Here is a 144179-nt window from a genome sequence, read left to right on the forward strand (position 1 = left end):
AAAATCATTTAAAACCTTAAAGATTCTCCAAATCTAGACATTATTGGCTCCTTAAAGGGGTTATAGTAAACTGAATTTTCCCTCTGCAGTATAATTTTAGTGTAATACACCCCCACACCCCCCCACACGCACACACCAAACTCTTTTAATCTAAACTTTGAAGTCACCAAATAGCAGCATTAACCTGATTTTAGCAGGTCTCACAGTAACTACCATTTGTGACAACTTTTAATCACAAAAAAAAAAAGTTATGTATTTCAGTAAGTGAAAAGTTAAAAGTCTGAAGATTGCCCAAGGCAGGTTTTTTTTTAAGCAAAATGTTGCATGTGGGTTTTTTAAAACTCTATTTATGACTGATTCAGAGACCATGGAGTCCATGTATATAATCATTCCCTCATCTCCTTCAACAATGTTGCCCTAGATAGCATAGAAGACAGGTACTACTCTAATGTTTTTAAGTATGTCAATAAGAAGTCATTTTGCTTTCCTGAAACCATTTTCCCTGCACTAAGCAGACCTTATTAAATTACATCTGTAGTCTACTTTTTATCTTCATGAAGAATTTCATTCAAATTTAAGGACATTATTGTCACATTTCCATTACTCAGAACAAGAGGAAAATTAAGAAAAGATTTCTGATTTATGGGCTATTGTGAAAGCATAAGACAGATCTGAATGTACTTCCCTTACTTTTTTCTTTCTAAAAATACTTTAATGGGGCAGCTAGTTGGCGCAGTGGATAGAGCACCCGCCCTGGATTCAGGAGGACCTGAGTTCAAATTCGGCCTCAGACACATAACACTTACTAGCTGTGTGACCCTTGGCAAGTCACTTAACCCTATTGCCTAACCAAAAACTTAAAAAAATAAAAAAAAAATACTTTAAAAGATGACCAATAACACTGAAACTGATATCAGCTAAAGTATAATCAAATATGAAATGTCCCCAAGGTATGGAAGTGAAAGTTAACATCCTGCCAATCTGGGATTTAACATTAAAAAATCAGTTTCACAGATGGGTACCTGAAATGTACAGCAACAATATCTGTTAGCAAAGATACTCTTTTTTGACAAAAAAAAAATTTCTTTTTCAATCAAGGCATTATATAGATAATATCCCTAACTGATAAAGTTATTTGCCATTAAGGCAGCCACATGTATTTTTCTTTTATTAGGTGCTAACAAATAATTTTACAGTTTATGTTTAATGTTTCTTCTCATTTGTTATCTCATGTACTATTGATTACTACAAGACAGTCATTTGAAATGCTAATCACATTGTTAATTTGTTCAGGTTAAGACTGGCACAAATATACATATGGCTCAAACCTGTGTGATACGCATCTTGATGTCATGAATAGTGGAGCTAGATTCAACAATTCATTTCAAAAAGCATTTTTAAAAAGCACCTACTATGTGCTGGTCACAGGCTATAAAGATACTAATGATAACCCTGACTTCGAGGAACTTACATTCTACTTGGGTGGGGGGTGAGGAAGGGGGACAAACAACAATGTACATATATAAGTAAATACAAAATAAATAAAAATTAATTGGGGGGGTGAGGTGGAGGAAAGCCCTAACTGAGGAAATCAGGAAAAGTCTCAGGAGATTGATAGTATATATATTTCCTCTGCAGTCCCTCCATCACTATATTATGTCTCTTGGTTTTGCAGACCAGGTTTGACATGTAACTATATGGTCTTTAGCCCCAGTTCCCTGCCCCCCCCAGCCCCACCCCACATCAGACACCTAGCTAATCTAAGCAGCCCAATGGGGGGGAGGGAGGAATGGGGGGGGTGGCATGGTTCCTGTCCCGAGAAGATTTGGATCTATAATATCTCATTAATATTAAGGGATCTAGTCTTAACTTTACCTATAGGGGTAGTTTCTTTCTCAAAGTTAAGCATGACTCTCACAAAGAGTTTATAAAAGGAGGAAAAATGAATAACATAAATGTAAATTGACTTCTAGAACAGTAGGCAAAAAAGCAAGCTAAGCTTGAGAAAGAAGGAAGTAGGTGCCCCAAATGTAATACCTGTCACAGAACACCCATTCCTGGATTCATGACTAAGTCTAGGAATTAATTTACATTTATGCCATTAAATTGTCTTTGTTTATAGACTTTCTTGTTAAAGAAAGTGCACTTGTTTAGGGGCACTATTTTTATGCCTCTATATGGTTCTGTTATGTTTTTATCTTCTAAACAGTCCTTTCCCTACACTCCTGCCTCCCAAGGCCCAGGGGTGCTCAAGCTCCCTCTTCAGCAAGCATTTTTATCTGGGATCCATGGACTCTCAAGGATTCCACAGATTGATTTCAAGGGGTCCATGAAGTTGAATGGGGGAAATATTACATCTTTATTTTCACTAACTTCTAATTGAAATTTGTCATTTCCTTCAATTATAATTTAGGCAACAAATATTCTGAGAGGGAATCAATAGCCTTCCTCAGATTGTCAAAAGGGTCTATGTCTCAAAAAAACATTAAGAATCCTTGTTCTACATAGATCCAAATCCTGAACTCTTAAACATGACGCATTTATTCAACGAGAAGGTAAAAAACTAAAACAATCAAAAGATTTACTCAATAGAAGGCAAAAGCAGGAATAATCTAAACAAAACTCTACCTCCCTGCTTCCAAACCTGGGTCATACTCATCCACTGATGCACCCGTATTTACAGAAACTTAGTGGTGAGACAGATGAATAACAAAACCTATGTGCCTGGGGCAATTCATGATTCTGATCTGTAGACCTGCATTGTTGTGGTCTCTTTGGGAACTATCTGTGCCATGTGTCACTTACTAGGCAAGACTACTCTTCTGTGTCACTCAGCTCTCCTGCTGCTCCTCTATTACTCTCAGGCTGCTGAAACAGGGGCAAGTTCTTTTAGTAAAGCACCAGTATTCTTTTAAAATAATTTTTTCTATTAATAAGCATGTATTTTCTTCCCCCTCCCTTCCCACACTAAATAAAAAAGAAAAAGAAAATGCTTATAACAAATATACTTATTCAAACAAAATGAATTCCCACAATGGCCACATATAAAAATATGTCTCATTCTGCATATTTAGACCAAAAAACAGTTTGGCAGAAATTAGACTAAGAGCAACAGCTCACACTGTATACCAAGATAACTTCCAAATGGATACATGATTTGAATATAAAAGGTCACACCATGAACAAATGAGAGGAGCAAAAAAGAAATTACCCTTCAGATCTATGGGATAGGGGTACAGTTCATGACAACACAAGAAATAGAGAAGATCCCAAGAAGATGGACAATTTTGGTTACATAAAATTGAATTATTTTTACATAAAAATCCAATGCAAATTCAAAAATCCATTTTTTTTCTTCTAAGACTAGGAAACAACTAGGGGTGGGGAGAAACCAACAAAAAATGCAACACATTTCTCTGATAAATGTTTCTTTTTCAAGAAATATAAGGAACTGTTCAATATAAAAATAAGAGCCATTCCCCAAATGAAAAATGGTGAAGGGGCAAAAATAGGGAGTCCTCAAATATTACATCTCTTCAATGAAACAGCACCCTTAAACTTTGGCCTGTGGCTTTCCAGATCTGCTCTCTTAGCTGGAAACTGAAACAATGCTAAGTTATTTCAGTGACAATCGGTTGTCTTACATTGGAGAATTATAAAACTTCTCAGGTACAGGATTCGGAGGAATTTCCATCTCTCCAGCTATACACACAGTTAAAGAGCAATGCAGTCAAGCACAGCCAGGTCTAACAGCAGTAGGGTTCTACTTCTTCCCATGAGCTCTCAGTAGGTATGCTATAAAGGGGAGGAGGAAGAATAAGATAATAGTAATGAAAGAACAATTAGTAATCAGAGGAATAGTGCCTTTGGAAAGGAAAAAAAACCTGAGCTAGGGCAGATTCCTCTTCTTTTTGTTTACTCATTCCCAACAGGGGAAGGAAGGAGGGACAAAAATTCATATAAAAAGAATAGTTACTGCTCCCTGAAATGCTGACCTTGATCTCAGCGTCTCTGTATCTCTTCATCACTTTGTCCAGCCATCACAGCAGTAGAAGCCTATCAGCCTCAGAAAGAAGCAGAAGAACAGGCACCCACTGGACCTTGCTTTCCTACCTGACTCTAAAATGGAGAATGAGCTCCCTTTTCTAGCTCTGTCCCAGAAATCCATGTTCAGAACAAGTTATCAACTGGCAAACTCTGGGAAAGTGTCTGTTTGTCTCTTGTCTCCAGAACAATACTCTTGATAAAGATGTTATGTAATAAGTAAGATAGAACCATACCTGTAAGATACCTTAGCTAGTTATTGCATGCATCAAATTTATTTATGCACTTGAATTGGGTGTGAATCCAACTTATGCAACTGAGTTGCTGCTCACATGTGTGTGCACTGGATACAGAGTTCTGCAGGCTACGTGTGTCTCTGGCCATGCTGGGCAGCTTATCTGCCTGAGTACAGGCTCTGGCTTCGGATACACCCCTTTCTCATTTTCTATGGACTTTTAGCTGACTTTTGTCCAGTTCTGGGATGGAAGAACTCTCTTACTATAGTTTTTCATTGTATTTCCTTATCAATATTTGGCCTGGTATGATTTTAGATTTCTGGTAAAGTACGTTTAGAAGCTGATCTGCCTGCTTCAGGCAGCCATTTTGGCCAGAAATCAATTAATTAATCATAAACATTTATTAAGTGCCTACAAGGTGCCAGGCGCTATGTTAAATGCTGAGCATACAAAAACAAGCAAAAGACAGTTTGACCCTGAAGGACCTTTTAATCTAATGTGAGGACAACATGAAAACAAATATATACAAAGCAACCTATATACAGGTTAAATAGGAAAAAATCAATAGAGGGTTGGGAAAGGTTTCCTGTAAAAGATGGGATTTTAGTTGGGACTTGAAGCCAGAGAAGTCAGTGGACAGAATCGAGGAGGAAGATCCATGATGTAGTCACTACTTATATCCAATCAGTTGCCAATTTCTTTCAATTCTCTTTCTGCATTAACTCTGTATATAGGCCCTATTTTCTACTTCTGCTTCCATAAACCTAATTTAGGCCTTTAATCATCTCTTACCTAGACTACAGTTATGCCTAGTCTCCTAAGTTACAATCTATTTCTTCTTTTACTCTACCCTAACACAGGAAGCTAGGTTATACAGATATACAGATAATAACTTTATTTAAGCTGAAGACTGGGAGGTGTGAGTGTGGAGGGGTGCTAAGAGTCAGGCTCAGGTGGGGGTGTTGGCTTCTCTTCATCAGGGGGGCAGTCATTGAAATCCACCAGCATAGTGGCTGTGTCATCCTGTTCCTTCTCCCCCATAGGTGCCATTTCGGTCTCTGTTGCCAGCGCCTCAGTAGCCTTCGCTGGGGGAGGCTCTTGACTGCCCCTCCCTTCAGTCCCCTCCCCACTTAAGGCAGGGGGCTCATTTCCAGCCAGCTCTTCGGCAGGGGGTGCTTCTGGTACAACTGTTCTACCTTCCTCCTCCCTTTCTCCTTGAGGGGGTGAAGCCTCAAGGGCCAGGGGAGGGGCACCACCACCCTCCTTTTCATCCTCAGTACTGGGTTCTTCTACTTCCATCAGGAGGCCAGGCTCTGGCTCTTCCTTGGGAGGCTCTGAGGGAGGGGAGGGGGGGAAGAATCTGGGGGAGGGGCTCCCCTATCCTCTAGCTCACCCTCTGCTGGTTCAAATTCTACCTCCTCTAGCTCTTCTTCTTCTTCCTCTTCCTCTTCTGTCTAGTACTGTGCTAAACCAGGAATAAAAAGAAAAGCAAAAAAGAAAGATAGTCCTTACCCTCAAGCAGCTTATATTCTAATGGAGGAAGATAAAACATAAAAGGACGCTGAAAGGAGGGGTGTGTGTGAGACAAGTCCTGCTTTCTCATTATCCATTATTATGGTTCCATTTGTGCCAAACAGTTGTCCTAGCCCTTGTTTTATCCTTGTCTTTCCTAAAAAACATAGCTTTAAAACCTCTTTTTGTCGTTCTTGACTTTTCTTGCTTATTTCTGCTTGTCCTGAGCTCCAGAACTCTTGACACTGTTTGGTCTTACAAGATCATGACATTTTCATATTCATCCTTCATTAAGTCCTCTTGCTTCCATTTTTTATAGTGTGTGTGTGTGTGTGTGTGTGTGTGTGTGTGTGTGTTTTGTTTGGATAAGCTTTTGCCACAAAGGAAATGCTTAAAACACAAAAGCTTCATGAGCACCCATTGATAAATGCTTAAATCATAAAACCGTACCCCTTAACTCCCATCATACTCTCCCAAGAGGTTGATACTTAAAACATGGAACACTCTAAGGTACTACTGAAGCTGTGATCAAGCAACTAACTCAAAGTTGATATCTTCTTGGAAGCCAAGGTATGGCTTAGCCTCATGCTCCTAGCAGTGTTCATTTTCCCTTTGAAGTTGCTTTACAGGTCACCCTCTGCAGAGGGGTTCAAGTGTCAACAACTACATGAGGCTTTTTCTGATTCCTTTTAGTTGCTAATTCCTCCATCCCTAAAATTACTTTATTTATTTTGTGTAAACATATGTATATGTGTTGTCTTGTCCAATAGACTCTAATAAGTAGCTGGAGATCAAGAACCATCTTGTATTTGTTGTTGTTTATGTAGGATTTTTAAATAATAGTGCCGGGCCTGGAGTCAGGAAGAGTCATTTTCCTGAGTTCAAATCTGGCCTTAGACACTTCCTAGTTGTATGACCCTGGGCAAGTCACTTAGCCCTAATTGCCTTAGTTTCCTCATCTGTAAAATGAGCTGGAGAAGGAAATGGCAAACCACTGCAGTATCATTGCTAAGAAAAACCCAAAGGGGTCTTGAAGAGTTAAACATGGCTGAAAGCACTGAACAACAATGATAACAGCCACAAAGACAGTGCCAGTTAGCACAGAGCTTTAGGGGTCACAACGCCCTTTGCAAATATCTCATTTTATCCTCACAACAATCCTGGGTGGTGGGTGCTATTATTATTCCTTTTTTACAGATTAGGAAACTGAGGCAGTCAGAGGTTAAGTAACTTCCCCAGGGTCACACAGCTGATATGTGCTTAAGTAATGTTTATTTTGGTTTAATTGATTAAAATGAGATCTCTTTTAAATGGAAATATGTTGTATATTTATGTATGCATGCATATATGTATATGTATACACATGCATGCAAATGTATAACCATAGGTGTCATTATATGGCAAGATTTGGAGATTTAATATAGAAACTGCTCTCCTCTCCCTTCCACTCCAAATTAAATAAGAAAGTGGGACATGTTCTTTCCAGACCAAAACTTTCTCCTTATTCTAGGTGGCCCCAGAAGCATGATCTTCCCTTTGTCCACATTCCTACATAACCCCCTTTATATTGGGGCCTAGATTTTGTCTGGGACATCTACATTCTAGGCAGCAAATGGCTCAGTTTGACATACTGCATCCAGGGCCATCTCTAGTCATCCTGATCAAAATCTGGCCACTGGACCCACTCCTCCGATCTGGAGGAGAAAGTGAGGCTGGTGACTTCACACAGCCCTCCCTCACTCAAATCCAATTCAATTTTAAGTCATGTCATTATCTCCCTGATGTCATGGTCCTCTTTGAGAACATGGGACAAACCACACAAGGCTCTGCTTGAACAGCACTCATTTTAACCAAGAAGTGAAATGATCCTGTTTCATACGGACCCTCTCTTTCTGTCTGTCTGTCTCTCTCTCCTTGTCTCTCTTATACTTTATTATGAATTTCTTATAAGAGATTAGTAGTATTTGAGCCCCAAAACCAAGATGAAATCCTGATTATTTTGAACAAGCATCTAATCCTCTGTCCTATTTTTATTTTTTTTATAGCAAGCTAATCACTGGTGTTCTCCACTGTCTTCGCTGCATGCAATTAATATATAGATATGACACAAAGAAGTTATAGTTAATGATGGTTTTTATATGAAACAAAATCAGTACACAGAAACAAATTAAAGAAATAGTAAAAACAAATCATACAGAAAATATCTACCAGTGACAGGACAAGTTGTCCTTATGCTAATTCCCCAAGAAGCGACCAGCACTAGCACCATCAATCCCTTCTCCCATGCAACTGTTTCCTCATGAGAGGGGTCTCTGCCTCTCTGCTCAGCCTGCAATGCTTAATCTCTAGTCTTAGAGACATTGCAAAAGGCCTGCAGAGATTCTTCCCTCCCTCTTTGCAAATGTCCTTTTTCTACTGTTATCCACTCATCTCTCCTGTTGTCATCACAGCAGGTACCCTACCACCACAGCTTAGAGCTTGCTATAGCTTCAATTCCTCCCAGGACCAGAAGTGAATACTCTCTGTCTACAACAATTCCCAAAATTCAAAGTTAAATTTTAGAAAATTTTCCCTGCCTGCAGGGAATATCTGAATACCTGATTACAGAGTTCATGAAAAATTAAAAACGAATATTACACAGAGGACATAGAGAGGCACCTAGTAAGTATAACAGTCTGCAGTACATAACCAACGAGGAACTCTGAAAAACAGGAGAAAACGTCATCAAGTAAGTATATGATGGAAGGGAAAGTTGGGCTGGTTATGTGGAGAGGGTAAAGATGACAGGTAACCAGGCAGAGTGCTTCACTGGGTACTCTGGTGATGTCATGAGCCTGTTGAGTGGACCCTCTGTGACAAGCCTGTAGGAAAACTTGGCCCAGAGTCTTACAGCATGGGCAAGCTTGGATAGGCTGTGATCTGCTTTGCCAGAAGACACTTTCAAAATCATTTGAGCATTTGAGTATGTATGCAAATAGGCAAACCCTGCCTGACGTCATTAACCTGTTTATGAAAATTATTAGATAAAATGCTAGTTGAATAGCAACAATGTTATAAATGTATTATAGGCCTCCTAACCACATCAAGGCAAGGTTTCATATCTTCACACTAGGATTTGGTTTTAACCTATTAATAATGTTTGCTCTATTGGGTGAAGGGGAAGTAATTCTATACATAAACTGAAAGTGGAAAATATTAACACAAAATCATTATAAAATGTAGATTTACTAGAAAACTTGTGTGAATGATTGAGAAAGAAACATTGGGGTTTCCAGAACATTAGTTCTAGAGTTGCCCTGACTAGGGTTAAGAGGACAGGCCCCAAGACTTGTGATAACTATATTTGCAGCAAGAAAGTATGAGGTGTCAAATTCAGAGACTGATATCTTGACAGAGGGGCTAAATAAAAAGGAAAGTGAGACAGACTACGCATTTCTCATACATTACTGCCTTTTACCAGTGGATGGTAGGAGACAAAAACAAATGAAGGCAGGCTACAAGCCAAGCTCAGGATCTGTACAAGTCAAGTGGGGAGGAAAAGTACTGCTTAAAGTTGAACAAATACAGTAATTGCTCCATTGACTATCTTACATTATTATTATGAGAAAAAATAAAACAATAATTGTGAAGGCACTTTGTAAGCTATATTGCAATAAAATTGTAAGAGATGATTAAATAATCTACTAAACCCACACCATGAGAGTCTCTCAGCTGGAAATATTACACATTAAAACTGGATGTGATTTGTCCTCCTGAAATTCCTGTAGATACAGTAGATGGGTTAAGAAAGGGAAACTGCTTGAGATCATAAAGAAATACAATTACAACACAAATAAGCCTTCAGGCAACTCTACTAGTGACTACCAGAGAACATGACTAAAAATGTGCATTGCTTCTCTAGCTTTCTTAAATGGAAAGAAAATTGCCACTTGCACTGATAAAAACTAAAATGTGAATTTCCATGTAAACTTCAAAGGAAAAGTTAGCTGAAAGAAATAAGAATTGTGACCTCAATCCTGACTAAAATTTGCAATAAGAAACAGTGCCCAAGTCTTTTAAAATAAGAAAAGGAAGGAATATCCAATTTGAATTAATTCCCCAGTTTCTTAAACCAAATGTATTACCTTTTCCTAATATTGATTTATTAGCTGTACTTCAACCTGGCTCTGATTAACATGACTTAGTTATCCTGATTGTCTAATGTCATTTCTGCAAGGCATACTATACCTTCTTAACTTTTAAAATTGCTTCAGGAAGAATAGTCTTCACTTACTACTCATATTAAGAAGAGATGAATTCTAAAAGATTTCCCCAGAAGATGATATCCTTTGCTCCAAACTACAAGCCAGAGAATCTGACTGAAAAATATTTTTTGAAGATCAAAAAATAAATATTGAAAGGCCAGTAGGTTGTGACTCACAAACTATAAAGCAAGCCCTACTCATCTACTAGCCTTGAAAATTATCACTTTAATGACATTTTTTTTTAAAAAAGGCTAACATATTGCTCAGGATAATGTAAAAAGTTACCTAAATTATTTCAACAGTTCTTTTGGGGGTAAATATTTCTTTTCATAGAATACCTTGTTTCAAAATACTTCATTTTTCAATTATTATATAATTGAAAATTTAAAAGCAATAGATTATCTTTAAAATATCAAACACTTAAATTAGCTGACATGAAATAGAAATCCTAAACAATCCAATTTTAAAAAGAAATTGAATTAGAAAGGAACTTCCATGGGGAGAGAAAATTCTGGTGTAGAAAGATTTACAGGATTTATCACTTTTAAAGAATAATTAATACCTCCATACCACAAAATTATTCTTAAAAATGTAGAATGAAAACACTGCACCAAACCCCTCTAAAAGACCTAATATCTAAAACAGGAAAATATTAAGCAAATAAAAAGTTATAGACAAGTATTACCAATAAATACACATTCAAGTAAAATCCTAGCAAAAAGATGACAGCAATAAATTATTATAGTTTTGGAGTGGGCAGTGAGAGAAGAAATTTGTGATTTCATCAGTATCCCTCAATGAGAAAAAATAGACAATTTTTTTTTTTGGAAAAATTAATGACAAGGGGCAGCTGACAGCAATACCACTTGCCATCACCAAGGGGAGGCAAGGAACTTTCCCCTCTACCAATTTCCTCATTGCCCCATTTCCTAGCTCCCATTAGGCACAGGATGCCTATTGAGAGCTGGATGCTTATCTCCCCCCACACCCACCCTATCCCCAACTCGGCTAGAGCCATCCCAGCCTCTCTAATCCTTGGACCCACTATCCTCTTTGTCAGGAACTGTCTGGCCTGTCATTGATCTCCAAGGTCTTCAATGCCTTGCCACCTGTCATATTATTTTCCTTGCTCACAAACTGACTCCTTCAATTAGAATTAGCTCCTTGAGGTTAGTAGCCCTAGTTTATTATACCTATTATATACCTATAAACCTATAATAAGTATATACATTTCCCTCTAAGTCAACCCTTTAGATTCTAGGTGGACTTTTTGTGATCACTCAAGGAAAGATGCTTTAACCTATAATGGGAACACATTGTCACCTTAGCCCTCCTTATCTTCTGCACATCTGGCTAGCCTCCTGGCAAATTCAGAACTGATTTCTGATCCTCTCTTAACTCTTTGGACAGCTCCCTGTCCTCCAATTCTGTCCAATATTTGGACATATCATTGGCTTTTTCTTCATTTTGGTGACTGATCCTTAGCCTCTTCTCCACTTTCTAAACATGCCCTTTGCTTTCTTCCAGACATTGTCTAAATTGGGGCTGCACATTGCAGCAATTAGAATGAAGGCTCCCTGTGAATTTAAAAATGAGGAGGAGATGTGATCAGATTTTTGTATTCATTTCATTTCGTTCATTTGTCAGCAAATGTCTCTCCAAATAAATGACTGTGGTAATGTAAGTATCTCTAGAGTAGGGAAAAGGAAACTCACAAGACTTATGCTTCCAAAGGAGATTTATTAAAGGATTTTCAAAATAGGCGGCTGGAGGTGGGAGTGGGATATTTCCAATTTGGACCTTTAAATATGTTTTCCAGATTGAGGCAATGTAATGGCAGTTCCTCTGATTGTGGTGTTGTGCTAGTTCCAAAACTGGCTTCCCTGCCTTCCCTTTTTCTATAGAAAAAGTTCCATCTCAGACATGTATTAGAGATTTTGTTGTTGCTCAGTCGTGCCTGACTCTTCATGACCCTATTTTGGGGTTTTCTTGGCAGATACTAGAGTGATTTGTCATTTCCTTCTCCAGCTCCTTTTATAGATGAGAAAACTGAGGCCCTAAGGGTTAAGACTTGCCCAGGGTCACATAGCTAGTGAGTGTCTGAGGCTAGATACGAAATCATGAAGATGAATCTTCCTGATCCCAAGCTCAGTGCTCTGTCCACTGTACCACCTAGCTGCCTGTATTAGAGATATTTCTTCCTTTTCAAGTGTTCCAAATGGTGATTGTTGGGCAGCAAAATGTATTTTGATAACATTCTAGATCTAAGGGGTCTTTATATGAAGTAACTAGTGGAAGGGGATAAGAGAATGGGAGTAAGATACTCCCTGATTTACTCAAGGTTAGCTAAGCAGGAGGACTTGGAGGATCTTTCCTATGATGCCAACTAACTGCTACCCACCGGGGAAGCAAGCCAGCTTAGCTGAGGTAGCAAAGCAACCTGGGGAGAGACAGAAGACAAAACATGCCAGACAAGTCAAACCACCACAAAGACCCAGAAAAAAATGTTTTTGCCACCAAAGACCTTGGCAGAAACATATGGTTCAACATAAGAAACTGATATAATTTTATCAGTGAAAATGACATTAAAGAAGAGACTTTACCATCTGCTTTGCTACTATACCCTGTGGACCATGGTACCTTTCCATTTGACTTGCAGCTGAAACCCATTGTTTTCTCCCATTAGAATGTGAGCTCCTTAAGGACAGAGACTTTTTCATTTTATGCTTGGCACTTAGTATAGTGCTTTGCACAAAATGAGCACTTAATAAATACTTCATTCATTCATTCATTCACTCACTCAAGAGGCAGGAGAGGTATAACCTCCTCTTTCTGACTATCTTCCTATTTCAGGGCTAGGTTCCCTGGAAAAGAACTTGTATTTTCCACTCTGCTATAGAACTGTTCAAAAACTGTCTATTCCCTGGGGGCAAGTGCATTGTCTCCACTGCTGACCTTTTCAAATGGCATTGAACTTCTCAGATCTTCTAAGGGTAAAATACTTCAATTAAGCCTAAAAAAGCCTCCTGCTCACCTCATTTTCATTGTTTTGTCATTTATAACTCATTTTTCCTGCCTAAAAGGGACACATCCTTACTCGTCTAAACTCAGAGCTATGTACTAGGCTATGGGTTACATATAATAACCTTATAAGAGGAAAGATATTGCACAGAGAGGAATAGCATATATTGAACCACAAGACTCCACTATCATATATTTTACATAGAATAAAAATAACCCCACAAATATGAACTTCTAAAACTTGTTTGGTTTGGTTTCAGGATTTCCCTTTTTTGAGTATAGTAATCACATATGGCCTCTTCTGAAATGAAATTGATAAGTCACTTAAAGTTTGAATGTGCTCACCAGTTAACATATTTTGAAGGTGAGAAAAGCTGGATTAATTTCATCAGTCAAAACAAAATTCAAGAAAATGACATAAATGTTAGTGTGAAAATACTTAAGACAAGGATGACAGGCTCTTGGCCAGAAATGAAGTGCATGCCATGTGGGCTGAGGCTTGAGAATCTGATTGAGTGGGCTTTAAACTGAAAATGGAGACAAGGGAAACAAACTAATCACATACATCCACAAACCAGGAAACTCAGAGAGAAGGAAGTATAACTGGAAGAAAAGAAGCACTGGGGGGGAGGGAAGAGGGAGAGAGAGGATTACATAGGCAAGATGGATGGAGCATAATGTACTGACCTTAGGTTCTCCTGCTACCCATATCTAGGTTACTTCAAGGATCCTGAAATCTGAAATCTCCCTTTCTCATAACAATCTCCTGTCCTTCTATCTTTCCCTCTGCCTCACTCCTCCAAAACCTACTCTTCATTTTCATCATGATCTGTCCTTCTACCCTTTCGTGTTATTCCAATTTACCATCCCTAAAGGCTCTTTATCTTCCTTTCACAGTCTTGACCTTATATTTGACCAACTGAAATATAGATCTTCTAGTTTCGAATACCTTATCCCTTGTTCTAATATCAGTTACATCCTGCCAGTCTTCACTCTGGGTAACCTTGTTGCATGACAATACTCATATTTTCTTGGAATTTTCTTCTTTTCTTGGAGCAAAGTGGAGAGGAAATGCCTCCATTTTTCCTGTCTAGTCTCCAATCTCCCTTGAAAAAGAAATCATTTCAGTCTCCTGCTGTGGTGATGAGAGGGTGCCAGTCCAGCTCTTCTATCTCAGCTACTTTTGTCTCCTTCCTGATCTCCAGACTTTTGTGGGAAAAGGAAAAACTCTATTCCATCTTACCAGTCTCCAGCCACTGAGGTGAGGGAAAAGTACACTATTCCATCAAGTTTCTAGCCTGGTCTCCTGCTTTGGGGAAAGAGAGTATCACCACTTTTTTGGCTTCAAGTTCTTGTTCCATCACCTGAACTACCCAAGGCTCTGAAAGGTTGCCACCCTGAAGTCATAACATTGGCATTAAATATGTTCCTAAAATTTCCCTCAATGATTAACAAATCCCCCCCCCATCCTGGTGATTCTGCACCCCATAAGTCATCATTTAAACCTCATTTTTTCATCTCCCCACTGCTTGATCCATAGGCAACAAATTTAATTTTACCTTAAATCTTTTCCTTTCCTATTCCTTCCATCTTCTGACTCTCACTGAGACCTGGTTCCCTCCTGATGACACAGCTTCCCTGGTCATCCTTTCTAGTACTAGCTGCACTTTCACTAATCCCCTCTAAGTCACTGGTCAAAGTTAGGGAGTTGGGATACCCTTTGCTCCCCATTGCCATTTCCAGGTTCTCTAACTACCACCATCAATCAGTAACTTCTCCTTTGAAGTTCATGAAATCCAGATCTACCACCCAATCAAAATCCTGGTAGCTGTCGTCACCAGCCTTCCAGGACATTCCCCTTCCTTCTTCATTGAATTCAGTACCTGGCTCACAATCTTTCTCTCCTCCCCATTTGCCCTTATAATAGGGTACCTCAATATATACATTGATACTCTCTCAAAAACCCTAATGTCCCAGTTCCTCAACTGCCTCCTTGCTGTTTCCTGCAGAAGACACTTCATCTCTCAATGACATGTATTTTAATTAGTTGTCCCCCATGCCTGGAATTCTCTCCCTCCTCACCTCTACCTCCTGTCTTTCCTGTTCTTCAAGTCTCTGCTAAATTCCTGCCTACTTAAAGATGCCTTTCTTAGTTCCACTTAATGGAAGTGTTTTCCCTCTGAAATTAGTTCCAATTTAGCAAATATACATACATATATATATATATATATATATATATATATATATATATGCATATATGCATATATGTATATAATGTGTATGTATATGCATTGTTTGCACATAGTTGTTTGCATGGTGTCTCCTCATCAGATTGTGAGCTCCTTGAGAGTGAGGACTGTTTTTTTGCCTTTCTTTGAAATACCAGAGCTTAACACAAGTGAATGGCATATAGTAGGCTCTTAAAATAATGTTGTTTTTTTTTTTTACTCGAGGGACTCACTTAGCTCATGAACTCAAACCCCTTATGGCTAAATGCTTCCTAGATATCTTCACTGGATGTCTCATGGCATTCTCAACAAAATCCATCCTATTTTCCCTAAAACCTAAAGCCTCATCCAACCTTCCTTATTTCTGTAGAAGGTACCACCATCCTTTGAATTATGCAAGTTCTTACTTTCAAATTGAGTACTCAAAAGATATTCATCTATATTGACTCTTAAGCCTTGGCCAATGACCTAGTCACTTCAGTCAAGTCAATGGCAGCACACTAATTGGTAAATCAGTCCAACCCAATATTAGGGAAAGGATCCTTATGGCCTGAATAGCAACTGAACTGAAAAACAAACAAACAAACCAACAATGGCTTAGATCATTCATGTACCTGTCCTTCAAAGGGGACCTTTTCCCAAAGTATCATATATAATGAGATGGTTAATCAAGCTTATACCCTATAGATCCTCTCAGTAGCACAACAGATCCACTCCCAAATTAGCCATGTAGATGGACACACCACGTGGGACTGGACCCACCAGATAGGCCTCTACTTCACTCAAGAAACCAAGGAAAGAAAGACTAGCTGCACTTGTTGCCAACTCCCTGGGGAAGATCTTTCAGGGGATATGTCTAGCCAGATCTTGGCAAGTACACTTTTTATGCCTTCTCCCACAACACCAATGGCCTATACTATATCTTAACAGCAATAGATAGCTAGCTATACAGGGTATAGGATGGTCATAGCTATTCCCCACTCTGATGCAAAGGCTACTGTGACAGACATTAAAAAGGATACATCTTCATTTTGACTATTCTGATTATATTTCTAGTGATAATAGAGCTCTATTTTCAACAATGGGTCTCAAATTAGGGCACTAGATGGGTCTTCTATGCCCCATAGTATATTCAACTAACAGGTATTGTAAAATGATAAAACATACTTGAAATAAGCCCTGTGCTCCAACTACAATAGATAATCAATTTCTGGCTAGCTGGACCACCTGGCTTGGGCAGTCAATTCTTTAAATACTTCTATCCCTCACAAGAGTGAGTCTCCACCATCTCAGATGTTAGCTGACCCATTATTAGAGGAGGGAAGGATGCCACTAGGTTATAACAGTGTTGAGTAAATCAGTGACTACACAACCAGGCTCACCCTACTTTTTCCCACCCAAGACACATACAACAGAATAGATGATCTACTCTGTAGGTCTCATCAACCATGGTATAGAGAAAACCAACCTGGATGCATTGATCTCTGCTGGCCATGTCCTGATAGTCTGGTTAGTGGACCAATTAATCATCTTTTACATTTACCCTGCCTAAGGCCCCACTTAGCTTTCCTAGGATAGCCAATTTACAGCCCAGGTAACCAACCTACTGGGATCATCAAACTAGCCTAAACAGGAGGATGGGTGAGTCATAGAAGTAGTGGGCCAGATGAAATAGTGGGCCAGGGAACATTATGGATCCTGCCTACCAGACAGTTATACAGGCTAATGATTAGACCCAAAAGGGTGGATGTGGGCTGGTGGGGAGGACTATCCTAGACTCTGGTGTTTACACTTCCTTGCTTTTATTTCCACAGGTATGTAACACCACGCACTGGATGAGAATAGATTTAGACACTCAGCCTCTATTTGAACTGGTCCTATTGACCTGTTTGATTTTTTTTTTATTTGACCCTTAAAAGATGGAGAAAAGCAAACTCAGGCAGCACCATGAAGGTGCTCCCATTTTTTTGCAGTGGATTCTCTTATTTCTCTGCTTTTTCTTCAGGTACTTGACCACTGGGCCAACAACACTGCATATCTTGGGCATGGCTCAAGCAAATGCAGCTGCCTCTAACATCTGTCTTTGCTGCTAAAGATGGCTCTGTCACCTGGTCCAAGGAACACACGAGGGGCAAATCTGTAGTTTCTCTTTTAATGTAACCCCAACCATGCCCTTCCTGGAGATATAGTATAGATTAGAGGTTTCAAGTTGGGGTTTCAGGGAAGGGAAGAAATGGGATACTGACAACGTAATATCAAAGTCTGCAAGCAAATTACCTTCTTTAAGGGTGGAGAGTAGAGTTTTGAATATTACTGGTAGGTACTTTCAACAACAACAAAAGCACCTTTTGCAAATTCTGCTACATAAACAGTGTATCTGAAATATCAGACAATGCCATAGGCAAATGTGGATCTTTCCTTCCTGTCATGCTTCATCCTCTGATATGGGGAAATATAAGATCAGTATTTAAACTCCGTCTTTGTAGCTATGACAGCAAGTATTTTCCACTCTGCAAATGTACTAATGAGTCCAGGCTCTATGAACCAGAAGAGTCCTTGACATCATCAGTATGTCCCTCTCTGATACTATTTTACATGTAACCTCTCTAACTTGGAAAGCATCCAATAGAACCCTTTATCTCCTTGATGGCATTATGTTCCTCACCCTAATCCCCGGCAAAAAAAAAAAATATGTTGGGGGAGGTGGTGGCCAGACCCTTCACTATTGATCAAGATTCCTCCTATTTTCTTCCTCTCTGCCTTCATGGTACTATAATTTCCTGGGGGTTGGGGTGGGGTCAGAGATGAGAGGTTTCATCAGTTTGAAACAATCTTTCTTCCAGAGGTGGCTGCAATTGAAAAAAAAATTATTAAGAACATTTCCTCAACCCCAGCCTAGGTAGCTAACAAAACTGGAAAGATTGGAAAGACAGGACTGAAGTCTGAGTTCTCTATTATACATGATGATAGATAACTGTATTGTCTAGATTATCTACTATCCAGTGAAGAAGGGGTCTGAGCTCTAGGTAAAGCTGCCTTTTGTTTTTAGATAAATACCAGTGGGTAAGTTGAATAAGCATTAGGACAATAAAGCAGTAGACCACCTAATTTTCTGGGATTCACTTCTTCCCTCCTCTCCATGTGGGATTTATTCTCATGGCTAGGATACAGCTCCTGGGGAGTCTGTATCCAATTTGTCTTCCTCATTCTGGCCCTCTGCAGGATACATGATAAAGTGCTGTGTATTGAAATGCATCTGATATCAACTCACTAATTCCTTCACCACCTGGCTTATATGTACCCCAGACGGGAGAGTTATTGATTGAAATGATGGGATTCTGGGTCTAGGGGATGAATTGTGAGCCAGTGAAAATGTCTCTGGCTGGTATGGCCCCAGCAACACCCACCCCCAAGATGCATGTATGACCCAGACAACAAGCATTACCACCACCCCCTCACCTCCTAGCTTCTTCGTGGATGGCATCATTAGAGTTGTTTCCTATTTCCTAGCCCTCATCCCTCACTCCTTATTAAGCAATTTAGAAAATACCCTTGGGGCAGCTAGGTGACCCAGTAGATAGAGCTCTGGCCCTGAAGTCAGGAGGACCTGAGTTCAAATACAGCCTCAGACCAAACACTTGACACCTACTAGTTGTGTGACCCTGGGCAAGTCACTTAACCCCAATTGTCTAAAAAGAAAAAAAGAAAATACCCTCACTTCACTAGTCTCAAGCAAAAGGCAGCTTTACCTAGAGCTCACAGTCTAATTGGAGAGACAATATGGAAACTATGTGCAAACAAAATATATATAGGATAAACTGGAAATAATTTGTAGAAGGAAGATTAAAAAGGACTAGGAAAGGCCTCATACAGAATGTGGGAATATGTTGGAACTTGAAGAAATTAAGGGAAATCAAGAGGCAGAGATGAGGAGGAGGAGAATTCTAGGCATGGAGGATAGCTGTGAAAAGGGATAGTCACAAATAAAAATGGCTAACAGGTAGTTGAGAGCCAAGATAGGGGCAATGATAATCCCTATTCACAGAGAAGACAAAGAAAAGGCATGAAAAATTCTGCCTTTTCTCCTGTTGTCTCTTCTTATGCCACTGACCTCAGCACTGGTACTAGCTGTTATGTGATCCTTCCTTTATCCCAAATGTTTTCACATTTCCTCACCAGTTCAGTAAAAAACAATTAAGCAAAACAAACTTAGCCAGCAACATTGATAGCTAACTCAATATTTTACCCTTGTAATGAACTTAGATTTTAAAAAGACGTGATAAGAAGATGGAAGTTAATGGAGAATGAGTATAAAAGTGTGGTATGGACCTGTACGAATAATATTGGGGATGTTACATTTTAGAATAAGTTGGAGCACGTAGGTGGTGCAGTGAATAGGGCACTGGGCCTGGAGTCTGGAAGATCTGAACTCAAATTGGGCCTCAGACACTTACTAACTACGAGACTCGGGGCAAGCTACTTAACTCTGTAGGCCTCAGTTTTCTCATCCGTATGAGCTGTAGAAGAAATGGCTAACCACTCTAGTATCTTTGCCAAGAAAACCCCAAATGGAGTTACAAAGAATCGGACATGACTGAAAGGACTGAATAACAACAAAGCTGCTCTTGAGGAATTAAAGTCAGTAAGCCCTGATGAATTACAGTCAAGGGTACTGAAAGGATTGGCAGACGTAATTTCTGAGTGATTGTCCGTTATCTTTGAAAGATCATAAAAAGTGGTAGAAGTGTCACAGGGTTAGAGAAAGGCAAAAGTTCTGATTTACAGAGAGAAAAAAGTAGGATCTGTCAAATATAGTCAAAGAAGATTGTCTTTGATTCTTGGAAAAATTCTAGACCTTCTTATTAAAGGGTTCAAAGAATGTCTTCAAAAACAAGCCATGGTAGAGCTTTACAGGCATGACAGTTTCCTTTCTTGACAGGATTACTTAACTGGTAGAACAAGAGATAGCTGTAGATATAGGTTATCAAACTAGCTTCTTAGCAAAGCATTTGACAAAGTCTATGCTATTTTTGTGGAAAAGAGAGAGATATAGGCTAGATAGTGGTACAATTAAGCAAGCAGTTTCATAAGTGATCCAAAGGCCAGACTCAAAGAGAAGTCATGGATAGTTCAAAGAAGGAGGTGCCCCAGGTTAGCTCTATAGTGTTAAACATTTTTATCAATGACTTCTTTCCAAATATCATTCTCCATCTTTCACATCTGGTGAGTTCCATTTATGATGAAGATTTTTTTTTAAAGAAGAAAAATAGCATTCCAGAAAATAACCAACACATCAACCATGCCTGACCATATATGCAATATTTCACACCTACTTCTTTCCACCCCTGCAATGAAGGGATGTAGGTATATTTTTTCTATCTTCTTTGGGGACCAACTTGGTCATCATAATTATACAATACACATCAACAGCTTAGTTAAATAGGTCAAGTTGGGTTAAGCACATGTATTGGTTGTAGAAGAGTTTTTTGTTCAAGTAAAGATTCGATGAGGCGGTTTGTGAGGTCCCTTCCAATTTTGAGACAATGTGATTTTCTGACACATACCACTTGGGGGACACAAATACAGATAACCCAGCTAAGCTGCCTAGAAACATCAGATTTCTAATTCTCAGCTATACTGTTTGACAGAGCTACCACACTTGACTCACTTACTCTTCCTTCTTACTCTTTCTAACTTACATGCTCAGCTCTATAGTCATGAAAACAAGGGCTGATTTAGGAATAATTCCAGAGGCCCTGAACCTATGTTAATTTTATCTGTTACCTACAGTCAACAGTAGAGTGGAAGAGAGTCTGATAGATTATTGCTGCTTGTTTTTTGCCAAGTCAACTGCTCTCTCTCTTCTCGATTTAGATGACAATTAAAGAGCTGTCAAAATATGTAATTGTAGGGAAGTTGATCTTTGACCAATTTCTCAGCCCAGAAGCCCCAGAGTATAATCACAAGGTATTGAGTGGTTAAATTAAGTATAAAGATGCCTTCAGCTTTGATCCTATGTGAACTTCTGACTGAACTAAAGGGAGAAATTTCACTGGAAGAGAAGTAATTAGACAGGCTTTTACAATACATTAAATAATTATGCCCTAGGGACAGCAGTTCAGTTCAAGGATACTTTGTGGAAGAGATCCCTGCAGGGAGGGAAGGGATTTCTCTCTCCACTCTCCTCCCCATTAGCCATGGAGTCTAGCAGCAACTTGCCCAGGAGGAAACATTCCATCTAGCAGTTCAAGTTTGTTAGTTGGAGAAAATTTAAGGCCTAATTGAGGTAGAAGAGACATGCACTCTAGACATACATGGATGCAAAAAGGCAGTCATTTTAGAGAGGAAGCCTCTTTGAAGAACAGAACCATAGGAATAGAGGAAAGCTAACTACAGAGAGGAAAAGATCATGGAATCACAAAATCTGAGAATTGAAAGGGACCTCAATGGTCATATAGTCAAACCTATACATGAAGGGATCCTCGTTATAACATACTCAACAAGACTCCATTTGAAGAGCTCCAAATCCACCACCACTTTAGGCAAGTCATTCCACTTTTGGTTAGCTCTGTTAGGAACTTTTTGAGAAATCAAGCCTTAATAGGTTTCTTTGAAACTTCCTCTAACGGTTTCTGGTTCTGCCTTCTGGGGCCAAATAGAATGAGTATGTAATCCCTCTTTCACATGACACACTTTCAAATACTTGAACATGGCCATCATGTTCTCTAAATAGTCTTTTCTCTTGGCTAAATGTGCTCAGTTTCTTCAAACAATACTTGTATGTCATTATCCTAAGGCTCTTCACCATCCCGGTTGTCTTATTCTAGACACTGTAAAAATGATCACTATCCTTAAATCACAATATCCAGAAATATACATAATACCTTATCTGAGGTCCGACAAGGCCATTTAGCATGGTGCCTGGGACACGGTTGGTGCTTAATACTTACTGATTTTGTAGTCCACTAAAATCCCCAGATCTCTTTTTCAGAACAACTTCTATGCCTTCTCTGTCTTATGTTAGTGTAGCTATTTTGTGTGTGTGTGTGTGTGTGTGTGTGTGTGTGTATGTGTGTGTGCACTCAAATACAAGCCTTTACATTTATCAGTATTTAATTTTTAATATTATTACATTGAACTCAATGCTCTAGTCTGTTAAGATGCTTTTGGATTCTGACAGACATCGAGTGTGTTAACCATCCTTCTCATCTTCATGTCATCTGCAAATTTGACTCTGAGAACTTAGATAAGCAACCCACCCATCAGAGACACTATACTCAAGGGAAACTATGTGACTTCATAAAGAGACAATGGACACCCAGGTTCACCAGTATCCAAACTTGTGAGCTGCCTCGGCCACATGTGTGTCCTTTATGTGATTCTCATTAAGACTATATTTGATTCTTTCCAGGGATATTGTGTGTATTTGTGGGAGAATGCACCCACAGATTATAGGAATATTTCTGTAATCTACTATTTTTACAATGCCATTAGTAAATATCTTTGAAAAAAGCTAAATGTTTTTTGCTGCCTGGGGAAGAACACCAATGGGCTCTTATATGTTAGGAGTACAGACCCACTGAGTTACGCTTGGAACCCTAAGGTTTCAGCCACTCTGGTAACTTAACCCACTAGTATGAGAGCAAGTTGAGAAAGTAACCCATCGAGCGTTTCATAATCATATATAAAATGGTGAGGTAGAGAAATGATAACCTTAAATGATAACCTTATTTGCCAAAGTCAAAATTAAGCTACATAGTTTTACATAGGTTATTCCATTTGCAAAGTTTTGCTATACGTTCATCTTTTCTGGAATTTAGTGTAGCACCGCCCCCTACCCCCCAAATCCAGAACACACGGTTGCCATTTATTCCGATAATACACATTATTTAGAAAAAAGATCCATCATTTAGTGCCAAAACAGTTAGGACAACCATCATGGAAGAGGTTAGAATTTGATTTGAATCTTAAAGGATTTAGACAACAGCTATATCCTGTCTTTTGATTTATATGGATCGTACCTTCCTCACAACTTGGTGAAATAGGTGCTGCAAGTTATAGCCACAGTAATTTTCTATCACACTAAATTTCCCTGCAGATGTGGAAGCTGGGATTCAGTCTGTGAATTCCCTAGGGTCACTTAGCTAGTAGTTCGTGGAGCAGAAAAATTTATCTATCCGATGTACTTTCCATTCACCTGTAAGCTAAGTAGAAGAGCTTAAACTTGATGGTGTAGGAAATAGGGAGCCATTGTTTATTTCTAAACTGTGGACTGGCAGAATCGATTGGAGCAATGAGAGAGGCCAGTTAGGAAGCTTATACAATGATCCAGTAAGAAGCAGCTGGGTTCTGAACTACGGCGGCAGCTACAGGAATTAATGACAGGACTGAGAATTTTCCAAGGGATGACCAAGAGGATGTTCAGGATTTGATGAAACTGGGTGGACGGGTAGTGGAGGAGGGGTAGAGGAATCAAAAAAGCCTGCTCCTCCCAGAAGATTCCATGACTGCGGGCTGGGGGCTGGGCCAGGGCACGACAGAGGCAAGGTTGGTCAGGACAGATAGATCTTCCCAGGGAAGAGTCCACAGAACCTGCTAACCCCTGGGGAGCTGGGAAGCAGTCAAACGAAATGCCCAAGTGTCTTGGGAAAGCGATGCTCAAGAACTCTAATTCTGCAGCGGCTCCTGCCACTTCCTCCGATTCCAATCAAAGTTCTTCCCCTCCCACCCCGCTCTTCTCCGCAGGAAAAACAGCCCCAGACCGAAGACACAGCATCGGGTCACACTCTCAACAGGATACAGAAGGCTTCTTCTGAGCATGTGCACATTTCAGACATGCGTAGTATCTACCCTCTCTACTACCTATTTCCGATGCCGTGAGCGCGCTTGCCCTAAGGCCAATCCAAGCCCGGTTTCGGCTTCGGAGACCCTTCCCAGTACCCTCTTCCTGTAAATCACCCTTCCTCCAGCAACTCTCGCGAGATCACCGTCCCCGGCCCCCGCCGCCACCATCTTTGTAGCTGGCGGTTGGCTGCGCCGGGCGGTAGCCCTGGAAGCCCGTTGCTTCATTTGCTTCATTTGCCAACTCCGCGTAAAGGCCGGATCCAGGAAGTACAAGGAAGGGGAGGGTGGGAAGCAGGAAAGGGGGCGGCGGCGCCCGTGGCGGCTGCTGCTGCTCTGTCCGCGCGGGCACTTGCTCCCTGCTGTTCCCCGGGATTCCCGGGGTGGGGGCCCCCGTGCGTGCGCGCACCCCGCGGAGGTAGTGGTGGTGGGGAGGCAAGCAGGGGGGAGGGGGCGGAACCCAAGGGGGAGGAGAAGCTGCGCCTGCCCGGACCCCCCGCTGGGAAGAGGGGGCGACGTCGGCCCCGCCCGCGGGGCCCGGCACCGGTGGGACGGGCAGGAAGGAGCCCAGGGCGCCCGCGCTGCGGGAGAGAGGGACGAGGAGGAGGAGCAGCGGCGGCCGCTCAGGGTGAGACCTCGCGAGGCCCCGGACCGCCCCCTTGCACTTGCTGTGGCCGGGAAGGGGCTGGGGGTGTTGGAGGGGGGTGTAGACCCCAGGGCGATGCGGGGGGGGGGGCCTTGGCCGCCGCAGGCGGTTTCCCGAGCCCGCCTGCCTCCTGCTCGGCCCCCGGGACCGGGGCGTGGGGCTGGCGCTGCTGGGAGTGGGGAGGGCTGGGTGCAGGTGTAGCTGCGGGGGGGGGGGCTGTAGGGCCGCCTCTAGAATCGGGGTGGCGTGGGGTGCAGAGGATGGTGGGTTTTGCACCATACCCCCCCTCCCCCCAAGAACCAGCATTAGGAGGGAAGGGCCTTGCTTCTCTCCAAGGCTCCAAGACTGACTGCTCTGCTTGCAGGTCCTTGATGTTCTTTCCGCGTTCATTCAGTGTGTCTGGTTAGGGGAGTTGGGAAGGTGTTGTAATAGTAGCTCTAGTAGTAGTAACAACGAAAGTAGTAGTGGTGTTTGCCTAGGGGCTTGTCTCTGTAGCTGCCTCTAGCTTGGAATTGTGGGGTTTGGGGAGAGGGAGGGACGGTACAATTGTTTTAGCTTTTCCCCTTCACTTCCCCCTTCCCATCTTTCCCTTTTCCCGAAGAATGCCGCTTCCTGAGGAAGGGCTTGATTGTCCTCAGTAAAGGACCTAGATAGGCTGCTTTGCTTGCAGGTTTTTGATCTTTGCACATTTATTCAGTATGTGTATTTAGGGAGATTAGTAAGGTGATGATGATGCCGTGTTAGTATCAGTACCAGTAATAGTGGTGTTGTCCTGGTGTTTGTGTCTTTCTGTAGTTGCTTCTAGAGTAGGGGGTGGGGTAAGAGGGTTTGGCTTCCTGCTTCAGTGATCTTCCCCTCCTCATTTTACCCTACCTATCCATTCACTCATTCTAAGCTTTCCTAGGAAGGGCCTAATTATCGTCGGTTAGGGACCTAGATGAGTCCGATGCTAGGGGGAGCTGGGAGTGTATAATGATGGTGGTAATAAACAGTAATCTTGGTGTTTTCCTAAAGGTGATTGATAGATGGGTTAGCTAAGTAGAGAGCAGAAGTGAATGTTAATTAATTGCATTAATTAATATTTTGTTCATTTGCCAAAAAAAAATTACAAGTTTTATAGTTTAAGAGATTTGACTCCGTTTCTATTTTGAAATTTATCACTTTATTAATATTTATGCAAAGTACAGAGTTGCATATTGGACCTAAAGTTTACATTATTTGAATATTTGCAGGCATTTAAGGTATCTATCTTTAGATTATTTTGAAAGAGAAGTTAGCCATCCTTTAAAAAAATTCACTTTTATATTGATAGGTCTGTCAATTTAGCATGTTCATCAGTGATATTTGTTACTGGATATCTATTTTAATTAGTTATAATACTTAGTCCTGGTATATACAATTTTGGAATTAGTAGAAAAAGCTAGTAATTTGCTAGAATCGGCTATTTACATGCACTTTTTTTCCTTAAAATTTGCAAGAAGGCAAAATGGATTTAATTTTCTTGCTTTAGAAATCAACTATTTAAGGCAAAAAAGGAAAATTTTAGAAATAAATAAAAAGAAAAGATTGCAATAGGAATGTTGACATGGAGGCATCAGAATTTGTGAAGTGAAACTTATTGCGAAATTTCATCTTTGTAAATTTATTATGTTGTCTTGTACAGATTGGAGGTTTTTGAGAAGGTATTTCTGTTTTGGCTAACCAAATCAGCATATGTGATACGGTTTTTTTTTCCATAACAGAGCCCACACATTTTCTAAAGTCATTAACTTCAAGGAAATACTCAGATTTCAGTGTAGATTACTTTTAACCAAAAAAAATAATAAATCATTCTGGTATTGAGATAATATGATTATCAGAATCTATACTTAGTCTTAGACAACAAACTACTGCAGGTGTCTCACTCACAAATATCTCACAAGTGTGAAGAATTGTATTTTACATAGTTCTATAAAAAATGACATTTTTCATTATAAAGAAGAGTTTAATTTGTATTGCTCTTATCGTGGTTAATTAAACATATGTATATGTTTTTTTCAAATCTGTGTCTATTACCTAGCCAAGAGAACATGTAATATTAATAGAAAATTGTTTTCTTACTAGGTTTTTATTGATGTTTTTTGTTTCTTACATCATGAGAGCCTTTCCATGTAATATTTTTAAAAGACAACAAAAAAGAAAAAGAAAAATTAGCATAACCACTCAATTGAAATATTCCTAAAATATGTGTAATGTGCAACCCTTGTGGACTTCCATGAAGGGGTGGTTTGGCAGTGCCCTCTGATATCTCTTTTTTCAAGTCTTGCTTAATCCTTATGATTTTGCTACATTCACTTTTGGTGTGTGGTTGTTTTTTCCATTTACGTTGTAGTAATTGTGTAGGTTGTTTTCTTGGCTCTGCATACTTCATTCTGCATCAATTCATGTAGATCTTAACATGTATCTCTGTATTCATCACATTCATTTTTTCTTATAGTGCAATTATATTTACATAAGACTTTTTTTTTGGGCTATTCCCCAGTTGATGGCCATCTACTTTAATTCCAATTTTTTTGCTTTCACGAAAAGTGCTGCTATAAATATTTTGGCCTATATAGGAACTTTCTTATCAATGGCTTCTTTGAGGAATAAGCCCAGTAATGGAATCTCTGGGTCAAAGGTTGTGGGTATTTTAGTCACTTTTTTTCCAGTAATTCCAAATTGCTTTCCAAAATGGTTGTACCAATTCATAGCTCCATCAACAGTACCTTAGTGTGCCTGTCTATTCACAGCTTCTCCAACATTGACTATTGCCCATTTTTTGACACCTTCACTAATTTGCAAGGGATGAGGTGAAATCTTAGGGTTTTTTTGTTTTGTGTTTCTCTTATTATTGATTTGAAACTTTCTTTCCTGTGGTTGTTAATACTGTGCAATTCTTTTGAGAACTGTTTGTTCATGTACTTTTACAAATTATCTGTTGGGGAATGGGTATTTGCCATATAAATATTTGTTAATATTTTATGTATATTGGATACCAAGCCCTTATCAGAGAAATTTGATACAAGGATTTTTTAATAGAAGGTTTTTTATAAAACTGACCTCTAAAGATTCTTTGATACCTATTTGAAACCTAAAATCAATGAAAGATATTGATCTTTTTTCCCTCATTTCACCATGCCTGTGCTATGGTAAAGATCAAATGCCTTGCTTCATCTGTTCTGCACAATGATTTAAACTGCATCACTGACAAAATGGTTATATAGCAAAAATAAATATTTTGGATTTTGTGAATTTGCCACTGAAGATAATTTAATTATATCTGCTCTAGCCAGTGAAATATTTAATAGCTGGCAATGTGCTTCTGTTTTGGTCCTTCCTTGGCTTTTTGGGAAGAGTTTCAGACCCACACCATCAGTTTCAGAAGGCATAGCAGCTGAATTTGACGCAACCTCTTTAGGAGTCAGTGATGGGAAAGTTCCCTGGGCTTTGAGCCAAGGTTGCAAGTGAAACTGAACGAACAACTTGCTGTTGGACTGTCATCAGTCAATTTTAAGTGTCCTTTCACTGGTTTCTGCTTTTGCTTCTCTGGTGTATGACTACTATATGTCATTGTCCCTGGACAAGAAATTGCTTCGTGTCTGGGTGGAATTATCAGGCTGGACGGGCAGCAGCAGGAAATAGGAAAAGGATCATAAGTGACTGGTACCTGAATTTTATTTATTTGGATTCACTCATAGTCTTGTCACTTTACTGGTATTTTTGGAACTTCCCAGGCAGGTACTTCTAAATCCAGTAGATTTGGCAGGTTCTGTGACCTGAATCTTTTGGAAATTCGGAGTATGAAGGCCAGGAAGGAAAGAAGTATATACTGCTGATTCTTAAGGATAGTTTATGTATTGTAAGCTGTATTTCATCTGAAGTATGTAACTTTTAAAATCTCTAACTTTTTTGTGTTAAACTAAAGGTAAATGTTTCCCATAAATCTGAATTAGTGAGTTTTTAATTATGCTTGACAGAGAAATTTCTCAATAAATGATTTGAGAAAGGGTTTATCTGTGGGTTTACATGTAAGGATAGTTTGTTAATTGAGTAAATATTTTAAATGTTGCCATATTTTAAAATAATAGAAGTGCTTTTATGAGAAACTTTCTGAATTGATTTAGAGCTTTTCTATTGGATTAGAGAACAGATGCTGTGGAACTATCTTTTTATTTTTTGGTATTTTTCAATTTCAAAATATTGGTGAAAATATGAAAAATTATTGGAACACAATAAATATTCAGATGGCATAATATATATGATATCATATTTATATAATATATAAGGTCTTGTTAGTTTAAATATTTTCAGAGACCAGATAACATAACCTTTAATCACTGATATTACCAGAAACAATTTATTTTATGTACTAGATAAAAAATACACCAACACCTCTCCCCACCCCCCCACCCCCAAAAAAAGAGATCAGGTTTTTGGAAGTAAAAAACATCTCATTCTTCTAGTCGTCACAGGGCAGAACTAGGAACAAGTGCTGAAAATTGTCTAGAGGCATTTTAAGGTTCAACCCAAGGCAATAAGCTCTAAAGTTCCTTGCATTTCTAAATCTGTGAACCTGAGAAAAACAAGCAATAGTTTGAGGGAGTGGTAGGGTCTAGTGACGTTTTAAGGATAAGTCATATACTCATTATTTAAAAGCAGTAGGTAAAGTTAAAGATTAGAGATCTAGAGGAGAAGATTGAGAGGGCAGTTTTACTGAAAAAGATAGGAGGGGATGGGATGAAGGTAGAGGAGCTGGTGTTGGCAAGGAGAAAGGTCATTTCATAGTCAGAAACTGGGAGGAAGAAGTAGGGGATGGTACCAAAGAGTTTTAAGATGAAAAGAAGAGGGAGCCCATGGCAAGCATTAGCAATAATGTAAGTGGCTTCCATAATAGGTTAATAAAAATAGAGTAAAAAAGGAATGTCTAAAAGAGGAATGAGTCCTTTTAGGAGCTAGTGAGATCCCCTTTTTCGGAAGTCTTGTCAGGTATGTTGTAGAGGGTATCTTGTTCAGGTAGAGTTGGGATTTAAAGCAACTTCCAACTATGAAATTTTGTGTGCTACTAAGATTGACAGTATCGTATTGGCAAAATCCTGATTTGCATGTACCTGACTGAACATCTCTGATATATATCACCCAGCAAGCTGATCACAAGAATTGCCTCTTCTGTGCTGCAGTTCCCTCACCTTGTTATTCCCTCTCCTTTTCTTTTACTGTTACAGCCTCTGCTGCTGTCTGGACATCCTCCTGACATTGTCTTTTACCTTTCTAGTATATGTTAGGAGGTTATTGGAGGAAGGGAAAGGAAAAAGGAAAATTAATTTTCTTCAAGCCAGAGTTTGTTTTCGTTCTTTCCAGTGCCTTTCTCCTCAGCTGTCCTCCTCCCCCCAACTTTAGGTGACAAAGGATGGCAAACACTGAGCATAGGTCACCTTGTTTCCCATTCTGTACATCCCATTTCTTACCTTGCTTTCATTCCTGATTCTGTACCTCCATTTTAAATTTTTAGCCCCTCAGAGCTTTTTGGTCATGTTACTGAGACTACAACCCATACTTTAGCTTCTCACTTTTGATCCTGGAGATTGCTTATCTTAACCTGCCTCAACCATTCCCTACCAGGTAGCCACTCTTTTGGAATTCTGCTACCAGTAGCTTTGAGCTCTGGGATTCTCAATTTTCACTGCCTTAGGTGTGGGAAATAATATGCTGCTGCCAAACTATAGTGAGGTGATGTGTTTTCCTGGTTTCCCAACTTAGAACTCTGGACCTTTTTTCTTGTAAGGTCCTTGTGAGCCGGCGGGCACATTTCGCCTCCAATCTCTGATTCCCTTTAGTTGAACATAGTACTTTGCATGTAGTAATGGGTAGTTAATAAATGTTTGGATTGAATTATTTCCAGTACCTTTAGTACAAATTTTGTGAGATAACCTGGGAATCTAACCACTGTGTATAGCATTGTTTCTATGGGGAAATGAGTGATGAGTTCCAAACAATTGTCTTTCCAAGGAACTTTTGGAATGAAGCTTGTTTGTAAATTAGGGACTGGTTATTATGTTAAACTCTAGATAATCATGGGTAATTGATAGGTGTTTGTGTCTGATGTTGGATTTGATATATGCACTGAGGGGATCACTAAATAGTTAGGTTGTCTACAGGAGTTTGAAAATAAGACTTTTTTTGAATCATGAGTTACCAGATGTACTCCGTTTCAATTTTAGTGGTAAGGCAAACTTTACATTGTTATTGATTAGACTGAGATTTACCACAAACGGAATATCTCATTTCCGCTATTCCTTGCTAGTATTTTCAAATAAGTTTAGAATTTGTTATTTTATCATGTTTGTTTTATTAAGTACATATTTTTATATTTTATCACATATTATATCTTTAATTTTGCTCCTGAATTTTGGAGTTTTTACTGTATTTTTATTAACCCATAGTGGAAGCCACTTACATTATTGGTAATGCTTTTCATGGGCTCCCTCTTCTTTTCATCTTAAAATTCTTTGGTATCATCCCCTACTCCTTTCCCTCAGTTTCTGACTATGAAATGACTCTAATCCTTGCCAAGACCAGCCCCCCTACCTTCATCCCATCCCTCCTGTCTTTTTCAGTAAAATTGTCCCTCTTAATCATCTCCTCAAGGTTTCTAATCTCTGACATTACCTACTGCCTTCAAATAATGTTTGTCTACCTATCCTTAAAACTTCACTAAGACCCTACCATTCCCTCAAACTATTGTCCAATGCACCATTAACCTATATCTCTCCTCCATTTCTCTCTTAGAAAAAGCTATATCTCCTTGCTTCTCCTTCCTCTCTTCTCACCCCTCAACTCTTTTTAATCTGATTTCCAGTCTCATCACTTAGCTGAAACTGGTGACCAGTGATTTCTTAATTACCAAATCTTTTTTATTTCACAGTCCTTATCTTTTTTGACTTTACTGTTGCTGTTGATTCTGACACCCTCTCCCAAGTTTCCTTGCCTCAAACCTCTCTCCATTCTCCCTGTATAGTTGTGAAAGAGATTTTCTTTAAGTTCAGATCTGAACATGTCATTATCCTACTTGGTAAACTCCAGAGGCTCCCTCTTGTTTCTAGGATAAAATTTAAACTTCTTTGTTGAGCTTTTCAAGTCAGTTGCACCCCTGCCCAACTTATCTTTGAGACCTCATTGTACATTTCTCCTCCTCCCACATTCTGTGATCCAGCCAAACTATCCATCTTTGCTTCTCACACACAACTGTCCCATCTCTTGACTTTGCACACCATATATGAGATAGACTCCCTTTTCACCTCTGTCTCAGTGATGCTGCTTAAGTACCACCTTATACATGCTAGTGCCCTTTGTCCTCTGTCTCCTTTATATTTGACTAACTCGGATTTATCGGTGTTAATTCCCTTTGAATTTATTCTGTATGTGTTATTTTTGTCTCCCTCTTTAGAATGTAAGCCTCTTGAGAGTAGAACTTTTCTTTGTATTTTTATTTCCAGTGCCTAGCACATGACCTAGCACGTAGTAGACACTTAATAAATGCTTGTTGATTGACTGATTATTGCCTGATCTTGATATTGCCTTATTATGAAAGTATTATTGTCATATGATAATTTTGATTATCTCCACATGACAAAAGGCAGTTCCTTCACAGTTTCCAGAGTTATATTCAAGCTTATTCTTATTAGGACTGTCCCTGTTTCTATTCCTTGTTTTGGCAATTCCTGTGCCCATTTGGCACTACTTTCTTTATTTTCTGTGAATTTGTTACTATGTCGTGCAGATTCCCAAACATGTATCATCAGCTTTCTGTTATTTGCCCCAAGCTTAGGAACTAGGTAGAAAGTAGTTATATTTTTTAAGACTAGAGTTGAAGCCTTGTGTGTATATTAGTCTGTAGTGTTTATTGAATATAAAAATAATTGAAAATCATTGGAAAAAGAAAAGCCAAATGTTATTATTAGCCATTTATTGTTTTGTTCATTTTGCTATTGCTAAATGTGGCCATATCACTTGGATACTAATGTATTTTAAAGTTATTTGTTTCTTAAATAATAAGAGTATCAAATTATGCTGGTTACAAACAAGTGTGTCATTTAATCTCTAAGTGAACCCCACAATCTTGTGTAGTTATAAAGAGGTAATTGAAAGGTTTCATTTAACATTCTTGGCTTCTGTTAACTAGATCTACTATGTTGATATTCTCTTGATTATTTTAATGTTAGTATGCTTTGTTTAGAACTTGTGAAAATTATTTTAATTTTTTTATATAACAAAATCTGAGAAAGAGTATATAATCTTTGAATCAAAATAAAAAGGCATGATATAGGAAATAAACAATATTTTGTTTGTTTGTTTTTGCTAAGGTCACAGCTAGTGTCAAGTGTCTGAGGCTGGATTTGAACTCAGGTCCTCATGACTCCAGAGCCTGTGCTCCTACCACTGGGCCACCTAGCTGCATCTACCAATACTTTTAGGAGTCAAGTTTTGTATTCCATTTAATGCTAGACTCCCTAATACTGATTTTACAGATAATACTTTATGGCTAATTTATTATGCAGAAACCTCACTAGTCTTGCTTCATGCCCATGGAAGGAAATGGAAGACTAAATTGAACCATTAAAATTGTGTATGGTGGAACTGAGCATTGCAAAAACTATGACAGAGATTGTTCCCTTCCCCCTCTTTCTGTATCAGCCTCATATGAGTTAATTGATTGATAGAGGTCTATGTTCACATTCTGATTAGTATTTCAAAGTGGAATGGTGGATGTTATTTCCAGGCTTCAGAAAAGTGTTCTCATGTGCCACATTGTCAATGATCTACCAGTGTGGGTGTCAGAAATTCCCCAAGTATTTAAGATATACAAAGACCCAACCCATTCCCTTTCTGCCTCAGGTTTTGATGGAGCCATGATCTTTTCATCAGTGTGGGTATTTATTCCTCATGTCGAATTCTGTATGATTCTTTGAAGTATAATTCCATAGATCTTTCACAAGGCTTCTACCCAAAAAGCCAAATGACTTTCATTCTTTAAATTAAGTTAAATTAAAATGTTAAATCTTTTAATTTAAACTGAGTTATACAAACTGTGCCAGTTGTAAACATTTTCTGGATTTCTTACTGGAACTTCCAATTACTCTTTCAGTTTTTTGTCAGATATAATTAATGCTAAATGCAATCATTAGATAAGTTATTTTTAAAGAATAATGTTTTTGCGTTATGAATTGCTGATTAACAATTAAAAGTTCAGAATAATTCAAGAAATGTTGGTTCTTATTAAGGTGGTACATAGTACATTCAACCATTAGCAGGAAGGTTTAAATTACTGGCTACCAAGGCTTGCCCTGGTAAAAATTGCCCTGCGGAAAACATAGGGTTTAGAGCTGGAAGGGACTCTATATGCTTTCTAGTTCATTCCCCTCATTTTATTGGTGTGGAAACTCAAGGCCCAGCAAGGTGAGATAAGGTTGCAAAGTGCTTTGCAGATGTTATCTTATTTGAGCTTCAGAACAATTTTATGAGGTAGGTACTTCAAGAGTTGCTATACACATTTTATAGATGAGAAAAGTGGTACAGAGAGATTAAGTGACTTGTCCATGTTCATATAGCTAATTAGTAACTGAACTAGCATTTAAATCCAGTTCCTGGGATGTCATGTCCAGTGCTCTTTACCCTAATCCATGCAGCCTTTAGCAGTTTACATTATGTAATGCTTTTAGAAGTCTACAAAGTGGTTTCTTCGTAAGAAGCCAGATAAGGAAAGTGGAGCTTACAGAAGTGGTGACTCTCCTGGGGGTGACACAACTAATAAGTTTTACGGTGGAGACTTGAACATTAAGTCCTTCTAATGCCAAGTCTAGAAGTATTTGAAAGTGATAGCCCATATTTTCCCATTTTGAAAATATATGATTATCTGTAGCTCTAGGCATCTAGAACTGGAGTACGAGAGATCCCAGGCCTCAGGAATGATGCGTTAGAGTTAGACTAATACTTGAAAGGGAAATAAAAGAGAATAATTTCAGTTTTAAGTAAGTAACTGGAAAATAAGGTAAATAAATGTACTCCTTTAACTTCTGTCCTTTACATATTCTCTTCCCCTTCATTGATAGCAAGTCAAGATTCTTTAATGCCCTCTGGTCTTATTAGGCATTTTCCACGACTAAATTCACATTACTATTAGACAAGAACCATATTTCAGTGTTTTATGGACATTATTGAGATGCACTGTGGCACAGTGAATAGAAGTCTCACCCTAGAATAAGAAAGACCTGTGTTCAAATCCTTCCCCTGACACATGATCTTTGGCAAATTCTTTAACCCAGGGATGGGGGAACCTGTGGCTTCGAGGCCACATGTGGCCCTCTACATCCTCCACTGCGGCCCTTTGACTGGGTCCAAGTTTTACAGAACAAATCCTCATATCCCTTTATTAAAGGGATTTGTTCCATGAAGTTTGGATTCAAAGGGCCGCACTTAAAGACCTAGAGGGCCACATGTGGCCTTGAGGCCACAGGTTCCCCACCCCTGTTTAACCTCTTAATGCTCCATGAGACTAAGAATATATGTTGTTGAGAATTTGACATTCTGGTATATGAAATTTTGATACCAGGAGTATGCTACATAGAAGAAATCAAGTCAGAATTCCAAATCAAACTCCTCCCCTCAGTGCATTATTAATATTCATTAGATTAACCTAAAAATCTTCAGTAAAAAATCAAATGGATTTAAAGTGCTTGTTTTTCACACTCTGACAGGTAGTTGAATGATTAGTTCATTGAATTGATAGATTATTATGTTTATCTACGAGAGGTGCTAAAGGACAATGATCTGGACCCAGAATTAAGTGTTCATAAAAGAAACTAGTTTTTATTTGGAAAATTTTGTAGTGTTTTTAATAGTCCCACACTGTTCCCTGACACAAACATCCATCTTTTTTTATACTAATGTTCATCTGGTAATGCCATATGTTGCAAATTTTGGACCACAAGAATCTTTGAAGAATCAAAGCTGTAGCAGATTCAAAGGGCAATGGGGAGGCGCATGGTAGGCCTAAGTAGCCTGCGGCATATTTCCAGTGATTACTTGAATGCAAGAAGTAGCATAAGGCTTATGATCCGGGAAAGGTATGACCAGAGAGGAGGAAGGCTGGTTGGGTAGCAGAAATGAAGGATAACAACAGATGGCTAGCTTGAGTTCTGAATGAGTTACCAGCAAAATGTAGACAGGCCTAAGGGAAGGGCGGTAGCACTTTGGGAGAGAGCTTTTTTGAGGAGAGGCGGGAGAAGACATGTACAAGAGAAGGTATGGCTAGTTTGTGATCCGTACTGATGGATAATGTACACACATCAGTGAGCTCAGGTCCAATAATGCTTGTCGTAGCTTAAAGAATATTAAGTCCACCTGATTGTAAGAGGTATTGGCTTAGGCTAAACTTGGTCATGGTATCCTCTAAATTATTGAACCTTCAGAGTATAAAATGAAAATATTTGTATGTGCTCTGCTGGTAGAATCAGACCTGTCATCCAGTCATACCATACTGTTGTTGAGAGGATCCAGTCATTATTCAAAAACCTTCAACATCCCTAAGAGGAAATCATCTAGTGTCCACTTAGAGAACTTACTGTATGCTGAAGCAGCCCATTCCGTTTTCAGATCTGTTATGAACCACTCCTCACTCAGAGTAATTTAGCCTTCTGAGGCAAACAGAACATAAACATGAAAATATAATCCCCTAAGTCTTCTCCAAGTTAACTGCCTTTAGATCTTTTGACTGATCCTGCTGTAGCTTGTCAATGCCATTTTAAAATTTGGTGTCCAGGGTTGGATCAGGGTAGAATACAATAGAATTATCACCCCCCTTTTTTGGACTTATGTTTTTGTTAATGCAGTCTGAGTTTGAATTATGTTTTTGATTGACATATCACACTGTTGACACATCAGTTTTGCCGTTCATTAAAGTCCCTAAATCCTTTAAAATGAGCCCACTTTCTTCCATCTTGTACTTGAATTTGTTTTTTAAAAAAAAGTGGAAATCTTTATATTCATCCCAGTTAATTTCATCTTAGTAGTTTTAGCCTACAGTTTTAAAAAATTTTTTAATACCCAATTCTGACATATTATTTATTAAGTATCATTGGCATTTTGTGTCTTCCAATTTGATAAACATACTATCTATATTCTCAAGTTATTGATAAAAAGTATTGAATAGGCCAGGGCCAGGAATAGAGCATATAGTTGAATGTATTATATTTTTATTTCATAAATCTTTTTTTGTGGTATGATGTAATCTTTGAATAAATACTATGATGATTTTAAATTTGAAAACCTTTCAAAAAGGAATATTCTATAAATTCAGGAACATTAGTTCTGAAGATTGACAAGAGATATAGCAATTATATCACACTCATTTGTGATCATGAGTTTTGATGTCATGTTGATCTTTAAGGTATTTGATTTCTATTTATAACTTTTTTATTTATTTAGCAGAAATTATCTGACAGTATGCCATATCATCCATTTATTTTTATTTATTTTTTAAAGTTGCTTTAATTTATATTTCTCTAATCATTAGTTAATTGGAGCTTTCTTTGTAGCCATTGGTATCTTAGATTTTTTTCTTTCAGAACTGTTTGTTTGTATCTTTTGACCATGGATTAATTTGGAACATTATTTACTTTTTTTGCTTTCCTCTTGGAGGCAGTTGGGGTTAAATGACTGCCCAGGGTCAGACAGCTAGTAAGTGTGAAGCCAGATTTGAACTCATGAAGATGAGTCTTCCTGATTCCAAGCCCAGTGCTCTATCCACTGCACCACCTAGCTGCCCTATGTCATCCATTTAAAAAAGACCGCATTAAAAGTCTGTCCAATACAAATAGTATCTGAGTCGAATGGGCCTTTTCATGTAATAATTCACTTTTTTAAATAGACATAGCTCCAAAATTATAAATTATTTTTTGATCTCCACCAGAGTTGTTTATAACATCATGATTTAGAGCTGGAAGGGACTTGAGGAGTCTTCCAGTCTAATCCATTTGTTCTGTAGACAAGCAGACTGAGACCCAGAGAAGTTAAGTAATCTGCTCCTCTTCTCCCCCCAATCACACAGGTATGTAGGAGAGCCAGGATACAAACCTCAGTCTTCTGACTCCAAATACAGCGTAATTTTCACCATATTCTGCTGTTTTAAAATTATAATTAATATCCTTTTCTCATGTTAAATTGAAGAGACAAATTGGAATAAAGGGAAAGATGATATTTAATATACCTAACAAGTTTGGTTGAATAACAAGATATAATGAGTAGCTAGCTCTGTTGACATTTATTCTGAGAAAAACATAAACTCATATATCCAAAAGTTTAATTAAATGATACCTAGTATCTTATGTTGCCATTCTGATTTATCGTATAGGCCTTTATGTTACATTCCAGGAAAAAGTATAATCTAGCACACAGAGAAAGCTATCTTTTATATTGTACATCACACTCTTGCCTCTAGAAATGCTTATCTTTGCTGCCATAGAAATGACTTCTAGTATTAGTAATGAGTGTCAAGTAAAGTAATTTAGATGGTGGTGTTCACATGGAAAGTTGGCATAATTTTCAGTGTGAACTAAAGGTTATTGCTAATAAACGGCTTTCCTTTGTTAAGTGAAATACCGCTCACTTTATCAAACATAGGTGAACCCAAAAAATTAATATGTATTCAGATACATTTGATTATTTTCCTAAGGTTTAAGGAAATCTCTTTATACTTATATGTAAGGACAGTATAATTTTTTTGAAAGTCCTTTGTTCTAGTAAATATAGTGTTTGTATATTAATTGTGGTAACTCAATGAAATTCAAATAATATCAAATCAGCATTTCCAAAATCACTTGAGTGCCACTGTCTAGTTTCTGCATGAAAATTTTTAAAGAACAAGCATTTTGCTTAATACCGATGTTTTTAGCTGAGTAAAAATATAAATAAGATGGATTGAATTCTCTGATCTAAAGAATATATACTATTCATCCTTACGAATATTGACATAAGGTTATATGCACATACTTGCATATTTGCACACATGTGCATGTAGATACGTACATATCTATACCTAAACATAAAAATGCATGCACACACATATGTGTGTATACATATGGAAATCATTTTTGTGGGAATTCACAACAAAATAGGTGTTGATCAGAGATAAATGGGTATGTAGTTTTCCAGAACATGATCTGTACACAACTTTTGAAATGTTAAAATTCATATCATTATTTATATTATAGCGAAGTGTTTCCATTTTATTAAAAACATAATAGTGAAATTATATTGTTAAAGACCTGATTTAGAAGAAACTGGAAAGTTCTTTAGGATTTTTTATTCCTCTCAGCTCATCTTTTCTGTTAGTCCCTTTTCTGTTAGAGATAAACCAGTATACTTATGAATAATAATGATGCCTCTTTCCCCTTTTTTCTACTCACCTTTTCCATTCCTTGCTGACATTGTGTTTTGTGATTTTGAGTTTTAGAGGATACTGAATTGTTTTGATTTCAAGGGATCTTCTAGAGCAGAGGTTCTTAACATGGGCTGTAAATTTAATTTCTCAGTGTTTTGATGACTATATTTTATTATAATGATTTCCTTTGGGATCCTGTATATTTATTTCCTGCATTTAAGAACATTATTCTTAGAAGGAATATGTAGGCTTCACTAGACTTAGTACAGTGCCTGTAGGCACTTAATAAATGTTCACTGATTGATTAATTGACACAAAAAATGTTATGAATCACTCCTCTAGTGTTTCTTGTAAATACTACTTTGGTAATGTTCATGTTTCTTCTAAGTCACAGATCATGTCTTTGCAAGTATAGCACAACCAAAGGACAACCAAGAATTAATTACATGATAACTTTATTATATGTTTAAAAGGAATAGTAAGTTAGTACATAATAGATTTGTAGTTTCATGTGCAATCACCTTTTTTTTTTATTCAGCTAGTATAGAAATGCTTGTGTTATTTCATAAATTAAACAATTACAAAAAAGAATTCTAGAATTTCATATTTGGAAGAATCCTTAATGACCTCTAATCCAAACTGTGTCTGAACAAGACCTTTTCTACATTACCAACAAAGAGTCATCTTGTCCTCACCTGAAGGCACTCTAGTAAGGGGTGACCCATCACCTGCTGGGGCAGTCCATTCCACTTTTGGATAGCTTTAATTGTTAAAGTTTTTCCTTATAGACAATAAAAATCTACCCTTTTTTGGGCTTGGAATCAGGAAGACTCATCTTCATGAGTTCAAATCTGGCTTCACACTTACTAGCTGTCTGACCCTGGGCAAATATAATCCTTCTCCCACGAGACAGGTCTTTAATATTTGTGTTTCTCTTATTTCTTCTTAACTTAGCTTCTTCAGCTAATTTTCCTATGGTAATGTCTTATACTCAGCCTTCCGGGAACACCCTTCAGTTTGTCAGTGTCCTTCCTGAACTGGCACCCCTCCATGAAAGATTTTAATCATTAAAAAGCCTTCAATTGGAATAATTGAGAGTTGACAGACTCCCCAGTGACATTTAAATTGTGCTGATTATTTTTTAAAGCCCACCTATTCAAGGAGTATAGTCCTGGAAGAAGATAACTTGTACCCAAAAGAAAAGTTTGGAACAAACAATAGGGTTGGTGACAGCTTGGAAATAAGTACTTGATTTTATGACAGTGATGCCATGTTGAAGATGGAGCCATTGAATCTTCTTGAGCAGGAGAATGACATGGTCAGACCTGTGCTTTCGGAATATCAGTTTGGCAGCTGTGTAAAGGATTTATTGGAGAGGAAAGAGACTGAAGCCAGGAAAACTATTTCAGTAGTATAAGTGATGAAGGGCTGATGTGGTAGGATGCAAGAGATGTAAGGATAGATTCAATACAATTTGGCACCTGAGTGGATAAATCCACTGTGAGTGGATTTTCACTTTGGAGTGAATCACTGGGAGTGAATCAGGGGAAAGAATAAGGATGACTCCTGGGTTATGAGCCTGAGTGAATGAAGCATGGTGTTTTTGACAGAAATAGGGATATGAGGAAGAGAGATTAATTTTGTGGGGGAAGATAAATTCTGCCTTGACCATGAATTTAAGATGTGTATGGTATATCAGGCAACTATATCTAGCAAATAGTAATATTGGGTAGTATATGTAGACCTAACAGTTATCTACATTGAGATAATAGTTGAAACTTAGAGAATATATAGAGACAAGAGAAACCAGAACAGAGCCTTAGAGTACACTCACATAAGGACTGGGACAGCAAAGAAACCTGAGAAGAATAAGTCAGGCAGGAGGAGATATATTTCAGTGGAATTCTTTTGGTGGTATGAGTTGGATTACATGGTCACCAAAGTTCCTTCTCACTCTGGAATTCTTTGATCTGTAATATTTAAGATTTTGAGTCTTAAAATTTTCATATCCTAAGATTAGGTTCTAAATTCTGCTTAAGGAAGTATGCTGGGTTATAATTTTTGCCTCCTATAACAATCATTAGTATAATGGTTTTAGCCAGTTACCTAGTCCACTTGTTGTTTGGAATTTTTCTACTTCCTTAAAAGCCCTAATAACTGTGTCACCTACTTTGTCAAGAATATTAGAACTATTGTTTCTCTTTATATTAAATTTACTTGAGAATAATTTAATTATTTTGGAATACTTCCCTGGTACTATAGGTTCTCCTTTCATATTCTCTCCCACTCACTGGACCATCATTATCATTAGTCTCCTCATTTCTTTCCCTTTAAATATAACCAAGGTTTCCAAGTTCTAAAAAAAAGTGATTATTTGAATCACTGCCTTGTCCACTATTCAAACCATATATTGTATCTTTTCATAACCATGGTTAATGAAAAGATGTAGTTTTACATAACAGTAGGGATAGAGATTAGAACTGGTATAGGGAACTCCCAGGTGAGGAAACTTTTGCCAATTCTATCTACAAACTCTGTCTCTTTCTGGGTTTACTCAGAGTCTCAGCTGTGTAATTTTGAGCAGATCAGCTGCCTTGCTGTCTTCCTTCCTAAACTCACAGAATCATAAAATATCAGGTATAGGTAACCTAGTCCAACCCATATCTGAAAAAAAAACTCTCTACACATTCTTGACAAGTGATCATTCTGCCTTTGCTGGAAAAACTCTTAAGTGAGAAAGGCGATCTACTCTATCAGGGTAACCCACTGTACTTTTGGATAGCTCTTATTGTAAGGGTTAACACACAAGTGCTTAATAAATACTGTGTTAGGAAAATTTTTTTTCATCAGTGACCCTCTGCCACTTAAATTCATTACTCTGAGTTTTGCCTTCTGGGGCCAAGCAGAGCAATTCTATTTCTTTTTCATTATGAGAGCATTTCAGTTACTTGAAAACACCCCTAAGTTTTTTTTAAGTTAAATATCCCCAGATCCTTTAGCCAATTATTGGATGGCATGAACTTGATGCCCTTTACCAGCATTCAGTGCTTAAAAACATTGAGTCTATGTACATATAACCTTTTTGCTTTGTTGATTTTTTTACACTGATAACCTGGGCATGTGATATAGATCCATCCCTGGGATTTTTTAGCTCTGCTAGTGAAGTCCATGGATTAGAAGGCATAAGGATCAGGGTTTTCACTATTGTCAAAAAGTTTTAGACATCTTGAGCAAATTGTTATCATGAATATTTATGGATCAAATGTATATAAGGCACTATATAAATCTAAGCTGGTATTATTTGCTATTATTGCCCTTCAGTGCCTGAATTAGTTCACATTAATTTCTGATATGTCTACTAATTCTAGTTCTTTCCCTTTTGGTTGCATTAGGCATCTTGTGGCCCTGTTAACTTCAAAATTGCTGATGGTTCCTGGGTTAACCCAAATCTTTTAATATTGACTTTATGCCTGGGCTCTATAATGGTAACATTACCTAACATTACATACTTTAGATATTAAGTTCCTTAAAAGTTGGCAGAATGTCTTCTGTTGAAAACCTATGATAACTAAGACATGAGGTGCAGCATGGTACAATGGAAAGAATACTGGAGTCAGTGGATATAGGTGTGAATCTTGGTTTTACGACTTAATACTTTGGGTGATTTTTGGGCCAAGGATGAGGGGAATAGACTAGGTCAGAGTTGTCAAACACACAGCCCATCACACTCAGCCAAACCAGATTAAAACATAATTGGGAAGTATTTAACAAAATAACCAAAAATACAATAAAACATAGATAATTACATTTTATAACTATGTCAATATGTGGTTCATAGGGATCTTTATGTAAGGTTTAATGATGCCCATTTAAGTTTGAGTTTGACACCAATGGTATAGATGACCTCTAAGGTCCCTTTCAACTCTAATGATTTGAGATAGGATATGGGACAGCAAATAATTTAGGGAAGTGATACTTCCCAGCCGCTTCTCACATACAAAGGTATGTGTTCTTTGACTGTTTGTTACACACTTTGAACTGTGGGAACTTAAAATAGTTTCCTCTATTGTGCCAGAGAACTACATAGCCTCAGCATGGTATCATTTAAATTTTAAAGACCTTCAGTTCATTTCTGTGGCTTTTAAAGGTCCACAGTTTAGTTTTATGCTTAGGGTCATTAAAATTTAATAATCCTGCACCAGGGCTGGGTGGCTCTCTGCAACATTATAGGAAGTTATTTAAAGCTTCCACATCTCTGAGCAGCAGGGACTCAGAAGCTTGCCAAGTTTGCAGCTGCAGTATATCCCTGTTAGCTTTCTGTGAAGGCCCAGACTTCTAAAAAACCATTGCTGCCTGCTTTGGCTTCATGTTAGCCTTCTCTGTTGTATAGATTACGTCTTCCTTCTCAGCCACAAAGAGTGGCCAGGAGTAAAGGGCCAGAGCAAGACAGACAGGTGTGCTTTTTTTCTCCCAAAATTGCCATAGTGGTTTAACCAAATTTTATTCCTTTGAAATTTCCAGAAAACTTGAGCAATTGACTGTTTTCCTTTCCATTAAAACCTTTTACATATATTATTTTTTTTCCTTTACAGCTGCTTTTTGTATCTGTTTAGATCTCTCCCAATCATGTTTTGCTTAACTTTATTAGTTATTTTTAGTTATAAGTAAAGGGTAAACTGATGACCACAGAGTGACAGTGATTTCTTTTTTTTCAAGCACAGTAAGACATTTTAAAAATCTTAGTAATTTACTGTTCTTGCTCTTTGCAGCCTGAGTTATCCACCGACTTGGTCTGTGGTGTTCCAAACTGGACATAGTACCCTAGTTAAGTCCTTATCGATTAAAAAACAAAGGTAAGATTTCCTTGCTCATCTTATATATAACATTCCTGTTGTAGCCTTATAAGCATTTTTTCCTTATTTTTGGCAACTAAATTTTATTGCTTACTTAACTGTAGTTTTTTTTTTAATGATTCTAAAGCTGTTTTTACTTTCTGATCTATTCAGTATTTTCCCTTAATTGTATTTTCGGGAAGAGATGTAAAGAATTAATAGTTGACTGCCTCCTTTGACTTGAGATTAAGGTTTTGAACCACGTTTGTAAGGAGCTAATTGCTGTTGTCTTGATATTCAGAACTGTTAACTGAAAATGTGTATTTTAGGTATATATCTGCTGTTAGGTAAAGAACCTGATTAGAAGTTATAGGAATCAGGAGACAGGAGGCCTGTCAGGGATGTACAGAATGTCATATGGGTGAAAGAGAATCAGCCAATATTCTCTTCTCCTTTTGGTATTTCTTAGCAGTTGACTTTCTGTGAGTGGAGTTTCTGCATAAGACCTAGATTTCCAGTGATGGTAAATCCTAGATTTGCTGTGATAGTCCTGGTTTCAAGAATGTGGCTTTATTAAGGAAACATTTTTACTTTTGTTTTATGAGATGACAGGTACCAATTTTTGATTTGAGAAATATGGTAATAAAACTAAATCTAAATTTTGTTAGAGCGGAATTGGCCAATGTGTGACCCAATCTTTTTTTTTATTGAATTCATACTTATTCATCAGTTAATTTCCTAGATTTAGCTTTCTTTTTCTGATTTTCAGAAGAGAATATAACATCGGTAACAATGCCAAAAACATGAATAAATACAGTTTTTTGAAAGGAAAATAAGGATATGATTTATCCTTTTAAAAAGATATAATGATAATAAACCTTAAATTCTGTGTGCAATGAATCAATATTGAAAAAGATTGTCACTGTTGACTTAGTTTCTAGAGAATGTATTTTTTGTAACTTATAAAATTATCTTCGCTTCTAGTTTCTGGTACTCTGTTATACTCAGATGAATCTGTAATCTCATCAATGTGGATATTCCCTCCAAGGTTGCATATTGCAATACATTCATGCATTTCTATCCTTTGCAGCCCTTTTCCATGGCCTTCCATAAATTTGTCACACACAGATTAACCCAACCTGTTCAGGGCCTTTTGTTCTTTTGACATGGGTAGGTGTGCTATCCATTAGTTGTCCCCTGCTTGTCTTTTTTGTTGTTGTTGTTGTTGCTTCTATATATCTTTTCTTAGAATCTTTACATTGTTTCTCCTTTCTAATCTCTGTTTGTAATGTGTTGCTTGTTCACTTCACCCCTACCTATCTCCTCTCACCCCCATTTGCAGTCTGCATTGCTCTTTGGGTGCCCTTCAGTTTCAGTTTTTTGGAAACTAGAATAGAATTCCCTTTCTTATAGCTGTACAAGACTTTCAGAATATTGGTGTTAAAAAAATGTGGACCTTTGTTTCAGGGAGAAGCTTGTAATAATTTTAAAAAAAAGACTTGTAAATTTCGCAGTGGTTATCTAGCCTACTCTCTTCTTGCTATTCAGTTCTGTATTCAATTACTTGTCATTTCTCAGTGATTGTCCAAGATATATATATATCTATATAAATATATAGATATAGATATATTTTAAATAACATTTTGTTTTTCACCAATTACATGCTAAAACAGTCTTAAACTTTTTTAAATTTAGTTTTGATTTCCGAATTCTATTCCTCCCTCCCTCCCTCTTTCTCCCCTGTTACCCCACCCAAATGGTAAGCAGTCTCATATAAGTTGTGTATGTTCAATCATGTAAAGCATTCCCATAGTAGTTATTTTATGCAAGAAGACTCAAACATTAAAAAAAAGGAATGAAAAAAATATGGAACACTTCACAAATTTGTATGTTATCCTTGCACAGGGGCCTTGCTTATCTTCTCTGTATCATTCCAGTTTTAGTATCTGTGTTGCTGAAGTCAGCACTTGTTCAAGATATCTTGATTGTCCATTCAGCTATGTTTTTCATCCACTTGTTCTTTTCCTGTGTGGATAGTTAGGTCAAAATCTTTATAGTGATTATGGATCTAATTTAGGAGATTCTGCAATATTCTAGAGTTTGATGCAATCAGCATAATGCCATCTGTGAAGGAGCATCTGGAAGACTTCAGCATTTGTAGAAAAACTCTCCTTGACTTGGACTTTTTGTGATTTCTGTGACAATGGCATATGCTTACTTTAGATGTTCATTTCTTCTTTTATTACATTCAGTATAAAGTTTTGGAGGAGTATTCTTCAGGGTCACAGGACCAAAAATATTGAGGACTAGGAATTTTCTTAAAACTCATTGAGTCTCAAAAAAATACTTTAAAAAGAAATTATGCACCAGAAATAGAGTGGTTATAACTGAATCCAATAGTACCAAAAAGAAAACACTGATAAGGTAAAATCTTTATGAATTAAAATAGTAAAATGCTAATCTTTAAAGTACTCATGTAACATCTTTCCCCATCATCCTTCACAGTCCTGGCAGGTATATACAAACCAACCTGTGTGTTTGTGTTTGGAACCCATAAAATTGGGATCCCCTTATGCTGCAGAGAGATGGCCAACATACCTTACTGCCTGCTAGTCCCCCACAGAAACAAGTGATAGAGAGTGATTCCACTCATGTAGAATCTCAACTTAATGTGAGGAGGAAGAAGGGGAGGAAGCATTCTGTCTAGGGCCAATCTTATGTTAGGGACCCTCAGAACTATAGAAATTATCATTGGAATATTCTTCCATCTCTACCCTCTCCCTTGCAAAAAGTGGCAGATAACTGATTGAGCTCAGGTGGAGATGGAAAGGAGGAAGGGGTAGGGACAAGTGTGGGTGGCTGAAGTGGAAAACCTAGCAGAGGTTCACCTTCCACTGTACAGGATTGGAACTCAGGCCAATGAACCCTAAATGTGAGAAGAGGCTAAAGACTGTTAGGTAGGAGGAGATGATGTATGTAATACAAAATGGGGAGGATTCAGAAAGTGAGATGATGGGGGAATATAAAGAAAGAAGGCTGAAGTGCTAAGATTTCAAGAGGAAGAAAACTCAGCAAAAAACCCATAGTACAAATATATAAGTTAACACCGAGGATTCTAAACCTAAGAGAATGAGTACTAAACCTGATTATAAAGCTTTCTTAACGGATATTATAAAACAAAAGAGATGACCTAGTACTTATTGAAACAGTCATGTGGGATTCTAGAAGAGTATGAATCAATGAAAAGAACTTCGAGAGTGGTTCAAAAGAGAAATAGAATACTTAAGCAAAAAACATTAAGAATGACAGAAGTTATAGCTTCTACTATAGAAATAAAATAAATTAGCAAATTAGAAAAAAAAATTAAATCCAGAGTAGAGATTTTCTCCAAAGAAGCAAAAGAAAGATTGACATATTTGGAATACAGAAATGGTAGTAGGGAAGAATCTGACAAAAGAAGTAAAAGGACTGACTGTGATGGCACATGCTGGTAATCTCAGCTTCCAGGAGGGACAGGCCTGGTGGGAATACTTCACGAAGGTGATAAACACCTTTAGTAAGTCTACATCTTATAATCATTTCTACTAAGTTGTAATTATCAAATTTGCATAAATCAGATGCCTGCAGTTTTCCTTGGTTGTTATAGATGTCATTATATGTCTAGCAGGTAATCTGTTTTTTTTTTTCTTTAATTTGTTCCTGTACAAATTCTATGGGTTTTGCACTTACCCTGTAGTATTTTTGCTAATGCTTCTTATCCAATATTTTAGTGTTTATCATAGTATTTCTCTCAGGAGTGTATTAGAAATTCATATAATTCAATTCAAGAAAATCTTCTTGAACGTCCATGAAGTAATATGGACTTACTTAACATTTGTATTGGTGCCATAGACAAGCATAAAATATACTAAATAAGTTGGGGAGTGAATGAATGCACCTAACCTTTTGCTAGGCATGGTGCAGATACAAAATCATATATCATAATTACTGCTTATAAATTACTTAAATTTTAAAGGGGCAAAATTTACACAGGACAGTATAAGATAGTTATTTGGGTGGGCTTCAAAATAGGCATCATCGAGGGTGAAGCAAGTAAAGTTTTTTTAGTTTGGCAAACTTTTTTTGGGAAACAATATGAGATAAAGAATGTCAAACCCTTTAGCTATGTCATATTATTTGTCAGTATCCTTTGCATATGCTTATTTTAAAAAGTACTGAATTTCAGTTGCTGTCTGGTCTTAGCTTTGCCCAAAGCACATTAGAAGTAATCTAGTGAGGCTCTAGTCTGTGCCTAGAAAAATGCATGTCATCTCTTTTATGAAAACCAGGCAGCTTGTATTTGACTTGGAATTCTCATGTAATAGTATAGTCATTGTAATGTGATGCAAACAGTACCAGACTTGGAGCTAGGATACCTGAGTTTTAGTCCAGGTTCTGCCACAATCTCTTATGTGTGATTTTGGACAAATTAACTTCTTTGTTTTTTGTTTTTGGGGGTTTTTTTTGGGCAGTTGGAGTTAAGTGACTTGCCCAGGGTCACACAGCTAGTAAGTGTCAAGTGTTTGGTCTGAGGTTGCATTTGAATTCGGGTCCTCCTGACTTTGGGGCTGGTGCTGTTTACACTGTGCCACCTAGCTGCCCTGAAATTAACTTCTTTGGACCTCAGTTTATTCATTTAAAATAAAGAAGATTGAACCAGGTGATTTCCAAAGACCCTTCCAGCTCCTAAATGTCCATGATCCAAAATTGAGGAAATTGTTTAAAGTTGTCTGTTTTTATAGAATCACTATTTAGAAATATTACTTGAATAATTTTTCTGAAAATTAACATTTTCAGAAATGTTACTGAAAATCAGTACTGAAAATCAAACAAGGCACTACCTAATTACTATATTTTAGGAAACAGTGATGAAATAAAGCAGAGAACCAAAATTTTATACAAATATACTTTATGTAGCTGATGTCACTGGATCAGGCAAAACATAAAATAAGTTGTTTTTTGGGACATCCAGTTTTCTACGTGCTTAAGAAACATTTTCACATTCAAATTGATATTAGATACTGAAACAAATTTATAAGAAAGTACTGTAATCAACTCTGCTTTCCTAGGTTCTCAAAGAACAGGACCAACCAGCGTAATTGAGCTGACTTGCTCAGATAAATTTTAATGAATATACATCTGGGTGGTGCAGTGGGTAGAGGGGCTGGATTTGTATTCAGGAAGACCTGAGTTCAAATGCAGGTTCAGATACTTAATATCTTTGTGACCCTAAACAGGTCACTTAACTTCTCTCAGTTTCCTCATCTGTAAAATGAATATAACAATAGCACCTTACTTCCCAGAGTTGTTGTGAGGTTTAAATGAGATAACATATGTAAAGTGCTTTGCAAACCCTTAAAGCACGATATAAATACTACTAATTAGGGCAGCTAGGTGGTACAGTGGATAGAGTATCCATCCTGGAGCCTGGAAGGCTCATCTTCCTGAGTTTAAATCTGGCCTTAGACACTTACTACCTTTATGACCCTGGGCAAGTCATTTAACCCTGTTTGCCTCAGTTTCCTCATCTGTAAAATGAGCTGGAGCAAGAAATGGCAAACTATTTCAGTATCTTTGTCAAGGAATTCCTAAATGGGGTCATGAAGAGTTGGACGTGACTGAACAACAATAATTGTTATTATTATGTCTACTAATAATTATCTGTGATTTTGTTACTGTGGATACCTTGTTCATTTTTTTTTTAAGGCAATTGGAGTTAAGTGACTTGCCCAGGGTCACACAGCTAGTAAGTGACAAGTGTTTGGTCTGAGGCTGGATTTGAACTGTGCCACTTAGCTGCTCCTACCTTGTTCATTTTTGTAGGTTTTTAGTCCTTTATATCTTAATAGCCGAAAGTTAGTGAATGTTTTGTTTTACAGAATTCATTTCTTCGAGTTGATTAGCCTCTCTGAACTTAATTAGGTTGATTCCTAAAATGACAGACATAGAGTCCTACAGAACTTTTACTGTTAACAGAAATATGTACATTTGCACACCTATAGCTAGGAGTAGACAGGAATGATTTCAACTATAATATACTGTATCTGATGTGACTTTTTTTTTAAACACTGCATTTACATTGTTTTTATTGTGTTTGTCTTAGTGGAAGCAGTATGGTACAATTGGGATGAAAAAAAAATCCCACTATCCTTTAGATATTGTTGCTTGTGTGCCTTTTCTTCTTTCTTCAAAAAGGGGGGATTTACACTAATCTTAAGTACAGTAGTATGAAAATAAAATGGGACAAGATAAAATAACTCATTGACTTATATAATAAATCTGAAAACTTTTTACATCTTTGAAAAATTTGTAGTATGCAATATGTCCTTTTGCTGCAGTCTGTTGTTTGATGTGATTTGGCATTGAATTTAAAAGATTTTGACATATTCTTCAATTCATCATGAAACTGCACTTTTATCATATTGGATATTAAGCCTTCCTTTGACCAAATCCAGCCTTGATTATAGCTCACAGGGTTTTTTTTTAAATTCTGAACTTAACAAGCATCAAACAAAAGGAATGCTTAAATATAGACAGAAGAACAGAAAGTTGTTTATGAAACATTAATTTGCATTATGTATAGCTTGCTTTTCTTTTTAAGTATAAAATTCAACATGTCACCTTCAAAGCTGTCCTGCTTGTCTATGATTCCTTCTGGCCTACCTTCTGTTCTTTACTGTTCATTTATAAAACTTTTTTTTTTTTGGCAGCCATGTCCCTAGCCCCTCTGTCTTTTATACTTCCCCTCCTCCCAAGTTGAAGGGAGAAAAACAGACCTTTATAAGAAATAAGCATAGGTTATCTCTCTTTTTTTTTTTGGTCAGTCTTTTTTTTTCCCCCCCATGAGACACTTTTGTTAAATGTTGTTTACACTCTTAGAAATTGTAAATTTGGGGCAGCCAGGTGGCTCAGTGGATAGAGCACCGGCCCTGAAGTCAGAAGGACCTGAGTTCAAATGCGGCCTCAGACCAAACACTTGACACTTACTAGCTGTGTGACCCTGGGCAAGTCACTTGACCCCAACTGCCTAAAAAAAAGAAATTTATAAATTCTTTTGTGTTCTCATTTAATAATCACCAGAGGTCTGTCGTATCTTACTAGTTTGCTAAAGTTCTATTCAAGTTCTCAACTTTTTTCTTGTTTTATGTTTTTGAGATTTGTCTAAGTTCTGAAAGGGGTATGTTGAGAAGTCTCTCCTGTTATAATTTTTTTTTTTGTCTCTTGTCCCCTCCAATTTGATTAACATTTCCTTCAAGTATTTAGATGTTATGCCTTTTGGAACATATATGTTAAGTATTGATGTTGGTTTGTTGTCTGTTGTGACTTTAACCAAAATATGATTTTTCCTTGCTTATCTTGTTTTATCCTGCCTATTTTTACTGTTGCATTCTCTGAAAAGCACTAGTAGTTAGGTGCATTAGGAAAGATTTCGTGATAAAGACAGCACTTGAGCTAAGCTGTGAAAGAAATAAGATTCCAAAAGGTAGAAGTAGAGCAGAAGTTCATAACAGATGCAGGGAACAATTGACACAATGGCATGAAGACGGCATGTAGGATGCTAATCTATTGGGATTGGCAGGAAGACCAGTTTGGCTAGATGGTAGAGTGTGTGAAGGGGAGTCATTGATAATAAGGCTGCAATGACAGGTTGTGGTTAGAATGCAGAGAGCTTTAAATGTCAGACCCCAGAGTTAGTGTTTTATCCTACAGACAATAGCCATTGAAGTTTATTTGATACTAGAGGGACTAACATTGTTAGACCTGCACCTTAGGAAAATCGTTTGGTACTTGTGTGGAGAATGGATTAGAGAGGAAAGAGATTTGAGGCAGAGAATCAACCCAGGAGGCTGTTCTGATAACCCAGGTGACAAGGACTTTAACTAGGATGGTGACTGTGTGAGAGATGTTGCAAAGGTAGAATTGACAGAACTTGGCCTCTCATTTAATGTGGGGGATGAGTGAGAATGTGAGATTTTGAATCATGGTTATTGGAAAAAGGAAGAGCTTGAAGAAGGGCATTTTTTGGGGGAGGGGAGTGCTGATGATGATCTGTTCAGTTTGGCATGCCTATGGGACATTTAGATTAAATTGTCTGGTAGGTAGTTGATGATGTGGCACTGGAGTTAAAAGAGAGACTAGCCAGGATCTAGGAGTCATCTGCTTAAGAGTTGATCAAATGAGATAATATCCATGAAGCACTTGGCACATAGTAGGTGCTACATAAATGCAAGCTCTTATTATTATCATATTATTATAATAAGATGAAACATTATTTTGCCAAGTGAGAGAGTGGAGAGAGAGAGAAGAGGGGCTAAGGCAGAGAGCCTTGGAGAATACTCAGCATTAGAGGGCAGGGTATCAGTGATGTTCCTAGCAAAGAAAACTGAGGTGTGGTCACAAAAGAGAGGGAGCAGTGTCCCTAGTACTGACCTAAGACAGTGTATCCAATTGGAGATGGAGGTCAGCAGTGTCACGGGCTACAGACATCAAGATCAATGAAGACTGAGAAAAGACCAGCAAATTTGGCAATTATGCTGTCTTGGTAACTTTAAAGAGAGTAGTTTTGCTTGAAAGATGAGGTAGTATGATGTATTGCTAAGAGTTGAGAAGTGAAATCAGAGGAGTAATTTAATAGAAGGATCATGTTCAAAACAATATAAATTCTTCTTTGTTCCAAGCCATCCTTACCCTATTTCTTTTCTCTCATATTTTAGGCAGCTTTATTATCTTCCCAAACCTTTATAGGCTTGAGATTAGAAATAAATAAAATCTGCCCTTGATACTACTAGATCTGCTTTTGTTAATTTTGTGGTAGCCCTAAGTGTCTTCAAAATGCTCTTAATCCATTTTATATTTTGAATATCTAGGTAATTGGAAAGTTGGAAATACTCCACTGACAAATTCTCATATTATTGCCTCTAAATATTAAACACTTTACTGTGGCTGTTTTATTCAAGTCCATTTTTAAGACAGGTTTAATCACTTTTATTCCCTCAAAGAACAATTGAAACAGAGACTTGGAATTAGGGCAAATAATAGATTATCTTATTGTAGAGATGATGGTTAATGTTAGTTGTTCTGATTAGGTAAATAAAAATCTATTTGGCAATAAAAGTTAATTCTCTTTTAAAGAATTCAAAATAAAATTGTCAGTTAAATGCTTATGATTATAGTATATCCATTGATATTATAGAAAGAAGACTTATTTTAAAAAAACATTGCAGGCAATTAATATAATCACTTGTTTATCTTTTTTGGAGATATAAATTGCTTCATCTAGAAAATCTTTTATATCACTCTCACTGAAAATCATAAATATTTTTGATTCAAACCTGTCTGATTGTGGGAAGTAACCTTTTCATTTTTCTAAATAATAACCTTTTGCTCTTTCACTGATAGGAATTTTGATTCATTACAGTAAAATTGATTTTCGATTGGTACCAATAAAAGCACATAGTTTGTATATAAAATGAAATTTCCTTGACTATAATTGCTTTTTATCATACTGGTAGTTTGTAGTAGGTCAGTTAAACATTGTTCTTAATATATCAAAAGACTTCATTAGTAGACATTCAGAATCTATTCACACTATTATAAAATTATGAATGTAGCTTTAGCAAAGTTGTATGATATTTTTCAGTTTATGGTTTATTCAAGATATGTGGAGGTGAAAATATAGGTGGAATGAAATATAATGACTTTAATTCTGATGAATTTTCTTCAGGTGCATCCATTGTTGTCTGAATGGAAGAAAGTTGATATATTGAATATTTCTTTTTTACTTGATATCATGGTTTGGTTCTCTTAATTTCTTCAGCATTTTAGAAAGTTATACCCTAGCAGTGCAGCAAACAATTTCTGACCATTATAAGGTATGATCATATTCTCATATGTGAAAGTAACAGTGCTTTGTCACAATTACTGTGTGGTACACATATTTCAAAACCAGCTTTTTTATTGTAAATCAGTAGAAGTAATACGTTTTTCTTCAGTTTTTTTGTTTTGTTTTCTTAGTAAACTATTTCCATTATTGCTGTTTCACTAAGTCAATAAATATTTCTTAAGTATGCCAGATACTGAGGATGCGAAAGCAAAATCGTACAAACCAGAAGTCTGTTCTTTTTGCAAGAAAGAATAATGTGGTATAGCAAGTATATATCTAATTAGAAGTTAGGAAGAGTAATGTCTAGTGTGGTTTTTATGTCTCTCATGAAGACAAAGGCTTTTTAAATTTTCTTTCATTTTTTAAAAGTATCTGCATTTCAGTAGAGATGTTTGGAAGCTACATAATGCACACACGTACCTCTTCAGCTAAGTAAGAAATTCACTGGGAAAAGGCTAGATAATTGGCCTTTTATTCTGCCACTTTCTAAACTTGGTGCTAGTAGTGAGGTACACAGAAAAATTCAATTCAAAGCAAAAATTAGAAAGTATCAGAGTTGGAAGGAACTTTGGAGGCCATCTAATCTACCTTACAACAGTATATCCATCCCCTACACATCATTCAGACTATACTTGAAGACTTCTGGTTAGGGTGAATCTCCTATCTCCCACAGCTGCCCTTTCTGCTTTGGGATAGTTTTAATTGTTTGAAAGGTTTTTTCCTCCCTGTAAATTAAACCTAAATTTCCTCTGCAACTTATAACAGTTGCTCATTGTTTTATCCTGTAAGGCCAAACAGATATTCTCAATTAGACTAGAGAATCTAGTTCATCTCACACATGCTTTAGTGAGCTCATCCATCTGTGCCTTCTCATTTCATGATTCTTGTCCATGTTTTCCCATAAATTCTCTGGAGGGGCTTCACCCAGAGTGCTAGGAGACTTTCTGTAGATCAGTGGTCTCTAAACTCTTTTGATGGTTCTCATCATCGATAAATAATTTGGAAACATGCACTCAGTATAAATTTTGATCTGGTCACAGTATGAATTATTAATATATTGTTTATAAAATAATTGAATTGTAATGCACCTTAAAGTTTTCAGAATACTTGACTATTTAACTTAGGATATTTCATTTGATCCCCACAGCAACCTTGTGAGATAGGTGCCATTATCGTTACCATTTTACAGATGAAATAACTGAGGTTGAGAGAGGTTAAGCAACTTTCTTAGATCAAACAGCCTCTGGTGAGAAATGATGAGGGTCTAAACGAAGGTGGTGGCTGTGTGATTGGAGAGAAGGGGATAATTGCAAGAGAAATTGTCAAGATAGAAACAGAAAGATTTGGCAGTTGCTTGCACATGTTGAATAAATAAAATGAGGACTTGAGGATGACATTGAAGTTGCATGTGTAAGGGATGGTGAGGATAATGGTTCCCCCCTTTTTTTTTTTTGCTTTTAGGCAATTGGGGTTAAGTGACTTGCCCAGGGTCACACAGCTAATAAGTGTCAAGTGTTTGGTCTGAGGCCGGATTTGAACTCAGGTCCTCCTGACTTCAGGGCCGGTGCTCTATCCACTGCGCCACCTAGCTGCCCCTAGGATAATGGTTCCCTTGACAAAATTAGGAAGTTTGGAAAAGAGATAGGTTTGGTGGGCAAGTTAATATAATGAGAACTATAATGCAGTAGGCATAGATCACCCATCTACACTTACTTATCCTATGCCATTTTCTCCCACCCAAAGGGAAGAAAGGCGAGAGAGAAGCAGGGTTTTTATTTCACAGAAGCCTTTGAACACAGAGATAGCCTGTGGAGGGACGCCTGCCATAATCAGGAGGTGATGGGGGGAGCAGGGGATGAGGACACTGGTACGGAGTGGAAAAGCTGGTAGTAGATTTAAGGCTGAGTTATAACTGCCCTGAGAGCCCTAAGAGTGGTAAATAAGGAGGTAGATTGGCAGCTTGTGTAGGAGAGGGCAGAGTGGAGGAGTAGTGGGTGAAGAAAGGGAAGTGGTTCCATTGAGGAGGATGAGATAAAACTCCTCTTCTTACTTTGCAATTGATTGATCACAAACCTTAATGTCATGCCACGTTGGAGTCCACTGCTCTAAGTCACTTGAAAATTCTTGGATATCTGTGGATCATATGAACTTTCTGTTATTTCTTTCTTGTTCTTGATATGTAGTCATCTGTCTCTCTGATCTGTACTTGAGATGAAGATTAAATTTTTCCTTCTGAGACAATTTCTAAGCTCTTTTAGTGTTCTTATTGTGGCAACTTATTACATTAGTTAATTTTCTTAAGTTCTGAATAGTCAGTGATGTCTGTTCTTTTACCCATTTCCCATTTTGGGGGCATCAACAGCTTTTTAAAAGAGGACTGGTTGGAATTGTCTTGATTGGTAGATGTTTTCTCATTTTAATTTTTTAAATTTGACATTGATTTTTAATCTTTATTTTAGTGAGTCATTTTGGCTGTTCATAGGTAGTTGATTAGGAAATGACTTTTACATTTATAACTAATAATTTCTTGTTCGTTAAAATTTAATCAGTTTCTTTTTTGTGTATGATTTTATTTGGCACTCACTATGTTTGGCATCTTCCAACTCTCTTTCCAAAGTGTTCATGATATAAAGGCATGAAGTCTTTGGACTTAAAAGTCTCCTTTCTGAATCCTGACCTATGCTTTCCAGCTCATTTGTCATCATTATAATTCTCTTTTATGCACACTTTTGCCCTGGCGTCATGAACTATTAAAGTATATGTTGATATAATTTGGAGGATTTTAATAAGTTTTTCATACTTGATTGCCCCTCATTCTTGAAAGCAGCTCTCATGTTTCTTTTATTTATTTTTCCCCAAGATAAACATCTTCATTTTTACAGTTGCTCCCCATTTAATGTAATCTCAAGACTAGTGATTGTATGTCATAATTTAGCTAACTCTGTTCCGAGGGGGGTTAAATATGCAAATACAACTAATTTGGTATTAACACATAATCATTAATGGAGAAATAAAAAGTCTTTAAGTATAGTGCCTTAATATCTATATCATGTTATATTTATATACATATAATATATATTTATTTGCTATATTCCTTCACTTGGACATTAGCTTTCCTTCTTTCAGAAGAAAAGATGATCTAACTTGATTTTCAGTGTGTGTTAAGTAGAGTTATAAGCTAAGTACAAGATCTTTGCTGTTGTGATCATACTGTTAAAACCTTATTTCCAGAGGTGTGTAATATTATATTAAGTATCATGATAATTTTTGCCTAAGAAACATGATGTAATAGCCTTTGGGAAAATCACAGTAGTTTTGTGTAATGAGTATTACTTTGAGCTAGAAAAATTTAATTGCCATTCAGGAATAATTTCCTGTGTGTTTTGTTTCTCAAGTTTTTAGTACAAGAATGAGAGTGAATATCGACACATTATATTTTAAATGTGGCACTGAGAAAGATTATAATTGCTTATTACAGTCAGAGCTGGCTTTGGCACAGAATTTTCCAACTACAGAATTGGGTATACCATTTCGTAAATAGTATTTACAGTTCTCTGTATAAATATAGTTTGTGAGAGTTCATGTGAATAGAGTAAAAGTATAGTTTAAAAATTACCAATAACTTTATTTCTTGCCATAGAAAATGACTGAAATATTGGAACATCGTTTCTACTGGAAAGCCAATTAGCATCCATTCCTCAAATACTTGATCACCATCAGTCCTGGCATGGCGCAGAGCAGTCCGCAGCTTGATGTCCAGATACTCCATGATCTCCGGCAACTTTTCCCTGAGATTCCTGAGGGTGTGGTATCACAATGCATGTTACAGGTAGATTGCAGAGTAATGAAATAGAAATGTAAAACCATAGTTTTCCCTAGAATTTACAGTTTGAGCAGTGGTCTACATTTGAGTTAAAAAATAAAATCTTGGTTATATGAGGCAAAAAATTGTTGGAAATGAAATAAAAGGAAAGATTTTAATAATCTCTCTTTTTTATTTTTTGGGTAGTTTAACTACTTCATCCCCCAAATCCTTAGAGTAGCAATATTGTTCTAAATTGCATGACATTTTCTTGTTTATACTTTTAAATATTAACCTGTTTTCACCCTGTTATAAAAAAGTTTTAGACTTTTCATTACCATGTTATTTTTATAGTAGTTCATAACATATACGAGGTAAATCCACTTCCTTGAAATTAAGCCCATTCAACTTGCTATATTTAGAAATTGAAAAATCCTTATAATGAGATGGGTTGTACTTCCCCATTTCTTTGTATTCCCAAGTAGAATGAAGGCTCCATGCTAAGGGTTGGGTTCACTATCCCTTCTCATTAGATCTGTAGTTAACTTTATGTTACCACCACCCAAGAGCAAAAATAGAAGGAAGATTTCTTCTTCAAAGATGCTATCCAAGTATGGCCGCTCATTAAGGCTTTTCATTTCTTTTTTTGTATTCCCAATGCCCAGCATAATACCTTGAACACTGTTACAGACCTGTGAAAGTCAGGTGTGATGGATAGAAGGTTGTTCAGGAAGACCTAGATACAATTCCTGACCCTGGTGCATATAGGCCGTGTGATCATGGGAAGATACTGTAACATTATCATTCCCCAGGAAGCTCTTTAAGAATATGTTACAGACATTTTGTTTATCTACTTTGATGGAGGGAATTTCTAAAATGGGAGGTTCTTACATGGTTTACATGTATGATATCTTACACATCATAAATACAAGAAATGTTTGACTTGAATTACTTGATCTTTCCTAGCACTGCCACTTCACCCACTGTTTATTTCAGTTTAATAAATGGTTCAGATATAGAAACTAAATTTTACCTACACTGTGAAGGAATTCAGAGATATAGTTGATATAAGTCTTAAGTACAGTGTCACATTACTCAGTTAATTCAGTACAACTTTAAAATATTAAGTCATCTCTTCCAGAAACTCCTTGTCTTCACTCCCCCTTTTAGTCCACGAACCCTTTTTCAGATATCCTCTATTTTTGGGGGTGGGGTTGTGGGAGTTTTAGCCCCCTGTCTTTGAGTCCATAGATGTTAGTCCCCTTTTGGTTTCTGTAGAAGCAAGGTCATTTTCTTTCTTTCTTTCTTTTTTTTCAGCAACATAATTTTCTATTCGAGTTTTCTGCTTTTGACTTCTGTTGAATAGCCCTAACAACTCAGGTCATTTGCTGTGTTTTCTCTTCCTGGTGTTTTTACCCAATATGTCCTCTCTTTACAATTAGGGTCTTTTTGTTTTTTGGTTTTTTGCTTTTGCTGAGGCAGTTGGGGTTAAGTGACTTGCCCAGAGTCACACAGCAAGTGTTATGTGTCTGAGGCTGGATTTGAACTCAGGTGGTACTCCTGACTCCAGAGGCAGTGTTCTATCTACTGCACCACCTGGCTGCCCCACAATTAGGGTCTTTTAAGGAAATTATTTCCTCAGTCCCTCCATTATAAACTCACTCATTCTAATTTCTCTCTTCAGCTATTCCTTAGTCTAATCTTTATAGCAGTCACCCAGCGTCATCAGTTTTTAACTAACCTGACCCAGCTTAAAGTCCTTTCTTCCTAGGAGCATAGGTTTGTCCTGTGCTTTCTTTAAAAATTATCAATACATTTGTTAAGATCTAGACTCAGGAATAGCATTATCCCTCTATTCAAACATTTTGAAGATTGAAAATGCACATTTTACATTTTAAACACGAACTTCAGGCCTTTATTAAATAAAGATCATCTTTCAATTCATCCTGAGTTTTGAGGGAGATAGATATTTTTGCCACATTTTCATTAGTTGTTTATTGCTTTTCCTTTCAAATGCTTGAATGATTCTGTATGTACTTTAGTTCTCTTTTTAGGCTAATAACTTAATAATAGGATGTTAGTTAGGGTCTATAAAATAATTCGAGTTCCTTAAGGACAGATTCTATTTCTTTGTATCCCCAGTGCCTGATAAAGTACATTGCACATTTTTTAGGCAAATAAATGCTTATTGAATTCAACAAATCTATTAAGTAGGTATTTCAATTCTTATTGTCCCCTTTTTACAGATGAGGAAACTGAGATTTAGGTTGTTACCTTTTTGTTGTTCTTTACATTTTTCTTGAAGTTGCACTTTTCAGAGTACTTTGTCCATTTGTGTGACTTTATTGAAGACAGATTAGACTCATTCCTCCCAGAACACATGTATATATTTTTTACAGAACACTACGTTGTTTACTTTTTCTTAGCTTTTTTCCTCCTATTGTAACACTTTTCTGCTGTATCTGCATTTGTTAAGTTCATCTTTTGTTGCTGTAGGGATTTCTTGTGGAGACCATTACAAATCCAACTTGTGACCATTATTTTGAATTTGAATCCTAATTTGCAAAACACCCTACACTAGTTGATGTGGAAAACTTTTCATTCAAAGTATTAAAAGAAATCTCTTTCCCAAAATGATTTAAGTCTCAAAAAGAGTTTTATATTTTTCTTTCTCCTACATGATGTTTTGAAACATTAAAGAAGACACATTTCTTTTCTCTTCCTTATTCTACTTTAGAGAAATCAGTGAAATTTCTCAATTGGTATTCTTTTCACCTACAAAATTTTGAGTCTATTTTCTGTTGTTGAGTTTATTGTTTCACTACTCTGTGTTTCTTTGATCACAATATGGCTTTTCCCTAGTTCTCTTTTCTCATGTAAAACGTCCTTTTTCCAGCTATTAATAGGAAAAAATTTTAATGTGAATTATAAGAAATAAACTTGAGGCAAATAGAAAAACTTGCACATTATTGACACATTTCTAGACATTTTATTTGTTCTTGATTGTGTACACATTAATAAAAAGCAGAGTACAATTCATTGTTCTTTTAGTGGGCACCTGCTTTTCAAGTTTTTCTTTGATGTTTGGTAAAGGTCACTTATCACCTTAATACAAAAGATCACTTTAATCCTTGGTTTAATATAAAAAGAAGAAAACCTTTTTTAGATGAAATATTTTTGCTAATTTTGTAACATTTTGGATTGCTCCCTTTTTGGGGGGGGGACTGACCATTTAACCATTTAATAATTTTGAAAGTCTGCCCACGTAAATCTCTCAAGATTTGTTGGGGGCTGTATGGATTTTAGTATGGGAACCAATTCTGATTCAAAAATCACTTTGTGGGCCAGGCTTTACCTAGTTGAAAATATGTCCCATGTTTTAAAGAATTTGTTTTAAGTTGTTTTCTTTCTTTAACTTAATTTTCTCTTATGAACAAATAGGTGAAAGTATATGGCAAAGTTGATGAAAAGGAAAATGAATGCTACTTTGAATTTTAAGTGGTTTAAGTGTTTAGGAAGTTCACATTGGGATTGTTTTCACTTGTAGTAAAAACTGGAGTGTTTTATCAGTGTTTTATCAAATTTTAGCAAAACTGAGTTGATCTATTAATTTAGTTGTTGAATTGAAATGTTGCAAATTAATGTTGTTTACACCTAAAATTTATTGTACCAAAGGTGTAGGATTCACTAATGTTAACTACCATTTTCCAGATTTTTAATTGTAAAGGATGTCTAGTGAATGAATGAAAATAAATAAACAAATGTTAAGTGCTGACTGTGCAGAGCACAGTGTTAAGTTATGGGGGTATGAATACAAAAGCAATGAAAGTACCTGCCTTCAAAGAATTTGCCTTCTAATGGGGAATCAACACATGGGAGGTCTTTACAGGAGGGGAATTTTGATTCAGGTGATTACAGGGGTGGTGAGTGGGACAATAGGAGAGTAGTACATATCTCATCCAGGACAAAGCAAAGATGATTTGATCCTGGTTCCAGAACTGGATTGGGAGACAAGTTTGGGGAGAAGGTGCCTGAGTAGAAAATGGCTTTTGTGATGAGAGAGATAGGAAATAACTTGAAGAATGGCTGGGGCTTTCCTGAAGTAGCGTTTTTGGAGATAGTCATCAGTAGAGTGGAGTTCCCTAGGCTTAAATTCCTCCAGGGCATGGTTTCTGGCCTAGACTGCTAAGGAGGTGGTTATGATTATATTTCTGGGACAGAGATCTGGGGCCTGCTAACTTTCTTATACATGTAGTATTTTTAAACAGTTAGCTATCATCTTATTTTATATGTACTTTATAAGAAAATTTTATTAGATGTTCTTAGATCGTATACATATACATACATACATACATGTATATACACACATACATATATATATATATATATATATATGTAACTGTCCTTTTGAAGTAATAATCAACAAACATTTATTAAGTGCTTACTTTGGGCTAGAAAAATAATGTGAGCTGGGTGTAAAATAGTAAAAATCACTTTTTATCCCTCATTATTTAAAACTATGGTCTTTTTGGCTAAGATATTTTCTCATATCTCTGTTAAGCTTTGCTTGAGCTTAACATAATATAGTTCATTAATTTGCCGATATAACCTTGCCATTTTCTTCCTTAGAATAACAACAACCTGGAAGCTTGCTGTCGAGCCCTTTCACAGGAAAGCAGCAAATACTTGTATATGGAGTACCAGAGCCCAGATGACAACAGGATGAATAGAAATCGCTTTTTGCACATTAACCTGGGTGTCCATCCACCTAGTAACTACCATACAGGAGATGGAGCTCAACTTAATGGTGGTCGAACATTGGTACATAGTTCAAGTGATGGTCATATTGATCCTCAGCACACACCAGGTAAACAGCTGATATGTTTAGTTCAGGAACCACACTCGGCCCCAGCTGTTGTGGCTGCTTCTCCTAACTACAACCCATTTTTTATGAATGAACAGAATAGAAATGCAGCTACTCCTCCTCCACAGCCACCTCAACAGCCATCTTCCATGCCAACAGGAATGAATACATCTGCTATGCAAGGGCCTTCACCACCACCACCACAGCCACCTCCCTCATACATGCACATACCTCGTTATAGTACAAATCCAATTACTGTTACAGTATCACAAAACCTCCCCTCTGGACAGACTGTTCCCAGAGCTTTACAAATTCTTCCACAAATTCCAAGCAATCTGTATGGGCCTCCTGGTTCTATATATATTAGGCAAACATCTCAAAGTTCATCAGGAAGACAGACTCCTCAGAGCGCACCCTGGCAGTCCTCACCACAAGGCCCCATACCACATTATAATCCACGTCCTTTACCTGTTTATCCACATCAGCAAAACTACCAGCCTTCTCAGTATTCTCCCAAACAGCCACAGATCCCTCAAACTGCTTATCGATCGCCACCTACTTCTCAGTGTCCTTCACCTTTCGGTTCTCCTCAGCATCAAGTGCAACCTCCTCAGTTGGGTCACCAGAGCTCACATGTCTTTATGCCACCTAGTCCTTCAACTACTCCACCCCATCTGTATCAAGCACCTCCAGGCTATCAGAAACAGGGAGGTCATTCGGTATCCTATCTCCCTTACAGTGCATCTAGCTTATCCAAAGGTTCCATGAAGAAGATAGAAATTACAGTTGAGCCCCCACAAAGACCTGGCACAGCAATTAATAGAAGTCCTTCACCAATAAGTAATCAGCCATCTCAGCGGAACCAACACCCATTGTATACAGCCACTACTCCACCTTCAAGTTCTCCTTCAAGAGGAATGTCTAATCAACCCAAACCTCCATTTAGTGTTAATCCGGTATATATTACATATACACAACCAACTGGACCTTCGTGTGCTCCTACACCATCTCCTCGGGTAATGCCAAACCCAACAACAGTTTTCAAAATTACAGTAGGCCGAGCAACGACTGAAAATCTTTTAAATTTAGTGGACCAAGAAGAGCGTTCTGGAGCACCAGAACCTATTCAGCCCATTTCATTGATACCAGCACTGGGAGGAGAAAAAGGAAGCCATAAGTATCAGAGAAGTTCTAGTTCTGGATCTGATGATTATGCCTATACTCAAGGTAAATTTTTCTAATCTACATGAAATTTAGTCTTTATGATGATTTTTCCTCTGATGTTTCATTTACAGAGCTAATAATCCTTTATGTTAAATGTTTTCATTGTGAGAAGTTTTATTTTCAAGGTTCTATTAATGCTAACCATATTGGACAGCGATCAGCTTTAGGATGGATAAAGAACGTTTTCAACATTGGAAAAATAATTTTATGAAAGATACTAAGAAAAAAATACAGAAAAATGAGACACATAAAGAATAACAGAGTATACAGAAATATGTTAGATGTTTGGAGAAAGTACTGTGAAGAAACAGAATGAGGTATAGATACTTTTAAAAAGTAGTGATGAATAAGGGCAGAAGTGGAAATGGAGATCAAAGGGGTTCAGGATTAAGTGGCATTTGATTCTCTAAAATAAGTGGAATATATAAATTAACTCAGATTGTACAGAGATGTTTCAAATTAAAGATACCCTAAAGACTAGGAGGAAGAACCAAAATTTCACCAATTTCTAAGGAAGGTAATTTCTGTTATTTCTTATGTCTTATATTAGTTATAATTAAAATAATACCTGAGTGTAGAGAGATAATTTTAGAAAAACTTTAAAATATTCTGTATCTTCTGATATTAAGAATAGTTTGAGTCTTACTCTAATATGCACATGATTACTTTGCTAGCCCTTTGAAGAGAGAAATTACAAATGGCAGTGGCAATAGAATTAGGAATCAGAAATAACAAAATAGAGATGACTGTTTAAAGTTTATATTTTAGTATTGTATAGAAATTATCAAGAAATTATCACTTTTTCAATGTTAATCTTTACAATGACTTTGTAATGCTATAGCCTTGCTATTACATCAGCGAGCAAGGATGGAGAGGTTAGCGAAACAATTGAAACTTGAGGAAGACGAGCTAGAGCGGTTGAAGGCTGAAGTTAATGGTATGGAGCATGATCTTATGCAGAGACGACTTAGAAGAGTTAGCTGTACCACGGCAATCCCAACTGTAAGTGATTTTGTGTGTGTGTGTGTGTGTGTGTGTGTGTGTGTTTGTGTTTTAAAAATACTCATGGGATGATGGTCCCATTCATCCACTCTTCTTTTCATATTTTATATATGCTGAGGTGTTTTTAAAAGATGATTGAGTTTTTAGTAGGAAACATGAAGCGTTTTTGGCCATTCATAAAGGACAGAAATAGAAACTATAAATGTTTAATATATTTACTATTATTAAAGATAGAAAATAGAAAGCATATTTTTGCAGAGAAAGCATATTAGCAAATTATTTAATAATGGCTTGTTTTTGCTTTTGGGGTCATGACTAATCAGTATTTATTTGAGCTTAGGTCTCATACTAGCATTAGTTCTTGTTAATCAATAAGAGTATTCTAAGCACTTGCTTTGTGCAATTGATAATATGCTAGGTGTTAGGAATTTAAAGAGAGAGAGAGGGAGAGAAAGACCTTCCCTGCCCTCAAGGAACTTTGCATTTCCATAAGTATATGTATCATTTTAGTCTTGTATTTAAAAAGAAAAAATCCAAACTCATTCATTATTTTAAAAAATCCAACAGCAGTCATTATTTTAAAATGACAGTTATAATCAAGATGTGTAGGGCCTTATCTAAAAACAAAGATTTGCTTAAAAAATAGAAGTGTAAACATCACCCTTCCTCGAATTTAGTAATTATTCTTCCTGTTAGTAAATCTTTGGTAGAATTTAAAAGCTATTAGAATTTGTCACTCTTATTTTGGGAGTCAGTTTAGGTGCTAATAATCATTTTTTATGTTAATTACATTGTGTAAAAAAAATTAAAATTTCCTTTTGCTTATGTATGGTCAAACATGATTTTTATTTTTAATCCCTTTTTCTAAAGAAAGAAGTGCAATTAAACCTAACTAGTTTGGATTATTGATTATATACTAACAATGTACAAATAAGTACAATTGCTTCTCACTTTACTGAGAAAATTGAGGCCATCTGATTCAAGCTACCTCTTCTCTTCATCTCAAAGCACACACATCATTTCTTATTCTCTTATCCTTTCCTGAAGTCTGACAGTAAAGTGGACCACCTCTCTGTACGTGTGCCCTTGATCTCATTGCTTCCTGTTTTCTCTCTAGTAGATTTCAGTGTCAGTCATTCGTTACTCCATCTAGTCTTCAATCTCTGTCTACTCTTTTTTTCCCCCTACTATCTTCAAACATGCCCATTGTTAAAAAGAAAAAAAGGGGGGGGAACTTCATTAGAACTTACCATTCCCTCAAACTGTTAATCCTATATACTATCATCTTATATATTCCTTCCTTTTCCCAAACTCCTAGAAAAAGCTGTTTATACTCATTCCTTCTGCTTCCCCTCTTCTTACTCGTTCTTCAGCCTTGTTGCACTTTGGCTTCCAACCTCATCCCTCAACTGAAATTGCTCTTGGCCAAGTTACCTTTGATCTTTTAGTTGCCAGATCTGATGGTCTTTCCTCAGTCCTTGACCTCCTTGACCTATTTGCAACATTTGTTACTATTAACTACCCTCTCTTTAGACATTGTCTTCTATCTAGGTTTTTATGATGTCACTTTTAGGTCTCCTACCTTTCTAACTGTTCCTTCTTAGTTTCCTTTTCTAATTCATCATCTATTTCATATCACCTAACTACAGATGTTTCCCCAAGACTGTCCTGAGATCTTTTTTCTCTCTGTCTTCTGTCAGACACTATTAGCACCCATGGATTTAATTATTTCTATGCAGATGACTCATGGATCTACATATCCAACCCTAATTTCTCCCCTCATTGTCATTCCAACATCACCATTTGCCTTTTGACAATTCAGACAGGATGTCCAGTTGGAGATATCTTAAAACATATCTAAAAAAGAACTCTCCATACCTACCCCTCTTTCAAACTTCTCTCTTTCTTTTAAGGCACCACCATTTTTCTGGTCACCAAAGTTTGTAACCTCAGCATTAATTCACTCTTCCTTACCCTTTGCCCCAGATTATCTAATCAGTTGCCAGATCTTGACATTTCTGCCATCACAATATATCTTGTTTCAGGCTCCTTTTCAGTACTCACTTAGCTAGCACCTTAGTTCAGGCTTTCATTATCTGTCACCTGCATTATTGCAGTGGCCTCCAAATTACTCTTTTTATCTCAGGTGTTTGTTTCCATACTTTAGTCTTTTTCCACAGTGCTAACAAAAGGATTTTTCTTAAGTACAGATCCCTTACTTAGTAAACTCCAGTGGATCTCTTTTGTCTCCAAGATTAAAAATATATATTTTTTTTACTTTTAGAGCCCTTCACAATCTGACCAAACCCATCTTTCCAGCCTTTTTATATATTACTTCCTCTTCCTGTAGTTACCAGTTGAGTCAAGCTCAACTTTCTCTCGGTCCCTTACATATGAAGGCCATTCTTCTGTCTCAGTACCTTTGCATTGGCCATCCCTCCTACCTGGAATGCTCTGCTTCTTAACCTCTGCCTAATGGAGTCCCGCTTTTCAAAGAACAGTTCAGGCTCACATGAAGCCTTTCCTGACTTAAACTACTGGTGACTTCCCTCTCAAATGTCTTTGTATTTAACTATTTTGTATTTATTATTCATTTTTATTTGTTAGACACATATTTATTATGTACTCACTTAAATATGTACTTGGTTGTCTCTCCTCTTTGTGGGCTTGTTGAGAGTAGCTATTGTTTCAGTATGCTTTCCCAGCACCTAGAAAAGTTCTTGGAACTTTTGTAGGTGCTTAATAAATGCTTGTTGATTGATTGTAATTATTATTGTTTAACATGTTAGTGAGTTCTAAGGTGCTTGTTTGTTTCTTAACTAATTTAAACATTCTGCTTTATTCCTTTTCTCACGTACTCAGCTATTGTTTAGTATGTGTGTAGTATTGTCATAGGTATGAAGGGAAAAAATTAAGTCATAAGCTACTTGAGGGCAGGGTCCCTTTCTCATTATCTTTCTCTTTAGCACCTAGAATGGTGTTACATACATACTAGGCACTAAGGATATTTGTTGAATAAGTAAGAAACAGTTCTGGTCTTTTCTGAGTTTGTTTATTTTGTTAGATAACAAGCTATATCCATCTGAAACTATTAACAATGGAAGGAGTTTGTGATTGTTATTTTTGAGTTGTTTATTAAAAAAAAACACCCTAGAAATTTAAAGTTGTAGATAAATGGACATTGGGAAGACTTGAAAAGATGTGGCACTTACGCTCTTGGAAAGGTGGGTAAAACTTAGGTGGAGAAAATGTAAGAACAGACATTCCAGGATAGATAAAGGACTAGTTTTAGTAGATCCTTGATACTGGCATATAGAGAACAAAAAGTGAAGAAAGCTTTCAATCTAGATTTTATGGTTTGTGTTCAGCAATACTGGGAATTATTGCTGGAGAGTTAGATGGTAGTACTGGATTGTGGAGAGCAATGATACTGTGCTGAAGAGTTTGGACTGTTTTCTCTAAGTAGTAGGGAAGCATTGGGGGTTTTAAATCAGGGGTGTAACGAGTATTTTACCATGTCTACAGAAATTTATTCTGATGGCATCCTGTAGGAAGGGTGAAGCTGTTCATTTGTATAATCTTTTTTTCGTAGGACACTGTAGAGGTAATTTTAGCTCTGTTTCAAATTCACACATTCCAAATTAGTGTATTTCAAATCTGTGAGGTAATCCTGGGGGTATTTCACTGCTAAATAATTAATTTTCTGGCCAAGGCAGACTTGTGAAATAGATAAAAATGCAAATAGACACTCGAGGCCTTCATCTTCTTTTAATATTACTCTGTTCATCCACTCTCCAGCCAAATAATATTATGCGATTCATCCAGCCAAACTGCTGGACATCTTTCTTTATGCTGTTCCTATACTTGAACATGTTCTCCTTTCCTTTTCTTTACCTTTAGAATTCCTACCTAAATTTAAAATTCAACTCAAAAAATAGTTGCTTTATAAATCCTCCTCAATGTTTCCTATAAACACCTTCCTTTTCAAATCTCATATGTAATAAAAATTTTTTCATTTTTTGTTTTTATTCATTGTTTATTTTATCTTATTAGATAATAACCTCTACAGGCAGATCCTTAGTCACATAGAGATTTTTCTCTTCTTCAGTGTCTGGAATAGTGCTTTGTATGCAGTAAGTTTTTAGTAAAATGTTTGTTGTATGAGTGAATGATTTCAGGGGGAATTTTCCCTTTTGCTTTTATATTACAACATGAAAATGACTGTAACTTACATCAGCTGTTGGAGAGGATAAAAAAGTAGAGAAGTCATTTGAAAAGCTAGAGCTGAGGTCCCAAACTTATTTGGCCTACTGCCGCCTTTTCAAAAAAATAGTTATTCAGCACCCCTCTCGAAATGTACTTTCTTTAACCCTTTAATAGTTTTTAAAAAAAATGTGTCATTTCAAAAAAACCATAATTTTTTTAAAATGACACGTCTTAAATTTAATAATTTATTTTAAATTTGTGGGGTTTTTTTCTGCATTGCAATTTTGATGATGTATGTCATGTAACTGTGTAGTATCTTATTGTAAAGAAGTCATTACACACACATATTATTGCAGATGGATGCTGGATGTGACACTTGTTTGTTAATACCTGTCGGCAGACTTGACCACTGATCAGTTATAACTTGCATTTCGCGTATGTGTGTGTAATATTATTTTCCTATAATCCGCTCTTGACTAATAACTCTTGACAAATAACTTTTAGGATGTTCTTTGTATTATTTTAGGCGACTTATGTCATCACTGGAGTTAACTTAAACCCCTTTCTCCTTAATTATCAAAAATAAATGCTCCATACTAATATGTTGTTGGTGGGGCTGTGAATTCAACCATTCTGGAAAGGAGTTTGGAATCATATCTTAAAAGTGACTAAAATGTCCATACTCTTTGACCCAGAAATCCTACCACTAGGCATAAACTCTGGAGAAGTCAAAGAGAAAGGAAGTTCCCACATACACTAACATAGTTATAATAGTGTTTTTGTTTTAGCAAAGCAAAGTAGATGTCCAGGGATTGGGGAAAGACAAAAAATTCATACTTCATAAGTGTAATATAATATTACTCTGTTAAAAAAAAAAGACAAATTCAGAAGCATTAGAATAATTATATGAACTGATGCAAAATAAACAGAACCAAGAAATCAGTATGTACATTGACTGTTGTAAATGGAAAGAACAAAAAACAAAATCAGGAGCTGCATATTTACAGTAACCAAGCTTTTCCCAGAGAAGAGTTGAAAAAAAATGTATCTCCTCTCTTTTTAAAGGTAGAGGACTATGGCTATAGCATATTACACATTACTGTTAGATATGGTTGATACATTGATTAGTTTTATTGAACTGTTTTTCCCCCCTCTTTCTTTTTTGTTCTCTATTACAAAGAATTGCTAAATAAGGGAAGGCAAACGTATATATTTATATATAAACATGATTTTAAAATATGTCAAAAAATTTTTTAAAATGCTCTAATCTCTCAAGATTATTGTTAATTTATATGAAGCAATTTATAAACCTTAAAGTGCTATGCAAATTTTAGCTTATTAATTTTTATTATTATTCACACCCAGATTTATTATGAACTCCAAGTTTTCTTCAGTGAGAATTACAGTTACTTTTAGTGACCTTCTATTCCTTTCATCTCGTGCCCAAAAGACTACTTTTGATAAATGGCAATACAGATTCATTATTCCTGTCTTCTGCTTAATACCAAGGGACTCTCCTTATATGTTCTTGGAAAGACACTTACTGTAGCACAAGTCCTCCTAAAGGTTAATAGCATCACTATTTGGATTCCCTAAATAGTTATTTATCACTTAATAAATTATGAACTAATGAGGTATACTTGGTGTAAACCATCTTAATGTGAGCTAATAGACATGGCTTTTATATTTTAGGTGTTGCTTCCATATGCCCATAGAGGTAGGGAAGGGAGAGGATAATCTCTGATAACGAGTTCTAAATCAATTTTATTTTCTTAGAAATCAATTTTATTTTCTTAGAAAAATTCTGTATTCTCTTCAGTCAATTTTTGTGCTTTCTTTTCCAAGCTGTTGAGTCTTTTTTCATAATTAATTCTCTTGCATAACTTTCATTCTTCTTCTTCTTCTTCCTCTTTGCAATTGGAGTTAAGTGACTTGCCCAAGGTCACACAGCTAATACGTGTCAAGTGTTTGGTCTGAGGCTAGATTTGAACTCAGGTCCTCCTGACTTCAGGGCCAGTGCTCTGTCCACTGCGGCAGCTAGCTGCCCCCCTAAGTCTCATTTCTTTTCTCAATTTTTCTTTAGCCTCTCTTTTTCTTTTTTTTTTCCCTTTTCCTTTTTTTTTTTTTAATTTTTAGGCAATTGGGGATAAGTGACTTGCCGAGGGTCACACAGCTAGTAAGTGTCAGGTTTTTGATCTGAGGCCGGATTTGAACTCAGGTACTCCTGACTTCAGGGCCAGTGCTCTATCCACTGCGCCACCTAGCTGCCCCAGCCTCTCTTAATTAATTTTTAAAATCCTTTTTGAGCTCTTCCAAGAAGACTTTTTGGTCTTGAGACCAGTTCATACTCCCCTTTGAGGCTTCACATGTAGACATTTTGACGGCATTGTCCTCTTCTGAGTTTGTGTTTTGATCTTCTCTTTCGCCATAGTAGCTTTCTGTGGTCAGGGCTCTTTTTTGTTCATTTTTAAAAGTTGAGTACTGCTCCTGGGGTACAGGGAGCACTGTCCCAAGCTTCTTGTACTGAGGGCCAGAGGTCTGGTCACTGGCTTTCCGCACTGGGGTCGGTGGCTTGCCCACTGCCCTACGGTAGCCTGGCCTAGTTGTGCTTGTTGTGCCCTGGGTTGTGGGGCTGTTAGTTTGCCTGCTGCACTGGGGCTGGAGGTCTCACGGGTGGTGTGTTGTGCCATTGGCCTACTGAACCAGGACTACGTTGCTGATCTGTGCTGTGGCTGAGCTTGCCTTGAGCTTGTCTGTGCTGGGCTCCATTGGCCTTTTACACCAAGTCAGACAGATCCTTCCTGAAGTCCTTCTATGTTATCTTGGGCTGGAAAATTGTTTCTGTCTTTTTGTGGATTCTGTCACTCCAGAATTCTTGATTTAACATTGTTTCAGAGGAAAACTGGGGACAGCTCAGGCAATTTCCAGGCTTCTTTCTGTCCTCTTAGATAGCAACTCTTAATCATAAGTGTTAGAAAGCCAAAAGAAAAGCTTTATATTCTTAAATAAAAATATTATATAGTCTTTTTTGCTCCATTTGATTTCTCAGGCACTTCTTATTTTCAGGCTGGTGCGTCTTTTTATTCTACTGCTCCAGTGAATCTGCAGTCTCATCACCATGGGTATTTTGTGCAGCTGACCTCAAACAATACATGCGTGCCCATCCTGTATAACTGCTGCCCTGCCTTCTCATAAGTTCACCTTTGGAGGACTCTGTGCCATACTGGAATCTTTGTTTGAGTTCTCCTGGCATTGTATAAATACCGATGGAGCTAGCCATTGATTGTTCCTTGCTCTCCATGTGACCAGACCATCTTCTTTAAAATCATACATTTTTCTGTCATCCTTCAAACCACCTCTGCATGATTCCTTGTTTGTAATGTGTTGTGGCCTGCTTACACCCATCATGCACCTCTCTATTACCCTTTGTAAGATCTTCAATTTCTATCACAAACTATGGTATTCTATGACTTACATCCATACAGCAGTCCTAGAATAATACAAGTGTTAAAAAGATGGGCCTCTGGTATTGGAAGAAGCTTAGGAACATAAATAACTTGATAATTTCCCAAAGGGTATCCAGCCTGCTTTCCTTTCCATGTTCAGTTTTGGACTCTGATTATTGTCTGTGTGCATTGAATTTCCCAGATATGTATACTAATTAATAAACTATATAGGTTGTCCAATCAACTGCATATGTCGTTCTAGAGAATAGGATTCTTGATCCATTTGTTGTTTTTTATTTTTTCCCAGTATAGATCCTTTTTTTTTTTTTTTTAAGCGAAGCAGTTGAGGTTAAGTGACTTGCCCAGAGTCACACAGCTGGTGAGTGTTGTATGTCTGAGGCTGGATTTGAACTCAGGTACTCCTGACTTCAGGGCCAGTGTTCTATCCACTGTCCCACCTAGCTGCCCCTAGTGTAGATCTTTAACAGTGATTATAGACCTCATTTAGGGGTCTCTGCAGTGTTCTATGGCTCAATGAAATCAGGAAGAAGTCATTCACAAACAAGAGCATCTGGAGAACCTCTCTATAGAGAACTATTATTTAATTTGAACTCGACCCTTGACCTCTTCTATGTCAGTGGTGGCAAGCATATATCTACCCTTTTTGTTCATCACTTCACAATAAGTAGGCCTTTAATAAAGTAATCTCTGTTGTTATATCTTTCAAGAAATATTTTATGATACTGATATATGCGTTGAAGACAACTTGTGGAATTAGAACCAGCTTATAAGGCAGAGTTTTTGGCTACTGAATGAAATCATTGTTTGCAGTCAACAAACGATAAGCATGTTGAGATCTTGTATTCTCTCTATATCTTTGTTCTTTGTATAATTCAAAAGAGGTAGGCTTCTGTGGGAGATTGTTTGAGAAAACCTGTCTTTCCCCTTCTCGTACACCCATAAAGGAACCTTTTTGTGTAGATGATTCTCATTAAAATTTTGATAAGGTGGGCTAATGAACAAATTGGTAGCTATCAGTACTTTCATTATTGCCCTTTTTGGGGGCAATAATTAGGTCAAAGACTTGTTCTACCCCTTTGGTATCTTCTTTTTCATGTATTTTGGGAATTAATTCCTAATGGTCCTCAAAATTGTTTTGCTTTCAACGTATACCTCCTGTATATGTGTGCTAGGTCTAGTTCAGCTACCTTTTTCTCCCCAGCAGCATATCTGGAGCTATAATGTTATAGTCCAAATGAAATGATTTCACCATCTCTGATGATTTTTAAAAAGTTTGTTATAAAAATCTTTATAGATCTTTTCTATTCTTTTTTGTTTTTCCTGGCCTCTATGCAGTTTTGTTTTAAATTACTTTAGAATAACTTTTCTTAGTTGAGTCTCTACCCAGGCTTTCTTAAAAAAAAGTTATTTATGTCTTTGCTTTTTATACCATTCATTTCCAGTTATTACTTCACCTGCCACCAATTAAGTTCTCACTTGTAACAGAAAAAAGAGTAGTTAAGCAAACTTACTCTGCCAGTATATTCTTCATCATTAGTCCCTCAGATCTGTGCCGTAAGAAGGGAGGTTGTTCTTCATCTCTCCAAAACCAAGATTGGTTATTATAGTTACTCAGCATGCAGCTTTATTTTAGCATTCTTTTCATTGACATGATTGTATTCATATATACTGTTCTCTTGCTTCTGATTATTTCATTTTATTTCAGTTTGTACAGGTCTTTCAACATTTCTTTACATTACTAATATCCTTCATTTCACATTGGAACATTCATTATTTTATGTATCAAAATTTATTTGGCCATTCTCCAATTGAAGAGCACCTACTTTGTTTCTAGTTTTCTTATATTTCTTAGTGACGATATGCTTGTTGACAATTTGTCATTCTTTAGAAAACCATTTGTCACCTTTGACTACTTATTTTTGTGGGAAATGATTGTTATTTCCTTGTCTATCCCATCGGATATCTGACTTTTATTAGAAACAAGATGCAAATAACTTTTTTCCCAATTAACTATTTCTCCTCTTAGTCAAAAGGTTTTATTTATTTATTTTTTTACATGTATAATTTTGGTTCTGGTAGTGCTATATCCTCTTTTGCTGCTTTTCTTCTCATTATTTTCTTTGAGACTCTTGGCCAAACTTTCATTAAACATGTTTTTCTTCCATTGCTCTTGCTTTTTTATGGAGTAATATTGCTCATAACCTACCTTCTTTCTGTTTTTAAAGAAGGAAGTAAATTTGTTTAGAATTAAAATTTGTTAGGTAATACTGCTAAAATTGTCATCAGAATTAGGTTATTGAGTTAATCTCTGGCATTACTTTGGAAGTGGACTGTGGGTGAAAACTTTAAAATTCGTGCCTTTTAGATTTTAAGCCCTGATTTTTTTTTTCACTGAATATAACACAATATACTAAAAATCAAAAATCAAATCAAAATCCCTGAAATTTTACTGTTTAGACAAGAGACCAATAATAAGATTTAACTGTAACAAAGATATCCCACTGGAAGGTCTGAAAAATATAGGCAGGGCATAGGAGGGAGAAAAAATCAGAAAGGAGAATAAAGGGCAAAGGTTGTAGATAAAATAGAAAGTAGAGAGACTGTAGCCAAAGAGAAAGAGAAAAGGCTCTAGGATCCTGAAATGTTTTCATGTGCATATTTACTTCATCTAGGTCAACAAGGTAATGAATTTTCTTATAATTGCACCAACCTCTACAAAATTGAAATCATTGGTGTTATCTTTCAGCATTGTAAGCTTTATTTGATGCTTATGTTTTGTTTTAATATCAAATCATTAAAATAAGGCATTTCAAAGCTGTTATATTGAGATACTTTTTGTGTGATGGAAGCAATGAAAGAAAATAAGTTTTATAAATTCTATTTCTGTATAGTATATACATAACTTTAATAAACTGTTTTAGTAAGTTTCATATTAAATTCAGTAACCTTGTAAATTTATACACACATTGGTTCATATATTAACTTTTATTTATGGCCATTTTGTTTATTCCACATTTACTTGACCACCTTTATTTTTTTTTCTTTAATCTCCTTTACAAGCCCTCTTCTATGGACAGAGGCAATACCCTGAATAAGTCCCAATTAGAAATTGTTTAACATAAAGCACAAACTTAAATGTTAGGCTTGATAATTACTTTCCTACAATTGCTATTTTGGGTCCTTTCTTACTAGCCTGAGGAAATGACAAGATTGAGAAGCATGAACAGACAACTCCAGATAAATGTTGACTGTACACTGAAAGAAGTTGACCTCCTTCAATCTAGAGGTATAGACTTAATTGTTTGGTTAAAACATAAGTTATAGTGCGGTATTTTAAGATGCTTAGATAATAAAATGTTGATTAGAGAACTGTAAGGAGAAGAGCTTGTCCAGCATAAAGCTAAATTTTTGGTAAATAAATTTTTAAAGATCATTGACCAAATTATTTTCCTAGAAACTAATTATTGGTGCCTTAATAGTGATTTCATTCTGAAATTCTTACCTTGTGAATTCTGCATTAAAAATAGATTCTTCACTTATCACAGATTTATAGAACTTAGAGTTAGGAGGACCTTTAGAGGTCTTACAGCATAGTTCCTGCAAATATTCATTGACTGTGAAAACCTAAAAAAGTTTCTTATGTTTAGTATGAGTTTCATAGGAATTCAGCTTCTGAATAAGTGTGGTTTTCTTTAAAAAATCATTGCTTAAAATGTAGACACAAGAAGTCAGTATTCATATTTAGTGCTTTATACCATTTTTATATGTTGATACATTTGTGACAGGAAGTTCAAGCTTGTAGTGATACAATTTTTAAAGTTTTATTACAGAGCATAATGTTTAAGTATGCAGTTTAAACATCCCATGCATTCTAGACAAAAAACAGAAATAGCTTTTGAAAAGAATTCAGAATTGTAGTGAGTCAACAATAGAGGTAGAAACAAATTTGGTGGTGGCAATCGAACACCCCGATCAAATATACCTAAAGAAACAATGTGGGAATCATTTAAGACCCATCAAGAGAGTCTTAGACATTCTGTGAATCGTGTATTGCAAGATTTTATGTAGAAAATGGCACCAACTTTTATTTTTTTTTGGGGGGGGGAATGGGAGAGACGGGAGTAAAGATTTTCATGAGCAAAAGAATGAAAGTTTGCTGAAATATCTGGTTAGTCTTTAGTACAGACTTAACAGGAGATCTACAAATGAGAGTACTAGCTTTAATTTAAGTAATTGAAGTAGCACATATAAAATGTTTAAATTACAAAAACTGTAGTTAGCAAATCATGTAATTTTTATCTTAGAATCGCCGTGATGGAAGAGACCTAAGAGGTCATCTAGTCTAATCCATACCGATTATGAATTCCCTCTACAGTGTCCCCACTTAGCAGTTATCCAGCCTCTGCCTTAAGACTTCCAATATTGGGGAATTCATTGCCTCCTTGGACAGTCCATTCTCCTCTTGGATAGCTCTGGTTTTTAACAAAGTTTTCCCTTGTTTGAAGAAGTCTGAAGTCTGCCTCTGCAATTTCCATCCATTCCTTCTAGTTCTACCCTCTCAGTTCAAACAAAACTAGTCTTAATTCTACTTTCATGTGACAGCCCTATGGATATTTGAAGACATTTCTCATGTTCTTTCTAAGTCTTCTTTTATCTAAACTAAATATTACTAATCCCTTGACATGATCTGCATGTGGCATAGTTTTCAGTCCCTTGGTCATCGTAGACATTCTCCTCTGGATGAGCTTCATACTTGTTTGAGTCCTTCTTAAAATGGAACTCGTAGAGTTGGCATAACATTCCAGATATCTCATCAAGGCAGGGTATCACCTCCGTGGTTCCAGGAATTACGCTTCCATTAATGCTGCCTATGATCACATTAGGTTTTTTTGCTACTATGTCACACTTGATACATGTTTCGTATGTGAAAATTTCCAGGTCTTTTTTCACATGTATGGAAATAAACATGCTATTGAGCTGTATCAGAGGCAGTATGGTACAGTAGAAAGCATGCTGGACTTGGAGTCAAGAGAACTGGTTGTGAATTCTGCCTTAAACACTTAAATCTATGTGAGCTTGGGCAAGTCACTCAACCTTTCAGAGCCCATTTCATCATTTGTAAAACGAGATTGATAATATTTGCACTAGCTATCTCATAGGGTAGTTTCAAGGAGAGTACTTTGGAAACCTTAAAGTATATATAAATGTGAGGACTATTTGTCTCCACTTTCCTGTACTTATGTAGTTCAATTTTCAATAGAAACACTTTTATTTCTTATTGAATCTTATCATTGATTTGGTCTAATTTCAACCTGTTTAGATCTTTTTGGTCTCAATTCTGTTATCCAACAACTGGTTATCCTTCCTGACTTAATGTAATCTTCATATCTGGTAATCATGCCATTTATACCTTTATCTAACTTATTGATAAAAAATGCTGACTAGAAGAGTGTTTCAGCTTAGGACAGTTTATTTTATCATTTTAAAATACTTTAATGAGCAGTCCTAAGAAATTACTTTCAGAAGATCTTCTTACAGTGTAATTTGATGCACATAGATATTTGTAATAGAACACAGGTAGAAGCCCATGTAAGGTTTATAAATGCCATCGGAATTTTAATATTCTATCCCTTAGGTACATCCTTTGCACCCACTATAGTGGTACTTCAGTATTAGTACTAAATACTAAACTGAGCTAGTATTTAAATTCCCCATAGATAGGGTCCAAGATTTTTTTATTCTATATAATAAGATTCCAGTGTATAATTTAATGCTATAAAAATAACTGTTCCATTATGGGGGGAAATTAGAATAGATAATCTTTAAGGTCCCTTCCTGATCTTAAGATTCAGTGGTTTGCTGAAAAGCCATACTAGTTAACAACAACAAAATCCTAGAATAAGTGCTTTGTTGGAAGAAAGGATTCAGTATATGAACAAAAGAGTATTATACTCTATAAAAATCTATTTAAGAAAGTAGCAAAAGTGGCATGTGTTGTTAGATCTGTGTGCTCATGTGGATGAGAGGTGCTAGATTTGTTTAAATAGAGTAGAACATAGGAATAATTCACATACTAGATCAGAAAAACCTGTCATGGAATAGTTACAGTGGGCAGTTATAGCTATATACTGTAGATAAAAGAAAATTAGTAAATAGAGTAATTTTTAACAGGTGTAGAAATTCTTAGAGATACTGGTATCAAGATTTTTCCCCCTAGGTATTGACCCATTATATTTATTCAGCAATTGTTTCTGTGTTCCATCTGTCTATTGGTTGAATTCATGATAGACTCTATGTAGCATATTTAAGATCATCAAGCTTATTCTATTTCAAATTCATGTGAGTACTTAAAGATCATTACATGTAAAAATGGTATATAACTTGTTAGAAATTATATACGTAGGCATCTATCTTCTTTCTGACTATTTCATTTTGCTTTACTCTCCTAAGGATTCAGTAAGAAAGGCAGCTGTCCTACTATATGGGCCAGTTGCCATTTCTCTGTTTTTTTTTTTGTTGCCTAATAAGTTTGTTTATGCCTACCTAAGAAAATTAGTGTAAAAATTTTAGAACTTTATTTTAGAGAATTTAATGAAAGAATACTGGAATGAATTTAAAGTGAAGGCTTTCTTTTATTGTGTATTTTCCTCGCATGAGGACATGACATTAAAGTTGTAAAGAAAAAGAACAGAAGTTGAGTTCAGTAGTCTGTGTTGAGGAAATCCCTTTCTTAATTTCTATCATCTCTTTTCATTTATTCCAATTTCAGGAAAATAAGCCTAATTTCCTACTTTATTTTTTTCTTGGTAGGCAATGTTACAGGTATAGGAAAATAAACCTGAATTACTGCTTTATTTTTTCTTGATAGGCAATTTTGATCCAAAAGCCATGAATAATTTTTATGATAATATAGAACCTGGTCCAGTTGTGCCACCGAAGCCATCAAAAAAAGGTGAGTTATCAGATGTCAATGATACCATCAAAGTACCTTGGGAATATACATATCTTGACTCAATTCAGCAGATATTTATTGTGCTCTTACTATGTGTAAATCTTTGCTGGTCATTAAGGATAAAGAGGATAAAATCAATCATCGAACATTTATTCAAACAAAACAGTCCTGTCCTTAAGGAGCATACAAATATCTAAATATGGGATAACTTGAAGAGGTCAACAGTACTAACAGCTGGTAGGGATCAGAGATAACTTTTAGGAGGGAGTGGCACATGGCACTTAAGCTGGTAAGAATTATGAGAGGTTGAGATGAGGGGAATGTATTTGGGAAAGCCTAAGTCAATGTGCAGAGTTGAGTGATGAAATGTTGCTTTTTGGAAACAGTCAAGTTTGCCTGCAATGTAGAACTGATAAAGGAGAGTAATATGAACTAAAATTGGAATGGCATATTGGAGTCAGTTTGTAAAGAGGCAGGCTGATGAATTGATATTTCAGAAGTCATAGGGAGCTGATGAAATTTTGGAGCAGGGCAATAACATGTTCGTATATGATCCTTACGTAGCTTAGGCCTTGGTGTCAATGGGAAGGATAGATTGGAAAAGGGAAAAACTGAAAACAGGAAGACTTTTACAGACAAGCAGTGAGGGTATGAACTGCAATGGTGGCTATGTGAATTGAAGGAAAGGAGACAAGTGAAAGACACTAGGTTAAATTTATTTTTAAAAATTGTCAACTGATATGAGGGGTAAAGGGAGATAAAGGAAAGAGATGTGATAAGGGTTATTCTGAGGTAATTGAAAACCTAGGATAGGTTTTGGACAATTTGAATTCAGGGTACTGATGTAATATTCTGGAGGATATGGTCAGTAGTTAAATTGATAAATAAGAGCTTTATTGATTAAAGATTATAATTTTTTATAGGCTACTTAGAAAAACAGACATGCTGATATTGCTCTGGAATTTTTATTTTAAGAAAGTTGCTCAGATTAGTAATGCATTATTACTATTTATCTTCCTGAGTTCAAATCTGGACTCAGATATTCACTAGCTGTGTGACCTTGGGCAAGTCACTTAACCCTGTTTGTCTCAGTTTCCCCATCTGTAAAATGAGCTGAAGAAGGAAATGGCAAGCCACTCCAGTATCTCTGCCAAGAAAACCCCAAATGAAGTCACGAAGAGTTGGACCTGGCTGAAAAATGACTCAGCAACAACTATTATTTTCAGAGATAAATTGTTTAATGGCATAGTTTGTAGAAAGAGTTCTATATTATTCACTTTACATTTAAAATATTCTGAATAAAATGAATTTTTACAGATTCAGAATTTTCAAAGATATGCTTGCAGAGTTTTTATAGGAATAGAAAATTAGATTTTTGAAAACAGATTAGAGTAGCTGCGATGTTTTAACTTGGAGAAAAGAAGACTATGAGGTCATTTTAAGAGACTATACTTGAAAAAGAATTGCAGGGGTTTTTTTCCCCAAATAAAATTAACTTCAATATGATGGATAAAGGCAAAAAAGAATCATTATAATTTATGATGTTTAGTATGCACTAGAAAAAATTCTTCCATAGGACGCTATAGAGGAACATTTTTTCTCCCTGTTTGGAAGATTTAAAAAATGTAAATTAAATTAAAATTTTTGACATGATTTACGTATAATCTTGCCGCTGGCAGGAGGATGAAATGGATGACTTCTTAGATTCCCTTTCATATGTGGGTGATCTTAATTTTTTCAAGATAGGAAATTTAAAGAAACTTTAAATATTCTTATGAAAGTTAATTTCTGATTTATAAATTATTTAAAATAATTTGTTAGTAACCATTGTTGTATTAGCAGCTAACACACTGAATATTTATAAACAACTATTATATTTTTCTCCATTAAGTTTTCAGTCAATACTAACATCTTACAAAAATATAATTCTTGGAAATGTCTGGCATGTCATTTAAATTCTTTCACTTTAAACCAATATTGAATTTAATATTTAGTAAGAACATTGTTCTGGGGATTATGCATGTCTGTGAGTTATACAATACCAGTCTGAAGTTGAAAATCATGGAAAGGTTAATGGAAGGCACATGGTGGACAAGAATAAACTACAATACGTTATGAACAATAAGTTTTGTTTGTGAAACAACATCAAGGGTGTCATCAAAGAAATGTACAATCAAGAAAGAAAAAATGGTATAGTGAGAGAGAAATCAGTCAACAAGCATTTATTAAGTACATGTTATGTGCTTGGTACTGTGCTGGAGATACAAATACAAGAAGTGAAATAATCTCTATTCAAATGGAGCTTCCATAACTGATATCTTGTATGCTACTTTGGGATCCACAGCATATCAGTAGAACTTGAGGAAGGCTTCCAGCAAGTTAGGGTGACTTTCTGTGAACAGCTTATGGGAAGACATGGGTAAGAGTCACAGAAGAAGGGCAGGTAAGGTTGTGTTGCAGATAGCATCTTTGGTAGGAATACCACATTGTTGGAATCATAGATGTTTTGGAGTATTAATGTGTATCACTTTTGAGCAATTCAAGGTATATTAGTCATGTTACATGTAACGATAGAATTGGTATTTTAATACTTCATGAATCCTTTGAAGTATTGATTTCTGTTATGGGTATTTTGGGGTATTAACAGTAATACATAGTAACTAATGATAATAAAAGCAGCTAGTATTTATATGGTTCTTTTGGGTTTACAAAGAATTTTACAAAGTGCTTTACAGATATCAATAAAGATTGGGATATATTGTGGATAGTCTTCATCAATTGCTGTAGTCACCACAGCTGAGTACCTAATGGCTAGAATTCTGATGATAAGAATCTATTCTGCTGGGGGAACAACCAGTAACAGTTCAATACTCTGCTTGCTCACTTGGTAGGACTTGCCAGAGTTCATAAGCCATATGCATAGTGTTTGAGAACCCAGGGTGGGCTACCTCCAAATCACAATGAAACATCAGCGTGGGACCTTAGTGAAGGAGTATTTTAAGAAAATGATCAATTAAGAGACATAAATCTTACACAACTTTCTTTAATAGAAAGTATTCAGTTTTGTGTTTAAAATGGGCATAAAGTGTTTAAAGTATGACAGCTGATCACCTCCCAAATTTTCACACTATCAGAGCATGCCAGAAAACTGTTTACATAAATATGCTGTTTACAGCATAGCTTCTTTCTCTCTCTCTCTCTTTCTCTCTCTCTCTCTTTCTCTCTCTTTGTCTCTCTCACTCTCTCTCTCTTTGTCTCTCTCTCTCTTTCTCTTTGTCTCTGTCTCTCTCTGTCTCTCTCTGTCTCTCTCTCTCTCTCTCTCTCTCTCTCTCTCTCTCTCTCTCTCTCTCTCTCTCTCTCTCTCTGTCTCTGTCTCTCTGTTTCTTTCTTTCTGTCTGTCTGTCTTTCATTCTTGGCAGTGGGGTTAAGTGACTTGCCCAAAGTCACACAGCTAGTAAGTGTTAAGTGTCTCAGGTTAGATTTGAAGTCAGGTCCTCCTGACTCCAGGGCCAGTGCTCTATTCACTGCGCCACCTAGCTGCCCTCAACAGCATAGCATCTTTAAAAATACTTGTTGGTTAACGTTGACCATGGATGGACTATGTGCTTCATCTATAATTAAAATAGTTTCCTAATTTCTAAAAATAATAAAAAGAAGAAGAATCTTGGTGGTTATATTCTAGTCACCGGATCTGGCAGAAGGTAGTGTATAGTTTTAAGTCACAATTCAGGGAGCATTTTATAAGATACTTAATGTTTGAATTTACCTATGTATCTAGCGTATGACCTGGAAAGAATGTCAGGTGAATTTGGGTTTATTGGTATTCTGTGGGGAAATCTGTTAAGGGCCATATTTGTAAAAATGCATCGAGGCCATGGTGTAATAAGAATAATGGTTTAGAATAACATGCAGGCATATAAATTGACCTTTCCATAATATCAACTCTTGATTATTTAGAGGTAGGTTATCCAATTTGGATATTATCTAGCCTTGTTTTATTCCTTTTTCCTATTTTGGTCATTTTACTACCCATTAGCATCTTAATAGCTACAATTATAGCTAACATTTATGTAGTGCCTACAATGTGCCAGGCACAAATGCTGAGTGCATATAAATATTGTCTCATTTGAGTCTCACAACAGCCCTGAAGTTTGGTGCTATTATTATCATCTCAGTTTTACAGATGAAGAAGCTGAGGCCAACAGAGGTTAATTAAGTTACACAAGATCACACAGCTAGTGTCTGAGGCCAGATTAGAACTGAGGTCTTCCTGACTCTGTCCACTGTTCCACTAGCTGCCTCTGATCTTATGTATTGGGGTAGAAAAAGGAAAAAAGACAAAGCTGAAAATATTCAGTTTATTACTTGTGAGGAGCTCTAGTAAAAGCGTTGAAAGAGAAAATGGGGAGAAGTTTTTTTCCTCTCTATTCAGAGTTGTTTTCAAAATTCTTATTGCCTTGAATTAGCTTTGAACAATTAACTTTAAACAGTTTCAGAATTATTCTCCTGCATTGAATTTGTAACAGCAAATTTTCTACATGTACCCTCCCACCTTCTATCAAATCAGCTGCTGTTGGAAGGGGTTTATTGCTGTACTTCCCTATATTGTCACTCACTATCCCTTAGGAACAGAGTGTCTCTCTAGAGTCATCAGTCTCCTGTAAGCATCTCTCAGCCATTAGAATATGAGTACTATGAGAGGCTGTTGTTGTTTTTGTATGTGTATCCCTGATGTTTAGCACAGTGCTTGGCTGGTATATAATAAGCACTTAGTAAATGATTTTTTTACTCATTTTCAGTGTAGAGATCCTTCAGAACTTGGTAGGGATTGAATTCAGGAGATGCATTGGAAGAAAAAACAATGCATCATGACGGATTATATTTAGGTAGTAAAAGACGTAATTCAGATAGTGCTCCAAGGTTTCTAGGCTGAGAACTGTGTTTAAGGGTGCCTTTAACAATAGTAGCAAGGTTGAAAGGGGAGAACCTTTTAATAAGGAAATATTTGATAAGTTTGGATATGTAGAGTTTGAGGAGACAGTATCATGCCCGGGTAAAGGTATTTATAAGCATTTAGGAATAAATGGTTGAAGCCCAGATGTGGATAAGAGGCTTTGGAACCCTCCATGTGAGGATGGTTTAAGCTGGTAGGTTGACAGGCCCTCCAAAGGAGACAGTGTTGGGATGAAAGTCAGAACGACCACATTTTGGAGGGGAAAAAGTACCTAAAAAGGAAGAATTAGAAAAGAATTAAAGAATGAGGAGAGTAAAGATCCACTAGAATAAAGAGAAGTGAAACTTAAGCAGAGGGGAGTGTTATCACCAATATACCACAGAGGCCCCAGTGTAAAATAAGGACTGAAAAATCTTTAGATTTGGTGAAAAGAAAATTCATTGGTAGCCTTCAAGAGAACCATTTTAAACAGGGTAGTGGGAGGAGAAGTTAGATGGGGGATGGAGAGAAATGGGGGACCCAGATAAAGAAGAGAGGAGGAAATAAAGCCATGTTTCAGACCACATGACCTGGATCAAAGGAGGTAACATATCCAGTGCTTTGTAAAGCTTAAAATATGACATAGTAGTTGTTGTTTTTATCCTTTCCTTTCTCGGTAAAACAGTCTAGGAAGCTCAGGACATAGGACAGTGGACAAGGACTACTCCTCCAACTTGTTTCACTACTATAGTGATTTTTTCCTGTTAGGCCTTCTGTAAGCAGCAGTTGCCATTGTACCTTCTGGTGGTGCTGCATATGATGCAAGAATATAATAAACTCAGTATAATTGTAGGTATAATAAATTCATTATAATTGTGGATTATGGTTATATCGTGTCATTCAGTATTTGGAATCTACTATTTGCATCATAGTCTTGCCTTAACTCTTGAGTATGGTCCTTTAAAGGCTTAAAATAAATTAATCATGTGCATGTTCTCTCTGATGAGGGATCCTTTTAATATCAATTGAAATAAGTAGTGAGAGTTCACAGTCAAGATCTCTGTCACTGGAAGAGTTCAGCAATAGCTGAAGGACTCTCTATCAGAGATGTTCTGTGGAGATTTATACATCCAGTAGAAGTTGGCTAGATCATCTCTCTGGTCCCTTCTATCACTAGTAATCTCTCTCATCTTCTTCATATATGTGATGTATGCCCAAGTCTCATCATCATTAAAAACAGTCTTTATTGTACCTTACCATCCCTTTTAAGCTGTCTCATGTGTATGTATGCATGCGTGTATGTATATACACATACCTATATACACACACACACATATACATCTGGTTTTTTTCTCATCCAAATTTCTGTAAAAAGCCATATACATTCGTTGCCTGTACTTCCTACCTTATAGCCTCATCATTCAACAAAAGCTGCTATTTTCTTTTTCTTTTTTGTTTGTTTGTTTGTTTGCTTTTAGGCAATTGGGGTTAAGTGACTTGCCCAGGGTCACACAGCTAGTAAGTGTCAAGTGTTTGGTCTGAGGCCAGATTAAAAGCTGCTATTTTCAAAGTTAGCAGTGCACTCAGTTGCCAGATCTAATGGTCTTTTTGTAATCTTTATATCCTTTTTGACCTCTGTTACATTTGACAGTACCATGTCTTTCTGTATGCTATCTATTCCAGATTTTCATTATACTAACTACCTGTCTAACCTTTTCAGTTCCCCTTTTGGGCTTATTTATCCATATCTCTCCCCCTATTTTCAGCTCTCTTTCTTCGTGCTCTCTTCCTTGTGATGGCATTAGCTCCCATGTGTTTAATTATTGTCTCTATGCTAATGATACACAGATTTAGGGTAATCCAGATTTTTTTCCTTAAGTGCCAACTTTGTATCACCAATTTCACATTGGACATTTCAGATTAGATGACCTAGAGACACTCAGACTCAACATGGCCAAAATTTTCCTTTTTCCTAAAATCAGTCCCTCTGATGAACTTTACTATTTCTGCCGAAGACATCACCCTCCTTTTAGTTTTTTAGGTTTATAACCTTGGCATTATCTTATACATTCTCTCTCACCCCACACATCCAGTCAGTTACCAAATACCTCCATAACATGTCATATCCAACCACTTCTCTTTATTCACAGTAACAACCATTTTAATTTAAGTCCTTATCTATTTTCACTTGGATTATTACAGTGGCTTCCTATGTGCTCTCTTACTCAAGTCTCTCCCTACTCCAATGCATCTTCCACATAGCTACCAATGTGATTTTCCTTAAGCACAGATCTGATTGTGTCCCTCCCCTTATTGAATAAATTCCAGTGCTGCTTCATTGCCTTTAGGATCAAAAATTAACCCCTCTAGTTGGCTTTTAAAGCCCTTCGCAACCTGGCCTTACCATGGCATAGTAGGTAGTGTGTTGGATTTGGAGTCAGAAAGACGTGGGTTCAAAATCCCATACTTGTTAGCAAGTCACTTAAACTTTTGTAGCCTCAATTTTTTTTTTATCTGCAAAGTGAAGGGGTTGCCTTTAGTGATCTCTAAGGTCTCTTTCCAGCTTGAAACTATATGTTATTTCCTTCACACTCTCTACCTACGCTGACCTTCCTGGTGTTCTTTATGTGCAACATTCCGTCTCCCATCTCCGCACTATCAGCCCCTACTTATAATGCACTCCCACCTCACCTTCTTTGCCACCCTCCATAAGCCCTTGCCCGATCCCTTCAGCTGCTAGCGTCTTTCACCCGTCACCCTAAAACTTGCATTTATGAATCTGTAGATATGTGTATCATAATTTATATATACACAGAGATAGGTTATTACTTGTAAGCAACTTGAGGGAAAGAACTGTTTATTTTTGGTTTTTTACCCCCAGCCCTTACTGCAGTACCTAAAACATCTTAGGTACTTCATAAATGCCCAGTCACTGATGAGTTGAAGTTCTTGGTGCAGTATAATCTCTCAGTTTAATATATACATATATTAACAATACATAAGTAGTCAACAAGCCTTTATTAAATACTTCTTATGTACAAGGTACTAAGTACTGGGGGGAAAAAAACCAATCCCTTTTCTCAAGGAGCTCATAGTCTAATTGATAATAGATCCTGTCTAAACAATCTTTATTAAAATCAGCTTTGGTTATAAAAGGAGTAATGTGTGGTGGTGTTTTTTTTTTCTCATCCACTATGTATAGGTATTGTCCTGCCTTTCCTATAATCCTTTAGAAGGGATCGTCAGTTGAACATCATCTTTTTAACTCCAAGAATATCATTTAGCAATAGTAACGTTAGTGTTTAAAGGACAGCATTATATTTACCTCAGAATAATCTTAGTGCTTTGACATCCTCAAGTGACCCTTTGGAATTCTTTAACATAACATAGTTTGAGGGTTTTACTTTTCCATTGTTGCATAAATAGTGCCAAAAGTATTTTATATTGACTTTGTCCTTTAAAGCTTGTTTGCTATATAACCAGAGCTTCAGACTTCTAATTTACCCTGAGCAAGTACAATTTGGAGAAAAGAAATTCTAGTTTGAATCAGCATCTTCGTTTTAAAACAAGAAGAAACAAATAAAATTCTTACCACGCTAATAAATTGGTCAAGTAGCATTAAGTAGTTGGAGTTATTTGCTATAAAATTCCTGTGTTTTTAAGTGCTATTTAAAATATGCTAGCTTAAAATCTTCATATTACCCTTGCCCAGAAACTTTCCTCTAAATTCCCATTGCACTACTCATAGACTATCATCACTAGTAAAAAAACAAAAACAGTTGTGTATAAATAGCTTTACAAATCCAAACTCAGCTTGAAAAAAAAACCCAGCTAGAACTCATTAACGCCTCTGCATCAGGTTCTTTCGACATGTTTGGAAATTGTCCCCCATGCAAGATCCACTGATCTTGCATAGCAGAGCTGTCAGCACACTGGACTTTGATAGTGCGTGGCATTATCTTACTAATTCATTGGTATGATTAGTAGTGACTTAGAATCGTCCAGGTAAGAAACAAGTGTTTATGGTTTTTAGTGAACAGTTACCTGAGACTGGATTCTTATTGTTGGTGGCTTCTCTGGGTTGTTTTTATTGAATTCAGCAAATATTTATTTAGTGCCTCATATGTGCAAGGCATTGTATTAGGTGCTGGGGATACAAAGACAGAAATGGAATAATCCCTGCCAGCAAGGACCTGGTATCCTACTGGATCAGTCAACTTAATTTTGGAATATTCCTTCAGTTTCTTATTTTGAATCTTCTTTTCCCCCTGAGACTTTATATTCATTCGACATATATTGAGTACCTACTCTAGGAACAAAGCACTCTGCTAGGTTCATTGAGAGATTACAAAGGCTTGGTCCCAGAGTTCAAGGCACAGTAAAGGGAAAATAAGACATATACATAAATAATTATAAGTCAAGGTACAGTATGATGAACACTCTTCATAGGAAACAAAGGAACAGAGTGCTATATAAGAATTCGGAAAAGAGCGAGCAATCATGTATGAAAGATTCATGGAGAAAGTGACATTTGACCAAGGCCTTGAAGATTGAATAGAATTCAGAACTGGAGTCAGTAGACGCTAGGAGGTGAGCAAATACAAGGCATGTTTGGCAAACAGTGAATTTTCTGTTTTGGCCAGAGGGCAGCACATATGAAGGGGAATTGTGGGAGATGAGGTTGAAGATAGGTAATTTAGATCTATGAATACTGTGAGCTCCTCCTTTCCTTTACTCTGCATCTCCAATTCCTTTGTCATCTCCCATTGTCCCCTCCTTTAATCCAGTTCTTTTGAAGAGATACTCCTTTACAATAGTTTTTTTTTCTTTTTATCCCCACTGTGAATGGAGAGAGCAAAGGAGGTCAGATTGGGATAAGGTTCCTCCCCTCCTCAAATAAGGAGAGAACAGAAGGAAGGCCAGAAAGAATCACAGATAAGCAGGACAGCTTTGAAAGTTACATATTGAATTTATTATATGCTTTAAAAGAGAGGCAAACTTAATATATTAGAAATTCACAATTTCATATACATTATTGTCTTATTATTCAGTGTATATAAAATGCTTATTTTATTTGATGATGTTGAGAATAAAAAATAAATAGGGAAAACATGAAGTGACCTTTTTCCTGTCCAAGGCCAAACCCTCTACTTGTGATTTTGACCTTATCACTGCTCATCTTTTCTGGCAGATTGTCCCATTTCTAATTTTTAATCTTTTCCCATTTATTGGTTCCTTCCCTGGTCCCTACAAACATACCCAAGTCTCCATCCTTAAAAAACCACTTTCCTGAACTGCCTCCACAAGCTTTTATCCTATATCTCTCCTCTATTTCACAGCTATCTGAAAAATTCCTAGAAAAAGCTGTCTATAACTCATTGTCTTTACTTCCTCTCCTCTTAATCCTCAACTGCCCTAGGAATCTGGGTTCTGATTTCTTTTCTCAGCTGAGACTACTCTCTCCAATGTTATCAGTCATCTTTTAATAGCCACATCTAATGACCTTTGCTCAGTCCTTATCCTTGACTTTTGAAGCATTTGATACTCCTGAGAATCTTTTAGATATACTCTTCCCTCTTTAGGTTTTTATGGTTCTTCTCTTGGTTTTCTTCCTCCCTATCTGTCCTACCTTCTCATTGTTCTTTTCATTGTCTCTTGTTCACCAGCCATGGTTATCTGTCATAGGCCCTCTTCTCCAAAACTGTCATGGGTCCTCTACTCTTTTCCTGCTATATTCTCTCACTTAATGATCTTTTTCACTGTGATGGGTTCAGTTGTTATGTCTATGCAGATAACTCCCAGATGTATTTATCCATCCTTTGTCTACTCAGCTCCTGTTGCCTCTAAGATCATATGTAAATGTGGTTTGCATTTAAACTGCTTAACAACTTGGCCCCTTCCTGTGTCTTTTCTAGTTTTGCTCTCTTTTATGTACTCTATAGTTCAGTGTTAAATATTTTAATCTTTTTTCCAATTACATGTAAAAGTTTTTAACATTCATTTTTTAAAATTTCAAGTTTGAAATTCTCTTCCTTGCTTTCTTTATACCCCCCCCATTGAGAAGGCAAGCAATTTTGCATAAGTTACACATGTACAGTCATGCAAAACCATTTCCATAGTCATGTTGTGAAAGAAAACATACACAAAAAACACACAGAAGAAAAATAAAATTTTTAAAAATGTGCTTTGATTAGCTTTCGGATTATGTGGAGGTAGATAACATTTTTCAGCATGAGTCTTTTGGGATTGTCTTAGATCACTGTATTGCTGAGAATAGGCAAGTTATTCACAGTTGATCATTGTACATTATTGCTGTTACTGTGTACAGTGTTCTCCTGGTTCTGTTCACTTCACTTTGCAGCAATTCATGTTAGTCTTTCCAGGTTTTTGTGAAAACATTATTCCTTATAGCACAGTAGTATTCTATCACAATCTGATGCCCCAACTTGTTCAAGCCATTCTCCGATTGATGGACATCCCCTCAGTTTCCAATTCTTTGCCATTACAAAAAGAACTGCTATAAATATTTTCTTTTGCTTTTCTTTTTTTAAACCTCTTTCGGAAACAGACATAGTATTGGTATTGCTGGGTCAAAGGACATACATGGTTTTATAGCCCTCTGAGCCTAGTTCTAAATTGCTCTCCAGAATGGTTGTATCGTTTCACACTCCACCAATACTGCATTAGTGTCTCAGATTTACCACATCCTTTCCAACATTTGTCATTTTTCTTTTCTGTAGTGTTAGCCAATTTGATAGGTGTCAGATGGTACCCAGAGTTGTTTTAATTTGTATTTCTCTAACCAGTAGTGATTTGGACTATTTTTATTTGACTGTAGATAGCTTTAATTTCTTTATCTGAAAACAGCTTATTCATATCCTTTGACCATTTATCAATTGGGGAATGACTTGTATTCTTATAAATTGGACTCAGTTCTCTATATATTTAAGAAATTATTAGAGAAACTTGCTGTAAAATTCCTTCCCCCCCCCTGTTTTTTGCTTTCCTTCTAATCTTGGCTTCATTGGTTTTGTTTGTGCAAAAACCTTTTAATTTAATGTAATTAAAATTATACATTTTATATCCAGAATGCTCTCTGCCTCTTGCTTGGTCACAAATTCTTCCCTTATCCGTAGATCTGACAGATAAAGTGTTCCATGCTCCCCTGATTTGCATATGGTATCATAAAAGATGATATGTCATCTTTTATGTTTAAATCATGTATCTGTTTTACCGTTATCTTGGTATAAAATACAAGATGTTAGTCTATACCTAGTTTCTGCCAAGCTGCTTTGCAGTTTTCCCAGCAGTTTTTGTCAAATAGTGAGTTCTTGTCCCAAAAGCTTGGATCTTTGGGATTATCAAACACTAGATAACTGTAATTGTTTACTACTGTGTTGTTGTTGTTCAGTCATTTCCTTAGTTTCTGACTCTTCTTGACCACATTTGGAGTTTTCTTGGCAGAGATACTGGAGTGATTAGCCATTTCCTTCTCCGGCTCATTTATAGACGAGGAAACTGAGGCAAATAGGGTTAAGTGATTTGCCCAGGGTCACATAGCTAAGGAAATGACTAAGGCCAGATTTGAAGTCAGGAAGATGAATCTTTCTGACGCCGGGCCTGGCACAGTATCCATTGAGCCACCTAATTGCTCACTGTGTGTTGTGTTCCTGATCTGTTCCACTGATCCACCACTCTATTTTTTAGGCCATACCAGATTGTTTTGATGATAATTGTTTTATGGTATAGTTTGAGATCTGCTGAAGCTAAGCCAGCTTCCTTCACATTGTTTTCATTGATTCCCTTGATATTTTTGATGTTTTGTTTTTCCAGATGAATTTTCTTATTTTTCTAGCTATATAAAATAATTTTTTGGTAGTTTGATTGGCATGATACTGTACAAATAAATTAATTTAGGTAGATAAGTCTTAATATTATACTTGCTGATCTTCACAATATGAGTCTCCATCTCCTGTCTCTGCCTCACTGCTGGTAGTCCAACATGCCTGGAGTGCTCTTTTTCCTAACATCTACCTTGTAGAATCCTTGGCTTCCTTTAAGACTCTCTGAAGTACTATTTCCTGAATTGTAAAAGGTCTTTTCTGGTCCTCACAGTTGCTAATGCCTCTGTAAGATACCTTCCATCTTATCTGTATTTATCATTTCTTTATGTATTGTCTCCCCCATTAGAATGTAGTCTCCTTGAGGTTAGGGACTTTTGCTTTGTCTTTGTATCTCTAACATTTAACTCAGTACTTGTTGTTGCATAATAAGCACTTAGTAAATACTTGTTGATTGATTAAATAAGTAAAAAAATTAGAGAGTAACTTAGTATTAAGTAATTGTTATAGAATTTAATCCTCTAGGTAATGCTCTGTTCTGGGTTCTAATTTGTTTTGTGCAGAGACTTTAGATCCCTGTACAACAGAAAGAAAAGCCAGAAGAATCAGTGTGACTTCCAAAGTACAGATGGACCCCCTTGATTCCCAGGCCACTACTGCTGATGGTGAGTATCTTTGTACAAATTATCACAATATAAAATTTCATGAAAATTATATCCCTAAGTTGAACTTTTTAAAATTTAGCCACTTAAAAGTATAATCTGCTTTGAAATGCTATAGCTTTATGAAAGTAGAACTACTCTAGTTTTCCTTTAAATAGATACAGATACCTTTATATATGGATGTTTTTTGTTTTCACTTTGGTTTGTGTTGAAGCATTCGTACTTTTTGCTTGTGCTTCTCCAGTGCCATAACATGTCTGGCAGTTAACCTGGATTTCTCAAAGTTGCCCCAGTGGAATGTTAGCTGTGGCAGATTTTATGTCAAGGTGAAAGACTCAAAAGACTGTAAGAAAAATCATTCCATAGGATATTTGGTCATCTCTTCTTACATTGCTCATGAGGAAAATTAGCAAAAAGACTACTTGGAAGTAATTACAGCTAATTTGTTGCAGAGGATGAGAGATAGAGAAACTCTAGGACAAGTTCATCAAAATCCTCCAGAGCATGAGGGCACATACATTGTTATTTGTTATGATAGTATGGAAAGGTTTGGTTTAAAAAATTGTTGGATAAGATGGCTCAGGGTTAAGAAACAAATGAAGCCAAAGGATGGCAGGCTGCTTGGAAACTTCAGAAAGAAAGGTGGAAGGTACTGCACCTAGCAAGTGCCAAACAGTGTCATTAAAAATGAAATTGGTGCATTCTGTTAGATAATAAATGACTGAATTATTTTTGAATCAAGTGTCCATAGGCTTTTGGACAGTTGGCTAGGTAGAAACAGCAAAGGTCAAAGTCAAGAGCAAATCTAAGAAAGAGAAAGAGAGAAGAATCTTCGGAAGATTGAGGTAAATTAGAGATTTTCCTAGGGGCATTTCTCTGTTAATAATGCCAAAATAATAAAAATTAAAAGTCCCCAAAATGCAGATTACTCAGCAAAGACAAGAAGAGGGTAAGTGGAAGATTCTGAAAAAAGGTAATTATGACTGAAAAAATAACAGCACCAACTCAGTTGTCATTACATTAGGTGCTCATACCACTTCCCACCTCTTTCCACACCAGAGCAGTCCTGTAACTCTTAAAGCCACTTTAATTTTAGGCATTCAGTATTTTTTAGAGTTCATTTCTTAGCAGAGTCCGAGTGTAGCCCGGCATAAAATGAGTTGAGGCCCAAGAATCAAATCACTCCTTAGGTTTAAGAAAGAAATGTGATAGCTGTAGAACCATAGGGAACCTTGGGGACAAGAGTGAAGGGGGGAAGAGACCAGGAGTACAGTAGTAATTAAAGTTAACTAATACAGCAGAAGAGGGAGTAGGAAGCCACAAGGAGTGAGGAAAATAGGAGAGAGCCAAGTTCTCAGGTTACCTCTCGGCACCATTCTAAGGGATACTCTTGAGACCCTCTCACAACTTGCCTCCAGTTGCTAAACTAGGGACTGAAGAAAGGTAATTTCAGAGAGCACAGTAGAGTCCAGAAGAATGAGACTAGTAAAGATGGAGATTAAGCCCAATTTTTGATAACTCCCTGAAGTAATGTACCAACTAGAGACTTTCCCCTTTGAGGAAAAGACCTCACCCATCTCCGTGGGTCTGAGAGAACAAGCGACAAGGGCAAGAGAAATGGCACACAGATGTGAGGCTCACTGTAAGTGCCATTACTCCATGAACTCTAGTGGCTTCCAGTTGCCTTTAGGAGCAACTATTTCATTTTTGTCTTATCCTTTTTAAATTTATATCTTTGTGTAGGTTTTCTGATGTGCATAATAATTAGCACAGTAGTGCATATGTATAATTTATAAAATGCTTTTACACATAGAGGTGCTCAGATTTGTTCATTTTTTACTGCTAAGGCTGTGCAATCAAAAATTTGGAGACCACTACCATGATAAAAATCTGCAATAAAAAGAAATTGAGATGCAGAGTTCTGAACATGATCACTTTGTTAGGAAGGCTAGCAATTGCCAATAAATGGGATCCAAGGCTCCTCGTTAACCAGGGATGCATATAATAGCTAGAGCAGCTCTTTTCTACAGTTGAAAAGGTAGCAGGTTATATCAGGTACCAGAAATAGTCCAATGATGTAAATTAGACTAAGACTGTAATTGGTCTAACAGAGATGGAGGGTAGGTTTGCATTTGGCTTGACTCAGGTTTCCAGGACCCGTGATGATAGGAAAAAAACTTGAGTTTGACTAACATCCTTAGAAAGTTTCGTGGTGGGCAAATATCCTATGACCAGGTTGACTCACATCCCTCCATGGTCAGCAGAACCTCATAGATTTTGAATCTTTGTGGTCAGGCTGTGGCCCACAGGAATAAGGAAGTTAAACTCCTACAAACTCTACCACTAAGGTGTATACAATCAAGTCCAAATATGATCGGCAACTAGTGATACCCAATCAATAATAAATAATACAAAATAAAGTAGGGTATCAATTTTCAGTTTCACAGTTTTAGAATTTGGCATGCAGCTAGATGGGCAGCCTATTTGATTAATCCATAAATATATGTATCTTGGGCAGATGAACAGAGCTAGGACCTGACTTGAACAGGAAGAAGAAAATGAATTGCTTTTCAACTTTTTACTTCCAGCCATCCCAAGATGCTCCTTAAAAACAAACTGTTTTCTCAATCATCCTGTCAACAATCATTTGTTAAGTTTTTGCTATACAAATACAAATAATAATACTATCCTTACTCTCAAGGAGCTTACATTCCAACAAGGAAGACACCAAATCCATATGCTAGTAGTGTATATGGAATAAATACAAACAAATGGAAGAAAATTAATGAAGGTGGGAAGAAAGGGCATTAGCAGTTGGGGATACTAGGAAAAATAATGTAGAAGATGCTATTTGAACTGCAACTTGAAGGAAGAGAGGGGTTCTGTTAGGTGGATGTAAGGAGGAAATATGCTCCAGACATGAGGAATGTTGGCTAATCCAAAGGCACAAAGACAGGAGATGAAGAGTGTTATAGGAATAGAGGAGAAGGCTAATATGGCTGTATTTCAGAGCACAAGAGGGACAGTCAGTCAGCTAGAATTTATTAAGTGTCTGGGATGTGCCTGGCACTGTGCTAAGATCTGACAATACGAAGGCAAAAAACCCCAACCCCTCTGTCAAGGAACTCAAGAGTGTATAGAGGGAAACAACATGCAAATAGCTATGTATAAACAAGATACATACAAGATAAGTTGTGGGTGATCTCAGACAGAAGACACTAAGATTAATGAAGATTGATTAGGAAAGGCTTTTTACCTAAGGCAAGACTTTAAGACTTGAAGAAAGCCAAGGAAGATAGGAGGCAGAAATGAGGAGGGAAGAGCATTCCACACATGGGGCACAGCCGATTGAAAGTGCTTACGGTTCGGAGACAGAGTCATGTGCAAGGAGCTTAAAGGAGGGGGGTGTCACTGAATTGAAGCATACACAGAAGGGAGTAAGGTATAAAAACTGGAAAGGTAGAAGGTTCCAGGTTGTGAAGGACTTTGAAAATCAAACAGGATTTTTATATTTGATCCCAGAGGTAATAGGGAGCCACTAGAGTTTATTGAATAGTGAAGTGATCAGACTTATTTTTTAGGAAAATCACTTTGATAGCCGAGTGGAGGATAGACTGGAATGAGGGGAGGCTTGAGGTAGGGAGACTAACTAGAAGGCTATTTTGGTAGTCCAGGCATGAGCTGATGAGGGCCTGCACCAGGGTCATTTCCTTGTCAGGAGGGAATGAACACAGAAGGATAATTTTGATATTTTATGTTGCAGTTTGAGCTGGCTATCAGATTGAATCTTTCCAGTTGTCTGTGCCTTAGTAGAGACATTACAATCCAGGGTCTGGTTCTTAGCTGTGCAGGTTCTACTTTTGTAGTTTACCTGTGGGTGATCGGGACTGGGGAGGATAATCAAAGAAGGTTATATTTTATTGTAGTTGCTTCTTGCTGCCTAAATTTCATTAAAAAGCTATGTCAAAAGCAGAGTGCCAAGGTTCCTACAAATGACTTATCCATTATGTATTCATCTTTGTAAATTCAGTTTCCAACAATGCTGAGGTACCACCTCATCCCCATCAAACTGATATAGGTTATAAAAGATGGAAAAAGTCAGTATTAAAAGGACAATAAGAAGAAGTCAGGGATATTAATTCATTCATGATGAGGCTAGAATTGGTCCAACCATTCAGGAAAATAATTTAGAGTGAAGGAATAAACTATACTACATCATTCAGACTCTCTTGAGTGTAAGTAGAGACTATGTGTTCAAAAATATCCATTGCAACATTATGTATAACAAAACTTTGGGAAAAGCATGTCCAGTAATTAGGAAATTAATTAACAAATTGTAGATAGACATATAATGAAATACTATTGCACCATGGGGAACAATGAATAGGAAGAATTCAGAGAAACTTGATTGGATTTATGTGAAGAGCTGCAGGGTTCAGGAAGGAGAGCCTGAAAACAGGACACTTGATTACAACAAAGAAAATCAAGACAACATGGAAAGGCAACAAATGCAAGGGAAATACAATGAATGGACAACATCAGTACCAAATTACTGATGTAGCCTACAGTCTTCTTCTAAAAAAAAGGTAAATGACAAAAGTAGAAAGGGATACATAGTAGCCATTCTATCATAGTACCCATTCTAATCATTTTTTATAAAGGCCAGTTTGCTTTTCAGGAAATGTACTGAAATGTAGTCAGTTTGTATATGAGTATGTTGGAATATTTATGTCAAAACAAAATGTGCCAATAATTTTTTTAAAGATTCTTTTACAGAGGGTGACATTTCCTGACCCTATCCCCCAGTTATGGAAAGCTCATTATTTGTAGGCCTCTAACTTTCTCTCCACTTTTAACAATATTTATAAATGGAAACTCAGTAATTCTGAATCATTGGTGTAGACTTATTGAGCACTGACTACAATAATTATATGATACATTTAAAAAATAATGCTTTGCCATCTACAGAGTGCTTTCAATCGTACATTCTAGTGTAAGGCAGTGGGAAAAGTACAGGCTATGAAATAGATTCCTACAAATAGAACATTGTTTGTTAGGACACCTGGGTTCACATACCACCACTGATGATCCCTAGCTCTCCAGGCAAGTCGCTTGTCTTCCCTGGGCCTTAGAGTTTCCGCATCTGTAAAACAAGGGTTGGACTCAATGGCTTCTGAGATCCTTTTTCAATTGAGCTTAAGAAGTTTGTGAGAAAGATTGTTTAATTAGTATTATCTTCATTTTGTAGCTTAGGAAACTGCAGCTCTGAGGATATGTGACTTAACCAGGGTCATATCGCTACTAATTTCTAAAGCTAGAGCAAGGTTCCTACTCTTTTGATCTTGGTCTAGGTCTCCTCTATCCATAATGTCACACTTCTCTTATGAACCTGCTACTGTGCTAGGTTCTACAGCGGTCTAGGAAAATATGTGTACCTGTGCTGTGCTTAAGGATTTTGTAGTCTTAACGAAGACAAGCCTTTACTTGGACTTTGACACATGCAGAACTTAACATACATGGAACTCACATTAAGCATAGAAATCAGATGTTTAATTATGTGAAATCGACTGTGCTTTATTGAAGTTTAAAGTTGAGGAAAATCACTTTGGGAAAAGAAATTGTCCCTGAGGATAGATATTTTTTAAAAAGGAATTTTTTGTAATTAGATGCTGTGGAATGTTTATTCCATTATTTCTCCCACTTTGATCAGTATTCTCAGCTATTTATTGAAGATATCTGAAGTATCAGCTTATGCCCATTAAATTAGCAAAGATAGTAAATATGGGCAAAATTTAACATTGGGGGAACTTGAAGCAATTGTTTAGCTAACAGTAAGTTTTGTATGTGTTCATTTCCATCTCTTAATGAGGAGGTAAAAATAATGGCTTTAGAAAAGTGAAAATAGGTGTGTACAAATTCTTAGCTTACTTTTTCACCCCTGAAAACCTACCATGTAATTGGTCTCTGGTTCCCTGTGTGCCTGGCTCCCAGCATAGCAGTGTTTGCTGTAATTAGGAAAAGGTGTATTCTCTTGTCTTTTCTTCCCCAGAACATCCAAACAGCTCCAAACAGACTCCAAGGACCCAGCCACAAGATGAAGACTTTGAGGGGGCTCCATGGAATTGTGAGAGTTGCACCTTTCTGAATCACCCAGCATTAAATCGCTGTGAGCAGTGTGAGATGCCGCGGTACACTTGAATCAAGGGGAGGCTGTTGAGGCTGAAAGTGAAATTCTGAGCACCCACAGAGGAAAAGGAAACCTGGCAACTCCTTCAGACCATCTGACCAGTGTTTTCCTTTCCAATTTCCCAAGGGGAAGGAGATTTGAAATAGTATCCACTTGTCTACCACACTAAAGAAAAAAATGAGGGGGATGTTTTTCTTTCTTAACCACATTGTGTGCTATGTTGAAGGGATACTTGAAACCAGGAAAGGATTCACTCCTCAAAGAATGTATACAGGAAAGCCAAGAGCTACTCCTGTTTAATCCCTATGGCTATATTTACTGCTCAGTGGCCCTTATTTCTTAAACTTAGAACTTTGAGTCACAGTGCAAACTGTTACAGTTATCCAGATAAACTGTGACATGCTAGTGCAGACTTACCTGATCACAGCGTGCTGGAAAAGAACGCTTCCCTGCTCTGCCAGATTATATCCTACTGAAAAAGAAGTCAGGAAAAAGCAACCAGATTATTTTATATGCAGAGTAATCAAGGGTGTTTGTAATTGCTGCTTTCTTCAGGGGTAATTTCAATCTCTACACACACGCACACATACACACACACATGTCAGGACATAGGCATGAGCCTTATTTTACTGAAGGTACAATCAGAGGTGGTAAAAATCCCTTTTGCTTGTACAGCATTCATTAAGCTGTATCAACACTGGTAACTAACAGAGACCTAATTATGCCACATAATGATAAAAAAAAAAGTTACTGCATGCTTTTATTAGGCTGTTGTGTTTTTACAGCTAACAAGTCCCCATAAAGTCTGCTTTTATATGTGACACTCATCAGACTGTGCTTTGCTAATAGTACAGTGAATGGATGCCAAATGCAGACCAGTTCCAGATTCCATTTGGAATACTTGAGCTCAGCTGTGGTTATGTATGAGAAGTATTGGCACCCTGTTACTTAGGCCTTTTCTCAGCTTCCAATTTTGTGAAGAATTCATGATGTTTACAGCACAGACAGTGCTTTGTGCCACAATCCTGATTTAGCTGAAATATAATCAATGTTAGCTATTAAGGTTTATTTGCACATTGTTAATAAACCAACGTGTTGGAAATTGCACACGGCTAATTTTGTAAAGTTGTCCATTGCATTTTTGGGAAATAAAGGGATAAAGGGCTGGTCAGGAAATGTTACTAGTAGAATGATGAATACAGAGGATTTTCAAACTAAATCCAACTAGTATAGCTATGGAGTTGATATCCTTTATTCAGAGGTAATATTAATCATTCATGTAATCTAAATAGCTATATTAAAGCACTCCATGTTTATGAAACCACAACTTTGGAGTGTGGGTAAATGAATGTAAGGTAAAGATCATATATGATGGATTAAGATATCACCAGTAATGGAAAATTAGGTATAAGGGATTATATTATTCCACTTTCTTAGTATAATTTAAAGAACACACATTTTCTCTCCCACTGATGCCATTTTCCTACTTTGCTCAGAATAGGATTCTGTAATCTTTCCTCATATTGATGAATCAAGACAGCTGTAAAGTTAGCAGGTCTGCCATTACTAAAGAGATACCAGTTGTACTACTCTTATTAGAACATTGATCTCTGGCAGATCTTGAAAAGCAGGCTGCACTAACAAATATAACAAAACCAAAGGCATCAAGAGCTCTTAATAGTTTTCTATCAATGACCCAATCAGAGTCCATCAAAATTGTAATGATTTCATTCTCCAGTACAACCTCAAAGGTATTTTTCTTATCTGTGGAAGAATACCTAAAATGTGTCAGTTTGTCTCACAGAATAAGCATTTTAGTGTGTAATTGTGGAATCACTGATAAAAAACATCTCTACCACAACTATGGCAAAACTGTGAAAATAGTGGTGAGAAAGTGGATGAGCTTAAATAAAAACATTATTGACAAAGCTTTTTCAAAAGGTTCTATAACACTGGTATCTGTTAATCTTCTGTTTTCAGCAGTCATGTACCAGACCTGTTGTTTCTGTACACCAATGCCTTTGCCTTCCTATGGTTTCACATCTGTTTATTGATGGTCAGCCCTTTTTAAAAAATAGTATTTTAGGGGGAAAATACTGCTTGGTGTCACTCCAGCTAAAAACTTAACCAATAACGTATGCTGGCATTCTAGAGTGGAAGCAACCAAATTGATTCTTATCAGTCATTCAGCTGAGAATGGAAGTAGCATGTTTGAAAATATTTTGATATTTTATTAAGACCCTGTAAAACTGGCTTTTAGGAAATTCTGCATGAAATGCATCAAAGTAAATAAGTTGTTATCATACAGTAGAGATGCATGGTTTCTGGTACTGGGTGATATTTCTAGTCAATCATAGGTTTCACCTGCCAGGGAAAATGGGGGGGTGGGGAATGTCCTTGGCTAGTTACTTAGAGTGGATATAAAAGAAATAGAGGTTAATTTTAAGGAGATTTTGTGTATGCTAATTTTCTGGCTGTGCAAGAGATATAGCAGTTTAGATTGTCATTATTTTTTTAAGAGGTGAAACTTTGCCACTGATAGACTAGAAATGCTTAAATATTCAGCGTATAAAGAATGTGTGCCTGTGTCCAACTTAAGCATTAAGTCACCAAAATTTAAGAAGTGGGCAATGCCTTTGAAAATTAGAATCTAGTAATATTTGCATAGATAGACAATGGCATATAATTGAAAATTACATTAACTCCAGTCCAGCCTGGGAGATAATATGCTGGTGCTGTTTTGGTCAGTGAGTGTACTTCTGGTTTCTAATAACAGCATTTCTGTTAACATGCTACTAGGTTGATACAGATGGTAATGTACACAGTAGAACAAACTTTTGTGACATTATTTCACTATAGTGATAAGCTTTTTTTTTTAAAGTTATATTTAACTATCTTAAATTATGGAATAGTTCTCTAAAATTTAATTGAGAATAGAGGAGCCAGAGTCCTTCCAAGCACCCTAAAATGCATTGAATTGATGGTAGAGTTGGAGGGCTGAGGAGGAGTGAGGGGAGGGGTTGGTTGATAAAGGAACCTGAAGAAAATGCATTTGTAAAGCAGTAGCTTAGAGCAACAGATTAATGATAGTAGGGAGAGGAGTGGTGCTATTATGTTTGTGTATTTTCCCACAAAATGGTAAGTGTGATGAGCAGTGTAATATTTTTAAAGAGCTGGTCTCATCTTAGTACTTTTTGATTACGATGGAAAAGAAATCAATGTCTCAGTAAACTTTGTTATTGCTTTATATGTCACAGTTGTCTGGATCTCATATCTAGTCTTTCTGTGACAATAGTTATATATAGGATTTTGAAAGCAAATCACAAATTCCTTTTGAAATGAATATGAATGAGGAAAGCAAAAAGGCAAAAATTATGTTTAAATGTATAGGAAAATTGATCTTAAAAAAAGAAAAGTCAGTGGTACACCCTGGAATGTGAAAATGTCTTTTCCTAGTTAAAGGTTCAGTTATTTTAGTTTTGCCAGTGTTAATGAAATGACTTCATGCCACAGTGATTGTGTGTGTAACACACATGCACGCACACATACACACACACACACACACAAAAACCCCATATATATGTATATATATATTTGCAGAAAACCAGAAGTAAAAAGTGTACTTTGCAAAACCGGAATAATTGGGCACTGACTGTTGCATCACTACTGTATCTTACGGAAAGATTAAACAGTATTTTCCTATTTTTGATTTTGATGGCATTTTCCACATTCACCAGAGGTACATATTCAGTATTATTTACATTCTCAAATATTTAATACACGTAGACTTTGCATGAATTGAGCCTTCAAAGGTTGATGGGATTATGACATTAGTTAATTTTAATTTTTCAAAGCCATGGAAAGTTTTTTTTTTTAAAGCTGAGCATTTCTAAATTTTTATTTATGATGATACCCATAATGTATCTAATCCATATTTCCCTACTGTAACAGGATTGATCACAATTTTTTTCATTAAAAAAGCAAGAGCTTAATAAATCTTGTAAATATGGTGTCTCTATTTTAGATTTCTCTGTACGCTGTGAATGAAATTATTTTGAGATGAAATTGTACAAAGGCATTAAAAGGCTATGCATGCATCGTACTTCCAGACAGTACATATTCGGAGAGTCGCAGATTCCTGCAAAATAAATTAATAAACTAAGAAAACACTACATTCTGTATCTCTTTCTGTGTTGAGTTGAATATGACTAAGTGAAAATTATTTTTAGCTTCAGGATCTATATTTTTATTCTGAAGAACTCTCTAACCCACTAATACACTCTTCTGTTATACTTCTCTTAATTGCAAAAGAAAAAAATCAAAACTGTCAGTATATTTTAAGTTCATTGCTGTTTTTTAAAAATCTAGTAAGCATATAAAAATAGGTTTGCATGCCAGTAGAAAATTTATATGAATCGGAGCACAATATTGTCTGTATTTCTATGAAGCTCTAATTCTACACTTTTAACATTTGTTATGTGTATGTAAAAGAATGAAGATTTTTGCTGTTGTCTTAAGAGATAATTCAAGTATTTATAATTAATTTTGAAAAATAGTGTAGCTACACACACGTTCCCTAGGCCAGTCCTTAGCCTGCTTTTACCAAGGCTTTGTTTGGGAGTAGTTGAACATATATTTATTTGAAGTGTTGAACTTTGGTATAAATGAGGATGTGGGAATGGAATACAAATGAGACTCAGTAGAAAGTACTCTCTCTCATTTTTATCTACTCAAAATTAATCATATTAACCCTCATTGCTTTTGAATCAGAAAATATATAATTTTTTGCTAATGGTTCTTAGATATTTTTGTAGTTCTTCAAATACTTAGATCACCATTATAATCAGGTAATCTATTTGTAATCTCAGCATACTTTCAGGTGATTTTATTTTCATGATTGACCAAATCAGTTTTTAATTAAGGTTTTGGGGGAACTAGAAAGCTCATGGTTATATCTTTAAATAGTCATGATCACATTCTCTGATTTAATATTTTTGTAGACTTAGGAACAAAACAGTATGGAAAATTTAAATAGGATTTCTTTTTTGCAATGTTTTATGGCTTTCAGTGTGGGTTTTTTTAACACTAAATGAAAATTATATTTTGTTGCCTAAGCACATATAGTTTAGAGATGACTTTGGCACATCAATTTATAGTGGAAATAAAGCTAATTTTGAGTTTGAAATTTTTTTTCCACAGAACATCCATGAAGAACACAATGGACAAGTATAATCACGGATTCAACATTTACATTAATTGGTGGTGGTGCTAATATTTCTTAACTATGTATGGGCCTGGTATTCAAGTTAGAGCTCTGCTTTCACTAATATTAATAGCTGACATTTATATAGTGCTTTAAGGTATAGATCACATTTTACAAATATCTCATTTAATCTTCACTACAACCCTGACAGGTAAATGGTATTAACTGACTTGCCCAGAATCAGTCAGTTAGCCCCTGAGGCATAATTCAGCCTCAGATCTTACCAAGTCCAAATCCAGCAACTATGCCAAGCTGCCTTTTCATCGTAGTGTGGAAGTGTTGGAGGCTGGTTTTGAACTCAGGTTGTCAAGGACTCTAAATCTAGTACTCTTCTACCTAGTCTATTTGTGAGTGTAGTTACTATGAGAATAAAGAAAAAGAAATGACAACCCAAGATGATAGCAGAAAGAGCAGTGTGTTGTCTATACATATATGTGTATTGATACTGTATGTGTTACTCTGAGTGATGGTTACTCAGAATTATAATCACTCTATGGAATTGTGCAGACTGTATACACATACACATACCTTCCAGTCAAGACAGCTACAAAGTGGAGGCAAGCACTTCAGTTCCATATACTTAATTCTAGCAAAAACCCTGAACATCTCACAAGGCTGAATAATGATTAAGGAATCCAATAACAAATTACAGTATACTACTACTTCCCCTGCAGAAGAATCAGTAAAGTGCCCCCAAACATTACGAGGTCACCAGTAAAGCTAGCTCCAGGACAAGCAACCAATCTGGTACCTACCCAGCATAACCAGAGTCACATTTAGTCTGTGAGGCCATATGTTGGAAAGCAAGATCAGAGGATTCCTGTGAGAAGGTCTTGGGGTGGTCAGGTACCCACAATTGTATTTTGGGAGCCACTAGGCCCAGAAATAGACTGGGTCAACCTTGGGCTTCAAGGTACAGAGATGCCCTAGAAGGCCCTAAATATTCAGAACTTGATCTAAAAGATACAGGGTACCTAACCTTGTGAGGTGAATATCAGCTCAGGAATTGGCAAGTCTCAGGTTGAGACTGATCAGTACTACCACCCCAACCAAAAACACTGCAGGGAGAAGAAACTGGCCCTGAACAGAGCTTCAGTTCAGAACTAAAGCAGGAAAGTTGAATAAAGTATTGTAAAGAATTGTGGATCCAGAGATGCCCAAAAATTCTACCTATAAAGGTAATGTCATCATAACTACAGAGATAAAAAGTGGATTTTCAAGAAGGACTACATTATATAGGAGGAATGAAGCAAGAGATAAATGAAATAAAATATCTAAAGAATTGGAAGAATAAATAGCTTACAAGAGAGAGTGGTAAACCTTAGCTGATTAATGTATGCCTTGAAAACTAGAATAAATTGAACAAATGACTCTGTGAAACAAGAAGAAATATCAGAACTAAATAAAAAAGATGACAGAACATGTACTCTTTCTGCTATCAAAAACAGACCTTGAATACAGGTCAAGGAAATAGAATCATTGGACTTGACCTAGTATAACCAAGGTAGTGGAGTAAAGGGAGCATTCAAGCCAAACTCTTAACAACATTTTCTTCCAAACGACTTTGAGATAATGCATCAAATTAATTCTGGAGCAGCATAGTCAACAAGAACTCGTGGTGAGACTTTTTTCCTGCCCAAGACAGCTTAGGTTGGAAGGACAGATTTGTAACATTGGTTACAACATCAGCTGTGGATCTTGGAGGCAGCAGCAACAGCAGTAGCAGCAGCAGCAGTTTGAAGAGATCTCACTACCCAGAGACAAGGAGAGAATTGGACAACTGGTCATAAAAAGACTGCAGGGGACTTGAATTGTCACATTGGGTGCAGGACGAGATGCTGTTGGGCAATTCTGTTGTTCATTACCTGGGCAGCAGTTCCAGTGTGAAGAGGAGTCCTTGTGGTCACAAGAAGTAGGGGCAAAGAGAACGGAGGCCCTAGTTTCAGGTTGCAGTTCCAGGGTGAGAGGAGCACTAGTGCCTGCAGTTGCAAGGGAGCAGGGTTCCTAGCTGGGTAAGGACCAAAGCACAGACCAGAAGAGTGGCCGCATCTCTCCCTGTGTCATACCTCCTTGGAAGCACCAAAAACTTACAGATCTCCAAAACTAGCTCTGAAAACAGAAGAGTAAAAAATCCTGAAGCTTGGGACAATGACACCTCCTACCCCCAGGAAGAAAGGCCAGCTCTAACATAAAGTTCAAAGTCAATAAGTTGAAAAAATGAGCAACAACAACAAAAAGAACCTTGACCACCATATGGTAATAGGGAGGCTCAAGACAAAAGTAGAGATGATGTGAAACTATCTTCAAGCAAAGGCTCAAAGAAAAGTACAGATTGGACACAAACTCAACAAGAATTCCTGGGAGAAGTAAAGAAAGTTTTTTTTGTTTTTTAAGAGCAAAACCAAAAAAAAATTAAAAATCAAATAAGATGGGTAGAGGAAAAATTGGGGAAAGAAATGAGAGCAGCTTGATAAAATAGGCCCAAACAAATACTTGAAGAAAATAACACCTCAAAAAACAAAATTTGCCAAATGATAAAAGAGGCACAAACTCTCACTAAAGACAAGAACTCCTTAAAAAGCAAAATTAGCCAGATGGTAAAAGAGATATAAACCTCACTGAAGAAAATAATTACTTAAAAATTGGAACTGATCAAGTGGAAGCTAAAAACTCCATTAGACATCAAGAAACAATAAAACAAAGTTGAGAAGAAAAATAGAATTTTTTTTAAAAGTGTGAGATAACTCATAACATCTGACCTAGAAAACAAAAGAGGGATAATTTGAGAGTTGCTGAACTACTTGAAAATCAGGATCAAAAAAAGGTCCTAGACATCATGTTTCAAGAAATTATAAAGGAAAATTATACCAATATCTTAGAACCAAATCAAAATTGAAAGAATCTACTGTCACCTTCTGAAAGAGATCCCAAAATGAAAACTCCCAGGACAATTATAGCCAAATTCCAGAGCTCCAAGATCAAGGAGAAAAGATTGCAAGCAGCTAGAAAAAAACCATTTAAGTACAATAGAGCCACAGTCAGGATTGAACAAAATTTATCAGCTGCCATGATGAAGGAGTGGAAAGGTTGGAATGTGATATTCTAGAAGGCAAAGGAGCTAGGATTACAACCAAGAATAACCTACCCAGAAACACTGAGTGTAATCCTTGGGGGAAAATTAATATTTGATGAAATAGAGGACTTTCCGGAATTCCTGATGAAAAGACCATGGCTGAATAGAAAATTGGACATCAAACACAAGACTCAAGGGAAGCTTGAAAAGGTAAACCTGAAGGAGAAATCGTAAGGGACTTAATAAACTTAAACTATTTACCTTCATATTTGGGAAGCTGGTACGTGTAAATCCTAAGAACTTTAACATCATTAAGGTAGTTAGAAGAAAGCTATATAGACGGTATGGGTGTGAGTCATTTATGTTGGAATGATCTAAAAAAACAAAAAGATGAGAGTGACACTGGAAGAAGAGGGGAGAGGAAGAATGGGGAAAATCTCATAAAAGAGGTACATAGGGAAGAGCTTTTTACAGTGGAGTGGAAATGGGGAGGGGCAGGCAACATTTCAACTTCATTCTCATTTAAACTAGTATCTTTCCCAGTAAGGAAGTAGGAAGGGAAGAGGATAACAGAAAGGGGTGGTGGTGATAAGGGGGAGGGCAGATTAAAGGAGACAGTGGTCTGAAGCAAAACTGACTTGAGAAGAGGCAAGGTAAAAGGATAAACAAAATAAGATGAAGGGAAATACACAGTAATCATAACTGAATGTAAATGGGATGAACTCATAAAACAGAAGTGAATAGCAGAATGAAAACCAGATTAGAAACCAAAATCCAACAATGTGTTGTTTATAAGAAACATTTGAAAACTTAAGATACAAAGTTAAAATAAGGGCTGGAGCAGAATCTATTATGCTTCAGCTGAAGTAAAAAAAGGCAGGGATAGCAATCAGTATCTCAGACAAAGCGAAAGCAAAAATAGACCTAATTAAGAGGTAATCAGGGAAATTAGATTTTGCTAAAAGATGCAATAGACCAGGCCTGCACAACATAGTAGGCTTACAGCCTACCAAAGTTACCTGTGGTTAGTATGTTATGCAGGCCCGTTTTACATCCTCGACATTTTTTGTGGACTGCCTGAAATCTTTTCGTGGGCCACAAGTGGCATGTGGGCCATATGGGCCAAATGTTGGACCTGCCATAGACAAATAATACCAATAGTAATAAACAGGTCACTAAACCTGTCAGTCTATCAAAGTCATCACACAATGTGGCTGTTGCTGTATACAATGTTCTTGTCCTGTTCATTTCACTGCATCAATTCATATAAATCTTTCCAGGTTTTTCTGAAGGCCACCTGCTCATCATTTCTTATAGCACAGTAGTCCATTACATTTATATACTACAACTTGTTCAGCTGTTCCCCAATTGATGGACATCCCCTCAATTTCCAATTCTTTGCCACCACAAAAAGAGCTGCTATAAATTTTTGTATGTGTGGGTCCTTTTCCAATTTGTATGATCTCTTTGGGATATAGCCCTAGAAATGCTATTGCTGGGTCAAAGGTTATCCATGGTTTTATAGCCCTTTGGGCATTGTTCCAAATTGCTCTCCAGAATGGCTGGATCAGTTCACAACTCCACCACCAATGCATTAGTGTTCCAATTTTCCCCCATCTCCAACATTTATCATTACCTATTTTGTCATGCTAGCCAATCTGATAGATGTGATGTGGTACCTCAGGGTTGTTTTTATTTGCGTTTCTCTAATCAATAGCAATTTAGAGCATTTTTTCATATGACTATAGATATCTTTAATTTCTTCCTCTGAAAACTGCCTGTTCTTATTCTTTGATCACTATCAATTGGAGAATCCAAATTCTTAAAAGAAAAATTAGTTACAAGAGAAAAAAGACAATAACACTATACTAATGAGGGACCTCACTTTACCCACTTTCAGAAGTAGAAAAATCTAACTATAAATAAGTTAAGGAGATGAATAGAATTCTAGAAAAGTTAGATCTGATAAACCTCTGGAGAAAACTGAATGGGAATAGAAAGGGGTATACCTTTTCCTCAGTTGTATGTGTCACCTTCACAAAAATGTGCCATGTATTAGGGCTTAACAACCTCATAAATGAATGCAAAAAAAAAAGCAGAAATATGAAATGCACCCTTTTTAGACCATAATGCAATAAGAATTGCATGCAATAAAGGGCCTTGGAAGCATAGACTAAAAGTTAATTGGAAAGTAAATATAGACAGTTCTTGCTTAATGTAAATTCATATTACGCAAATTTGACTCCTTGACAGGCCAGCAGTATACCCTGGGCAGGCTCTAGCTCTAGCTCTCATTAAGGGCAGCAGCTCCACACCAGGGGTCCTCTGCTCCAGGCACTAAAGCCTCTTGGACTGTGGGAATTACAGAGTGATAAAAGGTGCAGGGCTGCACAGAACCTGGGGGAGTGGGAGTTCTGTGGAATGGTCCACTTATGTTAAGGCAGTACTGGCTGTAATCTCATCCTAAAGAATGAGTGAATCAAAGAAAGAAATCATGGAAACAATCAGTAATTTCATTAAAGATAATGACACTGAGACAACATACCAAAATTTGTGGAATTCAGCCAAAGCAATACTTAGTGGAAAACTCTCTCTAAAAGTTTACATCAATAAAAAAGAAAGATCAAAGAACTGGGTATGCAACTTAAAAAAAAATAGAAAAAGAACAAATTAAAAATCCCCAATTAAACCCCCAAATAGAAGTTCTGAAAATCAGAGATATTAATAAAATTGAAAGTAAAGATAAAAACCATTAAACTAATAAATAAAACTAAGAACTGGTTGGGGGGGTGGACAATAAAATAAACTGTTGGTTAATTTGATTTAAAAAAAAAAACAAGAAAATCAAATTACCAGTATCAAAGATGAAAAGGGTCAATGTACCATCAATGAAGATAAAATTAAATAATTAGGAGCTTTTTTGTCCAATTACATGTCAATAAAACAGACATTCTAAGTGAAATGGATGAACATTTGTGAAAATATAAATTGCCCAGATTAACAGAAGAGGAAATAGAATACTTAAATAATTCTATCTTAGAAAAAAAATTGGACAACCCCTAAATGTACTTCCTGAAAAAAAAAATCCCCACGACCAGATGATTTTACAAGTGAATTCTACCAAACATTTAATGAATAATTAATCCTAATACTATATGAACTATTTGAAAAAATATGTAAAGGAGTCCTGCCAAATTCTTTCTATGACACAAATATAGTTTTGACACCTAAGCCAGAGGGCAAAAACAGAGAAAGAAAACTATAGGCCAATTTCCCTAAGGAATATTAAAGCAAAATTTTTAAATAAAACATTAGCAAGGAGATTACAGCAACACCTCATGAATATCATACACTATGATCAGGTGGGATTTATACCAGGAATGCAGGACTGGTTCAATATTAGAAAAACCAAAAGTATAACTGACCTATCAATAACAAAAACAGCAAAAATCATATAATTATATCAATAAATGCAGAAAAACTGACAAAATGACACTAATTCATATTAAAATATCAGAATGCATAGGAATAAATACGACTTTCCTAAAATAATTAGTGTCTAATAGTGAGATCAAACATCTGTAATGAGGATAAACTAGAAGCTTCTCAATAAGATCAGGGGTGAAGAAAGGATGTCTATTATCACCACAATTATTTAATATTATGCTAGAACATAGCAACAAGATATGAAAAAGAAATTGAAGAAATAAGAATAGGCAATGAGGAAACAAAACTCACTCTGCAGATAATATGATGATATATTTGGAGAATGTTAGAGAATCAACTTTGATGCAAAATGAAGTGAATGGAACTGGGAAAACATTCTACATAGTAACAGCAATATTTTAACAATGATCAACTGTGAAAGACTTAGATGCTTTAATCAATTCAATGATCCAAGACAGTTCCCTGGGACTCATGATGTAGAATGCTATACACTTCCAGAAGAACTGATAAACTCTGAGTGCAGATTGAAGCATGTTAACATGTAAATATGTTTTGCATGACTTTACATGAATAATGGGTATCCTATTGCATGCCTTTTCAGTGGGTAAGGGAGAAGCTGGAGGGAAGGAGAGAATTTGGAGCTTAAAATTTAAAAGACAAATGTTTAAAAGATAAATAAATATAACAAAAAAAGTCAATGGACTCCAAGAAACCATGATTAGGAAAAAAAAAGCCTGCTCACTATTTTTTTTAAATGTTAAGTGCAAACTTAACTATATAGGATCTATAAGAACTAGAGGGAAAAGCAAAAATAGAAGAAAACTATTCATCACCTCTTCCAAGGAACCTAAGTAGGAAAAGTCACAGGAATGTCATAGTCCAAATCCAGAGCTTCCATGTCAAAGAAAAAATACAGCAAGCATCAAGTACTAAGGAACATAAGACTTGGCAGCTTCCCCTATTAATGAAAGTAGACCCTATAATATAACGTTTTAAAAGGCAAAAAAAAAAAAATGGGCTTTCCACCAAGAATAATATCCCCAAAAGCTAAATGTAATCTTACGGGGGGGGGGGGAAACATTTAAAGAATAAGAGTCCTTTCCAGAATTTTTGATGGAAAGATGAGAGCTAAGTAGAAACTTTAGAATGCAAATATGGGAGTCAGAAATATCTAGAAAGGTAAAATTTATTTGAGCAATTGGAAGATAATGTATGATAACGCAGTACTAATATTTCTAATGGGGAGGAAAAAACTAGTGTCCTTTCATAACTGTAATGTCTCCAAAGGGTACTGAAGGAGTTAAGTAAGAAAAAGACTATCTAGGAGTGGATTGATTTTATTCTGAATTTTTTTTTAAGAGGGAGAAGAAATACAGTTGTGGAAGTAAGGGGTGTAGAACCTGATATTTTTCATTGTTGGAGTACAAAAGAATACACGTGTATGGAGGAAGAAGGACTGGGGGAATGGCCAATGGATGGACGTCATTCTTACATGAATAAGACAAAAGAAATTTGAGCCCACAAATATAAACACAGTGTAGTGTTGGAATGCATCAAACTCAAGAGGAAAATAAATGGGGAGGAGGATAGATTATTAAATAGGATAATATAGGAGAGAGAATAGATGCAAGTAAAACAAGTTTCCTGATCCTGAAAGAGGATTAAGAACAAACAAACAAGAAATTGGAAACTGAAAGGGTTCTTGTAATTGGGGAATTGCTGAACAAATTGTGGTACACGAATGTAATGGAATATTATTGCACTGAAAGTTCATGAAAGACAATTGCAGAAAATCCAGGGAATTATGAAATGATACAAAGTCAAGTGAATAGAACCAGGAGAACAATTTATACAAGGATAAGCAATATTGTTAAAAACAACTTTGAAAGACTTAATGTGATCAATGTAAGCACCTTCCTTATAGGGTTGTTATGAGGTACAAATGAGTTTAATATATACATATATATTATGTATTTTATACATATAATTAATATACAAGCACTTTGCAAATGTGCTATATAAATGTTAGCAATGATGATCATGATGATGGTGGTAGTGGCGTGGTGGTGGTGATGATATATATGTATAATTACATAAATATTAAATACAAAAAGTCAAGATAGGGGTTTTTTTAATGGTAAGAACTAGTAGATAAGGGAATCAAAAAAGAGTTTCATGTAGAAGGTGCAACTGGAGCTGAGTCCTGAAAGAAGTAAAGGCTTATCCAAGGCATAGAGGAGGAAGAAACTGTTCAAGGCATTGAGAATAACCAATGTAAGGACACAGAGATAGGAGATGGATGTTATATGTGAGAAATAGCCAGTTTAGCTGCATCATAGAGGATCAGAACAGGAGTAAAGTATAATAGGTCTGGAAGGGTAGATTGAGGTCAGGTTGTGAAAGGTTTTAAAAATCAAATTGAGTTCCTTGGTTTTCTGAGATGGATCTTGGCTATTGGCAAGGATAAGCATCTAACTAATAAGAATGAAACTGGAGCCAAGAAGTAAATGGTTGATCTATTTTTCTAAAAGAATTTCTATGATTTCAAGGCACCAACTATGTTCAACATACATAGTATTGACTATTCACTGTTCACAAAAACTCAAAAAACTAATTGCCTCTAATAGCCTCCTGTTGTATTTTGTAAAGTTGTCTTAATAATTTGTAAAATTATGAGGTTGCTTTTTACAAGTTCAAGTTGATTGCTGAAGATGTTCAGTTTGAAATTGTCAAATTTCTATTTAGTAGGCCTTAACCAGCACACAATGTGCTCTATGGTTAAAAAAAAAAAGGCAGGACATAATTGTAGCTCAAGTTGGTGTCAAAACTACCAAAGGTTACTTGCTCCATTTATTTTGTGTTGGTTTTTTACCTAGAATGCAAAAACTCTCTATGACTTCAGTAAAAGCAGGTCCATTAAATTCATAGGAAGATGATGGAAATAATGACCCAGGACACAGAGAAATGAATTGAAAGAAGTTGTCAGTAAGACAATTTCAGATAGCAGTGAAAAAAGACATGAAAGTACCACATCTCAAAACTATATTACAAAGCAGTAGTCATCAAAACAAGTGATGATTAAGAACTTGTTAAGAAATAAAAAGTACTTGTTAAGAATTAGGAAGATTTCAGTAGAATAGATTAGGTATAGAAGGAAATGAGCACAGTTGCCTAGTGCTTGATATACCCAAAGATCCCATCTATTGGGATAAAAACTCAGTATCTGACAAAAACTGTTCAGAAATTTGAAAAGCAGTCTAGCAGAAATTAGATGTAGACCAACATGCCATATACCAAGACAATCTCCAAATGAGTACATGCCTTTGACATAAAGGATGACATTGTAAACAAATTAGAGGAACAAGGGAGAAGTTACCCTGTCAGATTTATGGATAAGGGAAGAGTTCATGACAAAAAAACCCAAAAAGGTAGAGAGAAGGTAAAATGGATAATTATGACATACAATTAAAAGTTTTAGTACAGACAAAACTCATGTAACTAAAATTAAAAGAGAAGCAGGTAAATGGGGAAAAATTGCAACAAGTTTCTCAGATAAAGTTTCCATTTCTAAAATATTTAGGAAACATATTCAAATTTACAAGAATAAGAGAGTGATAAATAAATGATCAAAGCATATGAACAGACTTTTTCAGAGTAAAAACATCCAAGCTATCAAAAAACATATAAAAATAAATGTTCAAAATCACTAATGATTAGAAAACTCCAAATTAAAACAACTTTGAGGTTCCACCTCACACTCATTAGATTGGCAAAGTTGACAACAAAAGGGAGTGATGCTATGCTTCATCTATAAATGAGGGAATGGGATTCTATTTTTCCTTCCAACTCTAGATCCATGTTTCCATGATCTTCAGGATTTCTGTTATCTACCAATATAATTCAGACATCCTTGCTTAGTATTCGAGATCCTTCAAGATACACTATATTCTTTTCTTCATGTACTCTGTGTGCTTCAGACAAAATGGACAACTATTTACCACTCTCAGCCACATTACCACCTCCTCTTCACTTCTGTTTTCCTGTGTTTATTTTTTCAACAATATATTTTTTTCAACAATTAATTTTTAAACAATTAACCAAAAAATATTTATTAAATATCTATTATGTGCTTGGCATTGTGCTAGGTTCTATGGATACAAGTACAGTAAATGAAGCAATCCCTACTTGCTAGAAGTTTGCAAATACATATAAACATATACGCAGCATCAATATAAAGTTTATGAATATATATTGGCATATATGTACATCAACTTTATATTGATGCTGTATATGTATACATATGTGCATATATAATTTCTACATATGCATATAATAGTTAAATGCATGGTAGTGTGGGAAGGAGTGCACTAGCAGTTGAGGGATTAGGAAAGGCTTCATGCAGAAGATGGTATGGCTAGAAAAGCAATAAATAAAAAACCCTCAACCACAGGAGAATTCTAAAAAATCAAAGGAGGTAAACATAAAAAAAGACATTGAATTATTGAATGAGAGCATGTCTTTAAAAGTTTAATGTATATGCACATATATACATATGTGTGTATGCATGTGTACGGTGTTAGCCAATCTCATTTTTTTTTTAAGAGGAAACTCAAACTGCCAGCATAAAGAGAGAGAATTGACAACAAATTAAGAGGAAATAGGAATAGGACTTGTACCTGTGATTTCATTGTTATAATGACTCACAGGGAGGAAAATCCTTATATTAATGCAGATCGACAGTTCTACAATTTTATAATCTTAGAGTTGCCTAGAAGACTAAGAGGCATTGACTGGTCCAGAATTGGGATTTGAACCCAAGTATTGCTGGTTTCCATACCAGCTCTCTATCCATAAAAATATAATTTTGAAGTTTAGCAAGATAGTGTAGTAAAGCACCTCATTCTCCCTATTCTGTATAAATGGAAATAGAAACACACACAAATGAATGAATAAATGAGACGCAGAAAAAAGGAGAGAAACAACCAAAGAGCTTCAAAAGAGAATAGTTGAACAAGATGTGGAAAGCACAAGGAAATGGAGAAGCAGGAAAAACAAAAACACATTCAACACAATATTATGGATTAAAAGATCCCAAAGAGAATTACCCCAAAGAAAAAATAACAAATGAATTTGGGGTCCTAGAAACAAAACTCATCTAACACAAGACATCATATTAGATTTAAAAAGATGTCTAAAGGAAATGAAGAAGGATCTGATGAAATGAAGAAAAGTCTGATGTCTCTGATGAGACAGCAAAAATTTATCAACAAAAACAGAACAAGACAATTTAGTAACAGAAATCAATACAGAGAAAATAGTGAAACATCTGAACAAAAACATGTCAGAGGAGGGGAAGCCACAGTGACAGAAAATGCAGTAAAGTGAAATCAAAGAACTCATCTTGAAATAAAACATGATAAGAAAAAAATATGAAACTAGAATACAAAGGGAGAGAGGGAGAGAGAGACAGAGACAGAGAATGAATTTAAGTCATTAAAATTACCTGAAAAATGTATCTAACCACCATTCCTTAAGAAAATCAGGCAAAAACATTTTACTGAGGTCAAGAGACAGACTACATCTTGATATAAATTCCCCAGGTGACCCCAGAGCAATGTCGAACTCAGCTCCTCAGACACTTTACTCTCAAAGCTCCAGACTACTCTATCTTACAAACTAAAGGAGAGCTAAAGCAGTAAAGGTGACATCCACAGTAATGTGACATAAACCCTCGATTGGGGAAAGAGGTTTTTAAAGCATTCCAAGAAAGGATAGGTAGGATCCCATGACCTAAAATTCTACAGGGATATTCAGTCCTAAGATATTTTTAGAAAAATAGTTAGTGAAATATTGAATACATAAATGAAAATTCCAATGAGATAAAAACATCAGAAGTGGGGTATGGGGGTAGAGAGAAATGTCTAAAGATATCCAGGGAATTCATTGACCCTCTTTGTTTTTGAAGAATGAGAGGTACCTGTCCTAATGTAGTAGTATAAACTTATATGAAAATGTACCATCCCTGCAGGTAGCATATTAATTTAGAAAACAACAAATCAACATTATTTATATTATTTTATTTTTTCTTATTTTGTCAAATGCTTCCCAATTACATTTTAATCTGGTTTAGTGTTCTTGGCAGATTTGCTGGTGGTGCTGGGCAGTGACTTTGATGACTTTGGCCTTGTGGATAAAAAGCTAGCTTTAGATAGAGTCTCTGACACTTCTGAGCATTGTGAGGCAGGGAAAAATTTAGGAAGGACATTAACAAACTGGAGAGTGTCCGGAGAAAGAATGGTGGAAGACCTTGAGTCTATGTCATGTAAGAACTGGTTGATAGAACTGGGATGTTTAGCCCAGAGAAGAGACACTTCAGGGGAGTCATAATAACTGATTAAGTATTTGAAAGGTTGTTGTGCAGAAGAGAGATTAGACTTAATTCCAGAGATGAGAAGTAAGAGCAAAGGATAGAAGTGGCAGCTGATGTTTGAATTCAATGTAACCATTAGATCAATGTGTAACAAGCCCTGGTAAAGAGTTGGATGGACATAAAACCTTCTGGGATCTGTAGCTTTCCTAGTTTGGGAAGACAGCTCTTGACAGGGAGTGGTGGAGTAGGTTGGGGATGGAGGGAGGGCAAGTAGAGGTTTTTCCACGTATAACACATATACACACATGGTGAGGGACTCTGGAAGAGAATGAAAAAGAGAGACGTGGGTACAGCGGCAGGACACCAGAGCAGCAGATGGTAACGGCCACATCCACGGTTCACTTCTGTAAGATTAAGACAGATGACCTCCATCTGATTGAACAATATGTGTATGTTTTATTGCAGGGGCAAGAAGAGAGAAGAATGAAGAAAGAAACAATGGGCCAGCCATCTTTCTATTTGTGCCTTTCTTAAATGTATCCTGTTAAAGAATACATTTGCTGGATTTCATATTGTTTCTCTGTAGTCGGCCCTGTCCTTACCAAGTATCTATTATTTACATGATGAGGGCTCAATAGGACCCACACAGAAGAAAGGGACTTTTCCTAGTCCAGGGCTGGGCATTCCACTCCACCCCCAGCCCATACTTAAGAGTTTTGCTCTCTAACTGGGGAGGATAAGCACAAGCCACTTCATAACTAACCATCCTTACAAGTTATAGAATCGCTGTGAAATATGCCATAAATCTACCTGCTTTGTTTCCACATTCTTTTTTTTCCTCCATGCACTACCTGTGAAGATCTTTTGGAATTCTGTCACATAAAATATTAAATATCTTTCCTAGCTTTATGCCATTTGAAAATCTTCCACCTATACCCTTGTGTAAGTCATTGATAAAATATTAAACAGCACAAGACCAAGTATTGCTCCCTGAAGTAGGCCCTTGACATGGAAACATGGTCAATCAGTTTTAAAATCACTTAATATTTATTATCCGGCCCATATCTTTCCACCCAGACCATAAAAACAGCATGGGAGACTTCAGCACAAGTTTTGCTAAAATCTATGTAAACTAGACCTACAACATAACTTTAGTTTAGTTAGCTTGCCAAAAAAAGAAAATGAGGTTGTTTTGACACATCCTGTTTTGGAAGAAAACATCCTCTTTTGCAAAAAAATCCCAGTTCCTTTTCTAGATTTTCACTAACCATCTCTTCAATAATACAATTCAGAGGGGTGGCTAGGTGGTGCAGTGGATAGAGCTGTGGCCTTAGAATCAGGAGGACCTGAGTTCAAATCCAGTCTCAGACACATGACACCTCTAGCTGTGTGACCCTGGGCAAGTCATTTAACCCCAATTGCCTCACCAAAAAAGCAAAAAAAAAAAAACCCAAAACTTCCATGCCTCCCTACTAAGAAATAAATATATTAAGATCTTTTAAAAAAAATACAATTCAGAAAATTTCCAGAAATTGAAGTCAAGCTCACTGGTCTATAGTTTACATATTCCATTGTCTCCCTACTCCTCATTCATTTTTAAAAAGGGGGGGGCATTTACTCTTCTCTAATCCTGTGGCACCTCACCTATTCTTTCGAAGAACACTGCCAGTGACTCAATAATCACATCTGCCAGTTGAATATAGTTCATTTTGCCTTGGTAACTGGAACTTATCAATAGCAGTTAGAGGCTCTCTTAGTGTGATAGCACTACTCACTGTGGGTTTCAGCTCTCTATAAGCTATTTTGTTGTCTTCTTCCAAATTCAAAGATCATTCTCCTAGGCATAGAAAACAAAATTTAATAAGAATTGAGCAGCCCTGCTTTCTCTTTATTATATGTTATCATCCTTCCATATATCCTAAGCAGCTATCCTATCCCTTCTTTGATCTCTGTTCCTTTTCCTAGTGTAGTTTTATATTTTTAAAATTTGCCCTTCCCTTAATTTTCCTTGCCGGCTACAGCTTGTTCTGAGCTTTAACAATCCAGTTGCTATACTTCCAAGATTGTATTATGTTTTTGTATTTCTTCATTACTTTGCTTTGCTTCAATCTGATATGTATTTCTTCTCAACATCCAAGTTTTTCTATGAGTTCCCAGACACTGGTCTCTTATGTTAATTCTTTTTCCTCTTATTTGGATTGTGTGTGTGTGTGTGTGTGTGTGTGTCTTCAGAATTTCGTTTTTGAAGGCTTTATGTCTTCTTAGGCTAACTTCCTCAATAGATTTCAATTAGAGACGGAGATTTGTAGAAACAATTGTAGAGTCAAGTGAACACAACCAGAAGAACAATTTACACTATAGCACTAATATTATAAAGGTGAACAACTTAAAAAGAATTAAGAACTCTGATCAACTAAATATTAACCATGACTCCGAAGGACTGATAAAGAAGATGCTACTCACTTCATAACAGAGAGTTAATGGACCAATATGAGAATATGTTTTGCTTGACTCTGCTTATGCATAAAGGTTTCCTTCCTTCCTTCCTTCCTTCCTTCCTTCCTTCCTTCCTTCCTTCCTTCCTTCCTTCCTTCCTTCCTTCCTTCCTTCCTTCCTTCCTTCCTTTCCAGTGAATAGGAGGAAATGGAAGAGAAAAAAATGTAAAATAAATGCTTAATAATTGAAAAAAATCAATAAAATTTTTATTAAAGGAAAAAAATAATTTTCATTCATGGGACCTGACCTATCTTTTCCCTGAACCCTTTGAAATATGCTCTTGCAAATTCCTGGCTTTTTTCTCCTTCATTCTCAAGAATTCTAAGATGGAGTAGTGTCTTCCCTATAAAGTTCTCATCATTTCTGCCCCAGGAACTAGGGCCACATTACTGATGAATATCAGATTTGGAATAGAAGGTCTCTGAATTGATTGGTTCCTCCAACCTTTGAAGAATAAAATAAGCTTTTTTTCCCCCTATTTTTTGCTGAGAGAGGGGTAAGAAGGGAGAAGAGAAACAGAGCCATACAAACATAGTGACAGAGACAGAGTTTATATATGCATGTACGTATCAATGTATGTAGGCACATAATAGATACACACACATGCTATATTTACTCTCCAACAAGTACCTGTATGCCTAGATAGTTGAAGTTATCCATGATCGCTAAAGCGTGACTTACTAGGTTTGTGATGTTTCCTGAGCTCATCTGTTTTTTCTGTATATCTATGTGTATGGATAGCATCAGGCTGAGCACATTGCTTATAAAAGCTGGGATCTCATTTGCCAGTTAGTCCTGCATCATTGCCATACATTGGTCTCTTTCCAATGATTCCCTTTTGCTATCTTTGAAGTAATTAGAAACATATACCAACATGTAAGGTCAGCTAGGTGGTGTGGTAGATAGAGCGTGGGGTTTGGAACCAGGAAGACTCATCTTCATGAGTTCATATCCAGTCTCAGACATTTACTAGCTGTGTGACCCTGGGCAAGTCACTTAACCCTGTTTGCCTTAGTTCCACATCTGTGAAATGAACTGCAGAAGGAAATGGCAAACCACTTCAATATCTTTGTGAAGAAAATCCCAAATGGGGTCATGGAGAGTTGGACATGACTGAAAAATGACTTAACAACAAAATCAATACACATATACAAAAATATGGCAGTAGTCTAAACTTTTCAAAATTTCTTTCTTCCACATACCGGATATCTAAGAGATTATAGTAAAATCTGGCACCCTTGTGAATAGCGAGAGCAAAGGCAATGGCTTTTTTGAAGGAAGAAAGGATTGTAGAGGTTGGAAAGGACCTTCAAAGGTCATGGAGCACCTTTAGACAGGCTCTGGATATGAATCCTTACAGATGATGTATGCAGGACTTTTAACATAATTATCCAGAAAAGTCTTTTTTTTTTTTTTTGGCTAGGCAATGGGATTAAGTGACTTGCCCAGGGTCACACAGCTAGTAAGTGTTATGTGTCTGAGCTGGATTTGAACTCAGGTCCTCCTGAATCCAGGGCCAGTGCTCTATCCACTGCACCACCTAGCTGCCCCCCCGAAAAGTCTTAAATGACACATGCATGCCAGAATACAGAAAACGACAGATGCCTTACCTTCATGTTATCTCCAAAATCGAGGACTTCTCCAGTTCAGAAAAGAACCGGCATCTGTTGGTGGACTTGTGAACTGATCCAACCATTTTGAAGAGCAATTTGGAACTATGCCCAAAGGGCTATAAAAATGTGCATACCCTTTGACCCAGCAATAGCACTTCTAGGGCTATATCCCAAACAGATCATAAAAATGGGGAAAAGACCCATATGTACAAAAATACTTATAGCAGCTCTTTGTGGTGGCAAAAAATTGGAAATTGAAGGGACGCTCATCAATTGAGGAATAGCTGAACAAGTTGTGGTATATGAATGTAATAGAATGCTATTGTGCTACAAGAAATGATGAGCAAGTGGAGCTCAGAAAAGCCTGGAGTTTTAGAGTGATGCTGAGTGAAGTGAGCAGAACAAGGAGAAAGTTGTACACAGTAACAGCCACGTTGTGTAATGACTAACTTTATTATACTATTTGCTCTTTTTTTCTTCTGTTTTGTTTTGTTTCCTCTTTCTTGTGGTTCCTCCTATTGGTTCTAATTCTTCCTTACAACATGACTAATGTGAAAATATTTATAATAGGAATGTATATGTAGAGCCTATATCAGATTGCACACCATTTTGGGGAGGGAAGCAGAGAGGGAGGAGGAGAAAAATTTAAAACTAAAAAGCTTATGGAAATGATTGTTGAAAACTAAAAATAAATAAATAAATAAATAATAATAATAAAGAACCTGGCATCTGGAGACAGAACCATCTCTGTCTACAGTCTTTTTTCCAAGTCAAATTAAAATTCTAACTTTAAAATAATAACTCACTGAGAGTTGGGCTCTGAGGTGAGTTGAGCAAGATTTATTAAGAGTGCTATTATTCTGTAGGGTTACTCATTTGTAGATTCTTTTTTCCCCCCAAAAAAATTATGCAGCTGAGGCTAAATGACATTCACATCTCTGGGTCTCAGTTTCCTTATTTGCAAAATTAGGGGATTGGACTAGATCAGAGGTTCTTAAGATTTTTTTGTGTCATGGATGACTTTGACATTCTAGTGAAGTCTATGGACTCCTCCAAATATTGTTTTTTAAGTGAATAAAATAAAAACAGAATTACAAAGGAAATCAATTATATATCCACATATATACATTATATATGTGTACATATATATATATACACACATATATATGTGTACATATATATATACACACATATATGTGTGTGTATATATATACATATATACACACATATATATCTGTGTGTGTGTGTGTATATATATATATATGTATATATATGTATATATATATATATATATATGTATGTATACCAACCAAGTTCAGTGATAAGAGCCAATGTACCAGATGATCTTTAAGTATCCTTTCTTCTTTCATAAGTTTACAAATTCTGCAGAATCCTCTAGCTCCCTGGAATTTCTACTAAGAATTCTAAAACTTTTAGTAATCATTTTCAAACACCACATTTTTTTCACTGACACCCCCCTCCCCACCTCTACTTCCCAATTCAGAATAGTTAATTCTTCTTTTACATTTCTGACTCAGCTACTTATTTTCTTGTTTTCCTATTACTGACTAACTAGCAAAGTCCTTACATGAAATGGATGAGGGAATTTCAAATATGTGTTAACCTCCCACATGGATAATTTAGGAACAACTAGAAAGCCTATTGTAGCTAAAGAGTGAAGAGTAGGTAGTGAGAGGCTCTACAAGCTTTATATCCTTACATTAGGGCTAACAATGGTCCTATTTTCCTAAAAATAATTTTAGTAATTTAATAGTTGATTCTATTACTCCTTTGGATATGTGGTCTTATAGTCACAGTATCTTTTTGGGTCATCATATGGGCAAGTTGTTAACCCAGCATTTTCTGTTTCTCTAGATTGGGTTGCCAGGCTGATGTGGGGTCATGGGATATAGGGCTGGAAGCAAGCTGGATTCATAACTTTTTATATCAGACACTTGGAGGGCTATTGCTTTGGGAAATGAGAGTTTAAAATGCTTTTAACATAGTTTTCTGATATCTATCCTGCTTTCCTTTTTTAAGTAAATTGTGTTTTTATCCTGCTAAAATGTTTGTCTGCATTAGTGGAGAGAGTTTCTACAATGGGGGCTCCCTACACTGATAATCATAGATCTGGACCCCTCCAAATAGTGTATATCATATGAGAGGGATTCAGAGTGAAAATAGGGGGTCAGTGCATTTATTTGAATAGGTATAAGTAGATGAATTTAAGTGCTTCAAGGGATAGGATAGTTTTAACCTTTATATTTATATCCTCAGCACCTAGCACAATGTCTGGACCTTAGTAGAAGCTTAATAAATGTTTGTTTACTGTCAAATTGTTGATTAAATAACAGATATGAATTCTGACCTGGGTATAAATATCACGGTGGTAACGGGATAGTTGCATTACATATATTCCTTACTAACATTATTTTCCAGGGGGTCCAAGGCTACTATATCAAAGTGAGCAGGCGTCTAATTATATTTACAGGGAATACAACCCCCTAAAAAGAAAGGAGACCAAAGATGACCCATTTCACTTTTTGTAGTAGCTCCTTTATAATGATTATTAATGAATTGTCAAAAGGCAGTTGATTTCATTATCCTATGAGAGTGATGGGTGGGTGTGGGGGGGAGGAATAGTGTCTTATCTGCATATTGAGTATATGTAGTGGAATCATTTTTTTAAAGTGTTTGATGGATTCTTGATGACTGTTTTCACTATTTTTACTGATAAACAAGTCATCACCACTCAGTTTCAGCATTCAAAGAGCCCAAAGAAGCGCAAGGAAGAACATTTAAGAAGAAAGTCAACTTGCTCAAAGAGGGAAATGCCAGAGAAGCCAGAAGCCAGTGAGAGAAGGAGGCACTGAGTCATGGGTACCCTTTCTTTCTATTTCTACCTGTCTGACTCTTCATGTTCTTAAGCAGAAGAGTTATAGACAAGATTTCACTGCATTTCAAGGAACAGGTTCACTCTGTGTGTCACATTCAACAAAGGGCAGATGAGTCAGGGATACACATGAAAAAAATATAACTACATTATCAAAAAAGGAAGATGTCTAGGTTCCAGAGAATGCTATTAAAGATCTGGGCTAAGAATATTATGCGCAATCTAAACAATTTTTAAAAAATGGATAGCCTTTGATGGAACAATCATCTGAGCTTGATTTTGACTAGTGCTGGATTTGTCAGATAGGCAGGTATAGAAAGCTAAGCCTATTTTCCATTTAAAAGTGTTAGTGTATATATACATAATATCAACTTTATATACATGTATACTATACACAGATACACACACATATATACACACTTCACTATTATCATAATTTTTAAAGCATTATAAACTTTGAGGAAGACCCCAAAAGTGTTGATGCCTAGAGAACCCAGAAGGTATTATTCTAGTGCTAGTTTTGACACCTAGTCAATTATGGGAAGAGATATTTTGCTCTACACCCAAGGCTATGAAGGCCCACAACTTTCCACAACCCACTTACCAACTTCACATACCAAGACATGGTACGTGCTTTTGTCATTGGTACATGGTGCCAGAAACCAAGCCCTGGGTGTCTGAATCAATGAATGTGTTATCTAGAGGAAAGACTAATGCAAACAGATTGAGACAGTGTTAAAAAATAGTGTGAATGACAGGGAACTATATAACAGCAATGTGAATGGCAAACAAAATATTTGGGAGGTGCATGAGAGTCTTAGGGGCTAGGTGGTATAGTGGCTAGAGTACCAAGCTTGGAGTCTGAAAGACTCATCTTCCAGGGTTCAAATTTGATCTCATACTGTGGCATATGATTGTGATGAGATAAGAAATGAGCTCAATGATCTTAGAAAAACATGGAAAAAACAAAGAATGAAATGAACAGAAACAAGAGAACATAGTATACAGTACCAGCAATATTGTTTTAAGAATGACTTCGAGCGAATAAGTCATTTTAACTATTATAAATATCCAAATTAGCTATAAAGAATGTATGAAGAAAGACGTTATCTGCACCCAGAGAAAGAACTGATAAATAGAAGTATGTGTAGAGTAACTTTACGTGTGTGTGTGTGTGTGTGTGTGTGTGTGTGTGTGTGTGTGTGTGTGAGTTTAATGGTAGCCATTTCTAGGATGGGAGAGGAGGGAAGCAAAAGAGGGGGGGAAAGAGATTCATATAACTTCATCATATATTTAAAATATATTATATATTTTTAATAAAATTTAATTTAATAAAATTTAAAAATATGAATTGTGCATTTAAATATTATATATTTAAAAGGAATAGCAGGTTGCACGTAATAGATGTGCAGTTTCATGTGCAATCATCTTTTTTATTATATTATGTTATAGAAATGCTTGTTCTATTCCATAAATTAAAAAGATAAATTTTTTAAAATCTGACCTCAGACACTTACTAGTAAATGTGTGTAAGAGGGACTGGGCTGTGCTCTGTCCCAGCACTCTTACCACTCATGCACTGCTACCATGTCAGATCTGAAGGTCGGAATGGCAGAATGATCAGGTACCTATGGGGTTCATGTGGGAAAAAGAGAATATGTTGAATACAAAGAGATCTATAATGGTGGCAACAGCAGAATTGTGGGTTGGGGAAGGGTGTTAAAAATAAATTGCCGGTCCCTGTCACTAGAATAAACTTAAAGACAAAAAACCAAACAAACAAACCTTAGTTTCTTTCAAGTAACCTCTCATAATGCTTAGTTTAGATGGGAATCTCTTTTTCCCCTATTTCTGTCCTACATGAAAAATTTCATAGTGAATTATAGATATTTGTATTTAACAGTAATAAACAGATCATTCACTTGACCTTCAATGACTGACTTCTATGAGTTACTAACCACTAGCATTGTTCTGATCTATATAGAAATTAATAGAAAGATAAAGTATAATCTTAATTTTAAAAGTCATTTTTAAAAATATCCAACCTATGTTCCCCTGAAATTTCCTGAATCTTTTAGGAGAGCTGTGTAGACACATCCTCTCTCACAGGCTCATTTCTCTTAGGGGAGTTGTATAGACATGTCTGCATGTACATTGGCTTTAGGTTTATGTTCACTCCTGATTTTGCAAATATCCAATAAGTATTTCAGAGCAAAAAAAAAAAAAGCAGCCAAGAAGAGCCAAAAATGCAGGGCTGAGACTGATTCTGGGTCTGTGACATGAATAGAATTGCCTGAGATCATTTTTATGTTGCTCTGTGAGTGGGATAATTAAGAAGAAAATCACTTTGCCTTAAGAGGAATATACTAGAAAAGTCATAGAGATGTTTGTCCTTTGTTTTCGAAGAGGACCAGTGGTATTACAGGATGATATCTTGCCTGGTAAGTGAATTGGACTTAAGTGAGACAAAAAAAAGAAAAAAGGTACTTCATTCTCTCTTCCACAATCATGGAAGTCCAGTGCAAGACAAAAGGCAAGATGACTGGTGATGGCCAGTGATACAGTAGATGACCTTAGCATCAATGCCTGACCAAGCTTTCTGTACTCCACAGTACCTGCTTCAGCCACCTTCCTGGCTATTGGAACAAATCATTCTCATCCACCCATTTCTTTGGGGGAAGTCTTTGCTTGCCTGGGTAGCTATGCCCCTCACACACTGGTGGGTTTGAGGCCTGTTGGTTTAGCGCACCTACCAAGGTTTTCTCAGGGTGTGACTGCTGCACATGCTACAGCGTCTTGGAGCCACAGTGGGAGTGGGTGAAAGGTAGATACCAAAGGTGGATGAGCTCCCCTGAAAAGGGCTCAGCAAGCCCTGACACCAGAGGCTAAATGAGCTTAGTTTGCACAGACCTATGCTTAGTACATCTCCTAAGGCCAAGGATCTCAAAAGAGTTAAGCTGGCAGGGACTTCAGTGATCATCTAATGCACCTTCCCCCTTATTTTACAAATGAGGGAACTGAGGCCCAGAGAAGTAAAGTGACTTGCCTAAGGTCACATGGATAGTAAAATTTAGGATCTGAAAACAAGAGTCAACAGAAAGATGCTGGTTGTGTTCCCAGAGTAGCTGGCTGAGGTATCCAGTAGCAGACTTGCCTAGCAGGGAGGGTGTGTGTGTGTGTGTGTGTGTGTGTGTGTGTGTGTGTGTGTGTGTGTGTGTGTGTGTGTTGGGGGGGGCATTGAGAGCAGTTACTGTGACAGCGGTAAGTGGAAAAAATGGAAAGCTTTCATTTGTTTCTCTAGGAGAGGGTACCAAAGGTGGGTGACAAGACTTCATGACTTCTTCCCTTGTGACTTTGATGGGGTTAGCGGTGCATAGAGCACTTTCCTACTAAGGTCTTTGGGTGCACTTATGAAAAAAACAGGCACAGAATACTGGATGGGAGAATTGGAAAGTTCATTCTTTTAATAACTAGCAGTCATAGTTTATTAAAGTTGTGGTAGATTTTAACTCTGCACTTCTTTTAAATTTCACTTTAGTGAATAGAGTGTCCCAAAGGTCTTGGTGCAGTTTTAAGCTTAAAGCTGCACTAAGACCTTGGAACAACATCCTGTAAATTTGATATATTTGAGTGAGAAATCCTTTCAGGGTCATGCTGATATAGAGGAAGGATTGAGATCCTGTGGGCATGGGTGCTAGAACCATTTGACAAGTTATCAATTATTGCTGGGTGTATTCATACTACCAGGGCAGCTAGGTGGCTCAGTGGATAGAGAGCCTCATCTTCCTGAGTTCAGATCTGGCCTCAGATACTTACTAGTTGTATGACCCTGGGAAAGGTTACTTAACCCTGTTTGCCTCAGTTTCCTCATCTGTAAAATGAGCTGGAGAAGGAAATAGCAAACCATTTCAGTTTCTTTGCCAAGAAAGCTACGAATGGGGTCATGAAGAATTTGTTGGACGTGACTGAAATGACCGAAGAGTAATAATAAGAACGAACTAGGAAAAAAAGACTAGGAATCAGAGGGTTAGTGGTCCTGCTTGCTCTTACACTCAATGAAGAAACTTTTGACTCTGGGCTTAGGGTGCCACAGGTGGTCCCAACGCCAACTGCTTGAGGTGGTAGGGCAAGCGATAGTACCACCTAGTTGTTTCCACTAATGTTGAACAGAATTCTAAGGAGCTAGAAAACACTCAACCTTGGAGCTCCACCTAGTGGTTTGTATAAATATTGTACTCTGAGTAGCTACTCAACCATACCACAGCATATTTGGTGCCACTGTAAAGCAGTAGCTTCTTATGGCCTTATGTGCCTTTATATCAATAGAAATAGAATAATCAGCTAAATTGGCTTCCTCAAGTCTCTAAAATGTTAACTTTATGTCATTTAAGCAAAGTAATAAGTTGAGTGACAGGATTATAGATTGAGCTGGAAAGCCCCTAGAGAGCAGGAGGTCTAATCCCTTCATTTTACAGATGAGGAAACTGAGGCTGAAAGAGGTTAAGTGACTTTTCCAGGGCTACATACTTAGAACTTAGGTCTTTCTGACTCCAAGTCTAGCAATTTACTTATTCTGCGGCTCTGCAGTTATCCATCTGTAATCTATCAATGTATTACAGGCCTTTTTTCTAGGAAGACATAAAATGAAATTAAAATCATTACTGTTATATTCTGTGAGCAGTATCAATGTGTAGACATGCTGTTATATCAAAAAGCTGAGTTTTCACCACTGCTCTATTCTATCCTATTGAATAAAATGTTGTCAGGTTGTGATTTTTAAGGTTTATTCATTCAGGAAACATTTGTTAAGTGTCTCCTGTGGGCAAGGTGGTGGACAAAGACTGTTAGGTTACAAGATGGTTTTACTAGTCTTATAGTACCAAAGACTTGGGACTTTCAAATAAGAAGAGTTTTAAAGGAGGAAACAGAAGCATTTGTTTCTAGAGCTTTTCTTAATTGTGTATCTGGCATTTAGGGAACATTTGCTGAAAAGGTCTTCCTATGATCTCTACTAATGGCAAGAAATACTTCTGACAGGCTAACAACCATCATACTCTGTGTTAAAACAAAAGCATATAGAGCTTAAACAGAACACTTACTGACTAATGCAGGATTTCCTGGCATCCAGGAATTACTGTCTCTTACATAATTAAGAGACTCTTGTCTTACACTAACATGTCATAGTTCTTTTTTTGGTACAAAGCACACTATTGCAATCTGAAGCCCAATTATTATTACTACTTTTGGGGGGGGGGTTGGAGGCAATCAGGGTTAAGTAACTTGCCCAGGGTCACACATCTAGTAAGAGAAGCACAATTCTTTAGAAATTAAATTGGCCATTCCTGTTCAATCCTTCAGTTTTTAAATATTATAAAATTATAATGACAAGCCAATTTTTTTTTCTAAATGGAATAAAACTCTTGTTATTAATTGAACATTACTAAGAGATTGGGACCTATAGTTTCCTTGGCATGATAGTACATCTAGAGTATAGAAAGACATAGAGAGACAGAGCGAAAGCACAATGGTTTCGGGAGTCAGTCAACAGACAAATTCTGCCTCTGCCAATTATTACTCACCTTTGACCAAAAGCTTATCTGGGGCCTGCTGATGCCTTCCTTCCATTTACTCTGTATCTATTTTGTATATACCTGTTTATTTACACGTTATCTTTAGAGGCAGCTAGGTGAAGCAGTGGATAGGGAGAGCTGGGCCTGGAGTCAGGAAGACCTGAGTTCAAATTCAGCCTCAGGCACGTGCTAGTTGTATGACCTTGGACAAGTCAATTAACCTGTTTGCCTCAGTTTCTTCACCTGTAAAATGGGGATAATAATAGTAGTTACCTCACAGAATTATTACAAGGATCAAATGATATAATATTTGTAAAGTGTCTGGCACATAGCAAGCATTATATAAATGCCTTTTCTCTTCCCTTAGCCCATTAGAATCTAAGTTCTTTGAGGGCAAGGAAATTTTTTGTCTTCTTTGTATCCCCAGCACTTACAATGTGTCTGGCACATCTAACCAATGAATAATGCTTATTGCTTGTCTGTTGGGCAGATCATCTTTGGTCCTCAGCGTCTTCTATATAGTGAGGGGTTTGAACTAGATGCCCTCTAAGTTCCTATGTTATTTTAAATCTATGATCCTAAAATGCTTACTTTAAAACCAAACCAGAGTACACGTTTGCTGGTGGTTTTAGTGGAGAAAAGTCCATCCTAGTGTTTTTGTCAGTGAAAGGAACTTCACTGTGGAAACTCCCTCCACCAGTGCAGAATGAGGCAGCTTGCTGTTGTGGAGAGAGGGCCCGCCCTAGAGTCAGGAAGACTTGGATTCAAATCTTTCCTTTGGCATCCATTGGACCTAGCTGCCTATCTACAAACAAGTCACTTGACCTCTCAGTGCCCTGGTCACTCTCTAAGTTACAGAAGTTGCCAGATCAAAGGAATGTAAGGGAAGCCTGATGTTCCTATTTCAACTTGAGCATTAAAAAAAAAATGTTGTTTTCACAAAATCCTAAAGGAATTGCTAAAAATAAATGTTTCTTTATTTTCTTCTGAGATTGAATAATTGTTTATCATATTAACATTTGAATATATTTATTCAAATTAATTATGAATACATTTTAGTCATTTGAATAATTAACTATTCAAAATAAAGCAAAAGATGGCAACTCCAGCCAGGTGGAAAGGGCATTCATTATCCTGGAAAGCAGAAGACCCAATATAAATTCCGTCATCTTAGTCATTCAGTGAGTACATGCCTTTGGTTTTTCACTTAGAAATCAAGGATGTACCTACCTCTGTGGCAAGTGGAGTTGACAAGCATTTATTAAATATTTATTATGTGACAGGCATTATGCTAAATGCTAAGAATACACATACCAGGGGAAAGACCATCCCTGTCCTCAAGGAGCTTACTTTCTAAAAAGGGAAGACAAGCCATAGAAAGGAGCTGAAAAGTAGAGCTGACTTACTTCCCTGATGCATGACATAGCAGACAGTCAAGAAAGTCAAAAGTATGATTTTGAGATTTCCTCCCAGATCCTCAATTTCAGGAGGTGCTCCAGGACAGACACTTCATAATTTCCCACCTGGCTGCTTACCTGGATCCCGTCATTGTCTCCAGAAACTCATCTTTCTGCAAGATCACGCCAGCTCTGAAACTCATACCTCCTTGGTACAGCCTGGACCTCAGGCCCCATCCTCCTTCTGATTAGAGTGTGAAGAACAAATAGCTACAGAAACTGCTTTTACTACTCATACTAGCTGTGTGACTTCTGGGTAAGTCCCTTTACTGCTGTATGCCTCATTTTCCTCATCTGTAAAATGAGGGATAATAATAACACCTACCTCCTTCTCAGATTGTTGTGAGGATCAAGTAAGATAATTCTATAGCACTTAGCATAGTGCCTAGCCTATAGTAAACACCATAAATCTTTATCACCATCATTGTTGTTACTTTAAGGTAGGGGCCCAAGGCAGACACCTTATACTTTCCCATCTGGCTGCAGGACATCTCGTGCCCCAGTACCAGGTACTCTCCCTTTCTCCCCTTCTCACTTTAAGCTTCTCCCACTAGATTGTGAGCTCCTTGGGGTCAGGGAATGTCTTTTGCCTTTCTTTGTAAAGCCAGAACTTAGCACAGAGCTTGGCACTTAGTAGGCACTTAAAAATGTCTATTGACTAATTGACTGATCAGAGGAATGAATACAGGGTTGGCCTGTGCGTTTTCCTTAGAAGGGAGGTTCTGGAAAGCACTAGCCAAAGAGAAGAAGAGCTCCAGGGGAAGAAAGACTGCAAGTAGGAAAAATCCAAGGGTAGTTTGAACTCCCAGGACAGGACAAACTCTGGAGGGTCAGGAGTAACGCCTATAGAGGAGTGTCTTGGAGAGAATAATGCCTGTCTCTCTTCTCTCACAGGAGATCTTTTAATATCAAATATGTGGAAATTTGTTTCAAAACACTCTGGAAGTAAAAGTTTTAAACATGTAAATGATAGTTTTTAGATATGGCAGGTATGGGAGATAGCAATGTGTACATTACAGCTGGTAGGAATTGAACCCAGATCTTCCTGACCATGTGGGCAACTAAGCCTCCAGCCAATACACTGCCATCTCCAGGAACAAAAGAGGAAAGGTACCTATTTATCAAATCTAACTAAAGTATCAGTAACTATATATAAAATTATAATTATGTATAATACATATGATATATTATGTATATAAAGTATATATTATATATAATATATGTACATTAGATACATATTATATATAATGATAATAATAGTAACATAAATTAAACAAAACAACAAAAAGACAAGAAAATATATCTCCCCTTTGTCCTAGATGTAGGAGACTATGCATATTGGATATTGGATATACTGTCAGACTTGGTGTATTCATCAATCAATCAACATTTATTATGGCCAGGCACTAGGCCGATAACAATTAAGATTTAGTACAAATCTTTGTTTCTCTTACTCCTTGTTATAAAGTTTAGGCTGGCTTTCTGGGCAGAAGACTATGATTATATTACCCACACCCACATACACATATATACACACACACCCCTATGCATGCATATATATATATATATATATATATATATACACACACACACACACACACACACACACACACACACACACACATATGCATGTATGTATTAGGATATCAAAACAATTTTTAAAACTTTCTAAAGGCTAAATTCCATCATGAAATCTTTTTTTATTTTATTTTTTTTGGTAAATCATAACATCAAGCTCAATTCAAATTAGTTTAATTCAGCCATTTTCAAAGTAATCAAAGATTGCTGGCTGACCCCTAATGGGAGGAGAGGCAGGCTACCTAAGACAGCAGCTGACAAAAACAACATCCCAATAGTTGAAGGCAGCCTTTCAGAAGAATGGATGAATGGATGAGTAGATGGTTCTTTGGTTTTCCTTTCTGAAAAATCTGTAGTTTATACTCTGGGTCTTCTTGAAATTAAATAATGTGGCAGAGGCCAGTCTCAGAGCTGTGAAGTGACATATGACAGATTAAACTCTACCAATTTAATCATAGTGTTTTCTTTCCTCCCACTGAGATCCTAGCACTTGACCTGCCAGGGCTATGGGTCTCTCAAGGGGAAAGATGTTAGGCCAAGGCATGATATGGAATGACTGGGCTCCTCATGATTCTGGTGCTTCCAAATTTCTGGAGATCGATGGAGCCAGGTTTGTTTTTATTTTCCTTTAAACTTATTATGGGTTAGAGCTTTTCATCTCTCTAGTCTGTTGAGACGCTGTGTTGAGATGGATAGTCTCTGCAATAAAGAAAAATGCAATACTTCTACAAAATGTACAAATTGCCTACACTTGCTCTTGAATAATCTGTTTTGTTCTAAGGTTACATGGGCCTTTCTGTCACTGTCTGTTACTCTACTGGGAACTTCTGTGACAGGTTAAAAACACATCATTAACAACTAAAGCTTTCAAATTCATTAGGCTTTCTTCTCTGGCAACGGGAGGCCCCATCACATTGGAAAGAGGGCTGAACGTGGAGTCTCAGTTTGACTTCTCATTTTTTCTACTTTCTACCTTATTAACCTTAGTCATGTGACCTAACCCCCATGTCCCTCCATTTCTGCATCTGTAAAAGAAGGGAGTTGGACTAGAGGGTATTTTAGGTCCCTCCAGGTATAGATCTGCCTAGGATCAAACAGAAAGACCTATGAGTTCATCAGTGAGAAGTACTTCACCAGCACAAATTGCAACCCTTCTATGACTTAGCAGAAAAAAAACCTGGGGAGTTGTCTGAGGAACATAAGGGCAAAGTGACTTGCCTTGGACCAAAAGCTGGTTAGTAACAGAGACACTGTGGGAAGACAGGCCTTTCTGACTCAGAGGCAGCCAAGTGGTGCAGCAGAGAGCCTGCTGGACCCAGAGTCAGGAACACTTGGGTTCATATCCATCCTTAGACACTTAAATTGCTTTGTAACCATGGGACAAGTCAATTAACTTCTGTTTGCCTCAGTTTTCCTATCTGTAAAATGAAGATAATAATAGAACCTATTTACCAGGGCTGTTGTGAAGATCAAATGAAATAATATTTGGAAAGTACTTAGCACAGTACCTGGTACATAGTAGGCATTTTAAAAATGTTTCTTTCCTGCTTTCCTGGGCCCATTGCACTATCCATTATGGCACCCAGAGAGGTTATGTGTAGTTAAGGGAAACTCTTAAAAGGTTGGTTAGCCTAGCAAAGGGCTGGGTATAGTTTGAAGCAATCTAATATCAACTTTTTTCCCATCTCTTTGCCAAGTTTGGCACTGTGTCATAAGCATAGTGAAAATAAAAGGGAAAAAAATAGTATACCACAGTTTTTACCTTTCATGTATAGTTTGAATTCCTAAGTCAAGGGGAATGTAGGGATTAAGGGATATATAGTTTTCAGAGTAATCAAATGGGGTAACTAGGTGGTACAGTGGACAGAGCACTGGTCCTGAAGTCAGGAAGATCCAAGTTCAAATGTGACCTTGACACTTACTAGCTGTGTGACTCCTGGCAAGTCACTTAATTCCTATTTGCCTCAGTTCCTCATCTGGGAAATAAGGACACACTGGAGAAGGAAATGGCAAACCTCTCCAGTATCTTTGCCAAGAAAGCCCCACAGACAAAGTCCATGGGGTCACGTAGAGTTAGACATGAATGAACAAGAACAGTTCTCATAGCTTTGTAAACATTGTCTTCAGAGAATGGTAGAGCCTTTCTCTTGGAGTAGCCTGCCTTTTCACTTTATAAGGAAAATAAAGTGGCTTCCCTTTTTCGACATCAGAAGTGACTTCTCTATTTTTTAATGGAGAATTTAATTTTCTAGAGTATTCCATCAAACCTAGCAATTTTTGGTATTGGGACAACCACTTTCCCAGAGCAAACAAGAAAATGTCTCCTTGAATCAATTTTGAATTTAAGATGTGAAAGTAATATAAGAAGAAATTAAGACAAATTTACAATATCATGGATTTACAATTTACACATCATGGAGCTTGGTGTGATCTTTGTGGTCCAAAATAATTTTTTCTCTTTTTCAGATGAGAAGACCAGACCCCAAGCAATGAAGGGATGAGAGCTGGTATTTCAACCCTAGTCTTCTGACTTCATATAGGATGATCCTTTCTCATTACACTGCCTGCCTTCTCAAACAAGCAGAAAGGAGAATGAGTGATCACAGTGGCTGAGGCAACAGAATCTCCATTGGGAGGACCCGAGAGTCACCTAGTCTAACCTATTGGATTTCAAGTCCCATTTCTTTCTTTTCTTACTTCTACTGAGGCCATAGGCCTCAGTAAGGCAGCTCCCTCCAATACAGGAGGGAAGTTATCACTCAATTCAGTCATCACTGAATTCTTTCGACCTCTTCCTGTGAGCAAACATTGCTCTTGGTAGAGGGAGGGAGGACAAGAGAGAGACTTGCCTGACTGGAAAGGAGAGAGAAGGAAGCTTTATGGAGAAGAGGGGCTGGGGCAGGATGGGATCTTCATAGAAGGAAGGGAGAAAAGAAAGGAGAGAACAGGCCTTAGTCCGCTATAAGCCCAACCCCCAGAAACCATGACCTTTGCTTTCTGGTTGGTTTGGGGTTTTATTTTAGAGCAATGTCAGGTCAAGTGCTCTTTCTTTTCTGAGGAAAATGAACAAATAACATGCTCTTAGGAGCAATGCCATTTAAGCAGTACGAGGATACCTAGCTGTATACTGCAGTTTCTTGGCTCATTTTCAATGTTTATATAACAGCAGACTTTTCCTTGAAAATGTCAGACCATGATTATTTATTAAATTACTAGATTTATAGAGCCTCTTAATAGGTATGCTTCCTGGGCCCTTTGTATGGTAAAAGGTCACATGTATTTTAGGAACAGACCTAGAATAGTTTTGAACTTTTAGTCTCTAGGAGACACTGAATAAATTTTCATAGCTCAGATAAAGCAACAGCCCCTGCTAGCTTTGGTTAGACTGCAGTGTAATTTGCTTGACTTCTGGCTGTGCTCATTGTACAGATTTACCATTTCTAATTAGTTTTTTCTTTAAAAAAAAACCACCTACTTTTTATTATGAATTTAACAATCATCAACAAACAAAAGCATTCCAAAATATAAGGCCATAAAAGAGGCCTCTCTATAAACCTGGGATTTTTTGTTACATGGTTAAAAGACTATCTTCAACGTAACATGGTGGTAACAAAATTGCCCCCCCCCTTTTTAATTTCCTCTCTGATTTTCTTCCCCCTACTAATTTTCTAAGTAATATTAAAGGAGATAATATTATCATCCTCCCCCTCAAAAAATATATTTTTCCTCATTAGTAGACCCACATTACAAAAAATTGTATTATGGTTATATTTTGAATTTCATTAACTAAAAAATTATGAAATTTTGTTTTCTCTTGTTATAGAAGTACCTAGATAATATCTTTGATTTTGCTTCTTATTGCACAGAGCCTAAAATATTTACTACATATTTCCTTTACAGAAAAAGTTTGCTAACCCCCACACTAAGCAATAAAACCAATGAAGGTCTCTGAGTGGATGAGAGGCATGGTCATACTCGCCATGCATTAGATCATTTTGTCAGTTTTGTGAAAGATTAAATTGAAGAGAGACTGGAGGCAGAGAGATGAATTTGGATGCTATTATAATAGCCCAGGAAAGAAATCACGAAAGGTAAAAGCTAACCTTTCTATAAGCTCATTGACAATGTGAATAAGGGAAGGGCACAAAGACATGTTTTGGAGATAGACTAGGCAGAACTTTGTGCAGAATGAAGGAGAGGGAAAGAGTTTAATTGAGCCTAGGCACAATCAAAATGAACAAGAAAGTTGGAGAAGAGGCAGATTTAGAAAGAGCCAAAATTAGAAATCCTTCACTTTTGAACAAATTCATTGGGACCCGAGAAAGGCAGTCTAAGAGAAAAACAATTCTTTGCATGGGTCAGGTGCTGATGTATCTGACTTCCTGACCCCATCTGGGGTTTTCTTGGCAAAGACGCTGGAGTGGTTTGCCATTTCCTTCTTCAGCTCATTTTGTAGATGAGGAACAGAGGCAAACAGGGTTAAGTGACTTGTCAAGGGTTACACAGCTAGTAAATGTCTAAGGCCAGATTTGAACTCAGGAAGATGATGAGTCTTCCTGACTCTGGGCCTGCCACCCTAACACTGCACCATCTCTGCTGCCCTGCATGGGTCAGGTATTCTAGAAATAAAGGTCATAAGAATCTAAGCGATTGATGGATTGCAACTGAGTACTCAGGGGAGAAGTGAAAAGTTTAAGTAAGGTACAGGGAGTATGTTCTGGAGGCCAATGGAAAACAACAATAGGGGTATAGATGGGATGATGTGAACTTTAAAGGAGGAGAGATGGTTGCTGGATGTTGGTCCCAGAGCGAGGGCCTGAAAGTGGCATTGGGGAGCAAGGAGTGTAGCACATGTTCCTCCTGAGCAGCCTGTATGTCAAGGGTCTTCAAGAAGAAGCAGCTGGCCTTGAAAAGGGTACCGAGGAGTGGGGTAGCTTTAAGAGAAATCTAGGTTTGACTAAGATCCAGAGATGGAAGGAATGTTGAAAGAAAGAGGTCAAGATGAAGGGCACTGTATCAACAGCAGGAGCTTTGTGCTCTGAAGGGTGTAGTGGAAATAGTAGAAAGAAAGGCCAGAAGAGGAGAAAGCTGTAGCTGAAATGGAGAGGAATGAGATGGTAGTGATAAAGGATTTATTAAGGACTTACTAGTTTTCAGGGACTAAGTGCTAATAATATAAATACAAGAAAACAAGTCAGTCCCTGCATTTAAGGATTCTAATGGGGGAAGGCAACATACAATGGAAAGCTAGATAGGCTGAGGAGGTGGGACATATGGACGGACTTGGCTTGGAAATGGCCAAGATAATACGAAAGCTCACCTATCTGAGCACAGAGTGGTGCCAGGGAAGGAGTCCTATTTTCCAGAGGGAGAGGAACGACGAGGGTTAGCACAATGACTGTAGTACAAGTGGCATGGTTTGGCAATGAAAAGGTTAGGGAGAAATAGGGAGAGGTAACTGAAGCTTCAAAAGGAGGCATCAGAAGGGATAGTCCAACAATAGAGGCATTTGTTGGGTTCAGGGGTGCAGAATCTGCAACCTCGAGGTCATGTGTGACCTTCTAAATTCTCAAGTGTGGCCCTTTGACTGAATCTAAACTTCACAGAACAAATTCCCTTAATAAAAGGATTTTGGATTCAGGTGAGGGCCTCACTTAAGGACCTAGAGGGTCACATGTGACCTTGAGGCCAAAGGTTCCCCACCCCTTCGTAGCCTATACCCCACCCCTTCCTGCTAAGGTTTCCCACTGAATCTGGGGTCATCGCCAGTCATCCTGACCTATGTCTGCCACTGGACTCTGGAGGAGAGAGTGAGGCTGATGACTTTGCACAGCCCTGCCTCACTTAAATCCAATTCATTTGCAAGTTCTCTTTGAGAATGAAAGACAAACAAACTATACACGTAAAAACCTCACCCTTTTACCCTCTCCAGAGCCCCAGTTCCATCCCAATCCCATGGGGACTTGAGACAGCCAGGGACTTGGAGGGAGTAATAGAATAAAAAGGATGCCAGCCTTCAGATGAAGCAATTCTCCACCTCAGGAGGAAGTAGCATTCTCCTTCCCATTTTGGTGCCTGAGCAAAACCCTCATTGCCCCCACTGTAGCTGCAACCCTGGGTTTGTGGGATGATGAGATGTTTGCAGCATGTTGAGTTTGATATACAATTGGCAGCTCCTGGTGGAGATGTACAGCAAGTAGTTGAAAACGAGGGAACAGAGTTCAGGGGAGAATTTTTTTTTCTGAGCACCACAGTTGTTTTTTTCTCCTCTTAGAGTTGCATCTGCATATATGATATGTCACTTTCATACAAAATTTAAGGCATTAACAGCATATATGCGCACGTATAGAAATCATATGATGTAGGGCCATCAGTTTATTGAAATTTTGAGGAAGGCTTGGGTAGTTGAAAGCTGTACATACATATGAGACATACGCTTAAAGGTGATACCTGAACTCAGGAAGCATATGAAATTACCAAGGGAGAGAGCATAGAGTCAGAAGAAAAGAGAGGGCCTAAGACAATCCTTTCTGCTTCCATTTTCACTACCTTAGTTCAGGTCCTTTTTGTCTCTCACCTGAACTATTGCAATAATATTTTAACTGATTTCCCTGCCTTTTAATCTGTTAAGCCATTTTTACTGTGAGATAGAATCTTAGTGCTTAGAGATCCTCTAATTCTCCTTTCCACCTTCCACAACTTATTTTACAGATAAGAAAATGGAGACTCATAGTCACACAAGTGACAGTCCTAATTCCAGTCAAGTGTTTCTACCACACCATGTCTTCCTTCAAAAACCTCTGACCATTTCGTTGATTTACTTAATGACTTTCAGCCTACAGAATAAAGTCAAATTCTTTAGTTTGTCATCCAATGCCCTCCATAACGTGTTCCTATTGGACAAGTAAACACATTGGCTATGCCATTTTTTAGGAAGGAGACACAGGAGGGCTTCTAGCACCTATCTCACTAGCAGGTTCGCTTTGATCCTGTCAGACAGGAAGACAGGAATGGAGTCATAATAAGGGGTTTAATAAGCTTACTTTATTCTAGTCCAGTCTTCTCAGATGGAGTTTGCTGATGATGGGAGCTCCAATTCCTACAGCATTCCCTAATAACCCTTCTTCCAGGGGCTGGCGTGAAGGGGAGGCAACTACCCCTCTGTCTTGATGGGGTCAATTGAGACCAGCACAACTTGTGCTTTCCCCTAAATCCCTTCAAGCCTCAATTGGGGCCAGTTGAGGCAAATACAAAGATTCTCCCTCCCAAGCCTTGATGGGAGCCTATCAAGGCATGCACAGCATTCAGCCTGCACATTCACCCCTATGAGGGTCCCCAGTCACTGACCAGTGCCCACTTGCTTTATAGGACAGCAGACAAAGAAGGCATACTGCCAGCAATAGCCTCACAATTTTACATCACTTCATCTCTATATCTACTGCACAAGTGTGGTAGAAACTGTTTCGAACCATGATCATGAGAACTCATATCTAACACCTGGGAAGTAGAGATTGTTATGGCTATGGATCCTGGGAAGAGAATTCTAAGAAAGAAAACAACAAAAAAATCCACTTTACACACATTGAAATTCACCTTACTTGCAGTTCCCAACATTATTTTTTTTTAGGCAATTGGGGTTAAGTGACTTGCCCAAGGTCACACAGCTAGTGTCAAGTGTTTGCTCTGAGTCCACATTTGAACTCAGGTCCTCCCGACTTCAGGGCCAGTGCTCTATCCTCTGTGCCACCTAGCTGTCCCCCAACATTATTTTTAATAATGTAACTGGTCCAGTCATCATTCCCCAAAGAACCTCTTGTGCCTTTTCCTCCATGCCTTTACTTTAGATCCTTTCCCTAATAATCCCCTCAAAAGCCATATCCCACCACAGAATTCTCCTGGATCCCTCTCAGTTGCAAGTGAACCCCTCTGAACTCCCATAGTTCTTGGTATATACCCTCTTACATGTATTCTGTTCTGCCCAATCTTTTAGTCATTTGTGTATATATAACATTTCCCTTTCTAAAATTTAAACTCCCTGAAGGCAGGAACAGAATTGCCCGAAGTGGCTGACATGAGCCTTGCAGAGAGCAGAAGCTCACTAGTGAGTGAGGACTCTGGGAGACCTTTGTCATAAAAGTTTTCTTAAGAGGCACAAACAAAACAAAAGCCTTTTCAGAGAAGACTTCTGGAAAGAGCCAAGTTAATTTAAATTCATGACTCTGCACTCTGCAAACTTACACAGGTCATTTGGCTGGAGAAGGATGCTGAACCCTGAATTGAGGACTCTAGACCTGGGTCTCAAAACCCCTTTAAAGCAAGCTATTTGATAAATTTATCTGAGCAGAAGACCTGGCATTTGAAAAGATCATTAAGACTCATAGGAAAACATCTTGGAGCTTGTTTGGTGCTAAACAATACAGCAATGATGGCAAAACTCAGGATCGCTGACAAGCTGTAAATAAACTTCTCCTGCCTCTCTCCTTGAGGGTTTTTCTCCCCCCCCCCACTTAAAATAATCAAAAAAAAATCTTTACTTGACTCATTAAAATTCCTCCTACGGACACAAAATCCAAGATGAGTGAAAAAATTCATTCAGAGATATTCTATTTTTTTAAAAAAAAGGCTTTTGTTTCCAGCAAGCAGTGAAACCCTGCTCTTCCCACAGGGAAGCTTTGATTTTTCATCTGTACTCTCTTCAGGTCTTTGCTAAATTGATATCTCTCTCTTTCTCTTTCTCCTAGGGCTTTTAGCAGAGGCACTGAGGTACCTTGCCTACTCAATAATGAGATTGCAGAGCATCTGAAATCTATGTGTTGGGCTAACATCATGTTAGTTTAAGTCAGTTAGGGACTTGCATTTGGGTTGCCTTTCAGCTCCACTTCCAGGGGAGTGAAAGCATTGGCTTGTTTAAACAGGGCTCAGCAGTCACCAGCTGCCTTCCAGTAGCATCCATGTTCCTGAAGGCCTCTTGGGTGGTCACTCTGTACCCAACTTCTTGATCTGGGTCATAGTCAGGAACATAGTTGCTGATGCAGCAAATTAAATATTCTAACTTCTAAAATACCCAGTATAGGCAACAATTTCAATCCAAGTGAAAACTCATCATTCAGTGACCTAGATCAGCCTGGTGCCAGCTGAATGAGTGAAATCAATGAAATATTGATTTCAGATGCACTACTATTTGTTTCTCTCTCTTTCCCTCTCCCTCTCTCCCCCCATCCCCTCACCTTCTTTTCTCTTCTGCTCTCTCCACACATACATACACATACGTGTTTTTTTTTTCCCCTTGAAAATCTAGGTACTGTTTCTACAGGGACCAGCCAGGCCTTGAGTCAGGAAGACCTGAGTTCAAATCTAGCCTCAGACACTTACTAGCTATGTGACCCTGGGTGAATCATGTAACCCTATTTGCCTCAGTTTCCTTATTTGTAAAATGAACTGGAGAAGGAAATGGCAAATCACTCCAGTATCTTTGCCAAGAAAACCCCAAATGGGGTCGTGACGAGTCAGACCTGATTGAAGAACAACAACAAACCTGAATTATTTTTGTAAAGCAGCCCCTTTGTTAATACTTGGCTTCATTTTGTTACTCTTTCTTTTTCTAAACAATGATTCAAATTCTTAGAACAAACACATTTGCCTTATGTATTGTTAGAGAGGCTTCCTAAATAGATATGATACAATTATATGATCCTATCTTCTCATTTATACTTCATTGTAGTTTCATTTCTAAGTACAATATTGCTTTCAACGTAACTCTCCAACAAAAGGGACAAAGCAGAAATCTCTAAATAGATGTGAAAACACTAATAAGTGAGTTCTTATTGAATTCAGAATATAATCTAATTTTTGTGTTAGGACTGATTATGACAAACCTTACTAAGAGCATAGTATCAGAAAGATAATTTCAACTTTAAATATGGGCTTTAAACATGGACATGGTCAGAGTATAACATTTTGAGGAAGGCTTGGGTAGTTGCTACCAAATCCTTACATTGCTAAGTAGCTGACTGGGATAGCATAATGGCTTACTCCCAATTCCTCATTTTCATGGTAGAGGAAGGGCAGAGTTTGGGCAGAGTATCCTAACTTCTTGTTGTATTTTAGTGTGTCTGCCTCATTTGGGAGTTTTCTTGGCAAAGAGACTGGAGTTATTTGCCATTTCTCTCCCCAGTTTACAGATGAGGAAACTGAGGCAAACAGACTTGCCTATAATCACACAGCTCATGTCTCAGGCCAGATTTGAACTCATGAAGATGAGTCTTCCTGACTCCAGGCCCAGCTCTATCCACTGTGCCACCTAGCTGCTTAAGCTTCCTCTTAAACACACCTGAAATCCACATAAGAACTCTTTGAGCAGGCTTCTACAGACTCAAGATATGTTTACAAACTCTTACTTCCTCATTGCAAAACTTAGGTGAAATAGCCATGCTTATGAACTGAAGGAAGTTGAAGGTGGCAGGATATTAAGGGAATGGGGAGGAGAAAAAGTTGGTAGGGAATGAGAAGAGTTTTATTCAAAACCTATTTGAGATGTTAAGGAGTTTTGATTTCTGTCTTCTTACCTGCACACTTTGCCATAAGGTCAATTTGATCCCAAGTGAGTGTAATTTAGGGGTAGTTAAAGTGGCCCCACCTTATGGTGTTTTTTACTTATAGTTCAAAGTGAATGTGGTGGTTGTAACTGCAATGTGTTATTTATGAATATCAACCAGCATGCTATAAATAATTACAGTTGTAATTCATCTCATAGGATCACAGATTTAGAGTAGAAGGGATCTTAGGGGTCATAGAGTCCAACCCCTTATTTTACAGATGAGAAAACTGAGGCCCAGAGAGGTTAAATGATTTGCTTAGGGTCACAATCTAGTGAGTTTCTGAAGAGAACTAGAAATCTAGGTTAAGCTGCCAAACTAGTGTTCTTTCTGTAAAACTAAACAGAAATGGAGGCTGCTAAACCATATATGAGGATCCCTGCAGGCGGCCCATGGACTTAATTTTAAAAAGTAATATTTATGTTTTATTGTATTTTCCTTTTTGTTAAATATTTCCCAATTGCATTATAATCTGGTTCTGGGGTACTTAGGAGTGTTGTAGGCCATGAGTGTTGCATGCCTCACCTCTGTGCTAAACCATGCTTCATTCCATGCCAACGAAAGGGAACTAAGAGCCAGAGGCCCACAGATGCCAACTGGTTTGCAAGCCTGTCTGCATTTTGCCTATGATCACTTTGGGCTGTACGAGGAAAGGAAATTATTTAAGGTAGAAGAAGGAATCAATTGCTTCATGGAAACAGAG

The 144179-nt window shown here is 37.0% G+C and overlaps 1 protein-coding gene and 1 non-coding gene across 5 annotated transcripts; one reads left to right on the forward strand and one right to left on the reverse strand.

The window, feature by feature from the left end:
• Positions 1 to 24420: 24420 nt before the first annotated feature.
• On the forward strand, positions 24421 to 103293 carry TAB3 (TGF-beta activated kinase 1 (MAP3K7) binding protein 3). Of its 4 annotated transcripts, XM_020973245.2 has the most exons (9): positions 24426 to 24754; positions 43997 to 44080; positions 57622 to 57810; positions 62413 to 63874; positions 64713 to 64873; positions 75739 to 75832; positions 79415 to 79498; positions 92836 to 92937; positions 98984 to 103293. In XM_020973245.2, exons 3-9 carry the CDS (start codon positions 57709 to 57711, stop codon positions 99130 to 99132), a joined length of 2154 nt encoding a protein of 717 aa, XP_020828904.1. In that variant the 5' UTR covers positions 24426 to 24754; positions 43997 to 44080; positions 57622 to 57708; the 3' UTR covers positions 99133 to 103293. The 4 variants fall into 4 exon arrangements, 3 of the variants coding, with proteins under 3 accessions (XP_078002720.1, XP_020828904.1, XP_078002719.1); XM_078146593.1 differs by lacking the exon at positions 43997 to 44080; XR_002321818.2 differs by lacking the exons at positions 75739 to 75832; positions 98984 to 103293 and having other exon boundaries at positions 24421 to 24754; positions 92836 to 92923.
• Positions 45920 to 46026, reverse strand: LOC144454600 (U6 spliceosomal RNA). Its single transcript, XR_013483118.1, has one exon. It is a non-coding gene; the product is annotated as a U6 spliceosomal RNA (small nuclear RNA).
• Positions 103294 to 144179: the final 40886 nt, after the last annotated feature.

Source organism: Phascolarctos cinereus, unplaced genomic scaffold, assembly GCF_003287225.1.
Source record: "Phascolarctos cinereus isolate Bilbo 61053 unplaced genomic scaffold, phaCin_HiC Scaffold_726;HRSCAF=1367, whole genome shotgun sequence".
NCBI lineage: Eukaryota > Metazoa > Chordata > Mammalia > Diprotodontia > Phascolarctidae > Phascolarctos > Phascolarctos cinereus.

Bases quoted from the DNA above. Each gene is read 5' to 3' on its own strand.
- TAB3 (XM_020973245.2), top strand. From the start codon at position 57,709: ATGGCGCAGAGCAGTCCGCAGCTTGATGTCCAGATACTCCATGATCTC. The intron at 57,811-62,412 runs GTAGATTGCAGA...TTTCTTCCTTAG, and splicing joins TATCACAATGCATGTTACAG to AATAACAACAACCTGGAAGC. The intron at 64,874-75,738 runs GTAAGTGATTTT...CTTTCTTACTAG, and splicing joins GTACCACGGCAATCCCAACT to CCTGAGGAAATGACAAGATT.